At 35.4% G+C, this 143,191-nt stretch overlaps 3 protein-coding genes, 1 long non-coding RNA gene and 2 pseudogenes across 5 annotated transcripts in view; 2 read left to right on the top strand and 4 right to left on the bottom strand.

Annotated features, from left to right (window-relative positions):
- LOC138321814 (semaphorin-5A-like) overlaps positions 1 to 61,703 on the top strand; it is a 131,902-nt gene extending 70,199 nt beyond the window's left edge. Inside the window, exons 3-22 of one of the 2 annotated variants that reach the window (XM_069265794.1) lie at positions 41,010 to 41,118; positions 41,553 to 41,661; positions 42,753 to 42,851; positions 43,268 to 43,478; positions 43,952 to 44,040; positions 44,246 to 44,278; positions 44,729 to 44,904; positions 45,259 to 45,394; positions 45,538 to 45,692; positions 46,162 to 46,360; positions 46,705 to 46,781; positions 46,992 to 47,128; positions 49,164 to 49,331; positions 49,670 to 49,846; positions 50,259 to 50,438; positions 51,571 to 51,756; positions 59,149 to 59,340; positions 59,585 to 59,752; positions 60,432 to 60,584; positions 61,209 to 61,703. In XM_069265794.1, coding sequence (XP_069121895.1) covers positions 41,010 to 41,118; positions 41,553 to 41,661; positions 42,753 to 42,851; positions 43,268 to 43,478; positions 43,952 to 44,040; positions 44,246 to 44,278; positions 44,729 to 44,904; positions 45,259 to 45,394; positions 45,538 to 45,692; positions 46,162 to 46,360; positions 46,705 to 46,781; positions 46,992 to 47,128; positions 49,164 to 49,331; positions 49,670 to 49,846; positions 50,259 to 50,438; positions 51,571 to 51,756; positions 59,149 to 59,340; positions 59,585 to 59,752; positions 60,432 to 60,584; positions 61,209 to 61,594 — 3,140 coding nt within the window. In that variant the 3' untranslated portion in view covers positions 61,595 to 61,703. The remainder of the gene's footprint in view (positions 1 to 41,009; positions 41,119 to 41,552; positions 41,662 to 42,752; positions 42,852 to 43,267; positions 43,479 to 43,951; positions 44,041 to 44,245; positions 44,279 to 44,728; positions 44,905 to 45,258; positions 45,395 to 45,537; positions 45,693 to 46,161; positions 46,361 to 46,704; positions 46,782 to 46,991; positions 47,129 to 49,163; positions 49,332 to 49,669; positions 49,847 to 50,258; positions 50,439 to 51,570; positions 51,757 to 59,148; positions 59,341 to 59,584; positions 59,753 to 60,431; positions 60,585 to 61,208) is intronic. The other variant, XM_069265795.1, reaches the window with a different exon arrangement.
- A 6,413-nt stretch (positions 61,704 to 68,116) lies between these two features.
- On the bottom strand, positions 68,117 to 96,562 carry LOC138321813 (kinesin-like protein KIF28P). Its single transcript, XM_069265793.1, has 23 exons — positions 96,327 to 96,562; positions 95,213 to 95,345; positions 93,863 to 93,942; positions 93,201 to 93,312; positions 92,301 to 92,412; positions 86,526 to 86,633; positions 85,945 to 86,075; positions 85,548 to 85,618; positions 84,412 to 84,472; positions 83,670 to 83,837; positions 83,105 to 83,220; positions 82,704 to 82,876; positions 81,882 to 82,013; positions 81,287 to 81,441; positions 80,447 to 80,730; positions 79,657 to 79,740; positions 79,263 to 79,325; positions 78,548 to 78,700; positions 77,731 to 77,856; positions 76,778 to 76,924; positions 76,013 to 76,093; positions 75,281 to 75,419; positions 68,117 to 73,739 (listed from the first exon to the last, which is right to left on the bottom strand). The coding sequence occupies exons 1-23, from the start codon at positions 96,486 to 96,488 to the stop codon at positions 73,411 to 73,413; spliced, it is 3,120 nt and encodes a 1,039-aa protein (XP_069121894.1). The 5' UTR covers positions 96,489 to 96,562; the 3' UTR covers positions 68,117 to 73,410.
- A 6,966-nt stretch (positions 96,563 to 103,528) lies between these two features.
- On the bottom strand, positions 103,529 to 108,415 carry LOC138321812 (piggyBac transposable element-derived protein 4-like; annotated as a pseudogene).
- A 2,193-nt stretch (positions 108,416 to 110,608) lies between these two features.
- LOC138321811 (uncharacterized) lies at positions 110,609 to 113,618 on the bottom strand (annotated as a pseudogene).
- A 14,804-nt stretch (positions 113,619 to 128,422) lies between these two features.
- On the top strand, positions 128,423 to 130,758 carry LOC138322320 (E3 ubiquitin-protein ligase UBR4-like). Its single transcript, XM_069266355.1, has 3 exons — positions 128,423 to 128,538; positions 129,879 to 130,122; positions 130,651 to 130,758. The coding sequence occupies exons 1-3, from the start codon at positions 128,498 to 128,500 to the stop codon at positions 130,756 to 130,758; spliced, it is 393 nt and encodes a 130-aa protein (XP_069122456.1). The 5' UTR covers positions 128,423 to 128,497.
- Positions 130,759 to 131,170: 412 nt separating this feature from the next.
- Positions 131,171 to 142,537, bottom strand: LOC138322530 (uncharacterized). Its single transcript, XR_011208417.1, has 3 exons — positions 142,443 to 142,537; positions 132,479 to 132,584; positions 131,171 to 132,214 (listed from the first exon to the last, which is right to left on the bottom strand). It is a non-coding gene; the product is annotated as an uncharacterized lncRNA (long non-coding RNA).
- Positions 142,538 to 143,191: the final 654 nt, after the last annotated feature.

Below are 143,191 nucleotides of genomic sequence, written 5' to 3'. Positions count from 1 at the left end.
GGGGATCGCGTCTGCGCAATGCCAAAAAGGCAAACTCTTCTTTCAAATTGATTCAGGGAGAACCTGGAACGGCTGTACAGGTTTAACGGCAAAGATCTATGTTTTCACAGATCTGGTTAAAAAACAGAATCAAAGCCTCAACCACAAAAAGGGACATCATATCTGTAGGCCGAATGAATATGGAAGGAAGTCCGGCGCTTTCCGCCTATCTATCGGGAACTGATTTACTAGCAAAACTATAAGAATCAGATGTGTTTTATAATATGTTAGCCGCTCCAGTCCACCAGAGCCTGGCGCAGTAAATATCATTTTCCAATTTCTCGCAAAAAAATCTGTAAAAACTCGATCTCGAAAAGTTTCCTGCGTTGCTGCCAACATAGCATAGCTCGTTGGCTTTCCTACTGATAATACCGGTAACACAGGGCTAAGGTTAAGAGCGCTCTCAGGATGGTTGTGGTACACAGGTGCTCAAAAGTTCAAAACGGCGGCATTGCACCTCATTACCCCGAGCTTGATATCAGCTGGCTAAAGGTTCAGTAAAATATTTGTCCAGAAACATCAGCAGCATTTATGTTTTCCAGTATAGCTTTGAACCGTAGATATTTTTGAGATAGACCGCAAAATTATTAATGATTTTGCTGCCAGAAATGTTTGCATATAAAAAATAAAAATTGTCCTAATTGCATTTTTCCTTTAGGATGTCGATATAGCACTATCTACGATTTTGTGAATTTATCATTATTCTAAGTTATTTCAAATTAACTTAAATGCATTAAAAATTGTAGTATCACAACATTATGTGGTAAATAAACTTTAATAATTGTGTTACGTAAGACAGTTTCATCGATAGCCATCCTCTGGTACCTGAGATAGACATATACTTCTCCATGACTCATATCCATAAAAAGATTCAAACTTTTGATGTGTAGAGATTTATTATGATTGTTTATGACATCTATTTCGTCACAAAGTTCTGCGTCTTGCATCAAATTTTAATAAATATCGCTATCAGCCACATTAATAACATGTAAACGAGGGAAGAATAATGTTAATTACATAGATTAGATCTAGTTTGTCAAACACAAAAATTCAGAAGAACGCTCACACTCATTTCACTTCCGCTGATCTGTTATATTAAATTGTTTATTATACCCCATCAGTAAACACCTGAGAGGGGTTTCAAAAGATGGGGGCAGAGTTTAAAATTACTCATTTTTTTTTATAGAGGCAACTAAATATATAGTATTCTTAATTTATTCAAAATCATATGTAGTTTTGCTGACTCGTGATTTCTGTATGACAACGAAGAACTATTAATTAACATGTAACAGAATCAAGAAATGAAAGTGTTATAATATATAAGCACAACGTAAAAATGTGATGAAACTATACAGACTTAAATAATGTGAAAATTATGCTAAGTATGGAAATACATATATAACATAGCTTATAAAATTCCTTGCTTTCAGAAATTTAAACCTATACAGAATAATCACTTTATAAGTAAAATTGATCTAAACACAAGAATACATACAACTGGTAAGGTGGTCTTATATATTGTTTGATCTATAACTACGACTGTATAAAAAGATTTCTGTTTGGACCAAAATTAATCCGTAAAAATAATTACCATTGGATGCACACTATTTAGGCAGATAAAGTCTTCTTGTAATATAAGAGTATAACAATGCTGCACGAGTTTGCTTGAAAGAGTTAACAGGTTCAAAGGTTAAGGCCATTTAGTGTGGTTAATAATTGATTGCCAGATAAAGCATTAATATAATCATCATAATTTCATGAACAAAAGTATGTGAGAATAGGAAAAAGCAACGATAGAAATGGACTACATTTTATTACATCATTAATTAGATGGTATATCGTTTAGTTTGAAATGCATGAACTTTAAACTCACTTCAATTGTTAGAGCTTATACCTGCTTCATTTCTTATCTTCACGTAAGATAGAAGACATTAAAACCTAATAGAAAAAATCAGATTGATGTTTTAAGAACAACGATGTTTGTAGTGTAGTTATTAAATCCTTTCTGGACCAATGGCTTAGGCTTTCTCTAAAATCTGATCAGTCCTGCTGAGGTTTTAAAATCAAGAAGACTAGCAGAAACACGATTTCGACATAAGCGACTGTGGGAATAAATTCGCAATGGCTGCAATATTTAAGGCTCGCAGTTTTGTGACATCCTTCCACTATCCTTGGTTTCATCCCATATTTAATAAAGCAACCCAAGTATTGAGCCGAGCTTAATAGCATATGTTTTTGGTGGTATTTTTCATCCATGTTTTAATTGGTCTTTCTAGTCCGTTTAATAGTCCCATCTATATATCCATATAATAATGACTAAAGTGAAAATATACCCATTACCTATAACATCTAGAAAGACACAGATGCTCTAATTATGAAGAAATGTTTCAGAAATTGTTGTGAAACATCTGAATATAGTTGGCTGGAATCTAATTAATTTGAAAATACAAATTGAGGGGCCAGAGAGATTAAGTTGATTTGGATTTTCGTCAGGAGACAGAAGTGCTTACATAACCTTCGAATCCAAAGGTTTTAGTGCCAAAAAGGTAATCGATGATTGTATGGGGTTAAGATAGGTGGTTATTCAGTCACTCCCTAAAATTCTACCAATGAACTGTTTCCATAAATATATCTAAGTAGAGTCCAACATGGGTCTTCAGGGGTGAAGGAGTTAATTGTCGGTTGGTCTCAAGAAGTGAGTTGTGTGACAAAAACTTGATATTGACCCAACCCCTAGGATGTGTGTTGGTCATCATTAACATTATGATGTCTATACATGCTGTCACCACCGTCACACATCATCTTCCCATCCAGGAAGGGGGAGGGGGGAGGGGATAATAGCACAGTTAAATTGTCAGTGTAAATGGGGCCACAGCTCTATTATAAAACAAGTGTTTTGACAGAAGGAACATAGTCTAAATCTTTGTCAACAGAAACACCAAGGCAGCCATGTGTCCAAAACTCTCACTGACGTCTGCTCAAATGACCTTGGTGATTAGGCGAAGGTGTGTGTGACCTTGGGGTCATTTGGGGAAGGGAAGATTGTCTCTGTTTTGTGATGGGTGTTGACATGGAGGACTGTGGTCGACTTGGTCAAGTGTGGTCAAGTTTGTGGTCAAGGGGTTGAATAATGAGGTATAATATGCCAATAAATAAACAAAACATGAAACTGGCCAACCATTATCAGAAGGCTTGGGGGGCCCCCCCCCCCCCCGTGTACTTGTATGGACCAGATGGTCAGAAAGAATTTTTCATCTGAGGGAAGTTTTCTGGAGTAACATGTTAAATCGTTTGAGAAGCAAATATTTCTTCTAATGTGAAATATAGTTTGAAGAATAAATAAAATCACTTATGCTTAAAACTTCTGTAAAACCTCCGGTTTTAATTGGATACAAGAAAATAGTTTAAAGTGAAATGGTTTTAGTAAAATATTGCTTTCAAAAGTAAAAAAAAAAAAAAAAATCGCCAACAAATATAAATATAAAAAATAAGTGTTTTGTCCAATTTATAAAACAACAGAAATGTGTTAAGAGTAGGAGGGCCTTATTCAGAAATATTGGGCCAGTCAACTTGATTTTCTGAAGCTTGAAACTAGAAGGCACATGCAAGTTCACTTAAGGATGTACGACACCCTTAACCGTCAGGTGATTTTGTAAATTTTAATTTTGAAGCTTTGAGAAATTGTTCACCCTTCCAGGCTGGTAGCTAATTTCGCTGTGAATCCCTCATGTTGAGATTTTCACACTAAGATTTTGCAATAGTGATTTGGATAACATAACACATGAAGAAAAACAGATCACGGAAATTAATTTCACCATTCCTGTGAAGGCCACAGGTTTGTTACCGATATTGCCCGTGATTCTAAAATTGAATTCAATCAAAGCGTCTAAATATTCTGAATTTCTGCACCAGAGCGTAGTCTCTGAGATTTAACCTTTTAATTAGAGGCCAACGTTCTCAACTTGTCTTCACCACCCTAGATACCCAGCAGGCCGACTAGACAATATTACCCTGTTAACACAGAGCGGGTACCCATTCCGTCATAACCCTATTAATGTGGTCAACCGTGCGAAATGACGTTCTCGCTGGCATTGGAGAACCTAGAATATTTCCAACTGTAAAGAGATTCAAGAATTGTGATATTACTCATAAACTTTTAATAATGATTGAAAATAAAGCCACCCTATCTAGACGCTTGTTATGAGAACAGATTACTTTGAGAGATACAATGCCATGAAATTCTATGAAAATGAAGAATATTTTGAATTGGTAAAGGAAAAATGATGATTTTCATTTAAATTTTGCATATATGTTGATAAGAATGGAACCAAACATCACACATGAAAGTTTCTCAATAGAGTTTGAACTTTAACTAAAAAAGAATTTTCTAAGATCATTTTGTAACTTTTTGAGTTTTAAATATTATAAAAAACTCGGGGGGAACCTTGAATTTATAGAGTTTTACATATATTTCCACATTGACGTAACATACTTTTGCATTTGGTAGGTTGTTGTGGTGACTAAACGGTTAGTTAAGGTCTAGATAATAAGTGGCCGTTCAGGTATATATAAAATAAATATACTGGAAAGTTTGGATTGTTGTCAGGTAGAAGCATGCTTGCTTAGATTTCCAGATTTAACCTGACCAACAGCAGTTGTCCAGACATTCCGACAGCTACTGACCAGGTAAAATCACGTACCAATCTGCTAACTGAGTTTGTCTTGTCTGGCATGGCCATCAGTCCTAAGTGGTCAATTTATTTTTTTTCCTGTCAGGACACTGGCCAGATTGTTTCTGCTGACCATTAGGTATAACATAACACCAGACCTAAATGACCAGGGAATTAAATGTGTCTTCTTTGATTGTATCAGGTCAAGATGTTATTTGCCTAACATTCTGTTATCCAAAACTAATTGATCAATTTATTTGTCTGTCTGTTTCTGGACAGAATCGTGTCATATTGGTCAGAAACGTTCATGTGTATTTAGAACTTTTCTACAGGATGGTCAAGCAATTTTCTAGCTATCTTGACTATGGAGTTGGTCAATTTCTGGCACTGGTCAGTTTGTTTGCAGACTAGATTGGTTTCCATGAACAAATGTGCTACATGGACTTTTAGAAAAAGTTGTCAGTGACACATATATTTTATTTGTAGTATATTATCTCAAGGGACGATACCATTCTAATAAAAAAGCCATGATGAGTTACAGTACACATCCGTAGTTTAAATCTTATATAGAGAAACCAGCTGCTTTCTGTAAATACCCATATTGACCATGAAGGCGGGATTCAGGACATTGAACCATTTCCTCCATTACACTTGAGAACATCCATAATGTTTGATAGGTTCCATTTTGATGTGACATCTGCAGTATGATCATTAAAGAGAAAGTTTGAATGTCCCATAAGACAGGTTGATATGTTTGGATTAAGATTACACTGAGGGCCGAACTCTATCTGAGTGACCAGTCCGCAGTAATGATCTGTCGAAGTGACCCACTGACCAGTCAGGACCCTATTGACCATTACCTGCCTGCTAAATGACCAGTATCTAAAGTATTTTGTTTATTTGTCCAGGTGGATGATCTGAGATTTTCTGGTCCTCCAAGTGACCACCATATGGTCAGTATGGGATACACATTTCTCATTGATAGCGGAGCACACTTGTGTGGGGTCAGTTTTCAGCCATAGTTTGTTTATCTTGCTCCCTCGGATAACCCCGTCCCGGCTCCTCTACTGGTCCACCACTAATGGACCTACAACATTTATAAAACCTACTGGTCAGTTGGTGATGATGATGGTCAGGTCACAGGCAAGGTCCAGTGTGTATCCGTAATACTACATATCCATTCTTTGAAATGTTTTAGTATGAAAATGCATCACAATTAAAATAACATTTTATGTAGAAAAAAAAAATTGAGGGGAAATTTTTAATGAATTTAATAAAAATCCTATATATTAAAATATATTATTATTGATGATATTTGGTTTTTACTTATAATAGTAAAGGAAAGCCGAGTATTCTTGGAAACAGCTTGATCTGTTTTTTGTAACGAACTCGGGGCAACTAAGGTGTGAGATCTGCTTCCGAAATTGACTAAAACACATTTTTTTTCAATGTTTGATAGTATTAAGAATGCAGACAACTGAAATATCATTGAAACTCCAGAATTTTGAAAAAGATGAATTCTTCAAATTTTGATGATATATGATACATAATGCATAGAAAGAGTAATGCTAATAAATGTTGCTAAAAAAAAATTTCTACACAATTTTTTTTTTTTTTTTTTTTTTTCGGGGGGGGGGGGGGGGGGGGGGTGGGGGGGGGGGGGGGGGGGGGGTGGGGGGGGGGGGTGGGATCCAAATTTAGTATGGTGTGTGCTAGAAACCAGTCATGATAAAGCATGTAACGACCTCCAAAAACATAAGTACTTTTTGAGGATTTTTGTGATAGTAGCTACAGACCTGGTATAAATAGATATGTCTGGTACCTACACCGAGAGATATATATCATTGTATATAGCTATAAATTTAAAGTTTACTAGTTGTTATGAACTGTTGAGAAAGATTCAGTCTTAACCCGTGTGTGATAAACTGATACTATCTTTACAAGAAGATGAATTGATTTGGGAGTCGGCTCAGAAGTCGGTGATGTATTTTTGTAAAAAAAAAAAAAAGGAAAGAAAAAAGATAGTGATATACCAATGTTTAGGGAGAGTTGGTAGTAAAATGAATATATCTTCGTGACACAGACAAATGTTGATCTCCATTGGTTGCTGTAACTGTAGATTGGGGGGCAGGAATTACAAGATAGGGTAACCCAGTATTAACAGCCATGATAGAGTAGAATCATTATTGTAGCCTTTAATTCCTACAATGACCTATCTCTCTCTCCATGAAACTACATTCTCCCATTCCAGAATCCCCAAAACTTCATCCTCCTCTCCCAAACTCCATTCTTTTATTAACATTTTCCCAACCCATCATCCTCTCTGAAAAAACTTACTCCCCCACCCCCCCACCTGTCTTCCCATCCCAAAAATGAATCCTCAAATTCAACTCCACCACACCCACCACCCCAACCCAAACAAAATAAAATAAAAACAAGAACAAAAAAAACCTACATTTTTCCATCTTCCAGACTTTTTCCTCCTTATCCTAAAACTTCATCCTCTTTTCCCTAATATAGTAAACCGGCTACTAAATTGTGCAATTTTCATTTCACAATAAGTTGGCAAAGATTAACTTTTGCGGAGTCAAAAATTGAATGAAATTCATATTTTCAATTTAAGAGATGCAGATGTTAATTTGTGGAGATAACTTTTGCGAATGTACTTACAAGCGAAATTTGCGAAAGAATATCGCATGCAAATGAAAGTTTGTTAACGATACTTGATCATCCTCTCCCTAAAACTTCGTCTTCCTTCCCTAATATTTTATCCTCGCCTCCCCAAAGCTTCATCCTTAAAAAGTTTTCTCGGACACTCCCAAAACACTTCATCTCATTCAAGTTTTAATGTTCATGGATCTATAACACATAGACGTGGATTAGTCAATAGAGATGTGAACAGTCGAGGCTGAAATTAGGTATAAAATATGTACTTGATGACTGGAAAACCTCAGCCTGTCTGCAGACCATATCTCTTATATATAATTACCTAGCTGTGAAACTCTTTGATAGCTGGAAAGCTATATACCTTAGCATTGTAGGTGCATAGAATCAAAGTTTCTAATATGTCCTTTTTTCATGAGCTATTCAGGAAAAAGAAATGTGTCGCATCTCGTCTATAATCCTTTTTTTAATAATACGATGGCTGCTTCGACAGACCAAACGTATAAAGAAATCATGTACTTAGATTTGGTACGAAGTATTTCGCCTTTACAGACTGCGAATGCATCCCCCACCACAACACATGTAACACCTTCTTATGACAGGCCAGGCGTAAAAATGTCTCGATGTATATATAATCAGGTCTTTGGGTCAGTCGTCCAGGTATGAACAGAATTTGAGTATGGTCATTTGAAGCCGCAGAATCTTCCATTGAAATGATAATAGATCCCTTCTAAACGGTTACACTGAATCAGCTGTGTTTACCGAAGCCTGCCGTTCAAACAAAACTCGTGTCTGTAGGTAGGTGGCTGGTCATAGCGAATCATTTTCCTGGTGTTGTCAACATTTGACAACATTTTCGTATCCTGCTGTTCCTTTCTCCGTGATCACATTCTTATGTACTTGTCACTGGCACCGCCAATCCCAAATGTCAAATAGGTCTTTTTTAAAGATTATCAAGGAAATACAAATTAGGGTAGATCATATATTTGATCTTGGCACAAAAAATAAGGCAGTGAAAAATAATTAATTTGTCAAGTATGCAGCTTTGTATTTTTGTGATGCTAAATGATTTCATGCTTAATACATTATAACTTTTTATACTTTTCGATATCATTTCTGTACGATACATTAAGTGTTATGTACGATACTGAAGTGCGAGAAATACTCTCCACCAGTAATGAAAGCTTACAATAAATGCCTCCTCGATTAACTGGAACGTTCTTTAATGATCCGAATGCTATTAAATGTGGATTTTTTTTTTTCTGCTCAGAGGTAGATTTGGAGCAGTGGCACCTCGCTCTGTCATTTATGGGGAGATAAATGCCGTTGAGATTGACACTTGTGACGGAAAAGACCACACACTGTCTAAGATAGTCCCACAAATACCACAAGGGCACACCCACCAACTGCTCCTGTTCCACTCGCTTTAATTTGTTCGGTTCTTTTTTCACGTTCAGTTATTTTTTTCAGGTTAAATAAAAACATTGTCGGGTCAATGTTTTATTTACATAGACACCTTTCTTCATTTCTCAAATGATACTGGCTATCCATTCTATACGAAATATATTCATTAATTCATTTCAGGTGTAAGATTACTTTGGAATATATTTCAAACCTAACAAATCATAAATCATATGGTCCTTACATATTTAAATAGGGGCGACCAAAACATTCTGATTATTATCCTATGGAGCAAAGATGGAACAAATTTGTTATCAAACTGCTACGGCTTGTATATACGTCTGGATTTTATTTTGTCATTTCTATATCAAAATGCAAATATATATTATCTAGATAGAAAGTTCTAGATGTTTTCATATTATTTCGCTGAAAAGTGGATGCCCTCGTATGAGACCCAGCTCTTAAGAAGCCGATAAACATTGACCTTTTTTTAAGTGGGCCTATCTGATAAATATAGGTATATGTCAATCTTCGCAAGTATTCTACCTGGTTGATAGAGCGAATCCCGCGGTACAGATATGGGGGTTTACATGTTTAAGCCGTCACATAGGTACAAACATACATGTAAAAACGTGTAGTTCGTCACACCTCCGAGCCTCTGAGGATTAAGATTAATGCTTATGTTTATATGACATTGTTTAATTACATGCGGAGCATACTAAGATATTTACAGTTTCTCCGTGAAAAAGGCTTAGAATTTAAGAAGAAAGCCGTACGTTTTTAATGGAGTATATGTCATAAATGATGGATGGCATTCCTTCCATGCATGGAATTTACATTTTCTTGATATTTGTGTTAACATTATAAATATTACATGATGTATATTATAAAAGCAAAAGTTTTCATATAGCTAACAAATTCATGTCTTAAATTTGTTTATTTATACACAAACTTTACTTGATGTTTTGCATACAAATTATTTTCAGTTTGTTTTTTTCTTCCTTTTTTCAAAATTCGAATTTTAAGTATTGAAAATTTCAGCAGTAATTTGGGGGAAAGAAATTATTTGAAAAATTTCATGTGATAAAAGTTAAATTTAAGTCGTGCAAGTCACAGAGGGCTGGAGAATTGCCGTGAAGATGACAGTATCATCTGCATATGACCTTGACCTTGGCTTTGATATTTAAAAAAAAAAGATGATCCAATCAAATGCATGATCAAAGGAAAAACCATGAATTGTAGAATAGTGATGTCATAAACATTAAGCCAATTTGGACAGATCATTTTTGTATGATAAAGAATTCAAAACTCTATGATGGTCATTATTATTCAAACATCCTCGAGATGGTCAAAGATATTTTAACGTAGCATTCGTATGCTTTGTTTGTTACTCTATGATGGTCATGTCATTCAAACATCCACGAGGATGTTCAAAGATATTTTAATGTAGCTTTCACATGCTTTGTTTGTAATTGTATTACTGGTCATGTTAATCAAACATCAGCGATACGGGAAATATATTTTAACGTAACTTTCGCGATACTGTTTGTATACAGGAAGTATAATTGTGTTAAGTATCGCGGTGTCTAGACCACGAAAACTATTGAGTTATATTTTCATGTGAAAATAATAAATGAATGAGATGAAATATTCAGATCTATGTCTGATAGCTAGAGCAATAAAACAATAGCCTTCAATCCAACGGCTAAAAACGGTTCAGGCCAATAACTAGCCTCTTTTTTTACCCTTTACATTCATCATGTTGATCCCTTAATACATACAGGCAGGATTCTCTAACATATATATGAAACAATGTACAAATTGCCGTCAGAACTTCGGCAATATCCTTTAGGTGTAACGCAATCTGCTTCAATTAGACAGGAAGTTTCACTTTTTCTGCTGGCATTGAATGCTCCCGAATTTTCCGTTCCATCTGGTAGTTTAACAATTCTGATCTAATAGCTTCTACTCTTGTTCTCACAGTCTCAGGATCTGGAACCTTGTTTTAAACCTTTTTATAGTCTTATATGTCTCACCCAGTAAATTCACCAAGTAATTGTGTCTGTTGTTCAGATATTTTATCTTTTCTTCTATCAAGGTCAAGGTCACAATGCTGTAGGTGAAAGGTCAGCTGCTTTGCATTCTTAACATAACAGCCATAATGTTTGACAAGGTCAACCATATTACTTATTACTTTGTAAATTTCCAAAAGTGAAAAGTCAAAGATTAGGGTCATAGTTAAATTTTAATTAGCTGAAAGTTAATTTCATTGTTGCAATACTTAATCAAAAGCAACATTAAAATGTAGCAATTGTGGCAACCTTGGATTTGGATCCAACAAGCTTTCGCATGGATTCGGATGGACTTTTTCATAAAAAGTTAAAATTAAAAAGCATACTAAGCCATTTCAGCCGGAAAAAAATCCAGCTTTGTTAATATTTTTTTCAATAGTCTTATAAAAATAAATTCCATTGCCTGGACTAGTCTCCTGAGTTTCACAATACAGTAGCTTGCTGTTGATTGATGTTTTGTGCCAACATAACATTTACGGTAACTGATATTCCCAAGATAAATACTCCCGTTGTCACCAGTGTGGTCTATCATAGACTCCATGTTGTACAATACGATGACAGTCTCCCAAATGACAAATGTCAACTATGCTTGGCTAATTTACCCATAGTTCCTCATTTTAAATTGTCGCTTCCTGTTTTAAGGTCGCAAGTCTTTCATGTACACTTTTGAAATTTGATTTACAAAGACAAGAGTGCACATGTACAGGTTTTTTGTAGATAACCTTTAGTTTGTTAATAGAAGTAAAAACAAGTAGATGAAACTTGAATATATTTTGATCCTCAGTCCATAATTCATCAAGCTATGGTGCCTATCAAAAGTTTAAATAAGATTTAAATGATATGTGATTTAATCAGCTGGAATAATTAGGATGATAAAGTCTTTAATTGCACTTTTGTAACCATTGAAAATTGTATGGAATGATACTCCATTTCACCATTGTATGTTTATATATCTTATTGCGTCAAAATTTGGACATAACAAATTTGTAAACTTAGAGCCAAATTTGAAAGTAATTAAAAGAGGAGTGACATTAATTCTGTAGGAGTAACAAAATATTGAAACAAAATTACAGCTACCCTGCCTGCAACCTTACTGTTAATCTGCACCGGTTTATAAAAACACAGTCAAAACTTCCTATAAAGACCACCCAAGGGACAGGGGGAAAATGGTTTCTATAGCCTAAGGCCAAAGCTGTATACATATATTTGTGTCTGTTAAATTAAATTAACGTTCTATGGACAGCCACAGTGATGTATATATAAGAAAGTGGTCTGAATAAGCAGGTGGTTTTAATACAGAGGTGGTCGCTAAGGCAGTTTTCACTCTACTTTGTACAACAATTTTAGTGTGTTGTCACCTGATAATCCATGTAGAGTTGAGATACTGAGGAAGCTATTTTGTTTTTTACACCCCCCCCCCCCCCAAACCTAATGATTTCCTACATTGGACCAGACCTGACACATCTGTCAAAGCTGCAGTGGTATACTAGTACCAGAGATTATCTGAGAGTATTCTGACAGCCGCCTGATAATTCCCTACCAAGTTGACAGCTCCACACTTAAATCCACTATATGCATTACACACATGCATGCACTTATAATTCGCTGTGTTTTGTCTCGATATAAACGAACATAATGGTTTCTGTGTCTGCCGGCTATTTACACTGACATCTGATTTCATTACGTCTTAGGTCGTTTTTTGTCAGGTTCGCAATATCAAAAAGTCTTACTGCTGTCATCACATTTGGTCTTGACTGCCTTCGTATGTGAATTAAAGCTCCAATACTGATGATGTATATGCTATAATATATTTAGTTTTCTAATTAAAATCTGACATACAAGGCTGTTATATTGTTCTATCTGCCATAAACCATTTCCATATAAATAGACTTGTGACCAGTCACTGGAATTAACTAAAATTTATGTCTCACAAAAATGTCCGATCCCAAGCTTCAAATTAGGGGATATAAACTTCTGTATTGATAGGGGGAGATAATTCCCTTTGTATTCAAGAAGGGTACAGTAGCAGCTACTGTGTAGGGGAAGATAATCCTCTTTTGTATTCAGGTAGGGTACAGTAGCAGCTAGGGGGAGATAATCCTCTTTTTGTGTATTTAGGTAGCATACAGTAGCAGCTACTGTGTAGGGGGAGATAATCCTCTTTTGTATTCAGGTAGCATACAGTAGCAGCTACTATGTAGGGGGAGATAATCCTCTTTTGTATTCAGGTATCATACAGTAGCAGCTATTATGTAGGGGGAGATAATCCTCTTTTGTATTCAGGTAGCATACAGTAGCAGCTACTATGTAGGGGGAGATAATCCTCTTTTGTATTCAGGTAGCATACAGTAGCAGCTACTATGTAGGGGGAGATAATCCTCTTTTGTATTCAGGTAGGGTACAGTAGCAGCTAGGGGGAGATAATCCTCTTTATGTATTCAAGTTGGGTACAGAAGCAGCTAGGGGGAGATAATCCTCTTTTTGTATTCAAGTTGGGTACAGAAGCAGCTAAGGGAAGATAATCTTTTTTTTTTGGTATTCATATGCTTAAAATGCAGTTGCATGCAAAAATCTGTAGAATGTTGCAGGCTATGCTTCAGAATTAATCAGAGAACACTGTTTAAGTGGGAGCATGTCTGTAGGAGTCCCACTGACACACTGACTTAAGATAACAGGGACAAAATCATTGGTCAGAATGTTGTACAAGATTGGAATCAGATAAGCCTGAGATATAGGTAGATTGTAGCTCCAGAGGCTGGAATGGGTTAAAATCATTGACCCCTAAAATTTCATAATGGACTAGTCTTGTCTTTAATTTAGAAGAGTTTAAATGAGTCTTTAGGGGTGGATAGGTTAATCTGCATCAATTAAAAGTTTATTATTGGCGTTAAGGGGTTAAAGTGTGAAAGATTCATAAAGTTAGGGTACAGGATAATCCAGTGGTGCATGTAGAATCAAGGAAAAAAGTACTGGGGATGGGGATATGTTAGACTGGCTACAAGTCTCTAGAATATTAAACAAATCACTAAAAATTGGCTTGATTATTTTTGTCTCTACTACATGCCTGATCCTAAGTTTTAAAACTAAGGGGAGATAATCTAGTAAAGAACTCTGCTGAGAAAGTCTTATCAGCAACTTAGGGTCTGGTGGCCAGTCTAGTGATATGTGTAAGATAAGGAATTCTAGGGGTAGATCTGTACTGGATATCATGGCTGTTTGCAAATCAAAAAAATAATCCTGGTGCACTAGGGGTTGGGGATTAAGGTCTGATGGAAGGATGGAGGAGTGGAAGCGTAAGTTAGAAGTACAGAGGGTACAAAGACTTTAATACAATGTGTCATAAATCACCAAACATCATGGCACTATCTTACACATTTTTGCTTGCAGATCTTAAAATTTTAGCTTCCAAAATGGCTGAACAGGTTTCAATCCACATGTCATGCAGTTCCTGAAGGTTTGGCTTATATAAAAAATATGTATGTGTAGCTACCTGATGTTGACATTAGGAAGAGGTCTCAAAAAATTGAATCTGTTTTGTGTCTAATTATGCAAAACGAACTGCAGATTGATGATTCATTCGACCATGTGTGACCTGATCATTTTTGATGACACTAAAGTAAGGAAATTTGCAGGCAAGCAGTTTCCTAGCAGTGCCTTATTGCAATATCTACTCAGAATTAATTTGTCTCCCTTAAAAATAAATTAACATAAAATCAAAAAATACACCTCAACTAAATGTAACACGATAACCTTGTGGAGTGATGGGGTCAAAGGTCGATGTTGTATGTCAAAAAAGACAAGGGCTTGATACAAATGTCGACAACATATCTCATATTATGCTAAAAAAAATTGAGCTGAAACAGAAATTTTAAAATGTGTTTTCTATATCTTATAGTGATGCTTTTAACAAACAGGTGTTTGTAAAATTAGCCCGAGAAATCATCGCTTTATATTTACTAAATGTATAAAGAGAAAAAAGGTTAGGTCGTTAAGAGGTGTAACAATTAGTGATCTATATAGGGAAGATGGATTGTACAGGTGTAGCCGGGGCGAGATTGTGTAGGCCAATACCTCTTACACACAGGTGTGACATTACTTACAGACAGGTGGCCATACCTGTTGATTAGCATTTGTAAATGCTCACCTTGTTGACAAAGGCTACATTTTTGTGGTTGGTTGGGTTTGAGGATTTTTCCTTGTGATATATAAATAGATTAGGATTTGCTTGTAAAAGGAAAAGTGTTTTTAACCTACTTTAATGAAAAATAAGTTAAATTTTAGTTTTTGTAATATTACAACTGTGGAAGATATGCATACTAAAGTTGTAGTAAATATTGCATCAGGAAAATTGGATTTACAAGAAAAAAGTCAATTTTAGAGCAAAGTTACATAATTACATCAAGATAGGAATGAAATATTGAGTTAGCTCTCTATGGGGTCGCATTAATAGTTTTCCTGGTTTATGTCAAAAGAAATGAAAATCTCCATGAAACATTTTATAGGTCTTGTGTATGTCACTGCTGTTGCAACTCCTTGACCTCACTGCATGTTGTACATATATTCAAATTTACCACAGTGATTTATTTACAAGGTCATAACTTTATGTGATATATGTGTGTATATTTTTACATTTGTTCAAAAATACCGGTTCTGGCTACTCAATGTCACCTGTCACCTGTAACTTTGGTAATAATGTTCTGCAAGTCATGTTCGCATCCTGAAACGTGAAAGCGGGACAGCGCAATGATTCAGAGGGGCACCGGTGCTCATCACTTAATTAATTTGGACTACTTCCTCATCTACTGTTCCTTATGTAGGGTCCTTGACATGATTCCATAACTATTAGTATTAAAAGGGATTTGGCCCCTGTTCTTCTGTTTGAAGTCCCCATGGCCAGTCATCCACCCCGTCATTGCCCCTCTAAGAACTGAAAAAAACAAGGTGATATAAGCCCTCATTCCTATAAAAAAAATTTTTATCATTATAACTTTAAAAAAGCAAGGTGAACAATGCAAGCCCTGACTCTTCAAAAAAAAATTTCCTTGTTTTGTTTTTATTTTACTTTTTTTGGGAGGGGGGATGTTCTTTACAGAATTTTGATTGATTAAGAGTTGAAATAATATCAAAACTTAGAAAGTTCACTTCATGCAAACCTTGATAAAGTATTTATACATGCATACTTGATTTCATTTTTTTTTTAATTTTTGATTTAATATGAGGTTACGCGTGGACAGCATTTTGTAATAAACAATTCAAAACTTTATAATCTGAATTGCAAATCGAGCAGAAAACGAGCGTTGAAATAATTTCATTCCATGTGTCCTGTATATTTTTTTTTTCGTTGTGAGACACTTAATACTTAAGTCTCATTCATGGCACCTGCTGTGTTTGTAATGAAAAGGTACACATTTTTGTAAATTCTGTCGTTAAATTGCTTTTCAAATGATAAAAAATCCGTATTTGAACACACACACTAAGAAAACGTATCTTAATAACAATTTTCTGAGTCGCCATATGTTTTGAATAATTGACCTACTTCTTACAAAAAAAAAATGGAAAAGAGGTCATTATTACATGTGTGGATATTTTGTAAACTGTTTACTTGTATAGTGAGGAAGCTTGCTGTATCATACACATTATGTGAATACTTGAATAAAATGAGAGAATAATGACCAAGCACCTGGTGAGAAATGTGAAAAAATCTTCAATAGTTCACAGAACATTGTAGATTGATGTAAATTGTATGCTAACCTGAATGTAATCATGCCCTGTATTAACTACTGAAAACACATTGACATATTTGTGAAGGGGGGAGGCTGAGGGGCTGGGGTTAAGTTTAGAGGGTTCAAAGATATCAAGTTTTAAGATAATTCAGAGTTAAGTATTCATTGAGCTTTAAACTAATTGAGGCCTTTGAATGAAAACATTGCTGCAAATTGGCAGTAATGGTAAAGTACATTTCCCCTGATTTAGTTAATCTACTGTTTGTAAATATTGTTGATGTTTTTTTGGTGTTGTGGGCAAGTATATTGCATAATCATGAAATATATTTACATTAAACTGTTTTCATATTTCCCAAAGGTTTATATCATTTTAAAAAAATTTCCATTTTCCTACTTCCGATTTCGTGGTTGTTGAACGTACATCAAAACATATTTATACTTCCTTACTCCTGATAATCAGAAGGCTATTGAATTAATACCTTTTTCCTACCTTTCCTAGTTTGTATGTGTTTGTATGTATTTTTTTCTTTTGAACACATATGAAATTTAACACTTTCAAATTTTATACTTTAGATTTATAAAAAAAAATTTAAAATATTTCTACCACACAGATATTTATTAACAGCTATGAAAAGCACGTACAAGGAATGATTTGATATTGGTCAACTAGTTTGAGCTGACCAAGACATGGATAGCATACAAGTATCAATATTTAATTTCATTTCAGTAATACGTTACCATAACTTTAGTATGCAAATACGCTACCTACACCCATCTTTGTAGCCCCAACAAACATAAGATTTGAGAATCCCGTCTCCCTACCGTACCTCATCTCGTACTTGACGAGAGTAACATAGAGTGGTCTCCCTTCCTCTTTCCTTTATGGCGCTACACAGCTCGGACGGCAATTGCATTGTGTCTATTTCGTTTCGCTGTTAGGTCCATTTATTTGACGTTTTAGTCAAATTTTTTCACACATTCAGTTGTGTGTTTACCCATCTGCCCTGTGTTGTTTTCTTTTTGTACTGTCATTCGTTTTTTTGTGCCTTTTTCGGCCGTTTTTTTGACTGTTCCACGTGCTTGCCGGTGTTCCGTGCGATCCGTCATTACTGGTGACGTCTCGCTGTTTCCGGTTTGTTTACGTTTGTTTTTTGTTCGGTTTTTCGTCGCTGAGGCTTCGTTGCCGTTGTTATTAGGTAAGATTTGTGTCACCTAACACTGTTTTTTACGTGTTTAGCGTGTGTTGCTTATATTTTACGTTTTTGACGTAATTTTTACCTTGTTTACGTAATTGTCGTTGTAATGCCTGGTATGTCCCGCTCGGGTCAGCGTCAGGGGTCTGCTCATGGGTGTTCCCATTTCTATGAGGAACGGGACCCACATGATGCATATCCCCTATGTCGCCCTTGTCATGAGTCCTCTCCTTGTGAACTTTGTCCAGTTGGAGAGGCTCTTGGCCAGGCCGGCATTACACCAAGGCGATCTTCGTCCTCCCGTAAGAGGGATTCGTCCTCATCTTACGGGAGGAGAAGGAAGCAGGCTTCTAGTTCTGTTTCTGTTCCTGTCTCGGTAGTTCCTGTCTCTACAGGTTCTTCTCGAGATCAGGGGGTGGTCCCTCCTGTCCAGGATGTTCCTGGAGTAGGGGAGGGGCAGCCTGACCCTGACGTTTCTCGGTCTAGGGTCGAATTGGCTGGGAATGCTCGTAAGCTTCCATGCTTGCCTTCGGGTAGGGACTACCAGCCGCCGGTCTCTGATGTTGTCAGCGGCTCCGGCATTCCAGGTGGTGTTGCTGTTGGGGGCGGTCTTGATGCCGGACCTATTCGTCCGAGTTTGGGTTCAGGGACTACAGACTTCCTTTCTGGTTTGTCCGTTTCCACTGGGATTAGTGATGCGCAGCTCTCTAATCCCGGCATCAATTCTGGTCCAACTTTCCCTCCCGTCCAGTTACCTGGTCCCGGTCCTATTAGGTCCGCTCCTGAGTGTGCTGGCTCGGTTTTCCCAGGGGGTCATCCTCAGGGTCCTGGGTTTGTTGGTCAGGTGTCCGATTTTCGGCCTCCTTTTCCCCCTGGCTTAGGGTATACGGGTGCCTGCGGGCAACCATCCTTGGGCCCCCCAAACCAGCCTGCGGATGGTTTTGGGTTTCAGCAGCATCCCGGCAGTTATGGGCCTAGCCCATACATGTCCGGGTTTCCACTTGGAGGGAGTGGTGGTCCAACCTCGTCCTTTGGTCAGGTTGGCCAGCCCCAGTCTCAGGCAGGCCAGTTTGGCCAGTTCTGGGGTCACTCCCAACCCACGGGACCTTTTCCGTATTTTCAGGGATACGGTTTTAACCCCATGGCTATTCCTTCTTGGAACCCTTGGGGTTTGGTCTCTCCCTCGCGGAGACCTGTCAGCGGTTCGGTTGCTCCCCCCCCAACCTACTGCTGCTTCGGGTGCCGGTCCTAGAAAGGTTCGCCGGACCTTTAGGACTTCTGCTTCTCGTGCAGTCCCGTTTGTCTCCGAGTCCAAGGGTCGAGCTTCGACCGTTAGGTCGAAGCCCTCAGCTTCTGTGGTTAGGAGTTCGGCTCCTAAACGCCACTTGTTGGAGCCTGCTCAGGAGAGTTTTCCTGAGTCTGTCTCTTTTGCTGGCCCTTTTCTCCCCGTTGGGACCTCGGGTCCAGGCAACGAGGAGGATATGGACTGTGAGGTCGTGGGTTCGGCAGAGGATGATGATGTTGTTCATCTCTCCCCTGGCTGCTCCGATATTGACCAATCTGGTTTGTCGGATGCAGATCCTCAGGTTGAAGATTTCCAGGAGGAGGGTGACCTCGAGGCTGCTGAGGTGGATGCCCAGCAGGTTTTGTCTGGGATGCGGGCCCTTAGGGCCGATGTATCTCGGATTCTCGGGGCGGAGGTTTGCCCACCACCTTCCGCATCATCCATCCCGGAGTCCACCACCCTTTTGGGTTCTTTGGTGGCTCCACGGGCATCTGCTCAGTCAGATCGCTCACTGCCAGAAGGCACTATTGTGTCTTCAGCTCTGGCCACTGCCCAGTCTCGAGTTATGGAGAAGAATTCTTCTTCATCTCGCACGCCTGGGTTTGCCGGGTTGCAGCTCAGTGTTGGTGATTTATCAGAGGTTCAGGCCTCTGATTATGCCATTCACGATGGACTGCTGTCCTCTCAGCCAGCTAAGCTGGAGTCTAGAGAATTGGCAGCTTGGCCCGGCAAGTCAGTGGACCAGGTGGTGTTCGGCTCCAAGGAGCACCACAAGATGGAGAGGCTGCTGCGCCTTTCCATTCAAATTCTGTCTTATATAGACTTTCTGACGGTTAGTCTATATAGGGTATCCGATGTGCCTGAGAGTCGGATATCTGAGACAGAGCAGGCCGACATTCAGGACAGAGTTACCTCTGCCCTGAACAGGGCATTGAGAGCCTTGGCGTCTTTACAGGTGTCATTGCTCGCCAATGTCTTGTTGGCTAGGCGTTTTTCTGTGTTGAAAAACCGCCCGGTCGAAGAACCTTACCGGTCCCGATTGTTGACTGCCCCCTTCTCTGGGTCCACTCTTTTTGGAGGGACTCTTCCTTCTGTTCAGAAGGATTTGAAGGAGGACTCGGTCGCTTCTGCCCTTCTTTTGAAGAGATTGCAGACCGTGAAGGCCAGTACCTCGCAGGGGTCCGTGCCTCCCAAGAAGAAGGCTAGAACTTCAGCTCCTCAGTCTACTGCACAGCCGAAGTCGAAGCCTTACTTCAAGGGCAACAAGGGGAAGGGTAAGAAGGGCAAGAACCCTCCTGGGGGTAAGAAGAAGAGTTCCTGACTCTTTTTCCCCCCTCCTTGGCCATTCCAGACGAGGGGTTTGTTCTGGAGGACTCCGCTCCTCCAGTTTTAGATTCCGGTCCTTCTCCCGCAGGATTCAGTTTCGGGTTAGGAAGCGATTCTCCCGCCTGGGAGGGTCTCGATCTTCCTCGTCCCGATCTTCCTGTAGGAGGTCGTCTGTCCTTCTTCCTCCCAGAGTGGAAGGAAATCACAGATAACACATGGGCCTTGTCTGTGGTCAAGGAGGGGTTGGGCATTCCCCTCTTGCGGGATCCGCCCTTGGCATCAAGACCTATCTTCTTCCCTCCTCCGGGGGATCCAGAAAAGGCACTTGCCATCCAGGAGGAAGTAAGGACCATGCTTTTAAAGGTCGCGGTCGAGGAGGTGCCTATGGTGGAATGCACTCCAGGCTTTTATTCCAGAATGTTTCTGGTTCGGAAAAAGTCCGGAGCTTGGCGTCCCATCATAGATCTAAGTGCCTTCAACAGGCACGTAGATTCTCCTCACTTCAAGATGGAGACTCCACGGAGCATCATAGCTTCGGTGAGAGAGGGGGATGTGGGCTACTTCAGTAGATCTGAAGGATGCCTACTTCCACATTCCCATCAAGAAGTCGGCACGGAAATTCCTCCGTTTCACTTGCAACGGGAAGGTTTTTCAGTTCCGGGCCATGCCTTTCGGGCTCACGACAGCTCCTTTGGTTTTCACCAAGCTGCTGCAGGTTGTCGTGGGGTTTCTGCACTCCAGGGGAATAGATGTTCACATCTATTTCGACGATTCCCTCATGCTCCACCTAGTGCGGGAATCTTTGGTGCAGAACACCCGTCTGGTCCTGAAACTTTTGCTCAAAGTCGGCTTCATTCCTTCCAGAGAGAAGTCCGAGGTCTCCCCTTCTCGAGACTTTGTCTTCCTGGGAAACCGTTTCAACACGGTTCAGGGCATTGCCCTTCCACCTTTGGAGAAGTTCGAGAAGGCCAGAGATCTTGCTCTGACCTTCATCAGTTGGTCACACGTCCAGGTGCGTTGGTTTCTCAGTTTTCTGGGTTATCTCAACTCCCTGGCAGATGTAGTCCCCCTTGGGAGACTTCACATCAGACCTCTCCAGATGTTTCTCCTCGCGAACTGGGTTCCTGCCAGCAGGGAATGGGAGGCTTGGCTTCCTCTCAACCAGTCCGTGAAGGAGTTTGCACGGTGGTGGACTCTCAAAGACAATGTTCTACAGGGGGTTCCGTTGTCCAAGCCAGCTCCCACCATGACCTTGTTCACGGACGCGTCCATGACAGGTTGGGGGGCTTACCTCGATGGCCATTGCCGGTCGGGGGAATGGTCTGGGGATCAGCTCTCCGAGCACATCAATGTGCTGGAGATGAGGGCTGTTCTGTTGGCTTTGCAGGCTTTTCGAAAGATTCTGCATTCCAAGGTGGTTTGTGTGGCTACGGACAACTCTACAGTTGTCGCGTATCTGGAGAGACAGGGGGGGACAAGGTCCCACGTCCTTTGTGCCCTCGCTATCCGTGTTCTTCTTCTCTGTCAGGAAATGCAGTTGACTATTCTAGTCAAGCATCTTCCAGGCAGGTTGAATGTTCTGGCGGATACTCTCTCCAGGCGCCGCCAGCCGGTTCTGACAGAATGGCAACTAAATCCCTCGATCTTCGAGGGCATTTGTCAGGTGTGGGACAGGCCTCATATAGACCTTTTCGCCACTTCCCTGAACAATCAGCTGCCAACCTTTGTCTCTCCGGTGCCAGACCAATTGGCTTGGGCTGTGGACGCGCTATCTCTGGATTGGGAGGGGATGCAGGCTTATGCATTCCCTCCATTCAACCTGGTGGGCAGGGTTCTACAGAAGTTTCGGACGCATCATTGCTCCCTCCTTCTGATAGCGCCCCTGTGGCCGAGACAACCATGGTTTCCGGAGCTATTGTCGTTTCTGGTGGATGTTCCTCTGGTTCTTCCACTCAGATCCAATCTCCTGCGCCAGCCTCGGTCACGGACGATGCATTCATGTCCCGAGATCCTCCACCTTCACGCGTGGAAGCTATCTCAGGAGGCCTCGCTCAGGCATGCTTTTCTTCGGACGTGTCAGCCCGCATCGCCCGATCAATTAGGTCTTCCTCTTCTGCCGTCTACCAGTCACGCTGGAAGATCTTCTGTGATTGGTGTATCGGCAGGAAGATTGATCCGATCAAGGCTTCTGTCCAGCTGATTGCAGATTTCCTTCTCTATTTATTTAGGGAACGGAATCTCGCCTCTGGTACTATTGCGGGATACCGCACGGCTATTGCCAGTGTACTGTCTTTTCATGATAGGCGAGAGGTAGGTTCTTCCACCTCGTTGTCTGCTTTGATTAGGGGCTTCAGTCTGGACAGGCCTAGGGTACGGCAGTTAGCTCCACAGTGGAACCTAGCTCTTGTGTTAGAGTCACTGAAGGGGGCTCCTTATGAGCCTTTGGGGTCTGTCTCCCTAAAGTTTTTAACTTTTAAGACTGTCTTCCTGCTTGCCCTTGCCTCAGGCCGTAGGAGGAGTGATATCCATGCTTTGTCTGTTCACTCTTCGTGCCTTCGTTGGGCCAGAGATAGCTCTGCCGTTACCCTTCTCACTGATCCTGCCTTTTTGGCAAAGAATCAGGTTCCTGGTTTTTCGCCCGATCCCATTAGGATTCCTTCCTTGACAGTCTCTGTTGAGTCTGAGGAGAATGATCAGTTGCTGTGCCCCCGTCGAGCACTTAGGTTTTACCTTGATAAAACTAGGGGGGGGGGCGAGGTACTCGATCTCGTCTATTCTTGCCCATTAAACAGGGTCAGCAGGATATCTCCTCCCAATCCATTTCCAGATGGATATGTCAGGTGATCAAGATTGCTTATGAGCTATCTAATGATCTATCTCGGGCGAAATGTAAGGTGAGGGCTCATGAGGTTAGAGCCCTTGCAGCTTCTTTGGCTCTCCTAAATGGGTCCTCATTCCAGGACATCATGTCTGCTGCCTTTTGGCGTGGTCAGTCTACTTTCACTGACTTTTACCTCCGGTCCCTGTCCTCTCATTCTGAGGGACTGTTTTCCTTGGGTCCAGTTGTGGCGGCTCAGTCTGTGACTGTTCCTCCGCCCTAGACATGGTATTTATTTTTGGTTTTAACTGTATGCGGGCAGGCATCACGATGGTACTCCTCTTTTCTCTGGGAGGTTTTCCATTTTTTTATCCCTTTCCTTCGGGGGGTTCCTGGAACCCCTTTTTATTCTCCCTACTGGGGCTTGTCTCCTGGATTTGATGTTTGATTGGGCTGCCTGGCTTCGGACTCTCCACTACGGTAAGACGAATTCGCATACTAAAGTTATGGTAACGTATTACTGAAATGAAATTGAGGTTTTTCAATGTAAAACCAATTTTCATGATGTAATACTTACCATAACTTTATGGAGTCCCACCCTTCTTGTTTCCTCCCCTTTCCTCCTCAGCCATTTTGCCCCTGTGGCTCCATAAAGGGTTTTTGAGGAAGGGAGACCACTCTATGTTACTCTCGTCGAGTACGAGATGAGGTACGGTAGGGAGACGGGATTCTCAAATCTTATGTTTGTTGGGGCTACAAAGATGGGTGTAGGTAGCGTATTTGCATACTAAAGTTATGGTAAGTATTACATCATGAAAATTGGTTTTACATTGAAAAACCTCAATATTTAAGACTATAGCTACGAATGGTATGCCATTTTAAGTACCAAACTCTTTATGGATAAAATGATGTACTTCTCAATAGGTTTGCATCTTTATCCAAAGGGTCATATGGGAACGGAAGACATCTTATATACCACTATTTACCAGAATGTATTTATTCCGAAACTTTAGGAAGGTTGCACTCGGTCCATAAAATGATTCACACCCTTGAAACTTACCAACGACACACACTTTAATACATGATGATTTCATTACGGGTTAAATTCGAATGACGGATAGCACCATCTAGTGCCATCAGTACAGATGCGAGGGCACCTACGAGATAGGCGAGACTTCAAACAGACATGCAAAAACACGACTAAACAGGTGCCGTGGGTTACGTCAGTATAATGAACAAATGCACAGAAATATCTCCTCCAGTTCTCAGATGCAATCAAGGATATAATTACTAATAGTATGCAATATTCTGGGTAATTATTAGATTTTAGACCTGGTCATAAAGTTGGAGTCATTCTATAATGATGCTAGTACAGTTGATTTTTTATCATATTTTATATATATTTCTGCATCCTGGTTCAAATCTCTCACCTGGATTAATGGTTAGATGAATTATTATAATGATGTGATTCTCTTTTTTTTTCTTACCCCCAGATGTTTGCTAGGCTAGGGTTTAACCTATACTCTCATAATTAACATGTCCTGACATTTCTTTGGAAATTTCACTCGATTTTGCACCCAAATAGCAGATTAAATTTTTCAATTTCGCTTTTAAATCAGATTCAGGTTCCAATTTATGGGCATATTAGTGGCCAGAACCAAATCAGCCTTTTCAAGTTTCTGAATTAGCTGGTAATACACTTAGATAGTAATCTAATTTTGTGTTTATATGGCCAAGTGAATGGCCTGTTACTGTCGATGTCACCTGCACAAATGTGCATATGCAGGTGTTATCGTTAGACGGAGGTGCAGATTTTTGTTTGTTGTAAACAGCTTCTTTTATTGTTGTCTTATCTCCTTCATGAAACTTTTTAAAAGTAAATATCAACGACAACATTAACATTTAACAGCAAATGTTTACTTTTCCGACAAAGCAGATGTTTAAAAACAATTGGATCTCTTCATCTGCGACTTCAATTTCTTTTGAATATTTTGTGCATTGGTGTGAAATTGTAGCCAGAAAGTCGTGTTGGCTAGTGTTCTTTATGCAATCAGGAGAATTGCCACACTAACTTGGCATTTGCTTTTTATGTGCTGTATATACAGGTAGTAACAACAATAATTTTTAAGGATAGTTTGGTTCATGCTGACACATCCAATTGATTCAACTCCTTTTAAATCCCCTAAGTATGATCCTTTTCGTATAAGTTGGTGTATTCATAGCTTTGAAAAAAAGAGAAATTGGTACAGGGGGTTTCCATGGTTGTATTCTCGACAGACAGATATGTATACAGTAAATATATATCATACAGTCCAAGAATATTGAGAAAGTCCCTTCTCCTGCCTCCTTCTTTATGACAATACCTATGAAATATAGGCTAAATATCAAATAAGTACACCGCTCATTCCTCTAAGACATCAATCTCAAAAAACAAGATCTGTTCAATCGGCTGGTGATGTTATATATCATCACACCCACAGACAATCTCCATCCATTGTCTGTTCATGTATGTTTGTGCCATTGATTTCCATACCATAAATATTCTGAAAATATCATTCTCTGCTTTGTTCTTTACTAAATCTAAAAAATATACTACAAAACCTAACAAATAAGACTTTGAATTCAAATTAATAATAACATTTTTTACCATAATTTTTCAGCCTAATTTGATTATGTTTCTTACTTCTAATCATGGTTTTCTCCCTTGAAATCATGGTTATCTCCCTTCTTCTGATCATAGCTGCTTTCCTTCTTCAGATCATGGTAGTCTCCCTTCTGCTGACCACTATTATCTCCCTTGGTATCACTGTTGTCTCCCTTGCTATCAGAATTGTCTTTCTTGGTGTACCTCAAAACTTTATAAATTTCTTTCATTATTTGAACAAATTAAGCAAATAGTTTATAATATTAATTACCATCATAATAATAATAACTTATTTTGAATATGTATTATATGACAGTTATAATTTAAACCATTTCTATAATTATTGAACTTGTGAGTTGTGTTTATTGAGACCAATTTCTGAGATCCCTTTCTTTGTATATCTTATAATTGCATATGCAATTGGATTCTTTACTCAAGAAAATCACCAATCCTTTGTAGTGTATGACAAATGAATTATCTTGTCTTATTAGATTCGTAACAAATATAGAGAAAATCAATTAACAAGAATGAATATTGTTTGCAAACATTGAAAATTAAAACGAAATTTAATATCACTGTAATTATGAACATTTTAAAAAGGTTTATTTAAATTGTATTTGTTATGCAATAGGAAAGTGAGAATAATCAAATAAAAGTTTCTCATGATATTTTACACTAAATAGCACTGCAAACACTTCACAGATGAAAAGGTGTTATTTCTTTCACATTAATTTTAACTCAACAAACATACATTCAGACTGTCCTTTTAGAAAAAAATATATATAAGTAGACTAAAGAATATTACTAGGTACAACTTTCTTGCACTACCCTTTAAACAATAATGGAACAGTCTATATGAATGAATAGTATACGGTCCATTTTGAAGGATAGGGTTGACAGGATTGTTGCACACCTTTTGGGTTTACCTGTAATTATATAAGATAGGTTGCATGACGGTGGGCTATGAGTCATCTTACATACAGATGCGATCCCGGCTGATTGAATACTGGATATTGCCTAACATTTAATAAGCAATAGGACGCAGCCACGATTTACATTTCTATAACGACTGGCGTTTGCTCACAAGTGGCTATAAGGAGAGGTGCATTAGCTCTTATTAGTTGTATATATAATAACCCCTTTATTGAATAGGTTAAGTTCTGAATTTGATGCCTTTTCATTCTAATTCCTTGATCTCGATCATCTCTTCTCAACACTGTCTGAATAGTAAAACCTATGTTAGGTTGCAGAACATTTCTCTATTCACTCGAAATAGTGACACTCACTTTGCATTCAGCAACTTTCTCTCTTTGAAACTTTAGTCATGATAATGAATAAAAAGACAGACCCACTTCTTTTGGTGAATATGTCATAGTTTCGTAACAGTAAAGGAAAATTGTAGCAACCATGAGTCCTTAATTATACTTTAAGTTGGTACCTTCTTACTAAGGCCGACATTTTACCATTGACAGTATAATGTGACCGGATGGGTATGCCTGTTTTGGTGTCTTTGATGGGATGGTTCAGTAGGATAACACTATAAAAAGGGCAAATTTTTCACTCTTGTAAAGAGACATCATATGAATATACTGCAGCCTCCAAAACCTTTCACACACATCACATCACATACAGAGAAGGTTGTATGACTTTGTCTGTTGATAGGACATTAATTAACCATTTACTATTGTTAATTTAACATGATATGAAACTTTTTGTCTTAAAATTGAAAAAAGGCATGGAAACACATTAACTCATTCACCCCTGAAGACAGATTTAGACTCTTCTAAATCAAGGACTAGAAGAGGTCATTATGGAATTTCAGGGGTGAATGAGGTAAATATAACTAAACAATATCAAAACACATTTGATGACATCATTTTGACATTATTATAATATCATTTGAATTGACATCAAGAAAAGTTCACATAAAAATCATTTGTGAATGTATTTGTAACACAAATATTTTTTGTTTCCATGTACCTGAGGATGGCCAAAAGACCATGAATTAATTTGTTAAAAAGAAAAGACATTTGTATTGTTTTAATTAATAACAGAAAGGTAATGTTTTCAATCTGTGTATCACATGTTCTGTGTTTCATTAACAAACAGTCCTCTGTATGTTGGTGGGGCTGGGTCTATTACAGATTTAGGGAGTGGTGCTGGAATTCAATCAGATGTTTCGGTAGAATTTAGGGTGTTACCTCACCAGAGTAACTTAATTATAATGTTTTACTGTTTCCATATGGTAGCCAAACAACAAATCATTCCTGGGTCGTCTATAGTGGGGAATAGACTTGTGCAGTTAGTCCTGGGTTAATTAGATATGGTATGTGTGTTTCAGAAAGAAAAATGTAAAAGTCTGAAAGTCATAGCCAAGTCATGACTGTAGCACATCTTCATTATGGCAAGTATACAGTCACACCTGTCTATAAAGACCATCTAAGGGACAAAATGGTCTTTATAGCCACTTGGTCTTTATACATAGGTCAAATTGTGTTTATTAACCTTTTTGGGGTCCCAAAGGAGGTGATCTTATATGCAGGGATGCAATATTGGTTGCTAAGGAAGGTTTTAACTAGAGAAATCGTGGACATTCTCAGCCTCAAAAATTACCCATGCAACTTAAACTGACTTAAACTGTTTTTACAGTAATGATCTTCTCAAATTATTCTTGTCTTCTTTGCATGCAAAAGCAGAATATTTTAGAAAGATGTCAGAAATACTTGAAAGCAGACAACAATTGTCATTTAGAAGTGAGAAGGAAAAAAACAGAAAATGGGGGGGAAAAACACAAATTGTCTCATGAATTGTATTTTGATGTAACGGTTTCATCCAGATCATGGTGGTGATATGTGAATGTGTTGGAAAGTTTTTAAGTGTGTGAGTGATTCGCAGCACGCTTACCTGCTTCAGTGAATGACTTTCCAATTTATGATAAAGTTATGGATAGACTTGTGAAATGTCTGCCCTTTTAAACATGTACAATCTTCCATTACAGTCAAACATTTAGGTGATAGCCTCCACAATAGGTCAGCTTTTATAGCTCGGGGAACAATTTAAAGATAAGGGGAGGCAATTTAAAGATATAGCATCGCATAATATCCGACATTAACATTTTTATCGACAAATAAAAAAGACAACTGTAACTTTCTTCTGCACTTCACTGACTGGTAATTCTTGACTTTAACGACAAACAATTTTAATTTCTTATACATAAATCAGAATTCGAGTGAAGATGTTGTATTTCAGAAAGCTGATTACAGAATCTGCTCTATTGACATTCATAGAAAATCTCACCTGAGGAATTCCACTAAAATAACCCTCTGCACTCTATTTCCCTTACCTTTCTGTAAGTATATTGTGACAAATAATGTAGGAAAAATATTTTATTGCAAAGTAATGGTGTTATAAATCAATTTGTGTGTTTTTTCTTATTTAAATTGATAAATGATTTAGATTTGGATGGAAACTAAAGATTGTCTCGTTATAAATGGGTGCATCAACATCATGCAAAGTCGCCTATGTTGCAAAATTTTGTATGCAGAAGTTTATTTGCAAAAATGTGAGAGTCTGTTGTGAATTTCCGTCGCTAATTGTTTAGGGCCATTATACTAGTCGTATTAACTTTTAATGTACGGTTGGGCAGTTTTTACGCACTGCCATGAAATCGGGAGAGGGGGGAGGAAGAGTTGGGGTAGTGTATATTACCCATATTCCCATATGATTTTTGAATTAATCTATATATTCTAGGTCATGGGTGTCAAATCCCATGTGGGGCATTTGTCAGGTACTGACCACTGGTCAGTGGTTTTTCTCCGGGTACTGTGGCTTTCCTCCAACAATATATCTGGCATGTCCAAATGACCTTGGCTGTTGATGGGATGTTAAAACTATTAAACCAAGTATCTTAGGCCAGGGATCTTTTCGTACTTTAAATCATGGCTGCTGTTTTTATGATATTTATGCATATTTTGTTCTGATGAAATATGTGGACTTCATACCAACTAACCTTGTGGAAATTTAAATTTATTCAAATCAAAATTGTTTTCTAATATATGAGTGTGATAGAATCAAATGAAATATTTTGAATGTGAGGTAATAGACAACACTAAATAGCTATGGTTTAGGAGATGATATTAAATAGATAAAATTGTCCATTAAAGGATATTAATAAAAAAAAAAAAAAAAAAAAAAATACTTGCTCAGCAGTCAGTCGACATGGAATAATGATAAGTTCTGCTTAAAATGAAAATACAGTAATTTTATTTTGCTTGTAGTTTAAGAACTTAGGTTTATCAAATTGCATTAAATGGTTTCTTTCTGTCCTTAAATATGCATATTTCATTTTGAGACTGATTGGAAGACAGAATGGCAGACATGACATTTGGTTAGTATGTTCTTGTGTAGTTTTCGCCATGCAATAAGATTGTCGAAGGGAACACGGAAAGAAAAGATTTTATTTGACTGATATAGATCGTTCAATGTTGAGACCCGCGGGCATCTCATGTTCATAAACAATATCAAATAACTTTTGGTTTGACAATTAAACGCAAGAGGTTATAAAGAGATAAAAAAGTTGGTCCTTTGATTCTGTAACTTTGTTTATCAATCGTTTTATTTCTTTGATGTCTTAAATTTTAAGTTGTAATTGAAATTATTGTATAAGAGAAAAAAACATTCCGTGTTTTAAAGTATTTTAATGCTATTTAGCCAAAGATGGATAAGTCTGATTTTCATCTGTCTTTATAATCAAGAGTTATTGATCTTCATGGGTTATTTTCTAACTACTAATTATGTTATTTTTAATTACCGACTAATCATTTGCACCCCTGCAGTATAAAACCTTCATTTTACACGCTACACAAAGTCACCCTTGTGATCAAAGCCATGGACAAGACTTTGAAAGTGAAATGCGTCCTTGTTGGAAACACTCTTGTGAAATTGATACAAGTTCATGGGTTTTTTGACGGAGTCTTAAGTCTGAAGTTTATACCAATACAAAAAAGTGGTCCTTTTTCAACATTGTCATATGCTGTGTTTTAATGTTTATAAACAAATGTTCACAACCAGGTGACATTTGTCTTATTGATCTGTACCAGTATTTTGAGATGGTCTTTTTACCCCTCTGTCATAAATGGGGGCATTTAGTGCCAATGTGCCCCATTATGCCTGATAATGCGTCCCCACCCTTTTTTGTCTTGTTTGACTTTGATAAACAAACAGTATATTTAGTGACCTTTTCAGTCAAACCTCCCTTTGAGCGACAACCTCTGTATAAAGACCACTTGCTTAATGAGACCAGATTCTCAGGGTCGCAAGTTGTCAATTTCAACATAATTTGCCCTGTGTGTTAATATGAAAGACCACAAGGCTATAAAAACTATTTTTCTTGGTCCCTTGGTAGTTCTTTATAGACAGGTTTGACTGCGTTAAAGTTACTAGAAAGTGTTTGAAGTGACACTTCATCCACATATCTATAGTGTGGTAAAAAATATTTCCTATACAATAAATATACAATCCAAAGATGTCCTAAACGTTAAATATTTTCAATATATTTAAGGTAATTCAAACTCTTGTAGATTTTGAGGTCTTTACTTGGGCTAGCAACTCTTGGAAATTGGTGAAAATATTTTGGATCTCAAATCAATCTGTAGTGTATTTTATAGTTTGAATGTCTATGAAATATTTTGCAAAATTGTTTATTGATTGAAATGAAAAGTATAAAGTTATTATCATCTATAGTTGGTTGCTACTATGTAAAATATTTTCTCGCCGTTTCCTTCTCATATCCTTAAAGCATACTTCAGAAATATTTCTAAAGCTGGATATGTTCCTGTCGCTGTGTCTGGGTGCTTTTAAAAGCAGTCACCAGAATTTATGCCATTTTTTGCTTGCTCAGACATATATTTATCTAGCTATAGCCTTGTTAGAGCTCCTATTCATTTTGGGATTCTGGGACTTTAATTCAGCCAAATTCAGTCATTCACAACATTATCGTACAGATGTATTAATGTTGGTGTATAGCTTAATAGCTTGTTTCATCGGTAATTTAAAGCCCATCTTGTCATAACTGGGTAAATGTGCCCGTAAAGATTAAAGGTCTATATTACTGATACTATATACCTACGTACAAATGTAGGTTTGAGGAATGCAGGAAAGTTTCTATAGCTGTTTTTATCGACGGTGTCCAGAGTTCAAACTCAATTTAACCACAAAGGGCTTTGTTATCTTTAAAAAATCATGTCAAACAATGAAAATTGTTTTTTATAGACAAGCGGGATAAAACGCAATACAGGTATTTTTCTTTAGAGTATATATCAAATTTGTCTTGTTGAACATATAATTGATTCTCAATTTACGAAGAATTAATTTTAAAAATTTGAAACTTTAGAAATGACTACCTAGATCATCATAGCTCAGTGATTTTATGGCCGATAACTATCCGATGATAAAGAGCTCTGGTTCTGCCGAGTTAGAAATACTGAAAAGGGGGTCATTTATGGTGGAACTATGTAAACGTTTATGAAAAAATGATGAAAGAACTAGTCTTTAATTTGACACTTCTTACCACGTGTAGTTTTGCAATAAACCTTAAAATATGAAACCTTCTTTAAGTTTTGTATATTTATTCGGCAACGATATGGCGATGACATTAACTTAATTGTGATCCTGTATGTAATTCTTGAGACTGTGAACTTTGACCCAGAAGTACAAATCACCATTTTGGTATTTATAAAATTCCCATCCTAAATTTGGATGATATTTCACAAACAGGTCATTGTGGTCTTGGAAGTAATTTTCGTGTCACCTTGTCCATTCGTAAAAACTCATTTATAAACTAAAGGTATTTTTGTAGGTCTATAGTTCTGTTGATAAAAGGATTTCTCTCTCTGACCAGGGATTTTGTGTAGATTGAATTTTAATGCTGTGGTGTTTACATTGATGTTTACTGATTTAGGTCGGGTAATTGGGCATTATTTCCACGGTACTGCTACATCCCTATCCTCATAGATACATCAAAGACTAAAGACTCGCATCTGATGAAAATCACAGATTATAGACAATTCTCTGAAGTTTTAAAGTCGGTTTGCTGACAAATCTCACAGTTCGAAAGTCGGTCTGCCATGAAGTGATGTTGTCTTCACTCGTAGTTTTCTGATTCACAGATTGTGCATTATTCAATAAATCACATTTTATGTCTCTCTAAATGTCTATCTATTTGAATTTATTCAACAATTTCGGATCTTTCTACACTAATGTACTTTTCATCCATTGTCAATAATTTGTGTCAGTGAACACATTTTTTTCTGACTTTCATTTGGGATTTGTCATATCTTCCTGTCTATATAGCAGTATTACCTTAATTGTGAAGCAATGTGTACTCTGAGATACATTTGCATCATTTATGTACGCAATAAACAGAATCTTATACTTGCTAGTATTTACACATCTTTCGTAAATGTAAACAGACCTCTGAATATTCCTTAACGATAGAAATTAACATTAATTATAATTCTCTATAGGAAAAAAATACATAAGCGGATGGGGTTGGTTGGATATTAAGGATCTTTAATTAACCTCAGTAACGATGCTTTCCTAAGAGAAATTTCAAATTTCCTTAATTTAAGGGGTGTAGCAAGTGACTAATCATATTCCTTCACTTATGGCAAATGAAACCGATGGCTCTTTCTGAATTTAAATAACGATTTTACTTTTACGATTTTATTATCGCTGTATTTAATCTGTCGTAATCTTGAGGTAAAGTCTACCCACATGATATTTTGATTGGCTACTGCACCTGTTGGCTGTTTTCCTATCCCTATTAAGGCCAGGGGGTGCATTTGTTATTTTTGCCACTTTCAATCTCCTGTTCCTTCCCCGATCCTTCCACGACAGGGAATTGCGTAATGTTGTCATTACAGAAATGTTGTCACTAACTTAAGGCAGATAATTGGCTTCGGAAAGCTTCGTGATGACAGTTTAATTGTGGTTGAAATTTAACAGCATCAAAACCTGGTGGTCCCCGCATAAAAATGTACTTCTGAAAGTTGTCCATGTCTGGTGGGGGTGAAGGGAGGAGGAAGAGGAGGGGGGGGATGTGAAGATGTGGGTAACAGAAGGGTTTCACCTTGGGACCAATGCATTGCACCGCACACCAGCAGAACACTTGCCTTTAGTAGGTGAACAAACTCAAACAATAGCCAAAGTCATGTAGGTGATAAACCAGTAGCTAAATAACTTAAATTGGAGCAACCTTCATATTGCTTTTGAATGTTTGCAAAAAAAATTATAAATTTCAGCATTCTGTCATTATACCATTCCATTCTTTGTTATAAGAAACTTCAAAGAAACAGAAGATTTTTTTTTTCTAATTGCTTATCTTTTACTGATAAAACCTGAGCATGATAAGTAATTAAGGAAACACTTTATTAATTTTCAGGTTTTTACTTCTTTTCTTTAATTTCTCTTAATTGTATTCAATTTATATTTATTATGCAACAAGTTTCGCTGAAAATTTCTCAGCAAAGAAACAGGCTAATATCTTCATATGGATTGTTTTTGCTATGTCTTTGCACTAAGGTAACCTAATTTACCCGTATCAGAATAAATAATGCATTCTCTAATGTATATTAAATGGGAATTACTTTATCAGTATGTTTAATATAAAAAGGATTCAAACAAAAAATAGTCAGGATAACATTTCAACATGCATTTTAGATTTGTATAATCTGGATTAAATTGCACTGAAGTACCACATGTTGTTATTCTGATATTGAGCTCAAGGGCGCTGGCCTCTTAGCAGTTATTAGGATATATGTAGAGGATGCATCTTACTTTTGCTGAACCCTCTGCATGTTTATGAAGATTTAAAGATGAAAACATTTTATGCATGTATCATTAAGTGTATTATGAAGATGGTGTTCAAGGAAAAACACTTCAGATTGTCTAAAATCTAAAAAAAAACCTATAATGTCTGTAAATTTTAACTAGGTCAGCTAGGGTAATATTTGTATATGTTTATTCCCAAATATGCTCTTTATGATAGTATAAAGTTATCAATTGCGTCTCTTCTTATGAATAAAAAGTGTCTTACCATGATATATGATATAGACTTATTTGTCGTCAGTTGCTTATTTTGGAAACTGATCTCTACATACATGTGACTTTCATATATACCATATTTGACCCAATAAGCGCCCTAAGGTGCTTAACTATTGGATGTATTACTATAGTAAGCCGTAAATCAGTTTGCAACAGAAACTAAATGAAGAAACCTACCCATAATTCATATATGTAGTTTGCATTTAATTCTATGTAAGTAAATTTGAGACCTCAAAATAGGGGAAGGGCGCTTATTGGGTCGAATACAATAATACAAAATGTTAAATGGACATTTGCAGTACTGTGCAGTTTATGCTTAAAAGTCCTATGCTTGTTGCATTTTGCCTCGATGTAATAGATTGTGTACATGATTCAAATGTGGTGTTTCTGAAATCAGTGGTTCAATGTGTAGTTTAATTTTGCTGAAAGATCAGTTCTTAAAGAACTACATTTCTCATTTATTTTTAAGAGATGCATTAAGAAGTAGGTACCTCAAAAACGTTAGATTTTGTGTGATATTATTATGATGTCACCACAGCGATGTCTTGGTGATCAGAGGAAAAAACTCTTCGCCACAACAAAGGGAATAGAAATGTTTGTGACTCCCAAGGGGGCTAACAATATTACTCTGATGATTTAGAGATTAGGGGACAGTCTGTCTCAGTCTCTAAAAACACAAGTGTGCAAATTCTACCTGGCTTGAAAGGTCTTTATAAAAGGTTAATGGGTAAACAGAAATCTATTTACATTTCTTTCAAAGGTATGGAAATTAAACAAGTTTTGTTACTGATGTTAGATTTCTATGTCATCGTCAGTAAATGTTGGGAAGATGGATGAGGGACATTACCTTTGTACTTATGTCCCGTCTTGTCAACCTTCCGTCCCATCCTGTCCTCCTGTCCAGTGCAGTTGCATTGTTATTTCATGTTGAATATTTTACTATCTTGCCCTGCACAGAGATGACCACAACCCATCAGTGAGAGATTTTCTCTTACCTCGGACAGAGATGACCACAATCCATCAGCGAGAGATTTTCTCTTACCTCAGACATCAGAGATATCCACAATTACATCGGTGGAAGATTTTGAGTTGTTCTTCTTTTTCCAAGGATAAAGACTAGTTACACAAGATCTTTGTCGATTTCCATCTTCGGGTTAAGATATCTGCTGTCAATCACTTGGCTAAGTCTCATGTTTGACAACTTTAAGAATCTTACCTCTCAGGTTGAGAATCTCCGCTCTTACCCCTAACGGGGTAAAAGGGAAAAAGATTATATTCATCTCACCTCAGGTAAAGAAAAGCTTTACAAGATCTTTGCACATGTTCAGTAAATGTACGATATCATAGAAACAATATCATGTCGCGTCTGCTGCAGTAAGGGGAAATTATTCATACCTGCTGTAGTCAGTAATGTTGAATAACTATACTACAGTTAGGGGACATAACTCACATTTACTGAAGGTAAGGGAGATAATCAGCATCTTCTAAAGTTAGAGAAAATTTCTCATTTTAATCTTATCTTGACTAAATGGTTGCAATTTGTCATTTAAGGGTATAAAGACATGTTTTAATTAAATGAGAATTTTAAATTGAAACATGTAAGTATGTTGTGAAAAGAACATGATGATTATTATTCATAACACACCGTAGGCCTGTGTAAATTGCTATATACCTGATTAAAAGTACAAATTTTCTGATTGATATTCATTTGATGATATCTGAAAGATGGATGATTATGTATAAGTAGAAAAAGGCTTGAAACATATACAACTGGTAAAGGAGTTTACAAATGAGAAATTTGTCCCATTATAAGATTGTAACAGTACCGAGGTGTACCAGTCACAAAACTTTAAATATGATTTCACGATTAGGGAAAAATCAATTGACATATCACAAAATGTCTCTTAAAATGAATATATCATGTTTTTTGTGAAGTGAACTTTTCATGTAAAGCTCAATGCTTCAATGATGGAAATTAACCAGCTTAATTTTTACAATATATTATTTTTCTATTTATCAAAACATGGCAAATTATGTCCATAGCTAGTTTGAAACTAATTAAGGCTTAGTTTCTTTTACGATCAGTATTTTGAATACTATTCCACAAATGTTTCTGTCTTGTTAAAGCCAAGAAAAGTACATGCAGGGGAAACATGCAGGGGAAAAAACGTCCAAAAAATCATTATTAAAGATGCTCCACCTCCGACAGAGCATAAATGATATTAATCATTTGAACAATAATTGATGTTTAATCGTGTATATATATGCCTTATTAACACAAAAAATAATATAAAATAATTTATTTCGCCTTTGGTGCATGTGCAATCAGTACTTCATTCCATATAGGATATAGTGTCATGGAATTTTTTCGGGATGCAATTAATTATTTTTCATATTTTTAACTTTTAAATTAGAAGCTCAAACTTTTCAATGGCGGTAATGGTGTACAGTAAGTAACTTTTGTAACTGAAGAAAACATCTTTAAAGTATTCAATCACATATGTGAGATAATTTATTTACAATGACAATACTAGGAGCCAGTTTGCCCTGCTCACAAAAATTACATCTGGACTTGTGTGTATATATATCACCATAAAATTTTGATATTTATTATAAACCCTATTATTCTGCTACACATTAAAACTTTATTTCTGTAATATGCAGTTTATTTATATACACCAGTTTCAACTTTAAAATGAGTCATACGACGACTGACATAAGGTAATTATAACATACAGGTTTTACTTTGAATTTTTGGTTGGTGCTGAAGATCTTCATGGTGTTTTTCCCAATAGACTAATTTGGAAAGAAAACATGTATACGCCAATCTCTCCATGATGATGTTAGGGAGGAGGTCGGAAAAGGGGGAGGGGATTGTTCCTTGAGGAAGTTAATTAATGTTGTAGATGTGCCTATATTTATTAAGATGGAAGAATAAAACAGAGATTAGAAGCCAGCTGACCCCCACCTGTAACTTGTATCAACTGGAAATCGACAAAGGATGTTTGTTTCTGTAGACAATCATGATTCGTTTGTATCAGACAAATTTCTCTGTTCTCTCTCATAACAATATACAGGATTTATCCTCGACAACTTCTATCTCCAGTAGATTGGCTTCTAGACCCTACCATTTTGATAAAATTTCTTTGGTGAATTCTATTACTTTATAATCTCCCCTTAACTTAGAATCAGGCGTATTATGATTACTTAAAATTTAAAGAAACAAATCATTGATTATTATTCTATTGACTGTTGGCTAGTCTATGTATGCAGGAAAAAAGGACTTAAGTATTCATTCCTATGAACTGGGATACTCCAATACTCACATTAGTGTTCTCGGAGATGTCATAGAGAAAGGGCAGATAACTCTGATCAAACAATTAGTTTAATTTATTCACCCCTGATGACAAATTTAGACTCTTCTAAATCAAAGAATAGGCCAGTCCATTATGAAATTTTAGGGGTGAATTAATTAATAGCATATAATTTCCAGGTTTACATGTAACTTCAGATCATAATTTTCAAAATCTTATTAATAATGTATCGAACATTGAATCATAAACAACTACATTATATGGGATAAAAGCTTGTGACTGAAATATCACGTTTTACTCCAAAAAATATAAATAAAAAGACAAATATACTTTAAAAACATCTTTTTAATGTTACAGCTTATAAGTCCTAAGAATATGGTCATTTTTTTGTGTGGAAATTCTGCCATTTGCAACCTGTTGATTTCTTAAAACATTTCCCTTCATAGTTTATTCATCCTTATTCCTAAGCACAGTATGGTACCCCTATGGTAACTAGATTTGAATGTCTAAGGGCATGGCGTCCTTATCCCTGTCTTATCGCCGGAAACAGCATTTTTGATGTATTTTATTGAAGAAAAAAAGCCCACTACCCCGTGTTGATGTGAAACCCTCAGACCAGTTACTGTCAGTTTGGCCACGCTATCAATATGGCCAAGGATGGCGAGGTGCTATCAACACGAACAATGATGGCGAGGCTTAGTAGTTTACCAGTGTAACTGACATTTATAAACTATAACATGGGACTCCCTTAGTGTTTACACACCTATCTGCCAATAATCCACTTATCTGTGTAAACCATGACGTTTTTGTTTTGTAAATCCGGTGTACTATTTGGGAAACTTGGACGCTAATCTTTTTACCAATCAGAGTTCCCCGTGGGTACTGGCTCTAAGGAGAAGGAGGCAGAAGACCGGAAAAAATTTCTTTGATATCAAGCTGATAAAAGCTATCTCAATATTTGATGTTTAAAAAACACCAGGTTTGGCCCGGGACGCTTGCTGTCCATCTTCGTATTTTAGATGATAATCTAGATCTTTCCAACACGGATCAGTCTGACACTGAAACAGATGATCGGATGATCGTAGTTAAAAAAGGTTCAGACATTATGACCTTAACCCACTTCAATGATTTTGTGATTTTGAAAGTTGTGGTGCTTTTCCATTTAGAAGGAAAGTCAAACTTTTCCTTCGTGTTTATTGATATATGATTGATATTTTCAATAGCTGTAATTTTTCGTTTTATAAATATTTGGGTGATTTCATTATCCCAAATGCTCTAATCCTCCAAACACTTTTGAGGAAATCTTTTTTAAGTTTATAGATCTCCTGCGGTTTTTGTCAACATTTATTTGCCTCCATTAAGGAAATCAATTACTTTAATTACAGATTATTATTCAATGGTCTATAAAGTGGTCATAACTCACATTATTTGACCTTAAAGAACCTTTAAACTGCGGAAATTATTTTTTTATGCAAATACTTTAATAGCTGTTTTAAATATACTGTTAGGTGAAGCTCAAATTGGAAATGTGCCATCTGCCAGAATCATAATGTGAAGAAAACCTATGAATTAAAATGAATAACATCAATGAAATCTTACTCTAAGCAGCCATTTACCAGTGTATCCCTTTTGAGGCTGAATAAGATGTGGTTTACTTTAAATGGCCACATCTTTAACCTTAATATACTATTAACCTGCCCCCCTGTGTGAGATTGTATACGTTTTAAAAAAATGAAGAATACTTTGTCGAGTGATCAATGGAAACTGGTGGCTAAACATATCATTATGATTGTCACACTCTGTTTAATAAGTCAGCTGGCTTGTACCATAAAGGTTAATAATGTAGTGATGAGGTAAAATAGAAGGTTTATCAACCTATGGTTGGAGGAGTGACCATCAGTGTTGAAAGATTTATGACAGTTGAAAGTTAAAGTTGTCAATTAAATTGATTCACCACTGTAGACACATTTGAGCTCTTCTAATTCAGAGGATGGAACAGTTCATTATGAATTTTCAGGGGTGAATGAGTTAAACCAAGGGGAGATAATCAAAAGGGAGATAATCCATGCACAATAAGACTTTCTTTAAATTTCAAATTACAAGTAGATACATGCACTCTACTTCAGATTTTATTTATCCAATTTTTTTTCTCTATTAAAAATAACAAATATATGTGCCAGACATATTGAAATGTTGGCTACCATGGGTTGGCTAGAGAACAGAGAATATTGGCACTGTCTTTGGGAAATGGTTCTGAGGCAGACTATCTGATTCTTCATTGTAACAATTGATTGGCATCAGTTTTGCCAGAAACTGTTAAGATTATGCAAGTGCAGCTGAAAGAATTAGATACAGTTTAGCCTTATTAACTGGAACTTGTATAACTCGTTTAATTTGATGTTTATTTTTGTCCCGATTAACTACCGTAAAACCTGTCAACATGACCACCTTTGTATAAAGGCCACTGCTTAATAAGACCAGTTTCTTTGGGTTTTGTATGACCAGTTTGGCCTGACGACCATTTAGATTTATATATAAGGTCATTTTCTCCTTGTTCAGTGGGTGGTCCTTATAGACAGGTTTTGTGGTACATGTATATTACATTAAATTCAGGTGCATTTAACTTGAATATTGAGTTTTCTATAGTCTCGTCAAATTTTAATCTGTAGTACGGATAAAGAAATTTGGAAACAGTTTTTATTTAGAAAACCATTATTCCGTCTTGTATTATTAAGTGATTTTTCTTTTGTCTTTCCAGAACTATCCAGCATGCGTCAGGTTTTCCATGTTTTCCAAGACGACGACCTTGAAGGCTACGTACAGCTGACCGTGGACATTCCAAGAGACCAGCTCCTGGTCGGAGCAAGGTATACTATACACTTATAATCGATAACTAAAGAGTAAATCAAAAATAAGTTTTAGTTATCATTGTATAGGAAAATTAAAACAAAAAATCATTGCAGACAGGTTTGATCTACCAATTACTTGTAGATGATGTTTAACACAGGGACATGATATTCTACTTTTTGCTAATATTTAGCACAGGGGCATGCTATGATTTTATGATGAGCGAGTCCAATTACAATATTTGATACAGGGGCATGTTGTTCTTTTTTTATAATATTTGACACATGGACCTGATATTCCCCTATTGTAATATTTGACACAGGGGCATGTTGATATATGATAATATTTGACACAGGGGCATGTAGTTATATTATATTATTTGACGCAGGGACAAGTTGTTATATGATAATATTTGACACAGGGGCATGTAGTTATATTATGTTCTTTGACACAGGGGCATGTTGTTCCGGATGAGCCTGGATAACCTGACTGTTATACAATCGGTGGAGTGGAGATCGTCAGAGGAGACTCGTCTGCTCTGTTACAACAAGGGAGTAGATCCGGTAGGTTACACAATCAGATTGGCCGTTCCACTAACTTGACTGCTACATGTGTTAGTTACACCACCTTCAGCCTCAAATCCATCAGCTGTGTACATTTATTTTTAAATCGATGTTCAAAAAGTAGCTAAAGTTTCAGCGTAGATGAAGGAAAATCCTGTTGGCACTCAACACCTGTAGATAATGAATGCTCCCCCACGGAGTTGAATACTGATTACTCCCCGCAGTGGTTTGATATTTTTCGTGATCTGTCCGTATCAGTGTTATTATCGAAGTTTGTAGATGATAAGTATCCCATCCGGTATCTATGGAACCATTCCTGTCCAGGAATCCGACTTATCTTTTAAATCAACACCAACTTAAGAAGGTGGAAAATATACGATTCCCTTTACGTCACCTGGACCAAAGCCTTTTAGATTATTTTTTCTGATATTAAAAAAAATCTCAAATAAAACACATTCCTGCCGTTTACTGGCCGTTCCTGTGGTGCAAAGGAGGCAGTAACATGGATTTTGTCCATCTTTTGATCTGTTCATACATTAATAAGGTCCCGATGTTTTAAAAAAATGGATCGTTAATATATCTTAAAATCATGTACGATTCTACTGCTACATAGGTTTCTCACTAACATCTCAATTCTTCAACATTGAAGATGAATTTTCTGACAGTTCAAGGTTTTCTGGCTGTACGACAGTGATGTATTTTAGAAATAAAGATGAATCGTTTTATTTTGAAACTGAGAGAAGCCATTTCAAGGTCAAAGGATAGATGAATGGGGAAGACTTTTAAGACACTAATGAAGAAATATTACCCAGGTAACCTCGTATATTACAGAAGCTGAGGTAATATTTGTGAACAAGTTGGGTGGGGCGGACAGTTTTCTGTTTAGTTCACAATTAAAATGGCTGATTTTTATCTAAATTGAGAGAACTTTGATATAAGAATGATTTGTTTTAATTTAGTCAACTCAACAAGAAACAGTATAAGTGCATTAGGTAAAAGTATACATGTGAAATTGAGGGCCAAAATATACTTATTCAATTTTTTCATATGTTCGCAGCTTTTACACTTTTTTGATTAAATCATTTTTACAGAGCGAATGCCATAACTTTGTTCGGGTGCTGCTCGTTCATGAGGACCAAGTGATCACATGTGGGACCAACTCATACAAACCGATCTGTACTTGGCGACAGGTGAGAAACGACACCTACATATCGTATGACAGAACCTGATAGAAGACACCCCAGAAATTGTAGATCTTCGGCATCAAGTTTCCCTGTCAGAATTTGTTATGACTGAATAGTATATCCATGATTATTTGGAGTCAAGAAAGACACAATTGTCTATGAAATAATGGAATATATTGGTTTTCAGTGAATATCATTTTTTTTCTGTTGCCTTCTTTGCCCTTCCAATAATTTGTTTATAGTATTTCATACAGAGAGGAAAATATATTTCATTTAGTAAAACTGTAATGTATGAGGTCCTCTAGCTTTGCTAGCTAAGGGTATTCAGTACGATAATTTCCTTATTGAATACCCTTGGCTAGCGATGTTGGAGGTCCTAAAGAATAGTAAGGGAGGTAACTCTCACAACTTGTTCTGCACAGCCTGAAGATCTGAGTAACATAACCCAAGAGGAGGGAGGAATTGGATTCTGTCCGCTGAACCCGAACCAAAACTCCACCGCTCTGATGACGTCAGACGGAAACTTTTACAGTTCAACGCCCGTGGACATCACCGGTCGAGAATCACTTATTTATAGAATCTATGGTGACCGTTCACAGCTGAGAACATTGGCTAATTCTAAATGGCTCAATGGTAAGAAAATAGTTATTATTGCTTAATTTTAAGTAGCTCAATGGTAATATTTAAAATATTATTGCTACTTCAAAATGGCTCAAAAGTAAGGTATTAATTATTTACCGATATATAAAGACTACTTGCTTAATAAGACTACTTTTCTAGGGTATCAAATAGTCAATTTCAACACAACTCAACCTGTGTATAAAGACCACATGGCTATACAGACCATTTATCTCTGTCCCTTGGGTGGTCTTTATAGACAGGTTAAAATATTCTTATAATGAGGGCTCTTTACGACTTTAACATTGAACTAAAAATGCATATTTATGATGTATTATTATCTCAATAGGAGGTCATTGCTGTGGGTTTAAACTTGTATTATTTTGAATTTTACTGTAGAAGAGGATTTAGTTTTCCAAGTACACATTATACATAATGGAAATGATTAAAGCACTTTTGTGAATTTGAATTTTTGTTTTCCGTTTCAGAGCCAGATTTTATAAGCTCCTATGAAATAGGAGATTTTGTTTACTTTTTCTTCCGAGAAGTTGCAGTAGAATATATAAATTGTGGTAAAGTAAGTATCATAAAGTTTTTTTGTGTTATTGTAAAATGTGTAAACATAAATTCAAAACAATCATTTTTTCTGCAAAAAAAGGGTCAGTGTGATTTTAAGAGAGGTTATTTACATTTCTAATACTACTTTTACTGCTTTTATCATATTCATGTACCAGTACTTATTTCTAAGCCTTGTAATAATTGTTTGATTTTTATTTTTCCAGAGAATTTATTCTAGAGTTGCCAGAGTATGTAAAGTAAGTATGATAACAATTCAAATTAAAATGGAAGCTAGATTAATAAAACAATCATCCTCCAACTTTAACGCTATAATATGCAAAATGAGGGGATGTAATTAAGAGTAAACACATTATTTAAGTTGTAATTTCAGTAATCAATATGCAATTTACTTAAATATGTAATTGCAGTAATGAATATGTAACTTGTTTAATACGTAATTTCATTTATTAATGTAATTTCAGTAATTAATATGTAAATTATATTGATATGAAATTTAGTCATTGATTTGTAATTAAATTAGTAAGTAATTTCAGTAATTGATATGCAATTTAATTAGTATTTAATTTCAGTAATTGATATGAAATTTCCTATGTAATTTCAGTAATTAATATGTAATTTCAGTAATTGATATGCAATTTCAATAATTGATATGTAATTTCAGTAATTGATATGTAATTTCCTTTCAGACTGATCGAGGTGGTTATGTAGTGCTAGAGGATAAATTCACCACCTACCATAAAGCTCGTATGAATTGTTCAATAGCGGGAGATTATCCATTTTATTTTGACGAGATTCAAGCCACATATTTATTAACGGCAGACAATGGAGATAAATTCCTTTATGCTATTTTTACTACGCCAATGTAAGTTGTTTCTATTTGTCTCCTTATAACAATTAAAATTTTCAACAATGCCTAATATTTAAAAAAAAAAAATTGTATTTCAATTGTAAGTTTAATCATTTTTCAAGAAAATCTTATCTGTCAATTAACATATGTGAATGGAGAGATATGCTTTGAAAAATTTTGAACATTTGAGTTTAAATAACCTAAAAAAAAATAAAAGTTGAAATATAACAAAAATAACATTTAAATGTAGAAATATAAGAAAAGTAGAATAGTGAAAAACTAGCCTTTGTGGACAAATTGAAAACATTTAGACTTTTTAAACATATACACATATCATCACTGTACCATATTTTAAATTCAATATTTCAGGAACAGCATTGCAGGATCAGCAGTTTGTACTTTTAATATGACAGCATTCCACACGGCCCTAACAGGACCGTATAAATACCAACAAAATGACCGATCTGTATGGGAATCATACGAAAATCACCATCCACTGGCAGAGGTATGTTATTGCGAAGAAATGTTGGAATTGTTTTATAATGGGTGAAATTTTCATAATATAGACATTGGGTACATTTAGAGCCTAATTGCTTTGAAAATCTAAGGAATACGCGTTAAGTAATTGATACATGATTTCTAATACAGTGTCCACCCGATGAAACAACAAACAAGAGAACAGCAGACGACAGTCTACTGAACAAAGCTGAACAACAGATCATGCAGGCCCAGGAGTTCCAGATGATGGACCTGGCAGTACAGCCGACAACAATACAGCCCGCCCTGGTGGGACTGAATGAAAGGTAGGACTTTTGGGCACCTGGGGTATAGTTCATTATACAATTGTAGGGATAAGAGGGTTCCCCTAGTGGGCAGAATGAAATGTATGACTCCTATATGGCTCTCTTATCACCAAATTTAAGGTTCAACAGCTCTTCTAGAGCGGGGATAGAAATAGGGGGATTAAATACAGGTTTAACGGAAGAAAATGTAAGAGTCCTGAATGGATTTAGGAGTGAAATGAAGTGGTCTGGGTTTCCTTTTGCTGGTGCACCACTAAATGTTGGACATGGCTCTTCAACAAGTGATCTAAAAACATTGCCTTAAATTGATAAAAGATGGTGTTTAATAAAAATGAAAAATCCACAACAAGCTTAATCGTTTTATAATATTTATGATCACATGACCTTATCGTTATTTTGAACACATTACCTTTATGTTATTTTGATGACAAGACCTTTACATTGTTTTCGTCACTTGACTTTTACTTAGGTGGACCCATGTGGTGGTGGATGATGTGGAGGGGAAGCACCACACGTACAAGGTCATGTTCCTGGCTACTGACACCGGAAACATGCGCAAGATCACCACCATCCCTGATATCAGGGAAACATGTCTTCTGGAGGAAATCAAAGTGGTACCAAACGGACATCACAAGCCGGTCAAGTCACTCGTGATAGACAAACGGGTGGTATGTAGACATTATATGACATTGGACCTCATTAACTTGAAGTTATATAACTTGAAGGTCTTGATCTTGAAGATGTCATTTGTTGATTTTAACAAAATATTTTACTATATATTCAGGTATGCTTAACTCAAATATTCTAATTATTCAATGTTTTGCCATTGCATAAACTCAAGTTTGAGATAGAAAGAATATTTCTCTTTTCGAAGCAAGTTTAATATTATTAATTTGCTATTACCAGAAGTAGATACTTCGGGTACCTCAAATAATGCAGAAATAACCCTTTTTGAGTATTCCTTTCTTTTTTTAGTTTTGATTCATATGATTTCCTTTTTATCAATATTCAGGGAGCCATCTTTGTTGTAACCCAAGGCAACTTAATCAGAATTCCCCTTCACAGATGTGAACGTTTCACAACAAGAGAGTAAGTATACAGAACTTTATTATGCTATTATTATAAACCTTAGTATTTTACATCAATAATTATACTGACCATTTGTTTCTTAATTTAAAGCACAAAGATATGTTTCTATGTATCTCAGTTATAGAAATTTATGAAATACATACATATATACATGTAATTTATAGATATTATTTATATTTATTTATGTGATATTTTGGTTATCTCCCTTAGTCTGTGTTTGAATGCCATGGATCCTTACTGTGGATGGAACCAGGCTATAGATCAGTGTACTACAGCACCTGACGGCATGCCTTCGCTCCACTACTGGGAACAGGCCATGACGTCATGTCCAGTTGTAGAACATCCAGGTAAGTTTAGAGTTATCTCCCTTCGATCCACTACTTGGAACAGGCCATGACGTCATGTCCAGTTGTAGAACATCCAGGTAAGTTTAGAGTTATCTCCCTTCGATCCACTACTTGGAACAGGCCATGACGTCATGTCCAGTTGTAGAACATCCAGGTAAGTTTAGAGTTATCTCCCTTCGATTCACTACTTGGAATACTGGACATGACGCCATGTCCAGTCGTAGAACATCAAGGTCAGTTTAGAGTTCTCTCCCTCCACTCCACTACTGGGAACAGGCCATGACGTCATGTCCAGTTGTAGAACATCCAGGTAAGTTTAGAGTTATCTCCTTTCACTCCACTACTGTGAACAGGCCATGACGTCATGTCCAGTTGTAGAACATCCAGGTAAGTTTAGAGTTATCTCCCTTCGATTCACTACTTGGAATACTGGACATGACGCCATGTCCAGTCGTAGAACATCAAGGTCAGTTTAGAGTTCTCTCCCTCCACTACTGGGAACAGGCCATGACGTCATGTCCAGTTGTAGAACATCCAGGTAAGTTTAGAGTTATCTCCCTTCGATCCACTACTTGGAACACTGGACATGACGCCATGTCCAGTCGTAGAACATCAAGGTCAGTTTAGAGTTCTCTCCCTCCACTCCACTACTGGGAACAGGCCATGACGTCATGTCCAGTTGTAGAACATCAAGGTAAGTTTAGAGTTATCTCCCTTCGCTCCACTACTGGGAACAGGCCATGACGTCATGTCCAGTCGTAGAACATCCAGGTAAGATTAGAGTTATCTCCCTTCGCTCCACTACTGGGAACAGGCCATGACGTCATGTCCAGTTGTAGAACATCCAGGTAAGATTAGAGTTATCTCCCTTCACTCCACTACTGGGAACAGGCCATGACGTCATGTCCAGTCGTAGAACACCCAGGTAAGTTGTATATTTAGATTAAAGTTAACTCCCTTGTTTCTACTACTATGAGCAGGTCGTGACCTCCTCCTTGTTAAAGAACATTCAGGTAAGATCAGAGTTATCTCCCTTCGCTCCACTACTGCGAACAAGCCATAACGTCATGTCCAGTTGTAGAACATCCAGGTTAGTTTAGACTTATCTCCCTTTTCTCCACTACTGGGAACAGGCCATGACCTCCTACACAGTCGTAGAACATCCAGGTAAGTTAAGAGTTATCTCCCTTCACTTCACTTCTGAGAACGGGTCATGACGTCATGTCCAGTTGTAGAACAACCAGGTAAGTTCAGAGTTATCTCCTTTCACTCCACTACTGTGAACAGGCCATGACGTCATGTCCAGTTGTAGAACATCTAGGTAAGATAAGAGTTATCTCCCTTCACTCCATTACGGTGAACATGCCATGACCTGTTGTAGAAAATCCAGGTAAGTTATATATTTTGACAAGAGTTATCCTTTTTTCTTCCACTCCATGGAACAAGCTTGATGCACATCTCCTATCCAGTCGTGGAACAAGTCTTAAAGTCGGAACATAATTTCACTGCAGTTTCCTTCCTCAACTATTGGAAGAAAGTCATGACCTTCTGTCAAATCGGTCAACACCTATAATACCCAGTTATGACTTGGATTTAGATTGTAGAATTTTTCTGATTTTCTACTCTACTGGGAGCGTGCAGAGACTGCATACTGATCGATCAGTCGTAGAACACACGTGAACGTTATTTCTTGTCATTCACATTTGACTTCATTCCATTAATCCTTGTCTAGCATAGAACAAAAGTAAAAATGACTCGATGTTTGGTTTTAAGTTTTGATTATCTCTACTCAACTGCTATATATCACTATTATGACTCAGTCCATTCTTCAAACACTTCGGAAATGCTAGATTCCTAGTGAATAGTTATTTTTCTTATTCTCTGGCTGGGATCATACTACAATTTGAGATTGTAATACATAAACACAGGAGTCATATAATTTGAATCATGTTTTAAATACTTTTTGTGTGGAAAGTTATAGAATGTTAGGAACGGTATATATTCGTTATAAATGTATCCGGTATATTTTTTTCAGTTGATGGTGGGTGGTCTGTTTGGAGTGTCTGGTCGTCATGCCAACAGATGGTCAATGATCCGGCAGCAGGCTCCTGTCTCTGTCGCACGAGGTCATGTGACAATCCTAAGCCCTTATATGGTGGGACAGAGTGTCCAGGGCAGAATGTTGAGGTGGTCAACTGCACCAGTATGTATTTCAAAACCAGGGATCAAGGAGATGTAGGGGCTTAATTCAGAACAGCATCTGATATTTATATGTTCAAGAATGAACTGTGAAATTATCAGACAACATTGAGATGTTCTTTAAACCTGAAGTTAAACTGTCTGTATATATCTGACATTCAGAAAAATATTGATGAAATATGAATACTAGAAAAAAAAGAAAGGCGCTGTATGTCAGAAATAAAATTTCAAACAACTGAACCAAATAGATAAGATTGGCTCTATCTCGTCATCAGTGAAGTATCATTGGGGATATTTACTAAGCAAGTCACATGAACCATGATGATATTGTTTGTCTTTCAGTGCATGGTCAGTGGACGGACTGGACGGAGTGGTCAGTATGTTCCATAACCTGTGGGTTTAATGGCACAAGAACACGCCAGCGTTATTGTAGCAACCCACCACCCAAGTATGGCGGTAATCCTTGTGTGGGTTCTACTACTGACGAGGGTTACTGTCCTGGTAACCCTAGCTGTCCAGGTAGGCAGCTTTGTTGACCTTTTATATTCCCTCCAAAGTCCCCTATAGAATGGTACTGGGGATATCTATAATTTCCGAGTCTTGTTTATCACTTAGACATCCCCTTATAAATGAAAGTTTGGGAAATTAATACCGATTTGACCAAATATGCACAAAGACATGAATGAAATTGAGGATATTAAAGGACGCTTCATGAAATAATTCCACAATGTCAACCACAAATTAGTTTGCAAAAGAAATGAAACGGAGAATCTGGGTCTTATATGGTTATTTCTTATCGTTGTGAACCCTGGTAAATTCATTTAAAAAATGAAAACTATTTTTCTCTATCTTATTTATGTATTACAGATGCCTTCGTAAACAAAAATATAGAATAAATTCTATAATTTATTTACTTTTATACGTCTTACAGAGCCCCCAATAGATGGGGACTGGGCACAGTGGACAGAGTGGTCTGAATGCTCTGCCAGGTGCAATGGTGGAATCCAGTCCCGGCGGCGAGCGTGCAGCAGCCCTGAACCCCAACGGGGTGGTTCCCCTTGTGAGGGAAACACAGATGAATGGAGGATGTGCAATACTTACGTGTGTGATGGTAAGTGCTTTTTCCTTCATTTCACATTGTATATCAAAGAAATTGTGATATTTCATAACATTGGGGAAATGATTTCATCATTTTCATCTGTTTAATATCATTAGTGGTGTTCTCCTCAGCGTCAGGGAATGTGATGTGATTGCCTTCCTTACCTTATCTACCAGTTGCTCCATGTTAAATTTTGAGATTGTAAAAACAATATTAAGTAATAGCCTTTTAGCATCAAATTTTTACACTGAAAGAAACTTTATGGAACACAAATTTTATCAAAAGAGTTAAGATATAAATGAATTGTCTGCAGATAATTATGTCAAACAATTAAGTTGAAAATAACATTATTTCCAGTAAGTATCAGTTATGTATGGATTCCAATATAACGGGCAGGGATATTGCTATATGATAGTTTCGGAGTCAAATAAGACCAAATAAGTGGGAAAGATTAATTTAAAGAAACATCCCATTAATTATCAACTTCCAGATCATTAACCTTAAATTCAATCACAGTAGAAATTATTTTTAAAGAATTGAAAAATGATTTATTCAGTCCCCATAACGATGCCCATTTACTGCATCTTTGCATATTACAGATCTACCCCCCTTATAGGTAGGTATCAATTGTGACGTCATTATTTTGTGAACAAAAATTACGTCGTCGTATGATGTAATGCTCACAAATACATGACGTCAAAATTAGTACCTATCCACACGGGCAGATAAAATAACTATGCAATATGCAGTTACAGAATTCTTTACACTTACAAGTAGTGACTTATCATTCCATCTAGTTTTCACCGCCTCTCACCCACCACTGCATCATGGGATTGGTCACATGGCTTATTGCCCCATTTCACTGCTTTCTTCCGGATTTCAGTCCAGAGACTCCTTAAATTCCATCATCATTCAGTACTGGAAATATGTAAATTAATTTGAAATTCTGCTTCAATTATAAAAGCAGTCATTTAGTCTGTCAAGATTATATAATATATATTTGGATTTTTCTGATCAAAAACAAGAGAAGTACATCAAATATACTCAAAAGATAGTTAATTAATAGAAAGGAAAGCTACAATATAATTTCAGATGGCTCGCTTTTGGTCGTCATGCCAACCAGTCTGTTCTTTTTTCATTACAGAGCTTCAGCGCGTGACACCTTGGAGCCCATGGTTCCGAATAAATTCTACACAAACAGGGGCATTTGAGGAAAGATTCCAATTTACGTGTATTGCAAATGTGCCTGACATAAAGCAAATTCAAGCGTCATACGCTAAAACTCACATGCGGTACTGTGACTACAATAGTGGGGACTGCTATCGGCCAGGTGAGATCTTACGCAGTCCCATAGACACTCATTCACCCGTTGATAGAGTGATTCGCAAATACTGTAAACACAGAAGGAAGTATTTCAAAAATTACTGCAAATGTAGGACGTTAGGAGTGTTTCTTATATGCACTCGATGTCGTAGATCAGGTTGAATCGCTTCCCGCATCAATTTTTAGCCACCATTTTGAATTTCATCTGGAAAAATAATGTCTCATCTATCTGAATTACTCTCACTGCCACAAATCTCTGAACCAGGACAAAGGGCAGACAACTCCAGTATATACATATGTATGTACACTCAAATCCCTCCTCCTTCCAAACTTCTACATATAAGACAAATATAGAAAAAAAGCACCAATTGTTATGTGGGAACCGGTTGCCATGGATACCGGTTATGATGGACTTATGCACTTACACTGGAATGTGACCTTTAATGCCCTCACCAGTAGCGTAGCTAAGGAAGAATGCTGGCTCATTCTGTTACTGTAGCGATGACATTGTTTCTTAGCAACAAAGCATGTGTTACTCTTTTTTCTCACTGCAAGCAATGATGAAATGAAATTTCCTTTCATTTTGAATGAAATGGCCGATGATTTTGTCCGGTTTGAGGCTGGCTCCTCGACTGGGCTCGTTCTGCAATGTACAGGAGATGTGAAGAAAGTATATTTCAGTTGATTTGCATGATAACATAGTCAAACATGTCAACACTAGGTGTATATATATGATATTTCCTAACTGAAAAAGACTGGTACCAGAATCAATTATTTGATATATGATACAAGCATTTATTTTTTCCATCGTTGAAAAGGTAATGTATGTCAGCACCATAAATTGATTTATTATGACGTTCATGTGAAAACTAAACTGTTTTGCATGTGTTACTATTATAAAACCTGGATATTATATTTATTCCTTTAATGCATATTTCAAGTTCAAAGATTATGTGTAGGTCTTTCAAGTGAAGATACAAAATTATTTGTACACACCTAAATTGCAATTGTTGAAGAAAGAATGTCAGTGATTTTGATTATTACTTTGTCGGCATTTCATTCAAAAATAAATTAGATTACATTTTAACAAAATTAGTGCATCATACTTTCCGAATGAGGAAAAAATAACTTGCGTTTAATTTATAAGCTAGTAAACCTTCATCAAGATGCAATTTTGTTTGCACAAATATGCCAGCGTTTTAATGCAAATACATTCTTATGAAAAAATGCATTTGTATAAATTCAATTTCAATAACTACAAATTTCGATAAGTGTTGTGATGTTGACAGAGAGCGGAAGTTATTAATGATGTACAATATGTGTCAGGGTGTTGTGTGAAAGATAGAATTGACGTTGAAAGAATGACAAAAAATAAATGAAAAAGCATACTTCTCCACTTTCAAAATATATAAACAGAATGATATGAGCACCAGATTCGTTTTTTGAAACATGAAAGATTTCTCTGCAGAAATTGGATTAGTTTCAATAAAAGTTCCGAAGATACGTTTTTTATCCAAAACTAAACGGAACGATTTATTTATTAAATCTTTTTTATTATTCAATTGTAAAACCAACCTAAAACAATGCTTTGTTTTGAGTTGCTCATTTTAAGATCACATTTGTCTATGCAAAAATGGAAGTGCCTGAAAAAGGTTGTTGGAAGAATGTTCGCATATGTTGAATGTGTCCTGTCTTAAGATGGAATGTGTATGGAAGCAAATGATGTAGCCTTCATATCATGAAATAAAACCATTACATGAATTAATGATAAAATAGAAATTAAGTAAGTTTGTCTTCCATGATTGAGTGTAATATGTTATGTGTTGACAGTATTTTGTATTAATTAGTACCATTGTGATATTTTATAAGGAACATTTCCCCATCTAAATACCGGTGCTTGGTGTACATATAGGCCAGTCAACCAATTGTTTGTAATGTCCAATCACATCATTCGGTACATAACCAATTATTTATATTTTGTCCAATCATATCACTTGAGGCAAATTCAACCAATCGGCTGTAGTATCCAATCAGATTAGTTTCTAGAAAGTTATTCAAATAATTTAAATTAGTTTTCTGTATTACAATTTCAGCCAGATATTTTTAAAAAAATCTACATATGAGATAACAAGAATATATGTTATTCCACTTCAACTTTATGTCCGAGGTTAAATTGGATGCAGATCTTTATTAGACTACTTAAAACTGGTGTAGATATTTTAACTTATGTACTAGTTTCTACAAAAGCTTGATTTTTGCTTTATTAAATATATCTTCGGCAATGTTACAAAATGTACAAATCGGGAAATGTATCCTTTCTGCACAAAGATTTTCAATATGCAATTTGATTGCTAGTAAGCCTATCAAAACATCGATTTAGGCCATAGATATCTATATAGCCCTCACGTACACGTAATTGTTTTGTCCTGTTAGATTTTCCTTTGCCCTGTATATTCTGTTAAGCCATGACTAACCATTTATTTTAATGATATTTTAGTGCAATATTTAGAAACAGTTATTACTAAAATAGCACATGAACAATGATTACATTTCCATAGTAACCGCTGTAGGTTCCCATGGCAACTAAGTTTGAATGTGTTCAGTGCTATTGTTGCAGTTAATAATTTACAAATTACATGTAGATAGATTTTATTTATTCGTCATGCCATTTTTATTTTCATTTTCACCACTTTTTTTTATTTGTTTTGCATTAGTCATTAATTCATTTTACCACTGTAAATGTATATTGGGATAGTATGATATATCGATTCTTTATCATGACATTTCTAGTGCTTGGTGCCTAATGTTTCATCTGACGAAACTCGTCGTCTCTTTCACGAAAACAGCCATCACGTCATTGATTTTGTTGAATATTGATATTGTTTAAAATTCGTATGCTTATTTAACATGGAAATAGTTCATTCAACAACCTCATTTGAAAATGATACCACCAAAATGCCAGAAAATAAGATGATGTGAGCTTTAAGTGGATACTTGAACCAGAATACTGTAAACGTCTTTATTTAAGCGCAGTCAAGTTTAAGCAAGTTTTAGGGCAGTCAAGTTTTAGCGCAGTCAAGTTTAAGCGCAGTCAAATTTTAGCGCAGTCAAGTTTTAGCGTAGTCAAGTTTAAGCGCAAATTCGAAAACTGTAAATTAGGATTTGTTACCATGGTTATAAATTAGCGCAATTTGGTAGTTCAACATCGCAAATACCCTATAATAGATTTTAGCGCTGTACTTTGTTTAAAACTTCAACTATTGCGAAAAGCGCTAAAATAAAGCTACCGCTAAAATAAGCACGCTTACAGTATTAATTTGTTACATGGAAACAAGGTAAGTGGGCAAATATTGTTACAGTTTTAGAACCTCTACTTTTATACCAAATTGAAATGTTTATATATATTCCAAAGATGACTTGTTATCATGATATCTAAATGTCGTTTTCTGCAAATCATCAAACATTTTCGAAACTGTTATTCTCAATATGACGATTTATAAATGTTGGAAGACATGATTGGCTGCTTTCAAAGTTCATTAGGGTTGTAGCAGTCATCAATATGATCCTTTATTCAGACAGAGTTTCGTCATGCACAAAATCAATGATAGGCTCTAATCTTACTAATGTGTAGTTATAAATTGAGTTTTTAATTTAAAAAAATACAGCTGTTATTTTTGTCAATATAAGAATTCATATTCCTAATCTTAATTGTTGGTATATTGACAGTCTCTTTAACTCAAAGGTAATATTCGCCATGTATAGTGGTTAATTATCATTGATGAATCATTAAAGAAACGTCTCTAAGACAGAAAATAAATATTATCTGAATCACCTGTTATCTGTTATAATAGAGATAGGTATGTATATATTAGCCTCCTCTGACAGCTTTGTGTTAGCACATCATGTCCCAATTTAATAGGGCACGTGCTGATATGTAGATGTCGTGGAGACATGCTTAAATCAAAGATTGGATCTGAATATATTTCTTTGTACATCGTTACGTCATATGTGTATGATTAACATGGATTTATTTAGTAACTACAAACAATTGCATATGAATAAACTATTAAAACAGCATATATTCCTTTAGACTTGTTATTTCTCTGTTTCGATGCTAGACTTATTCTTGATACTGCAAAGAACTAACATTTTCGTGGAAAAGAATATTTTAAACAAAACAAAATAAAACAAAACACAATTTCTGAATTATGCTTCAAGAAAAGGATATTGTTTCTGTAGATATCTTCGAAATATTTACAAGAACATCGAAAGTGCATTCGTTGTTTGGTAATTGAAGAAAAAAATGTGCTCACGAAAATGAGAGTGATTTGCAGTAATATAGCATGCCTGCATCTTGACCGAACCTAAACATGCTCGTACTATATCATATATTTAATCAAAATAACAACACTGTCATGCTCTATCTAACCATACCATTCTCAGCACCGTGTCCTGTGTCCTGGTTACAACTGGCATGGCCAAGTCTGTTCTGTCATGGGGAGTCCTGTACATGTGTTACTCAAAACGGTGAACTGTGGAGAAAATATGTTACTGTATAGAAGTGAAAAAGTATTCATTTTAAAATTTTGAAATAATCCATAGTTAGATTGTAATGTAGAGCTTAAAAAATATGAGAAATTCATTCCAACAATATACCTTGAGAATATCTTAATTTCTCTTTGCATATTTTAGAATTACACACACAGTATATCAATCGCTGGAAGGTATAAAGTGTGACATCAGTATTTTGTGACGCCTTAATTAATGCTGTTCCGCAAGGGCAGATAACTCTTTAATATGCAAAGTTGAAATATACCTACATATTTTTTCTTCGCCCAAACATACCTAGATAAAAAACCCATATTGATGTGAGCAATATACTTATAGATAACCAGATACAAAATGTGGGTATTAGATTTGTATACATGCTAATACGAAACTCAAAATTATGCATTGCAACAAATGCTGGGAAATCCTTAGTGTATAAACATTCGCATAATGTATATTCCATATAGAAAGTGAATATTAAACTGAAATAGGTTGAAATGTTTATAACAAGTGCATTTAAAGCTGAGAATCAAGTTTTAATAAGCATCTTCAGGCTATCGAACACATTGTTTAATTTCATGCGATTTGAATTTCACTGTCCTTTGCTCTCTAATCCATCTCGTCGAGTGCCGTTTTAATTCCGTCAACGTAAACATTGTTTCCGTACTGTTGTGTGTTTTAAATTAATACATGTGTACCTATTTAACTAAACAACCATAATAATCATACGAATACACAACCTAACGGAATTTATCACACTGAAACGTCACAATAGCATCATTTCTTCTTCACATAATAAATATTTATTTTCCATTGTTAAATAAAACGAACGTACAATGTATTCTTATTGAAAAAAGCAACACATCCGTGTTCTTATTTAATTTTAAACTTATATGCGTTCCTAGTAGTCATACAAAAATACATTGAATGTACCTTAACCATTTTGAAGAATTCACCCATACAGTTGCCCATACAGAACGTTAATCAGCATTATCATTTTAGCGGAGCGACACGAGGTTAACGTTGATTATCGTTCTGTCGGGGCGACACAACGAAGCGACAGAATTCAGGCAACTTATCAAGGTGATAAACACTCAAAAACAAGACGGAATTCTCAACTGATAAAACAATACTTTATAACTTTGGTTTCTCCTAACGATATTGTTTTTCGTTATTGTGATTTAAAATGAAAATCAACATGCAGGCATGTTTTCAATTGTGTCGTTGATTGAGGTAAGATTTGAAAATATCACAGTTTCTGTTGTCATAAAAAGCAATCGGATGACATGTAAATATATATGTAAAATGTATATCATCGATAGATATATTTTGGTCGAGTTTTCCTGTAATAACATCTTGAAGTGAGACCAAGCCAGTAACGCAAGCGAATTGTATTAAAGAAGCAATATCTTTAAATACATTTTGATAAAAAAAAACTTTCGTATAAAATCAAGTCGACTGCAAAATGTCTCCATATTCATGATTTTAAAAAAATCTCATAACATTTAACCATGTTATGCACTGGCTGTATGTTTTCCCGGTTTGTTGTGACAAATCTTTTTCACACAGATTGTTTTAGAAAGTATTCCCGACTTTAAACTAATAACTTCTTCTTGGAAACATTAAGACATTATAAAAAGCTAACTATATCACTATTTGCTGAATTAAAACTATTTAGAGCTAGGATTTCATAATAAAACATTATAACGTCATAAGTTACATCACTAAAATCGCGACCTATTGTTCTCAATATTGTCTCACGCAAGAGAACTTTAACAGAATAAGAAAATGAAACCATTATCGTCGAAAAATGTGAAATGAAATAATACATATTATACATCGGTAAAATTGCTAGTTGCAAACCCTCACCAGTATATTTCAGCGGGATAACACTATAAATACGTTTAAAGCCAATCCCGCTTTAACAAAGAGGCAAGCAAAAATAATGTTAGATTTTGATAAAGTTAAACAGTATGTGAAACCTCAGAAAGCGATTGGTAAAGTTGTTCAAAATGAATTATGTTTCGGATCATATTTTAGGTTTAACTTCAGATTTAAAGGCCCATTACCTTTCTGAAACAAAAATTTGAAGTTTCTTAAAAACAACAATATCATAAGAAAATGTATATTGATGGCCTAAGGGGAGGTTACAACACCAAAGAAATGCAAGATTCTCTAAGTAATCAATGTGAACTGTGAAGATTCATTTCGCTGTTTTGTCGTCTAGCACAAAGATAATCAACTGGAGAATCGTGGTAATCGTGGACGACGGCGGCAAACAAGACAACCCGCGTTAGGAAAAAGAAAAAAAAAATCAATTAAATCGTTCAAAAGATGACAATGAGAGTCGTATTAACGGTAAGCTCATAACTTTTCCTACTCTACAAAATAATCAATCTCGTTTTACATTTAGCTTTTAAAGATTTAAAAAAGCCGTTTGGGAAAGGTAGTCGACCTTTAACGTTCTTTAAATCGATTTATATAGCTCATAATCGTGTGCTGAAATGTCAGAAACGTGCGATTACAACGTAAATGCATTATATGTATAAAATTAAGCTCAATATCCAGATGGAGTACATGGATATGTCCTACTTACTGAATAAAAAAAATTGCATGCCCATAACAAATAACCACCTTGAACACAAATATACTCTCAAACGAAGTATACAATACTACACTTGAACACTAAATGACATATTTCATATCTATATTTAATATCATTTACTGACTAATTATTTAAAAGCTCAACAGTAATATCAATACAAGATTTAATTCAAATTCCGGAATGCCCCGACTCTTGCATGTGAAGATAAAGAGTATATATATTACACATTCATGTCTAACGCAACAGATGGTATCCGCAATTTAACGCAACACGGAGACTGGTCGCCATGGACTGCCTTCAGCAAATGCACTGCCTATTGCGGAGGCGGTACCCAGCAACGCCATAGGTCATGTGACAGCCCTCAGCCATTCGGATTCGGGCATGACTGCATCGGAGACGGGATGGAAACCAGGACTTGCAACACGCATTCGTGCGAGGGTAAATTGTGATAACATGTGTGAAAATATTAAAGATAGATCCATGAGTTTAATTTCCATTTTCAGCGATAATGTATCTTGTTTTCAATGTTATATAAATTGTTAGCTTTGCGGTCGTTCCAAATGTTTCAAGTAAATCAAGTTTAAGTTATTAAAACATTTTCCATAACAGCTCATACATTTAACAGTATTCGTTGAAATTGATTACATTGAAATTGATAATCTTTACTGACATGCTGATGCAGGTGAGTGGAGTTGCTGGTCCGAGTACTCGGCGTGTTCCGTGAGTTGTGGGCGTGGCACCAGAGTGAAGGTCCGGAAGTGTCAGAGTGCTGTACCGGGAACCACCTACACCTTACCGTGTCCCGGTACACACGAAAACGTTGTCCTGTGCTACATGGACCCCTGTAACGGTAAGATGGTAATGAAATCAAATATAGTTTGTATCGAGCTTTCTCATTTGCTTCAAAATAATGATTATTGTAATAATCATTTTGACTGGCTTATAAATTAACATTATCATCCCATTAGAGGAAAAACGACATTGCAGTTTGTAACGGCGCTTCTGATTCACTGAAGCAATTGTTAACGATTCCATAGAAAAAAATCCTTAATTTGTTTGGAAATTTGAAGAGATTATATTGGTAGATGAACTTTGGGAGCAACAGAAAATTACGTAGCCGTTTGTAACGTCGAATGTGATTGGCTGATCAAATGGCGAAGTGATATCTTAGAGAAAAGAATCCCCAAGAAATGAATTTAAGCAGATTATATCGAATTATAAAAATATTTTATTTTAAGAGCTGTAGCACAAAAATAATTACTTGTTCATTTAGAGTGCACTGATATTGTGTTGTAACTTCATAACAGAAGAAAAACAAATTTTAAATGATGAATTTATTTTTTAAATAATTTGGTCCGAGATTTACTTGAAACATTTAACATATGAAACATGCAATAAATTGTGAAGGATAACTATACGTATACCTGATACTTTATACTTTCAATGATGCGTTAAAGTATCCTTCCAATGATAGCTATCCATTTTGTCCTTTAGAAACTACTTCAATTGCTGAAGTTTCTCTTATTCAGGGACGCTTGGTTGGGATGAATGGTCACCGTGGACATCTTGTAGCTTTGAGGGCATTCGCTTCAGACGTCGAACGTGTCACGTGATTTATCCAAAACCTGACCAATGTCAAGGTGTCAGTATAGAGTCCATGCCCTGCTTGGATAGTGACCATGGTAAGTAGCAATGCGCTCTTAATGGCCACTAACTTTCCGAAAGAAAGTTTTATAAAAACAATAACATAAGACAATTGATGTCGACGGTTTTAAGATGAAGTTACAACTTCAAACAAAAACAAGATTCCCTGTGTAATATATGTTAACAGTGAATGTTCATTTCGCTGTTTTGCCGTCTGGCGTAGTGATAGACAACTAACGCGCGATAATTATAAAGACGATGACAAAGATATGAACATCTAATTTATTTTGATTTAATTGTTCAGAAGATGATGATAAGTGTAGTATTATCGTAATCTAATAGGCCTAGGATTTGCGACTCTTCAAATGACCAATCTTATTCTACATTCCCATTATGAAAATTAAAAGCTGTTCCGGAAAGGTAGTGAACATTTTTTAGTTCTCAAGAGATAAAACTAGTTCATGGTTTTACTGAAGTGGATCTGCTGGATATAGCTTATTGTGTCATTAATTATAACTTTGGCTAATCAGTGAAAGGAAAGCGGAATTGCGTAGCCACTGCAAACAAGTTTAACTTCTATTGGCAATATTCTCGCCAACGAGCAAAAGTTCCTCTTGTGTGGTTTTACAACTGTATGTTTTCTCACAATGTTCTATTTTCAGAAGTGAAAGTCCAATCAGTGATCGCCCGCTCAAGTCGGACTGGACCAACTTACAAGATCTTTCACCTGATAGTTGTCGGATCTACCGCCTTTCTTTTTGGAATAATGTGCACTGTAGGACTTTATCTGTGTGTGAAAAGCTGCCGCTCTTTCAGAAAACTGGATCTCGAAAAAGAGCGAAGAAAACATGAGTCCAAAAACAACAAAAGTCGCAAATCTTCTTTTGCATCTCAGTTGAGCTTAGACTTTTTAACTGTGAACAATAAGATTTATGATTGCAGTACGTTGCCATTACCTAAAGAAAGATATATGAAAAGAGACAATTCGTTCAAAAAGACTAATAGCCACACCATGCTAAGGACGGATTTCTCCAATTTTGAAATGTAATCTGTATAAGCCATATTCCACCCATTTTCCATGGGCAGCTAAAGTTTGGATATCTTGTCGTTTCTTTTGTGGTATACGAAAAACGAATAATCATGTAATTATTCCTTGTTTAATTGTTTAACGTACTTTTAATTTATTGTTTGGTTTCATGAAACTGAAGATATGACACTATACTGGGTATAATAAACTTTAATCAATCTAGGTATTTATTTCTTATTCTACGTAACTAACCGATTCTTATTTTGGTCTGTCATTATTGTATTTGACTGTGCTGAGAAAATGACCGGCTTCGGTTTGATTGACTGTTATTGTTTTGGTTGATAAGTTTTGGTCTCCGTGTTCCATTGACGCATGCGCCTGTGCTACAGTTGGTTACCCACGAAATCAGCCTACGGAGCGATGTGAGGTTTAAACACTGTGGATTCTGATGACCCAACACTAACTTTTCTCATGTTGAGTGTGAATATTGTATTCAAATATTCCTAGACTTCGCTTGATCGTAAGAACGTAAATTGATGTGTTTCTGGTGGAATATTTCGACAGGTATGATCTAAGACAACATAAAATAACAGTCACTCATCATTTCACAAAAACTCGAAAAAGTTTTCTTTCAAGTGATTCGATCCACAGACACGGAGAAAATTTGTGATCTTCCATTCCGTCGTAATTTTCACTCGTGCTCAATCCGTCAACAACGTCTACATTTGTGTTCAAGTTCGAGTCTTTGTTGACCATTCTGTATTTCATGTATGAACGTGTTTATTCATTCATTTCCATTCCATTGAGGTAATCAATAATCACATTGTCGTATGACTAAGGTATAAATGTTGCAGATGTTTCTGTAATCACATTTCATTATTTACAATCGTGCACATTGTTTACAATTATTATGATATTATAATAGCACTTCATCACCCATTATTTCATTTGCATATATCTTATTATGTATCACCTAATATAAATATATGCATCATTATATACCTGACGCATCACGACTGTTCTTAAAAAAAGTCTTGAATTATCGTGATGTTTCGTAAATGTAGTTTGTATTCTAAACATCGGGAATGGAAGCCACTTTTGGGAACTTTTAATGTGACTTTTTTTCTACTCAAAAACGATATTCAACTCTTTCACGCTACATGTGATCATCCTCGATACTCCATGGGATACCATCACTGAAATTCTATCCACGTCAGTGAAAGTAATCCCTGGAGTATCGAGGATGCAATGTGACAAACCTATGTTTATCATTGAAAGCAACCGGTAGCCTTTTGTTAGACCTATTGTTTTTTTATGATGGGCATATATTTATTTAGATACGGAGTACATCTAAAAGGTCGCTATTCGATCGGGGTAGGTATAGGTGTTCACGATTGTTAGTATGCTATATACCTAATGTTAATGACGAAAAACTTTATTGTTATTATTTTGTATTTAAAACGTTAACTAGGATATTTGTATATATTGTTAATATAAGGTTATTTATACTTTTTTATACAGTGTATATAATAATTTACTTACTGAATTCGTCGTTTTGGTATACAACTAGAGTATTGTAAATAACTTGTAACAGATCCATGCACTTGTATAGTCTTGAATACAACTGTAAATCTATTTATTTTAAATATTTTTAATTCGCAATTGCGAAAAAAATAATTAATCAAGCCGGATTTATTAGCTTATTTATATATCAAAATAGCGCGATTCAGTGATTAAATACCGGAAATACTCTTTTACAAAATTTAGCGCTGTACATGAATTAGCGTATCAAAGACAGCGCGAAAAACGTTGAAATAAAACTACCGCTAAAATAAGTAGGTTTATAGTTTTCTTAACAAAGACTAAACAATTCAAAATACCTATCATTGCTACATGCGTAAGTTATACATACAATTTATACTAGTACTTACACTTCCATTTTCAACCACAAAAATATGTTAGTTATAATTAACTTTATACCATCTTATTTCGCGTAAGGTTATCTTAATTAAATTTCACTTATTTAGCGAGTAATTAGAATAAATGAAAATTAATCGCGGCGACATAATTCAAACTCCAAGAAATAATCACTGACCGTGAAAACGCGAAATTAGGTCACCGCGAAAAAGTCACTGACTGTGACAGCGCGAAATTAGGTCACCGCGAAAAAGTCACTGACTGTGACAGCGCGAAATTAGGTCACCACGAAAAAGTCACTGACCGTGAAAACGCGAAATTGGGTCACCGCGAAATAAAGTTAGTTTACATGTAGACAGCCTAGAACACTTAGTGATGAATGAAATGATTATTATAAAGGCGGCACAAAATCTACTTACAATTATCGCGTATATTTAACCATGAACCTTCTTGGCAATTATCACGTGTATTTAATCATGAACTTTCTTTACTTACTCCAGTCATTTTGTGCTCCTGCAGATTCTTTTTGTTCTGTCGCACAACAGGGCACCTGGAGAGATCCTGCATATGTAGACAAGAAGATATCGCAGACATTATCTTTATTTATATTAGATTCGTAACCTTCTAGAAATTATTTCAACTTTTATTTTGTTAAGCGGTAAATGGTTATCAAACGATTAGGATCAGATTTTCATAATTGGTTTCACTTCATGTCATTGTCGAACATGTCAACAAAATGAAAAGGTCAAACGGAAGGACACTTGTATTGATAGTGTAATGTTTCATCTATAACAATGTAAGCTAACAGCGATCATATTTTATTTATATATATATACGGTTATGAATGTATGAAATTCACGTTTCTTTAATATCCCATTAGGCATGAGAGTACATGTAAATTAATAATAAATAATCCTACATCCAGCTTAGAATGTATACCTACATCACTTATCAATGAGATCCTCATGTTCCAATAACTTGAAAGAAACTGTGCAGGTACAGTACATATGACTAAAGAAGTCCGTCACTGAAAATAAATAAAAATGTCATAAAAGATCCCCTTTGTTTGTATTATTGTTTTTCGTTGAATTTATATTTCAATGAACTTTATAGGCGTTCATACTAAGACTCCTAAAAGTACAGAGGAAATATAACTAGGTGTTTCGGAAGAAAGTCGTGCAGCTTGCGGTACAAATCTGGGTCAAATTTAGGTCAACGTTAAAATCACAAATCAAAATTCGGCATTGACAATTTTTTGCGATATTGCGTGACATTATTATGACCGCCAAAATTAGACCCGCGAAATTGAAGAAATTAATTCAATTCTGGACCTTTGTTGAAGGTCATATCATGTTACACAGCCCTGGTAGAATAAATAATGACCAACTCCCGAGGTCATTATTTTATATTCTACTAGCGCAGCGCGGCATAACACCATAAGTATCGAATCAAAGGTCATTTTTAGATTAGATCATTTATTTTCTTTGTCAAATGTTAAGAATGTTCTCTGATGTGCATTTTGATTACAAGAAAAACGATGGGTATAGGACGCCACCCTGAAGAACACAACGTTGGGGTAGTGAAGTTCACATGCGCAATGTAACATCACAAAAGGAATATTGACTCGGTATTTCTAAAAAAAACGGAAACAATGAGGCGATATGCTAAATAACGAATCCCACGTGACCATGTAATAGCCGATAAGATTTGTGGAAAACCACAGAATGTAAAAAAAAATAAAACATATATACGCCTACAGCTAAATAGAGAAATTTTTAAACTTGCTAAAATTTGATTTTCAAGTGTTCGGTCAAAAATGCGAAAAATTTTCACCCGTAAAAATAAAAGGCTAAGTAAATTTAGGAGAATAGGGAAAACCTTTAGGTATATACAGTAGTTAAAAACTTATATCTAATTACATGTACATGTATTAGTAAAGTAATAAATACTGCAGCGTTTGTTGTGTATTATGCGACCATGCAATCTATTTTGGACATGGGATGTCCGTAATACGTCACGTGATATTTTACCTGTAGTGTATTTTTAGCTCGGTCAAGAGCTGTGCACGGCCTAGGTCGCGGCAGGCGGAAAGTAACCATACCACTTTCACACACTTTCAACAATGGAGGAAACGACACCGGAGTAAACAGAGGCAGGATGAAGAAGATAGTTGATTAATGGGACGCTGTTCCGTTTACTTATAATGTTGGTTTAGTTTGCAATGGACACTGTCTGGAAAATAATCCAAAGTGGATATGAAAATACTATATTGATGAACATGAATTACGTATGAACTCATCATAACATGCATCTAATCGAAACACTAGGACACGGCTAACAAGTATGTTGATGTAATAGGACCTACCTGGCTGGAAACAATCTTGGTCAGAACTGTTGCGAAAGGACCACCGCATGTGATCATTACTGCTAAGGGCTCTGTATGAAACACAGTTGTCTCCATCAAGCTCTGGCAAATGGAGGCTAATCGACGATCATATATAGTTGACAAAACCGAATGGCAATCAGATACCAAAATAAGCAATTGGACAAACACTGAAGTACTTTGTACGGGAAGATGAAACAGCAGAAGGAAATAATTCATCTAGACATTTAGTATAGTTGAGCTGGACACATAAATAGTGATTCCTGTTCATACAACACTGACGATATGACTCCCTCATAAAGCTCAATCCCAGTCAGTCTTAGATCAGTTGTTCTCACCGTGTGGATCGCTTGAATATCTGAAGGTATTGCGGCCACAATCAGGTTTAGATGACCCCAAACATTCGGACATAGCAAAGGAGAAAGGACGTTGTTTAACCCCACGACTCTCGTCGTAGTAAAACGCAAACACTTTGCACCATGACTGGTGAATTGTGAAACGCATTAAAGAAGGAACGCGATTGCCAAGGCTGCAGAGGAAATATGATGTAGCTGTTCGCGTTCAAGATCAGCTGAAGATGATTCCGAAAACTGTTGATGGGGAGGTTAAATCATCGTGAGTTAGCACGGAAAACATCCTCACACTGTTTATATTACCGTTATAACGACAACCACTGGAAACTAGGATCCAGTTAGAAGTGAATTACCCAAGAGTACTTAACTAGTATTGGAGGATGTCGTGGTTCAGGGTTGAAATATCCGAAGATCAAGTCAGCTTGGTAATAATTTGAACACTGATCACCATGAAATGTGATGCCAGAACTATCCACCGTATTAACCAGTTGTAAGTTTAACCGTTTTTATTTAATTTATAATGTGCACTTTGTATTTTCACTTACAAATCAACTTTTCTCATCCACTTCATTTCATAAATTTTGGTGAACTTAAAAAAACAATAACAAATGTTAGTTTGTTGACTATGCTTGATTAAATTTCTTTATATTATTCTGGTTATATGTTGTTGTATGAGTTTACTCATACAAAAATATTGTAGGGCACAATTCCATTCATACAAAGATATTTACAAAATGGCGACACAAACAAAATACGTACTGTAAACTTATTTTCGCAGCGAATCTATTTCGCAGTTTGTTTCCGGATGACATATAACATCTAATTTCGCGGCTATTACGATCTACTTTTCTGTTTGAAACAATTTCGCGGCAATTTTTTTTATTTGCGATTTCCTATAGCCCGCAAAATACATAAAATTAATCGCAGGCGCAATTAAATTAGCTTACTATAAAAATGTAGTATGTACTACATGTAGCATTCTTTTTGGTATGAAAATGTTTGTCAAAACCGGCTTTGTTCACGAATTCATAATGAAAGTAGTTATAATATATGATAAATAGACATTGGATAAAGCATTCTCTCTCTGGCATTTTTTACTGCCAAAAACGACACTTTTCAAGATAAAAATGTTTGTCCGACACTTTTCAAGATAAAAATGTTTGTCCTATTTCTGTTGGAATAAAACTACAGTACCATTTCCGTTGGAGTTTTCGGTATATCGAGGTATTTTCAGCAAAACAAAACTAGGCAAACCATTAGCCACTTTTTGTGATCTAGTGATTTAAGAGGTTTGTATTAAATAATCTGTGGTTCATTTTAAATCTATTTTGATCGCCTTGGAGTGAAGTTCTCTTTTGGTACTGTATTGCTGTATTTCCCCTCTATGATATATTCTCGGGGAGAATTGTTCGCGCATTTGTCAGTCTATAACAGTAATTTTTTTGTTATTGTACACGTCATTCTTTCAATTTTTGTTCGGGGGTATTTAAATTATTATATAAGTTCTCAAAAATTAATAACTTGCGAAATGCAATTTCCCCTTTGATTAAACGCAATTGCACTATAACAAAAAGAAATCTACATCTAGTCTTTCACTTTGGGGTTTTTTGGGATGCTGGCAATTTCTCCTTTTCTTTTTGTTGTTCAAACATTTGTCTATTTAGCAACATCGCATCTAGAAGATTTTTTTCTACTCTCGTCATAGATTTTGTTGTTGCTTTTAACAAAGTACAGAAATAGCATTGGTTGCCTATATCAACTGTACATCAGGGACATGAAATGTCCAGAAATCATCTAACGAGGTACACATGTACTGAATTGTTTCTTTAATTAACATACGGGTAAATATGGAGATTTTTAAACAAGGTGAAATAATGACGAATATTTTCCTTTGTAAATGTGTCAATTTCCTCTTTATTCAGTCGTTTAAACATGATTTATATACAGATCATTGTGGCCCGTAAGAAATACATTTCATCATCAGCCATTGTCCTAAAAATATTATGCATATGTTGAAGGCTTGGGTCATTGGTTTCCAATGTAGGATTACCTCCCTTGTTCAAAGGATTACCTCCCGTTTTCAAGCCTAGTTGCACTATTACAATTCCAAACACAGCATTATTACATAGACGTACATGTAATATCAAACAGTTTCGTTAAATAAAACGAAAATATTCTAATTTTATACATTTTTTGTGTAGAAATTGGAAATAAAAACGTGATTGTATATACTACTATGACATTGGTTGTGAAAATTGAGCAATACTCATATCTATGATAACAAAAATACCTTTCTCCATAAACACCTGTTCAAATTCCTCATTAATCAACAATAATATTGATAACGTTTATCAATCTAGCTAATATTACAGCTACACAAACCCAATCTTTAAAATCAAATCTAGAAAAAAAATATTTAGACAAGATATTTCAGCTTAGTAAGTAAAATTGAACTGTATACTGAAGAGTTTTTGAGACTATCAGGTACAAAGGTATAAAAAGAGTGGAAGGAATATCGAGGCACATTGTGTTGCATTCTAAGATGTGCAATTATTCATCCATACATTTAAACCTATATGAATTTATAACGGAACATAGAGTGTACATGAACTTATTCACCCTAAAGTCACATTTAGGCTCTTCTAATTCAAAGTTTAGACCAGTCCATTATGAAATTTAAGGGGTGAATAAGATAAGAAACATATATTAATTTAAAGTTACATAATCCTTAAACATCCCAAAAATACTAATTATGTTTCCATATACAGTTGTGTACATGTAGTATATAATAGATACTAGAAAACACACTGTAATATCTGCATGCATACATTTATCTTACATTGGCGCTGTTTCAAAAAATACTGAATTGTATTCATATTATTAGAATGAATAACATTGATATGTACAAACAATCTTAATGTACATCATAGATGTTACATGTAATACCATGAGATATGTACTAAACTGATGTTGTCTGCACACAGGGACTTGAATTCTGTGTTCCTGGTCCATGCATATGTACAGAATGGTCTTATACATAAATATAGACCAAGAGATGAATCTAGACCAAGTCCCTGTGAATTGGAATACAAAGGCTTTTTATCAAAGTGTTCATTGCTTTTCTCTCGGTTTCAAAAGAAGTCTTTAAAATCAATGTTTGAAGGCTTTCAATGAAATTACGGGCTACAAAACTTTCAGGTCAACTTAAATTTAATGCAAAAATTGCAGACATAATTTTTCAAAACAATCTAAAGAAAGAGAACCAAAAAGGACAGATGGTCACAGTTGAAATGATATGGATAGATTAAGGAGAGAATGGTGCATGCTGGGTATAAAAGACTGAGTCAGTAAAACTCTTGAAGTCTTTGGCACCAGGCATTACCTGTAAATGAGATGGAGAATGGGTATTGATATTTTATATACAGCATATCACAGTCATGCTTTGACAAGCAACACCCCCATCACAAGGGTTGGTTCAACAAATTGAAAAATATTTTGGCAGTGTTTTAAAGATCGATTGAATCTTTAACTCAGAAGACATCTATCAAATTAAAAGCACTCAACGGGTTAATATTCAAACAACTACAGAAATAAAGTTAAAAAGGCCCTTATCAGTCCACAAAATCAAAAACACCTGACCCAAATATAGCAAACCGAACAGACAAATACATTTTTTTAAAGCCATGCATATATCCAAAAATGAAATGATATCAAGCAACATTGTAGTCGAATTTCTGACCGAGGAAAATAAATTGTCTTGGGACTAAAGAATTTCCTTTTTGAAGAAAAATCACCAAAGGTCTAAGGTGTAATTTGATTCTGTGAAAAAATCAATGGTACCAACAGCACTACTAAATCTAAAGAGAGAACTAATAAAATAAAACCAAGATATATAAATAGCACTCGTGTGTTTTTTGATATACTCCAAAACCACAGCAAAAATTAAAAAATAATAATAATAAGCAAAACATAGCTACAAAGCCACTTCACCATACTACAGCAGTACTGTCGTTCCGCTATCGTGCAGTCCTAATTCAAATCAAAACTCCGGAATATATTCACTTCCAAACTGGTGAGAGGGTAACTTTATGAGAATGACAACAAAAACAGCAAATATTATATCACCAAATTGACAATTGATCCAATTATGAAATGATTTGAAACACAAAATAAAAAAAAAAGTATTTGAATTTCTCCTTACAAAACTATATCTTCAGAAATCCGTCTGACTTTCTTCTGTTATTTGTAACAAAGATGAGAATCCGGAGGGTTTCTGTCTATGAAAATGCAAAATAAAAAGACCAAAAAATATTATTTATTCACCAAATTTATGACCTGACCAAAAGTGAATAAATGAAATATGGAACATATAACATCAACCCATCAAACTTGTTGGATATGTTTATCCACTTGCACCATTACACACATATATATATATATATACTCGAACATAACCTTCAGTTACTAATAACATATCGGTGCAATCTACACACTCGGCAATTCAGTCAAAACTGGGTTCCAATGACCAACTATTATCACAGATTGAACTGCATGCAGAAGGATTTCCCCCTCACACACAAACACTACATTCGTCACCGGGACCTAATTTCGATTGCCAACTCTACAATTATCTTTACCATCAATATACAAGGGAGACAACCCATATTCAAACATCAATATATCACCTCATTATATTATAAGGAAATTCTTTATTGCACAATTTTTGGATGAATTTTCCAATGAGATGAATTATAATTTCTAATCACTAGTGACCTGTGGATCTGTCATAGAACAAAAACAAGGAGGAAAGAAAATAAACAACTGGGGCGAGCAAGTTACTTGTTTAAAGCTAACGGAAACAAACAAAAATGTACGCAGAACATGACGTTTTTGCATTCACAGCATGATGCAACGTCTTAGACTAGCAAAGCCAGAAAGAACGATCGATGCTAAAACGTAAGCACAAGGAGAAAAGTGAACATAAAAGATATATTAGGAGAAAATATCTGTCTGCAATTTTGCATTATAGTAGTAATATTGATAACATCATATTTTATTCAACAAATATCTCATTGTCCTAATAAGAAAATATCACATCAGATTCACAACTGTTGTAAAAAAGAACATTTCATGCAGCCATACCAAAGTGCTGCCTACCAAGATGGTATGTTCTATTTCCGATTTTGATATAACGCAGCAATGTTAAAGCACTTTGAGACAAGAACCTTTGTACTCTTAGCCGTTCAGGATATACCTCGTGTAACTCTTTTTCTGATTGTCATATTTCAATATGTTTTTAATAATTTTCCAAATACAACTATAATAATAATGAATATAGAAAAATTCTAAAATGCTTAAATGTCATCGATGTTCCAATTAACTAAGCTTACCTGTAAATAAATAACATTTCCAACAGGAAATGTCTTTGCTGCAATCGATCGTTAACATATCCTAATTAACAGGATTGCATTGTAATTATAAAATTAATCTTAATTATTTAGATAATGCCATTTAAATGATAATATACATTATCCAGTATTATAATGCATACAGAGAGCATTATCATGAATGTAATTAGCTAATTTTTTAAATACACAGAGAAATGTTAATAAATACAAGTTATTTACATTCAATATTTTTGTTTCTTTATAATATATCAATTTTATAATAAATAAATTTATTAGTAAAATATGTAAAAGTGACTGCTATTTAGTTATAAATAGTATATATATGACAACACAGATGGTTTTGTTCCATAAGTAAAATAAAAGTATGAGTTAAACTTTTGATATAGAAAGGACTGATAGTATTTACATAAATGGTTTTGTTCTTTAGATACTTTCATATATAATTTAAAGATAAACTTAAAAAAAGATAAACATATAGTTAAATAAATTCCATAAATAGTGTGGACATAAAGATATAATATTTGATATATAAACTTTCGTTTAAGTAAAATTGTCATGGTGTAAAAAAAGTTAAAAAAAAACTTTTCAGAAATGTAAAGAAATCATCTACATTTAATTTTGAATGGATGCTATTTTTTCCAAGGAAAATTACTTTCTAGAACCCAAATTCTAAATTAACTTTTTGGAAAGTGTAACAATGGGCAATCTCAATAGTATATACATCTTACTGTGACCTATCTTTCTTTATCGTGCGATATACTTTCAGGAATTTCACAATCCATGCAGATTTGTAAACGTTATCTCCGCGGATTAATATCAACATCACTTATATTGATATGAATTTCCAGTCAATGTTTTAAATAAACGAAAAGTAATCTTCGCGATCTTGTTTTGAAATTCAAAATGTCGCAAAATTTATTAGCCGCGAAAGAAAGATGATTTACAGTATATATCTCATCCTCTGGGAAAACAATTGCTACAAAACTACAAAAAATATGACAATGTAAATCTTTTTTACACACATTGTTCACAAACACTGTGAAATATTTACAGAAGCCATTGAAGTTACCTGATATGATGTTGGTTTTTTTTTTTAATTTTTTTTTCTATCAACAGAGATTGAGTTATGTTTTGTGTATAACACAAAACCACTAATACAATAATCCCAGAACGAAATACATATTTTCCTTCATACCAAGGTCAATATCAAAGTTCAAGGTCAAGATTATCTCAAAGCTCAAGGTCTATTGCAAAGATCCGGTTCAATTCAACATCACTTCAAAGGTCTAATCAATTTACCCATTTTCCACACAATAAATGTGACAGATACAAAATTCAATAACTAACGCTATCAAAATATTTGTTTACAATAAAACAAACAAAATCATGAAACTACAATGTTTATGCAGTGATAATTTATATCATTAGTGAGTAAAGGGACCTCAATATGTTACTATAAGCAAAAATTAAATAATATGTTATTGGACTTTTTGGCCTTTTTATAACCAAATAAAACACTTAATGTAAAATCTATCAAAAATAATCCTTAATTTTACTTGGAATGTACCCGAAAAAATGCTTGTTAATACCCAGATATCTAGTATTACAAAAGGAGTATGCTTAAAGATGACATAAAATAAAAAAAAAATAAAAAATAGAATCTGTATAATATGCATCTAGTGAATAATGAGACTAGAAATTATTCCGTGATGTAAAGGGTCTGACAAAAAGTAACTACAATAAAGTCTGTGTGTCAAATATATAAGAACTGCTTGTTTATAGCAATATACAGGCAGACGATTTCTTCTCATCTTTTTTCACAATCGGTATTTTACCCTTTGTATTTTGTCGAACTAATTTCGACTGATTTTTTGTTTCTGTTTTTTCTTTTTGTTTTGCAGCCACCTTTAAGGCCCTGCGTTTCCTCTTTTCTTCCTTCTTTTTTGCTCTTTCTGGATCTTTTTTCTTCTCGGAATCACTATCATTATCGCTGCTGCTGCTTGAACTACTTTCACTGCTACTACCTTTGTCTTTCTTTTTATCATTTTGAACGGCCAGATTGACTACCGCCGCTGCTTGACCATCTTCATCCTCATCATCATCATCTAAACAAATCAATATAGTCATAATCAACATCATCATCAATCAAATTATCAATCAACATTATTAAAATAACTTGTACCATCATCATCCAATTAAACCACCCTAAATACTTCATCGCCATAATTACTATAATCATCATCAGCATCACATCATCGTCATCATCATCATAATCATAATCACATAATCACCGTCATTATTATGAACAATTTAAAAAAAAAACAAATTAATTATCTCTACATTTCGTCATTACAGAATTATCTATATTGTATGAATATGTATTTAAAGGTTTACAAATAATCGTAATGATGAAATCTATAAATCCTATGAAAAAGGTTTTCATTCTCCGAGATTACTTAAAATTTCACAGCAGAAAAAACACATTATTACAATAAAAATAAATAATTTTATATGCTTGTGAAAAGATTCTGCAACAGCCAAGAAAAAAGTTTGAGGCCAAGGACTTAAATGTAGCTGGTGGCTCCCTAAATAAACAGTTCAGATTGTAAAATATAACGTTTCCATATAAAACATATATATTTTCATTATGAAATGTTCTAAGTTTGGAGTCAGAAGAGTTCAAATAATTTTCAGGGGTTAACGGGTTTAAGGGATTTTTAGTGATTAAATGTCTCAGACTCTCAAGACTCACAACAGCGGTATTGATCGCCTATGGCAATGATCGTCCTTGACGATGATCTAATCACCCCTGACGATGATCACCTTGACGATGATCGCCATTGATGATGATCATACTGACGATAATCAACCATGACGATAATCGTCCGTGACAAGAATCGTCCTTTATGATAATCAGTCCTGACGATGATTATCCTTGACGATTACCGCTCATGACAATGATCACCCCTGACCATGATCAGACATGACGACGATTGTCATTGGTGATGATTACCAACATGACAATGATCACCTCTGACGATGATCAGACATGACGACGATTGTCATTGGTGATGATTACCCTTGACAATGATCACCCCTGACGATGATCAGACATGACGACGATTGTCATTGGTGATGATTACCAACATGACAATGATCACCTCTGACGATGATCAGACATGACGACGATTGTCATTGGTGATGATTACCAACATGACAATGATCACCCCTGACGATGATCAGACATGACGACGATTGTCATTGGTGATGATTACCCTTGACAATGATCACCCTTGACAATGATCACCCATGACGATGATCAGACATGACGACGATTGTCATTGGTGATGATTACCAACATGACAATGATCACCCTTGACAATGATCACCCCTGACGATGATCAGACATGATGACGATTGTCATTGGTGATGATTACCATTGACAATGATCACCCTTGACAATGATCACCCCTGACAATGATCAGACATGACGACGATTGTCATTGATGATGATTACCCTTGACAATGATCACCCTTGACAATGATCATCCCTGACTATGATTGTCCTTGACAAAGATCGTCATTGACGACGATCGCCCCTGACGATTACCTCTGCCCACGACCTACCGACCTTTACCTTATTTACCTTTCTCCTGTGGAATAAGGGCAATACACTTGTCAGCGGCGTCGGCCGACGAGGCGTTGTAGATCTGTTTGATAAGATTTGTGGAGATCTTCTTCTTATTGTGTTTCTCAGCCTCGTCCAACATCTTCTTCATTGCATGCTGTGAGGAAAATTTAGAACTTCATTTTACGATAATTAAAACAGATATTGTTTTAGAAAACGAAAATAAAGATAGGTTTAAAGCATGACAAAAATTAACGATAGGCTTAATTTGATGATGATCTTTATTAATTGGCATGAGACACCATTGAAGGATCGCCAGCTGTCAATCAAACTGACTGGTGGTTATGCACGTGACTTTGCATTTTGTATTGTTTAGCTACGATATATTCTACAGCATGTCATAGGTAGACGTGCGTTTGCGAGAACGAGGCACGACTACATACTACCTTGCGATTATGTACCTTGATGAAAGCTAGATAAAATTACCATCCAAAGTCCAAAATAGATTCTTGGTGTATTGTATGAATAACAAGCAAGATTTTGCCATAAAAAAACCCATAGCTTCTCCTTTAGCAAAACAGTCCTCCAAAATTTTATTTTTGAACTTATGCCCTCATTATTTCCATATATCAAGATAATTGTGAATGATTTTATTTAATAACTGAAAAAGATCAGAAACAGGAATTTGACCAACTTGATTCATCCGCCTTTAGAAGTATTACAGCGAAGCTTTAAAAAGGTGATACTTACAAGTTTCTGTTCGAGACGCTCTTGACGTTTCCTCAGAAAGGCAGCCTCCATCATGTACTTCATTTTGTCTGTGCCAACAGCCTATAAACGGTAGAAAACATTTTGTGGATTCAAATTCATTTGAAAACACAAAAAAACAATGACTATGACATCGCTTGTAAGGATTGTAAAAGATAAATCTTTCCATTTTCCAATACCAGGTACAACAATGTATATGGTAAATTTTATATCTTCATTAATGGTCAAACATTCTATCCATCACCATTTAAAAAAAACTGCACGGACATTCATTGTTGCAAACGTGTAAATTTATTCAAAGAATTACACAAAGAAATTTGTTCCTGTCTGCTTCTCTAAGACTAAGTTTCAAGCATATCAGTTGTTCAACAGCTAAATATTGATTCCCAGAAGAAAAGTTCTATTGTATGCTTTCCTGTAAACTACTGCACACTATCCCGTGAGACACAGTACAACATTTCCCCATTTCCTCATTAATTTTCATAGCAAAACTTTCTCTATCAACTTCAAATATTCTATCCTAAATAAAGCAACATTTTACCGTTGATTTTCAGAACAAAATTCATCCTGTCAACTTCGCAGGAATTATTCCATAATGAACTTACGGTAAGCAACATTTTCCAATCGTCATAACATTTTCTAATCAAAATTTCTGATGACAAATTTAAAGGAATTGTATTCTTTTATAAACTAAGCAACGTTTGACCAACAATTCCCAGCAGAAAATTTTTCCTGTTATATACTTACTGAGGATTTTCCAGCTCCCATATTTCCCTTGGTCAGGGCCGAGGAGAGCAGAGCATCTTTAGTATTTATGTGTTTCTTGGGTTTTTGGATTTTCTGTTTTCCCCAAATCTGGATCATGATGGCACCTTCTTTGAGATAGTCCAAGAACTGAAATGAGGACAATGCAAATTTATCAAATGTTCTCAGACAAATTATATAGCTGACTTCAGAATTAATGTTAATATGGCATGTGCAGATATTTACATTGATATACAACTAATGATAATAAAGTTCTTGTATCAAGTATTCACGCATCTATTTCATTGTTCAAATACTAGTATGATGATATATTATAATTAATCATTCTTCTTAACAGAAAATACTTTTGAATAGGGATTTACATACCGTAAAAACTTACTAAATTTGTGCGTTTTTTCTGATGCACAAAATATGTTTCCAGCCTCCAAAAGTACCTGCGCAAATTACACTAGCGCGCAAAGTTTTTATGTTAGTCTTTTGAAACTTTCACTAGGAGTGTTTTCATGTACCTCATTCCCAATTTTAACTATTTTAATTCTAAATTACAAATTTTAGCCATATTCACGAAAAATACATTTAATTATACTCTTGGAAACGTTCTTCCTAAATCGAAGTAAAAACTCTTTTTCCTTCAAATAGTTGTTATAATGTCTCCAAAATTCATATATTTTTCACTGAATTTTTTTTAAAATAATAAATCCATTATCCAATATACTGTAAACGTATTTCAGTGGTAGTTTCATTTTAGTGCTTTTCCCTTTGTCCTTGAAGAGCTAATTCATATACAGTGCTCATTTTTTTATTACTGGTATTGAACCACCGAGTTGCGCTTATGTATGCAATTAAATCATTCCTTGTACAGTTTTTCCCATTTGCACTAAAATTTGACTGAAAATAGTATGTTAACACTAAATATTTTCGAAAATGACACCTACAGGCAGAGAAACATCAGCCTGGTCATGTTTCATCTCGAACTTCCAGTCTGGGTTGTTTGTCGCTGGCAGTCTCTTTGTCTCATACACCTTGTCTCCGGTGAAAAACGTATATTTCGCATATACATCCTGTTAAAAAATTTAAACATTCTATGTAATCAATGAAAATTTTGGTTTTATTTTATTACGTAAAAATTTGAACACATATATTACTTTCTGTGTAAACAACAAAAAATTTGATTTTATTACATCACATGAAAATTCGAACACATATATCATTTTCTATGTAAACAATAAAAAATTCGGTTTCATATCATGTGAATGAGAATTTTTAAACATAAATAAATGTACATCTCTCAACTTTCAACAGTATAGCTGTATAATTCAAAGTCAATCAAGAAGCATTCTCATATTTTTGAAACTAAACAAATTTGCCTTACCTGTGAATAATGACCCATTAAGACTAATTTCTTCAGAGTTCCAAATGACCAATTACCAATTTCCAATTTCAACACAATATGATCTATGTACAGTATAAAAACCACTTTGTTATAGAGACAAGTTTTTAGTGGGGTTTTTTATAGATAAGTTAGAAAATTGAAATTACAGTCCATTCAAAATACCTTGATTTTCCAAAGTGACTTTTGATATTTCTAAAAAGGGGATGGAAATAAGTTATTTAAAGGGGATGGAAATTAGTAATTTCAAAGTGTTTGAAGGTACCAAATTCAGTCTTTTATGACGTAAAAAGAGTAGAGTCAATTGCATGGCAAAATTGATAAAGGTATCTATTGCTGGGGCACCTCCAGAATGTACTTACCACAAATTTCATTGGGAGACCTCTTGCACTGACAATCTTCAGCTTGAAATGTACACCATCTGGACGACCAAGCAGTTCCTCTGGAACCTCGACGAAGATATCATCAGCATCCGTATATTCCTTGCCCTTACTGTCACAGGGAATAATCTCATACTGCAACAAAAACAAATTATGCTCATATACTGAGTAACAAAACTAGAGACACTGAACCGCAGGCGAATGATAATGTTTTATCTATTATATACTGAAGCAGACGACTTAGTATTTTTCTTCAGTAACAAAAGTAACTTACTTTGCACTATTACCATCTACTTAAGAATAGAAGTATTTGAAATAATGATGTAGTTGCATCATGAAAAAAATCCGTGACACTATGCCCTATATGGTATAATGTACTGATTGGGCAGACAACAGAAGAAAAACAAATTACAATGTATTTTATTTGTGTTATTGTTGTCATAAGACGTACATGTGTATAAATACACACAAAAGTAAACATCAATTAATGTCCAAATGATAAAACATTTTTATGTTATGTCATCGGTGCAGCATTTTAACAAAACATATCATTATATCACCATTACTATATGATAACTGTCTATATACTTCAATTATTATGAATATTTTGAAATAAATAGAAATAGAAAATGCTAATATGTATAATATGCAAACACGTGCTCAGTGAATCTTTAATGTGTGCTGTGAGTAAACTTACATTAAGCAGGCCAACTTCTTTGCCTTGGTAGTCACATACACTCAACTGGTCCTTAGACTCGATCTGTTGAAGAAAAATATCATTACATGGATGTACCTATACATATCTTTTACAGTATGAAAGTCTGGAGGACTCCACAGTGTAGTAAATATTTTGAGAGGTTGACTTAAATGTGTATCTTGTGCGATATCTGTATCTGTATTATATATTTTATCATTGAGACCAAGTGTCGTTGGAATCACTCCAATAGTTTAGGAGAGGTAGTCAGACAACCTAAATTCTGCATACACCTCCCTATTAACTTTGTTGTACTAGGGGTTGGTGGTTGGTGCAGGGGGGCTCCAGTATAATGAATAAGATATTTAGATTTTTCAATAGACAATTGTATACTTACCAGGTAGGCCATTGACTTTAGCCAGAGCTTGACGCTGCCGATGAAGAAATCACAATTCATATCGTCAAAGAATGGATCTTCTTCCTATGATAACAGAACCACAGTATTTTATTTTCTCCACTTTTACCATCATCTCACCATCATCACAAGACCAAAAACAGCATAAACTACTCATTCTAAGAGCAGTGATTTAATATTTCTAATAGTTATAAAAAAAATTGCTCTGAATACATGAGAAAAAAGGGAGGGAGACAATGACTAGAACGTAGGAAAACTGGCAGCGTGGCTTTTATTGGTGAACTCATGATGTATACAAGTCGCTTCATGCACAAAATTCCTTTCAAGGTAAAAAGCAGAATCCCTGCCCAACCCTTCTATCAATTTCTTATGTATTCTACCAACTGTCTTAGATGTGACATAACTGTAATGACCTGTATCATTTACCCATTCTATTAATCCTGGGAGATTTTACAAATATTTTGAAAGAGAGATAACTCTGTACTATTAATTCAGGGATGTTCTACTAACATTTTGAAGGGAAGATAACTCTGTAGTGGCATTTGTAAGCTGACCCAGTCTATTAATTTTGAGATATTCTAAAAACATTTTTAAAGCAAGATAAATCTGTACTGATCTCTGTAACCCAATCCATTGTTTTAATCTCTGGATATTCTACTTCATTTCTTTATAAGGGAGATAACTCTGATGTACTGACATCTATAACCCAACCCATCTATTCATTTCTGGATATTCTACAATCTTTTTAAAAGCGGGATAACTCTGTACTGACCTCTGTTCTCTTGACATCCTCTCCTTCCAGAAGTTCATCATACATTTCCTGCATGACATACATTCTGTTGAGAAGTTTCTGGAATGGCCACATCCACTCAAATTTGGTTTCCAGGTGTGTAACCTTCACCATGACAATGCTGCGACCTTTTGTTTCACCTCGACCCTCAGGGGAAACAACCACAATCTCAAACTTGAGTTTTTTGTCAAGCTCTTCACTGATGGAGTTAGCCTGTTGTACTGCTGGCACAGCCTTAACCATTTCCTCTTGCAGTAGTTTTTCATCTGAAATAAATGACAAAATTAAATTAAAATGACATCTTTTCTGATAGTACCCTGCCTCTGTTTATTGACCCGTAGTTGGCCTTTGCAGAACTATAACTATAATATTAATGTTATTATAAGTATCGCCAAACTTAAAATTTTCATTAAAACCAGACAAGTTTTTTTTTTTAACTTTGACCCCTTTACTAGGAATATTGGCAGCAGGGATGGTTCAAATACATATCAATCTTAAATTATACATTACATTTTAAAATGGCATTACCATTTCATGTATTTTGCAATGTAATTAATAAAATCTTTGACTTCTCGGGAAAAATTAAAACTAATTATTTACATATCTGCAGCTTTTATACGGATAGGTACATGTATCTCCATTTAAGTTTATTATGCTAATCTTCATGAACTTGTTTTGAAATGGATGTCATGGAAATTACCTAACCGCGGAAGAAATATGGCTCACAGTGGTATATACATGTATGATAAAAACTATCAGTATGTGTCATATAGCTTCAACCACCATGACCTACCAATATTTATAAATCATTGTTATCCGTACCTCTAGATTTAGCCTCTTTGTCCATGCCCAGACCAGATTTTCGGGCGACCTCTTGTTGAGCATCATCGTAAGAGATATCTGGGTAGTTGATTTTGCTACTATCTCTTTCCTTCGGGTCACAGAACACAAAGAACTGAGTAGTACCAAACTGAAGTCTGCAGAAAACAAAAAACCAAAATATAAAGCATTCAAAATAAAAAATGTTGGGAGTTAAGGTGTATGATGCCTATGTATTTTTGTATAAACTCATTCATCCCTAAAGATACATTTAGAATCTTCTGAAATAAAGACTTGACCAGTCCATTATGAAATTTCAGGGGTGAATAGGTTAGCCTACAAATTTTATTTGTAGAAATGTACATATTACATCTGGTTTATATAGCTTTTATAGTGTAATCATGCATGCTCCAATTTTAGTATCAGAGATGTTGACCGAGATTATTCTATATCTTCGACTTGGCTGCAATTGAATATTCAGCATGGTTACAGCATGGTTATAGCATGGTTACAGCATAAATGCAGTAAAAACATAGCATGGATGAAGAATGCTGCTCGATTTCTGTTATTAATATATATATCATTAACAACATCTTACCTGTCATTATGAGCGATTTCCTGCTTGTTTCCGACAGCTTTCCCGTTATGAAGGATGCGGCTATGTGGCACAGTTGGTTCTATACTCCATTTATTCTCAGCCATGGTGAAAGACGCATGCTTCAATTGGATACTGTGGAAAAAATCATCCTTGTCATCAAAACTTAAATACAATGAAATCTGCTGAGTGATCATTTAGGTATAAAAACCACCTGCTTAATAAGACCATTTTTTAGGGTCTCGAATGGTCATTTATAACACAAACACAGTTGAGCTGTATATAAAGATCCATTTGCCGACAAAGACTACTTTTTCCTTGTCCCTTTTGGGGGGAGGGTTCTTTATAGACAAATTTTATTGTAAATCTAAAATTTAACAACCAAAACTCATCCCTGACACAAAATTAATGAGGTATGTCACATGCTGAAGATCATATTTGTGATGCATTCTAATTAATGATTATTGAATTATTTATGATAAAAAAAAATTGTTTTAAAGTGAAATTTGCTCCCTTTTAAAAACGTTATCAGGCCTCAGCTGTATTTGCGAAAATGTTAATACTAAACAAAGACCTAGAATATTGTAGATGTAAAAGTAGTTTACATTAATTGTACAAACCTAATACATATGCACCGATTTCCCCTCTTTGAAGAGAGTTACCCCCCTTTTGGGTAGGTGTCCATTATGACTTTATTACTTTGTGAGTGAAATTTACATCTCTGAAAAGTATGACCTTAGGTAATCGGTCACAATCATTACCTACTTGCATGGGAAGATAAATTTGTAAAATGCAAGTACAGAGTAATTGGTACACTAAACTCACCTTGGTCCCACAATCCTAATACCAACTTCCCCTTCTGATCCACTGCTTCCAATCAGTATATTATCCCCCTCCAGGAAATGTACAATTCTCCCTGACAACTGAGGGTCCTGGTTCAAGTTGTAAATATGAGGGGTGGTCTTCTTCTTCTCATCGACAGCATTAAAGTCTGTGCCCTGCAATCAATAAGCACAATAGTTAGTCACAAGATACATATTATTTTAGCGCGGGTGAGATTTTGCTTATTATCTTCATAATAATCTAAGTAATAATTACAGTTGACATACAATTTGTATAGAATTTTATATAGAAATTTATTGTAATCTTGGTTAATAGATACTGACAGATAGTTTATATACAAACTTTTGTTGTATTCTTGGTTCAATAAATACTCACAGAATCACCTCTCTCTCTGCCAGTCTTTGCTCAAAAGTTTTCTTCATTTCTTCCATTTCTCTCTGGTTCTTTTCCAACATACTGGCATATTCAGATTCACGATCTAGTTTTTCCTGTTTCTTCTCTATGAGATACAAGAAAGTGCTCTGTTAGACATTTGTAACTGTAAATATGGTATCAGAAATGTTTCATAGAATTTAAAACAATAGAATTTAAGATAATAGTGTTTGAAGAACGTCTATCTGAATTGTAAATATTTTTCCGAGAGTAAAGATAACAGTTTTAAAGAAGTTTTTTTTTGGAAGTTTTACGCCTATCTGAATTATGAATATTTTTCTACTATTTATTTTGTATTAACTTAGTACAGTGGACCCTCGATAATCCGGACAATTGCAAATTTTTCGCACTGCCACCATTTCCATTTACTTACATCACCATCTGAGTTTTTAGGACAACAGACTATGTCTTTATATTCCATTAAAACCAAAATCCTTTACATTTCACCCAATGAAATGATAATATTGCGTTCCCAAACCCTCCTTTTTCATTTAGAAATTTAAATATCTATCTCACCTTCATCTGTCAAATCATCGTCGTCATCGTCCTGTTTAATCATCTCAAAATTTCCTGTTTCCATCATTTTCTTGAGTCTCTCGTTCTCTTCCTGAAGTTCTCGGATCAGTTTGTCTGTAGCACTCTCGTTAACCGAGGCAGTCGTCTTGATCTGTTTGGCACGATCCGCTACAAAGGAAAGAAGAAATAACAGTTTTTAAAACATACAAAATCACTGAAAAATCATCCATTCAAATCTTTCATCCAAAAGCGATGAAATAATGTATTCCTGCATTAGTTTTATTAACTTAGTTCTAAAATCCCCCCACCCACCATCCAACCTTTTTTTCCATTCTTTGCTTGTTCTTATACAGAAATCTATGGTGGTTATAATTTTTTTCCTTTTTTGTGAATACAACAAAAAGATCTTAAAATATGCATCATATCCAAATAAATGTATAAAAGGATACTCTGTTGGAAACTAGAAAAACAAGTTTGTACCAACTTTTTAAGGAGAATTGAATTTCAGGGGGAAAAGTCGCAACTTATATTCCGGAAAATACGGTACTAAAATGATTTTTTTTAAAAACACAAAAGGTATTCCACTTTTGAATATTTATAATGTACCCAGTAAAAATGAAAAAAAAAATAGAGTTACAATAAAAATCAAAGGAATTTCCCATGATTTGCTAAGGGTAATATCAAGAAGACTTTTCACAAGAAATTTAAAGAGAATACAGTAATATTATGGAAATAGACTCACCATAACGAAGTGTGGACAAAGTTTCATCATAGTTTACATCGGCTGGACTGAGCGCAGCGATCTACAAATACAAAATATACAAGTATATCTACATCTTTCTCTACTTCATCTCTTTCTACTTCGTCTTAAATGTCAAGTCTGATGCATTTTATTTCGGCTAGCAACCACGTTGACCGTAGTTACCAGTTTTATTCTGTCTTAAACCAATACAGGGATGTAAATATATAAAGATTTTTGTGCTTTAAGAGGATGAAGAATTATCAAAGAAATCTAACAATCTATTATGTTTTTGAACATTACAGAGTTACCTCCCTTGGAGGTAGGTATCCATTGTAACGTCATTATTTTGTGACCAAAACACACTCTGAAAATTATTATGTAATGCTTGCAAACATTTAAGCATTGAAGTCACTATTTTTTAATCTCATCAGGGTATGAAAGAAATTTTGTTTGCAAACTGTGTGAATATGCGTAGCAGATTCTCACAAAAGTTTGCAAACAAAATTTATTTCATAACCTGATGAAATTAAAAAAATAGTGACTTCAATGCTGATAATTAATTTTCTAGGCTACTTTATAAAATGAAATACGTTAACATGTATTCCATTGATTTTTTCCAAGGGATTATTTTTTCCAAATCAATACGCAACTTCAATGTTTCTATTGTGACGTCACGATAACGTTGGGTTTCCGTGCCATTCTCGGATTTTTTTTCCAATCGTGGAATGAAAAAAATGAATAGGCCAATCAGAAAGCCAGAACCAAAGAGAAAATTAATTATATGACGTTACAATCAATACCTATATACCTGCAATACCAGACAACTTTTATATACAAATACAGAATATGTACTTCAAGATATGGACAAATTAAAAGTGAAGTTCTGGTGAATCCGTGTGTAAACATTGATCTAAAAATATTCTGATTGATTGTATATAAGTGTGTTGATTTTTATTCTGCTTATCAACACTTAAAATGGTTTTAAAGTCTACAAAATTGACTTCAGTAAGTATGCCTGAACAATAATTGTTAGGTTGTAGGAGTTTTAGACCTGCACTTGAAAAAGCAAAAGGCCACTATAGGCTACAAAAGATGCTGATATTTGAATATTTAGCCACCAGCCACACCGCACTTACCATGATTGTCTTGCTGTTACCTCCCAAGGCATTCTTGAGCAGTTTGGTGAGGACGGAATCTCGATAGGGCACTGATAAAAATAGAAATTAAGAAAACGTATTACCATAATGTGGTTATATTCACGGGAATTTTGTTATCGCGATTTCGCAGGACAAAGCTGTGGTTTCAAAAAATGAGATTTCATAGAAACAAGTAACAGATATTTTAATTTTTTATTCAAATTTTTTGTTCTCGTTTAATGTCAAAATGATATTGTTATGTAATCGGAAATATTGGTAATTAAATATCATTATGACATTAACATAATTACATAACATGTACCCGGTAGACAAAAAAGAAATTCATCTTTTTTTTTTAATTCCTTTTTTTTAAATAAAAAATAATAATCAACGATACCTCGTGTATTTTTTCCTGAGGATTTTTCCGCCAAGGCAGCGATACAATTGCCCAAACATGATAGAGACTGGTTGATGGCAGCGCCCTCTTTCAGACGATCACCCGTGGCTCCCGTACTTTCTGCTCGTTCACTGAAGGACAGAAAACACATCATTTACTAATGAACAAATCTTTTTTTCTTAAATGGTTAAAAATGTGAAAAGGGTTCCAGCAGAAAATTATAAACAAGTGTCAATGATCCTAGGTCTGCTTACCCCTACCCTAGAAGAATTGGGAGGGGGGGGTTATTTTTTTATTTTGCATAAAAAGTACCTCCTACCAAAGAATTTTAATTCTTATGTTTTCGGTGTCAAATGGTTGAAATATATAAAATGGACTCCTTGACAACCAAAATTTCAACAATGTTCTATTGAAATTGACCCAGAAATTTAGGAGGAGTTGTCTGGATCAAATTTTCCTATGGCCAAACAGACAGACGGACCAATAAACAAACTGATGACAGATGGATAACCTCCCCCCCCCCCTTCCCTCAGCCTCCTAACTTTGTTGCATAGGGATATATTAAGATATAAATAGAATACCTTCCAGCCAAGTCAACAAGGTTGACAACAGCTGTCTTGGCTGTTTCTTCTCCAGCAGCGTTAATAAATTTCTGTTGAAACGTGATCCCAACAATTGTGTGAGCTCGACTGCAAGAAAAAAAAGGTTGTGATTACAATAAACTTTGTAATGAAACTAAAATGCGATGCCTAACTAATACGTCCTCCCCTTGCGATCACTTATGTGACTTATTTGAGACCATGGCAACCAAATGTTTCTCCCGTTTCCATGGTAATTAACCATTATTATTGGTTGTGAAGCATGTGATATGTATAGAAGTTTGAATAAAATTGATCCCAAAACTAATGATTTGTCAGCCATTTTACAACACCTGTATATAGTGATCTGATTGTTATTACCATGGCAACCACCATTTTGGTAAAAAATAAATCTGAAAGCATAACCACACATGGTCCAAAACATTGCTGCCAAGTGTCAAGAACATTATTTGATAAGTAAAGACAATAATTTTATATAAATGTTTATTTATGTCCAAAAACGTAATTGAAGGCGAGAATATGTATATAAAGACTTAGCCTGTTCTTCGATCCATTTGAATACAGTACCCCCAGATGTCAATAAAATTTGTTGAAATGAAAAAAAAGTTAATTGATAATTTGTAGTTTAGAAGAATTTTCAAAAAAAAAATTCTGCAGACAGACAGACAATCTAGATCTGATTCCACTGTACCCACCTAACTTCAGTTGTGATGGATACAATTATCCTGCTCCCCAAAGGCACAGGCATTTATTAAAAATGCTCCACCGCTGACAAATGATAATTTTTCTCTATCAAAAACAGGACCAGACGATTTAGTATTTTTCTTCAGTTACAAAAGTTACTTACTTTACACCATTGAAAAGTCTGAGCTTCTTATTTTACTTCAAGATAAAAATATCAAAAATAATTAATTGCATCCTGAAAAAAATCGATGGCACTATGTCCTATATATGGAATGCAGTACTGATTGTGCAGGCACCGAAAGCAACATGAATTATTTTATATTATTTTTTTAGTTAATCAAACATATATAAATACGATTAAACACCAATTATTGTTCAAATGATGGATACCAATTATGCTCTGTCGGCGGTGGAGCATCTTTAACCCCTGCAAAAATTTCATGAATTGTTCTATGAACAAAAGTTTTTGACAGGGTACTGAAGTAATGCATATATGAGATAGATTCATTAAACTACTTTACCGTCTGATAGGGTGTTAAACATCAAACAAACCAAGTCATAGAAACAAAAATCTATTGCTTTGTATTTGTATGTACTCATTGAGACGTTCCATAATATCTGATTTTCATGAATCAGTGGAAATGTAAACATGACGATATCGGAAATGATGATACGAGATTCCCGTTTACCGACGGGTCAATATTGAAACAGTGGAATATTCCATATCCTAGTCAGACTAACACCGTATTTAACCCAGTAAGCTTCCAGGGTGGTTAAAAATAATGAAGGCCGGGGCACTTAAAAGGGCCCAGTTTGGGCTAACATTTCGTGTAATTATTACATAGAGTAAGCCATCAATCAATTTACAAAAGAAAACAAATAGAGAAATCCTACAGTTTTCATAATTTCAATCTGTATTTAAGTCAATGTAAGTAGAATTGAGGCCTCAAAAATGAGAAGGGGCACTTATTCAGCTTACTGTGTCGAAATAAGTCTACGAAATTTGCATTTTTGCCAGTCTTGGCGTAAAAATGAATTCCCATGAAAGGCGCTCCAGTTTATATTACACTTAATAACATATGCAAACATATTGATACAGAATATCAAACGACTTATGTGATAAAATAAAATAGGAATCAAAATTCTTAAACACTAATTTAGTTCTGAACTCTTCAAAGAAAAATAATAATTTAATTTTGTCTTTTCTAGCTGAAATATTTCTCTGAGTGTAACAAGAAATTGTCTATTTTTGTTGTGTGTTATCACTTAAAAGTTAAAGCAATCAATTCAACAGGGCCTCTGGGTATTTAATTATTCAGAGCTAGTAGATATCTACTTAAGCAATCAGAGTTATAATGGAGTATCGGTGATCTAAACTATGACCGAAGCTAAGCTATATCATCTAGAGTTTGTTTGGAATATAATTTTGTAAACATGAAAGAAATCAAGTTTTAAGGTAATGTTTTGGTAACTTGTTTCTTGTACACATATTATGTATGTAATTACATGTTCGAGTTTATATTTGAAGTATTTGAAATCCAAGTTTGAAAAGATTTGCATGTGTATAGTGGTGTTACGACATAGGATAAAAACATGAAGTGATTTATTCTACCAAGGATACAGCTTAAGTCGTTCACCCCTGATATTTCGTAATGGACTGGTCTAGTCTTTGATTTGGATGAGTCTAAATGTATATTCAGGGGTAAATCAGTTAATATTCATACACACAGACAACAGCTGAGTACAATATAGATTTCCATCCAATTTAAACTCTAAAGAAGAAAAGTAAATAGAGAAACTTAGTAGATTATCTATGTATTAGCTTTTTGTGGAGTACTCTGTTCACCATGACTGAGTGTCAAGAACCAGTACTCCAAATATTTTGATCTCACCATGGCAGCCATATACACATTAGTCTAGCGTGACGTCTGCTACACTGATATAGTTAAAGTCCTAAACACCTGAATACCTGCACCAATACATTTCCCTATTATACACAAGGACATTGATCATATGGAATGAAAGAACAGCTTATGATTTGGCAATATATTGAAATTTTGTATTGAATTTTTGATGCAATTCATTACAAGTTCATGTTACTAGTAATGTAGTTTTTGAGTACAGAATTTCCTGTAGTTCTTCGTTACTTAATCGAGTTTCAATTTACCGGAATTATTTGTGAAAGAGACTGACCAATCATTGATTTGTTCTAAGGATGGGAATATTGTGAAATATCCCCTACCAAACCAGTGTAGAATGATCACGGCTATATTACAACATAGGCAAACACATTGCACCTTCATTAAACATTTACAACGAAGTCTAATTCAAAATTTTCGTTTTGCTTGTACTCATAGAAAAATTAACGGTGATCCTGGTGGGACCCTGGCGGGATTGGACACTTTTATTCTGAAATGGCTGTTCCATCATTGACAATTAATGAATTGATGATTCATTACAGTTACAAAATCTCTCGAGATTTCATTATGAAATTATTACTTCTCGTAAATAAAAGCCTTGAACTACATTCAGTTGGCAATTATAGGTGGTGGGGCAAATACTAACTGGACAACAGCTAATTTAACATATATGAAGTGTGCTATTAGCCATTGTCCAGTTGGGATTTTGAATTTCTCACATAATTGCCAATGAAAAGCAGTTCAAATAATGCTTAACCAACCTACAACTTTGAACTTCCTTGGTGACATTTTTTTGTTAATCTATGAGTTAACGTGTTTCAGTCGTTTACAGATCAGGCCTTAAATGCTTATACAATGGTCACGGGTGAATAAACACAAACATAAATTGTTCTGTTGGTACATTAGCACCTACAACCTGGACACAGTATATCTTTAAGAGGATCAATAAATTATACACATTAAGCCAAACGTTTGAATAAGTTAATGGCTTTAGAGGAATCGGCCAAAATGGCCTAAAACTATGGCTGGACACTTAACATTTCTATTAAATATATTCAAATATGACCAGATCATTGGACCGTAAAACACAACAAATTAGGTTTTAATTGCTTAATTACTCATAATTTTTATGTAATAGTCTGTAGACATAAAAAGTTTTCGATTGAATAAACACCCTGATAATCATTTATCAATGCTGACTTGCTGAAACGTGCCTAATTTTAATAGTACGGAAAACATGAAACACTGGTCTTGGTTTTATTAGTTTAAAATTAATGCCCAGATCATGTAAGGACGTGCCAGGTTTGTTGTTGGAGGAAAGCGGGAGTACCCTGAGAAAAACCACCTATCAATGGTTAGTATCTGACAACTGTCCCGCATGGGATTTAAACTCACAACCCAGAGTTGAAGGGCTTGTGGTACTAATGTCTAGACATCTTAACCACTTGGTCATTGCAGCCCTATGAAATACTGAGAAATGGACTGGTCTGCACTGTGATAAATTAACAGCCATAAATAAGACACCATGAATGCTCTACGAGACCATTACTGTTTGAGGCCTATTGTATGGTGCATAAGTCAGACATTTAATGAAAATGGCATTCAATAGAAGCCATTAGCAATTCACAGGTTGTAACTTGCTTATTGACCAATCGCCAGTATGCAGCCTATATGCTTTGTACTTGCACACAAATGTGCACCCATTAAATGGTGAAGCAAACATTGCAGCATGCACAATACAAAATGCAATGTCATAGTGCTTTGATTGACAGCTGACATTCTGACATTAGGAAGACAAATTAAGCAGACCTATGACTTACAACCAAGTTCCGCCGCCTAGCAGGTTTGCCTAGTGGATTCCCAAATAGATTTACATATTAAATCTACTACTGGCTATAACTGGTGTTCTTAAGCCCACAATGTCTCGACAATATTGTAATGCTTAATTGATCTTATTTGCAGATTGTTCATCATTTCTGATTTCTAGTTTGTAAGAAATAAATCTAATATGGTTTATTAAAGAGAACCTTAAATGGTTGTGTGGCAAGGCCGGGGCCAAAACCAACAGAGTGGTCAGCCTTAAATCCAAAGACAGACCGCAGTCACCTTTGCTTTACTACCGTGAAAAGATGCAGACACGCCCTTTCACATAGCGAGCCAAGGTTCTATCCCAGGTGGCATAGATATCAAAAGGTCATGATCGTGTGGGGCAACCGGATTCCTCCAAATTGAAACTACGTCTTTAAACTAACATTTTCTTTTTTCATAATTCAGTATATATGCAGCAAATGTAGACTGCACCGTAAAATAATGCTTATATGGTCAAATAAACACGAAATTGAAAACTCAAGTTAAGAAAAGTATTATCAAGGATTATATTCATACATAGATAATTATATTGAAAGTTGTTGAAAGAGAGGGAAAATATACAGAAATATGGAAATCAGTATGAGAGGCCTTCTGTTGAAGGAGCACTGTAATGTATTTAACATGTACCATTGAATAAAATTTTGTTTTGGGAGAAAAAAAACCTTCACACATGCTTATAACATCTGCGTCATCGAAAGTTTAAAGTTAAAGTTTATTTATATTACACTGACACTCCTCCGCACAATCACGAGAGCCAGCTCTCATTATACAGCGGATCTCCAATCATTCGGATGCTGTTAGTCCAGAAAACTCGCAGTCTGGAAAACCCGCAATCCAGACAAAAATGTCAGGGAACACATTACCATAACATCACATATTGACAAAGAACATGTATTGACAAAGTCCGTAAAATTTGTAATCCGGACGGTTTAGGCTGAGAACAAAAGTGTCCAGATTTTTTAGGGTTCACTCTATTGGAATACATGTATGTGGCTGAAATCCCTATATCCATGTATTGTCATAACTCAACATTATATGCTAATTGAATATTTAATAACCACTTCAGTAAATACTGTATTAGCCATAATAAGCAATCCTCCCCTTTTCTGTATAAATGACCACCCATCCCATGGATTTTTACATGTGATTATTCTAGCATTAGCATATTTAGAGTTTTTTGTCCCTTACATTTTAGTTCCCTAATAAGCACCCCCTTTGTCATAATTTTTATATGTGTCCTGGGTGATAATTACCGTGAATATGGTATATATTAACTTTCGTTTACCTGCTGGTGGCATTCATGTTAGTGGAAGCAACAGTCCTGTTTGTTGTCCCTTCCGCCATTCTTTTGGAGATTTCATCATAGCTGGCTACAGGAACAATTTTCAGGCCATCAGCTGTCAACAGAAATCATACATTAAAGTTGGGTTCTAAATAGCATTCTAAAAGTATTTCCCAGAACAATTTATTTTCAGTTATAGTGACATGACCATTTGACCCCAAAACCAATTGGAAATCAAGTTTTATGAAAACCTGTCAATTCATTCTTATAAGTTTTAGTATACCGTAGAATCTATGTTTATGATGTTGCCTGACTTTCAGACCTCCACGGCTCGACGTTACCTACCGTAGAATCCTCGTTTAGGATGTTATCGGACTTTCAGGCCTCCACGGCTCGACGTTACCTACCGTAGAATCCTCGTTTAGGATGTTGCCAGACTTTCAGCCCCCCACGGCTAGACGTTACCTACAGTAAAATCTATGTTTATGATGTTGCCTGACTTTCAGACCTCCACGGCTCGACGTTACCTACCGTAGAATCCTCGTTTAGGATGTTGTCAGACTTTCAGGCCTCCACGGCTAGACGTTACCTACCGTAGAATCTATGTTTATGATGTTGCCTGACTTTCAGGCCTCCACGGCTCGACGTTACCTACCGTAGAATCCTCGTTTAGGATGTTGCCTGACTTTCAGCCCCCCACGGCTAGATGTTACCTACCGTAGAATCTATGTTTATGATGTTGAGTGACTTTCAGGCCTCCACGGCTCGACGTTACCTACCGTAGAATCTATCTTTATGATGTTGCCTGACTTTCAGGCCTCCACGGCTCGACGTTACCTACCGTAGAATCTATGTTTATGATGTTGCCTGACTTTCAGACCTCCACGGCTAGATGTTACCTACCGTAGAATCCACGTTTAGGATGTTGTCGGACTTTCAGGCCTCCACGGCTGGATGTTGAGGAGAGTAAATCTCGAACCTGTTCATTATAGATCTCCAACATACTGAAGGTAACCTGAAATATAAAACATTTTCTCACAAAATCCGTCGGATATCGAGTGACTTCGCTTATGTAATATTTTTCCATATGTAACAAGTATGCATAATAATATATAACCTAGAGTGAATTCTATTTGATTCAAAATTCATTGTGACGTGATGTAAGGATTTGAGGACATCATGACATTTTGACATTGAGATTCTTTCAAATGTAGGTTGCTGTGGCAATAAAAAGTTGTGATAAAAGTATCTTCAATTTTTGTTCATTTCATGTTAGATTTTCTAACAAACCAACTGAGGCTTGCTAAAAGAAAAAAAATATAGACTTGCTTCATAAAATCTCGTATGAAATGAACACTTATTTAAGATGCTATAAATGAACTTATACTGAGTGTAAGATTTGAAAGGGACTAGCAAAAGCAATTTGATTTTCTAAGGGTTTCCGTTCCAGTAGATCTTTGGCACTTATAAGACTAGCTTGAAAGAAAAAAAAAGAAAAAAAAGTTGCTAAGACTGACTTGGACTACATGGTAGTCCTATGGTGAATATTCACTCAAATGATTTACCTCAAATTCTGTTTTATCCCCGGCAGTCTTTTTCTCATTAATTTGCTGGAAAATGTTGTCGCAAAAGAGAGGTACAATTCCTGTAATCAAAATGAAATAATTTATTGTTCTCTCTACTTGATTTGTGAAATCTTAATTAAAAAATTAACAAATGCTATACAATACCTCTGTTTAAATTCAGAAATAATAGCTACATGCATGACTGCTATTGGATTTTGTCTTACTAAATACAGTATTCCTTCACGTATTGTCAATATTACCGGATTTCACTAGATGTTATGACCATCCTTGATACTTAACCCAGTGTCAGAAATATATCATATATACCTGGTATATTGCCTGGGTTAATGTTGTCACGGTAACCCAGTATCAGAAATATATCATATATACCTGGTATATTGCCTGGGTTATCGTCGTCTTGGTAACACAGTGTCAGAAATATATCATTAACTGATCTTAACATTAGTGTTTATGTTGCCTGGGTTATCATCGTCTTGGTAACCCAGTGTCAGAAACATATCATTGACTGATCTTAACATTAGTGTTTATGTTGCCTGGGTTATCGTTGTCTTGGTAACCTAGTGTCAGAAATATATCATTGACTGATCTCAACATTAGTGTTTATGTTGCCTGGGTTACCAACCATCCTTGGTAACCCAGTATCAGAAATATATCATATATACCTGGTATATTGCCTGGGTTAATGTTGTCACGGTAACCCAGTGTCAGAAATATATCATATATACCTGGTATATTGCCTGGGTTAATGTTGTCACGGTAACCCAGTGTCAGAAATATATCATATATACATGGTATATTGCCTGGGTTAATGTTGTCACGGTAACCCAGTGTTAGAATATATCATATATACATGGTATATTGCCTGGGTTAATGTTGTCACGGTAACCCAGTGTCAGAAATATATCATATATACATGGTATATTACCTGGGTTAATGTTGTCACTGTAACCCAGTGTCAGAAATATATCATATATACATGGTATATTGCCTGGGTTAATGTTGTCACGGTAACCCAGTATCAGAAATATATCATATATACATGGTATATTACCTGGGTTAATGTTGTCACAGTAACCCAGTGTCAGAAATATATCATTTACAGGTATTAGCGCTAGTGTATATTTTGCCTGGAGTACCAAGAATGGCTAATACAGATGTAAGAATTCTGAACTTTTTTCCCAAATAAATAATAAATATTAATGATAAACTAAGGCCTTAGAAGGCAAATTTACAACAATTATGAAAAAAATTGGAACATTGGAACTAGTTTGTCTCCCACCACATATGGAAATGTTTTTCAATTTAAAACTTTGATTGTTTAAAGCGTACCTTTATTGACGCCGTAGCCAACCATAGACCAACTCTTCCCCGAGCCAGTCTGTCCGTAGGCGAACAGTGTCGAGTTGTAGCCTCCCCAGGCATTCTCCAATACGCCGACACCTAAGTCGTTATACACACTTTTCTGGAAAAAAAATACAAGCACCATAGATTTAAATCACTCAATATACAAAATGTATACCAAGAAAAACGTATCTGTCCATGTGGAGTTATATATAATTAAATTTGACATGTTACACTCAATTTCATGGGTTAGAAGTTTGAGGTTATATTTGCATAGCGTGGTCGAGTATTATTATGTCATACACGAATAACATTTTCACGTGAAATTTTTAAACGGCACATTGCAGTCATTGGCCAATTAATTAAACTATTAGTAATACGAAATCAATGTTCCACAACTGAGTTTGTTTTATTGTAAAAAAAAACTTGATCCCCAATTCGTATCTTTATAAACTTGTTATGTGAAGGTATATATACATTGTGACATCACGTTATTTGTGATGTCATTGAGTTGTTCTTTAAAAAAATAAACATTTCTGAAGAGCCGTCTCCTAACACAACAAACAACGAAAGTTTGTTGTCAAGTTGATTTACTTTTTCTATATCTTTAACTCTACATAATCTGGACACATACTCTTTTTTTGGCCTATATTTATACATAAATATAAAATCAATATTTCATCAAAAATATTTTTTCCTCTTCATCCTATTCATTGAGGATTACACCAATATGTAACAAAGTTGCCATCCTCGATACTCCAGGGGTTACTATCACTGATGTTATATCCACCCATGGATTATCTCATAGTAAAACTGGAGGCAGTTCAGGAGGAATAAACTGACCAATCAGAGGCCTGCAGAGATCGTCTTTGAAGATTACAAAGCTTCAAACCAATAGTCAACTAAAGTGTACATGTACCATTGTACAAACACTTTGAATTGTTCACCAAAGGAACAAATTACCTGTCTTCTGTTGCCTTAAAGAATTTGCTATGAGATAGTTCTGGGGTGGAAATCATGTCAGTGATAGTAACCCCTGGAGTTTTGAGGATGTACAGTGGCATGTAAGTTTGCAAAATGAGAAAAAGAAATATTGCTTTACCTGGTCAGCAAACTTTTTTCCATTTGGCTTTGATGGGTCTGGTTCAAAATAACCATTGTTTTCTTTGCAGCCATCATGGGACCAGTAGCTGAAGTCGAAGGTGAATTTACGAGGTTCGTCTTCGCCGGATGGATCTGTAATCTGTGTGGTACTGCCATTCATTTCAATGATCAGTGTCGAGTTGAGAGATTTCTCTCTAGAGTTGTAAGTTTCATTAAGGAAATCTGACCAAAGTATTAATCTAATTTCCAATACATATAATGTTATGCTTAAAATGAAATATTGCTAGTTTCTCTCTTCTGACATACCTACCCAAAACACTACCTACCCAGAATATTTAAATGTCATTACCCATATCGAAAATATTTTATCATTTCTGATATTTAAATTTGTTTTTTTAAATCTACTTTCAAAATACATTGAATTGTCTATCATTTTATATTTATAATAGTATTCGCTGTTTTGTTTCTGTTCTTATAATACATTTTTATACTTTTTTACTTCAGTTTTGGAAAGAAAACAAGTAATTCTGGATATTTGTTGTCACAACCAAAAATAAAACCATTTTACCAACCTACCTATCCAACATTGTCTGGTATGGGTCGAGAAACACTAACAATTAATTAGGGCTGGCCTAAAACAAATATTCAAGGCATATTTTTTACCAACGTATGATTGGTTCTTTTGTAAAGGTTCTGGATTAGATTGATCATATTAATTAAGGGTTTTAAGATGACTCCTTAACTTCAGATTTTTCCTAAATTTTTAAATGCTTTCCTGTAAGAAATTTTACGTTAAGGAATTCTCTAAACTTAAAAAAATATTAATGTTCATGAAAAACTGCACCTAGGTAGCTCAATATTGGTAGAGCACCTGCCTCAGTTCAGAAGGTCCCTAGTTCGAACCCCGGCCGGTCTAGCTGTGCGTTTTTTAGCTCCAATGATTTGGTACCATAACCAAGCCCTGTTTCAAGCATTGGTGGTACACTTATGAACATAACAGGGGAATCAGAACCCATGTTGTGTGTGTTAATTAAGAAAATAATTTTTTTTTAAAAGGGAGGAGAGAAGAGTGTAACAATCGATTCTGACGATCGGGTTGATAACAACCAGGTAAATTGATAGCTCAAGTAATAAAACATTTTACAGTGTGCAAAGGTTTCCATGTTTAAAACCCTGTCTGGCCATGCATTTTTCTGACATTCTGATACACATATGTGCCTTCATTGCGATCTAGCTTGGTGGTCATTGTTTAGGCTAAATAAAATAATATGTGTGTTTTGGAAAACACACGTTATATCAAGATTTAGAGTCAATGTGTAAGCTCTTTTTTCTCATGATCAGTTTTCTTGCAAAAAAAACCCAGAATAAAGTGACATGTCTTTTCTTCTAATCTTTTACCTGTATACCAAATATCCTGTAGCATAGGCCTATATACTAAACAAATCAGTTTTTAATTTCAAAATTCTTTGACATAGTTGTCAACATTCACAGAATCGATAAACGACCAAAAAGAAGAAGAGAAGATAATCAAATGTTAATCAATAAGTAAAAATTAGAATATCTTATTAACAGTTAGTGTATTCAACAATTATATCATTATAGATAAATTTCTCTCCAGTGAATGAATTCTACATGTACATATACCTGGACAAAGTTTATAATTATAATAATGCTAAACTACTTGAACATTGATGTCTCTAACCAATCAAATGGATTAACACTATGATTAGATTGTCTAATTCTGGTGTCGGGGCCAGAGGAAAATCCGACAGGAAAATATAACTATGCTACAGTTAGATGTATTTCGATCAAGCAACAGATCTAGAGCACAAAGTCAACAAATCTTGTTGAAATTTAATAATAATATACATAACTTCAATTCGACGTCTGCCTGCCTACATTAAATGAAAATACCTAGGACCTACGGTAGGCTCTATCCCTTATCTTGGGTTTGACAGCACCTGTCATTCATGGAATAAAAAAGGATATGAATGGCCGAACCCTGACGGCAACTCTCACGTTTTCCTCTGGCATTTTGAAAGTTAATCCACGTTATTCCTGTGTGTTTTGGTGTCTTATACACTTATCACATAAAATACTGCGCAATGTAAAATCCACACAACTGTCAGCCGGCTAAATGATCCGCCATGTTTTGCACCGACTGTGTTTGTAAACGTGATTGGTTGCTAAGGCGCTTGTCAATGGCGTGCATGACGCTGGAATCTCAACAGCCAGCTAAAAATAGAACGGGGCCCCGTGACAGGTTCTTACTAACGTAATCTTGACACATGTACATACTAGCCTAGACATAACAGCAATTAATTAATTAATTAATTAATTAACCCTATTTATTCATCACAAACATAAATACATGCAATATTAATGTATAGATTATAGATATCTAAAGTTACAGTACCAGACTTGCTTTATAAATGCAAGGACGTATATGAGAAGGATAAGTCACACTGAGTTTTGGGCAAAGACAACGCAGGCGCTTTTGTGTTTGTGCACTGACCGTGAGTTGGGCGACGACTGATTTCCTTTGATATCCGCCGCCGCAGCCTTGATGTAGCATGGGGGGTGCGAGGGTTACCGTCTTACTTTCTGAAGCGTGCTGCCATTTCATGAGCGGTCGTATTTTTTTAACGATAGTTTAAGACATTTCTTCTAAATCTTCCGTCTTTAAAGCAAGTTATAAACGTTGTGAAATTTAATTTACTTTACATTGGCGTTTCGTTTGATTCGATAAGACAAGTATTTGTTGAGAAAAAACGGTTTTTATTCCCGGTTCATAAGCGTCTCGCGTGGTGTTTAGTAATGTAAAGAGACAGACACGAATCCTTCTCACTTATAAAGTTACAGTACCAGACTTGCTTTATAAATGTAAACGTATTTTATCTACTTGTATGTAGGCCTAGTGTACATTACATGTAACAGTCCGGCTAAGACCGGTATTACAGCAAGATGAAACTCGGACAATCCCTTCGTTTGCCTCATATGTTTCCGTTTATTGACATGTTAAGTTTTGGTAACACTATGTACGCCCACCCAATATAACGTATACACACACACACGTACGTACTAGACATGTATATCAAATGTGTGCAGATGTTTACATACACATATGTATATTGTGAAATAAAAAATGAACATCTAATGATATTCGAGTTACTTCCCTTGACTCAGTCCTGATCCATGGAGTGTCAAGGGAAAAATATGTCTGTTAGGTTTAGCCTACCCGACCGAGCCTAATTTTTTTCCGCTTTTCTGCGAAAAAATTAAAAGTAGGAATTTCGATCTCAGACTCCGGTTCCGATCATTACTTTAGAGTGAAAGACACTTAAAAAAAAATCCCGACCTACCGACCCTATTTATTTTTTGCCAATGTAACCCTAAACAGACATATTATTTTTGGCCTGATTTTGATCTACATAATAAAAGTAATAAGAAAACTAGCATGCTTTAGTAAATATATATTATAGATCTATATAAAATCTTAAATGAGTGTTCATTTCATATAAAAAAAAATTAAACGAGTCTAAAAATGAAAACTTAGAGACGAGTGTCTTAAATAAGGAGGTAGCACCAGATATTTACTTATCTACATGTATGTCGCTGCTAGCGCTTATAAGTCCTTGATGAAATTAACAATAAGATACTTTTCATCACATATATTTAAGTACATAAACTTAATTTCAAAGAACTTTAACGCTTTTGTTCATTTTTTTTAAATTTGTTATATATTAGGCAAAATAAATAAATTAAAAAAGCCTAATAATATTGGCAGGTTTAGCGAACTACGCTTTATAGTGACATGCAAAACTATTACAAGTCGAAATCACTGAAAACCCAGTGGAATGTGTTATAAAAGTGTTATATAATGTATGCTAAAACTTGTCGAATTCCGGTAGCGTAATGTCCTAAGACCCCATGCATGTAGTTCAACGACCTTGGCTGTTAGCTGTTATTCCAAAGAGCCACTTTTGATTCCGCAGACATCATTGCGGATGGACACCGATCGTGATACAATCAAATGGGCGCCGATCCGATACAGCTCCGATACAGATGGGCGCGGATTCCGCTCCGATACAGATTGGCGATGATACAGCTCAGATACAAATAGGCGCCGATACAGCGTCGAAATTGTTAGTTCAAAATAAAGAACATAAGAAAGAAATTTGAATATCCTCTATGAAAACATCATCAATCATAGATGATGTGATGTCTCTCGTTCAAAAACAGTTTCTGGATTCCATTCCCTGAGCGAGACACATTTAGTTTCTGGGTTCTGTTCCCTGACCGAGACACATTTAATTTCTGGGTTCTGTTCCCTGACCGAAACACGTTTAGTTTCTGGGTTCTGTTCCATGACCGAGACACGTTTAGTTTCTGGGTTCTGTTCCCTGAGCGAGACACATTTAGCATTTAGTTTCTGGGTTCTGTTCCCTGAGCGAGACACATTTAGTTTCTGGGTTCTGTTCCCTGACCGAAACACGTTTAGTTTCTGGGTTCTGTTCTCTGACCGAGACACGTTTAGTTTCTGGGTTCTGTGTCCTGAACGAGACACGTTTAGTTTCTGGGTTCTGTGTCCTGAACGAAACACGTTTAGTTTCTGGGTTCTTTGTCCTCACCGAGACATATTTAGTTTCTGGGTTCTGTTCCCTGACCGAGACACATTTAGTTTCTGGGTTCTGTTCCTTGACCGAGACACGTTTAGTTTCTGGATTCTGTTCACTGACCGAGACACGTTTAGTTTCTGGGTTCTGTTCTCTGATCGAGACACAATTAAGTTTATGCTTCTGAAGCGCATGTACCATGAAGAGTCCGTTAGGCCCGCAATAGTACAATTTCAAAATTCTACAGTTGGGAGCAAGCTGAACTTGGTAGTGAAGTGCACTGGAGTGCACAAGTAAAGTTAACTCTGGTTCACTAGCTAGTGCACTAGAGTTAACATCGTAGTGCACTAGAGTTAACATCGTAGTGCACTAGAGTTAACATCATAGTGCACTAGAGTTAACATCACAGTGCACTAGAGTTAACATCGTAGTGCACTAGAGTTAACATCATAGTGCACTAGAGTTAGCATCACAGTGCACTAGAGTTCACATTGTAGTGCACTAGAGTTAACAACGTAGTGCGCTAGAGTTAACACTGTAGTGCGCTAGAGTTCACATCGTAGTGCACAAGATAAATGAACCTGATACTCCTACTTATTGCATAAATTGTACATTTACAATCTGTTCATGTATATATTTCATTGAATGGTTTTGAATATCTTTCAATTATTTCAGATGAATTACTAAATGTACTCCTGTATTTAAAGTTAACATAGTTAGTATATAGATAATTAATTTATTAAATAAAATGGTTACTTTTAAGGGTGTAAATATATGAGTTTCATGTGTGTAATTTAGCCTAATATGAGTTTTAATATTAAAACTTTTCTTTAGATATTTTTTTCAGAATTTAAATGAAATTATTTATTTATTTACTTCAAAATAAATGAGGATCAAATATTTTATACTTGTTATAATTCATTTATCTATTAAATAGTCAGAAATAAGACGAACATTTTGTATTGTGAGACACGAATGAGACTTCAGTCCAATTGTGGCCACTTTTATATTTTATCTTTAATATTTTATAGCTTCATTCTCAGTCATGTATTGTTAATTTACCTAATTGTGTAATACTTATATACTAGTATTGATAGCATAAGTTACAACCCTCTCCCCCTCCCCACCTCTCTCTCTCTCCCCTCCCTCCCCCCCCCTCTTTCTCTCTCTTTCTCTCTCTCTCTCTGGACAAATTGCGTATACTTGTATATTTTGTACCATATTGTGGAAAGGGTGTGTATATAAGTTGTAATAACTTGTACCCAATCCGTTTGTTAATTAATGCAATAAAATATGTTTAAACTAAACTAAACTAATAGCTATATTTATTACTTACATCAAAAATTAAGTATTCTAGATATAAATAGCTATATTTATTTAGATTTATTTCATGTATTTAATTTATTTTTTTATTTTATTTTATTATTTATTTATTTGAATCGTTCGGCACATTCATCGTAGACAGCCGGTATCAATTTGTGCGATTTATCTCCCCTTAACTCCCAGGAATTTTTTAGGGGTCTGATGAAAAATGCAACTTTTATTTCAATGCGTTTTTTCTCCATTTTCCGTTGATAATTTTGGTAAGCAACCCATATATATTTAGAAACTAGAGAACACGATCTATTCAATTTTCTTGAAAAAATTGATTTTTGTGTTTCAATGAAGTTGCCATGGTAACCGAAACTTGCATATTTCTATAAAAAAACATAAATTAACCATTAAAAAGGATTTGGAGCAAAGGAAATGTCTTCATAAGGCTAAAAAAAAAAAAGATTTTTGTTTTATTTGCTTGAGGGTTATCCCTTTGATGCTAAAGCTATCCTTCTTTTGTCTGGTTTGGTCCGTTTCCAAGGAAACTGAAACTCTATAGAAACCGATGTTTTTTGTTAGTTTCCAAAATTCGTTTTCTTACAGAGTGGTTTTTCCTCGTGTTTTTTGGAAGAAGATAAGTATTTGTATCACTTATCGACATGTACACATGAAAGGATAATGCATTTTCAAATTCCAAGTATAAATTAAGTTTCTTCCTTCATTTTTCTGTTACCATAGCAACCATCTTCCAACATGAAAATCACATGCACTTTGCTTTGTGTTTACATATTTTTCATTGTAAGCACAAAGTAATTGCTATGTACTTTTCAACAAAAATTATAATAGACAGAATGGACTGTTCATGCACACCTAATTCATGTCATTTAATTAATAGAAAAACTGTTGCCATGGATACGACTGCCTTGTTTTGTACAGTATTGTTAAATAATGTGTTTTCCGGTTGAGAGTCAAGTTTTTCTCAAGCATGTACATGTAATATAAAATGTGAAACAGAGACTACCATGGTCAATCAGCAAGAAAAACAATTATGTATCTGTTCAAAAAAAAAAAAAAAAACAAACAAAAAAAAAAAAAAAACATAATGATGGTAAGATGTTGTTCCTATTAAAAATAAGATGGATATCAGTAACTGAATTCACTATTTGTGATATGTACTTCAGTTTTGATATTTTGTGTGTTTTATACTGTCTCGAAAATGACAGTTATCTTCACATATATTCACTCCGCAACAAATTACAAGACACTGATAGATTGGCAAGATAGGAATGAAATTTATTCATTCTATAAATAGTGTTCATCATGTTAATAGTTGGGGTATCTTCAAGTGGGAGGAAACCGGAGTACCCGGGGAAAACCCACGTGGTCAGGCAGGTGACCCCAAACCATATCACATCCAATCAGGGAATGGTGCCCTGGTCGTCTTGGTGATGGCGAAAGTGTTATCACATCGCCACCTGACCACCCGTAAAATAAAGTCTCAAATTCAGAAACACAATACAAATAAATACACTATAAATTAAAATGTCCTTTGTCAGTAACACGACACAAATAAAACGATAATGATTGGAAATGTCCTCAGTCACCAGTCATTGGTAGAATGCGCAGTGTAATGATATCAGTCTATCTGAATTGATGATATGTACCATCTGTGATGAAGGTTTGCATGGATCTGTAAAGAAAAAAGGAGAAGGATTAGTACAAAATCATAATTGTTTGCATGTTATTTCAATTATCAATGTGACATATTAATAACAAGTTTTTTGAGTGACCAAGTATTGATATTACAAGTATATTTCCAAAAAGGAACTCATTTCTATGGAATATATATTCAGCCACTATAGGGCCTTTTTCAGTCCGAAATAAAAAGGAACTCGCAGTCTATTTTCAAATAAAGCTTACAATTTGGACAAATGAAAATTCCAAAAATGTTTTCACATCAGGTATTCAGTACATGTATATATTATATTTTGAATTGAATACCTGAATAATTAGAAACTTATATATCATTGATACTAATAAATAATATATTATATACACCATGTACATCATTACATTTGTATTACATAGAGTAAATTCAATAATTTTGTGAGAAAAAAAATTTATCAGTTATATTGAAGAAATATGATTAATCAATCTATAGTGTACTAATTATTGTTAAGGACAGAAATCAAGAATGACTATTTATAATAAACCTAACAAAATTTAACAGGGGTGTAAGGATACAATTAAATGGTTGAAAAGGATATTGTTTGACAGTTTAGGAAGACGCCATGTTATTTTCAGTATGATATGATGTGAAACAAGCCCCCTGACACATCACACAACTGGCAACCAAAGCGTGTTTCCCGACGTCTTTTCTCTCCATGTCTGGTGCACCATTTGCAAGTTGACTTGTTTTTATCGAGGCGGGAGATTGTGTGGACAGCTGCAGGATGAACAGGGGCTGTAAGGTACATGGGTCGTTTCCTCGTCGTGAATCCTCCAATTAGTTCCTCCGCAACATCACATCTGAAGTCCAGGAGTTTGTAGGCAGTCTTCTTTGTAGCTCTGGCCCCTAAAATTATGAAGGCAAATTAAAAATATATATACATGTTTATATTTAGCATGAAGGCAAAATACAAAAACAATTGAAATAACTTAAATAAATAAAAAAAAATATTATTTACATGTACAACAGTGATACAGATGCTTATCCCGGTTATGATAAAAATATGATAACAAGGGGCACAACTCTGTGTATTGCCAGTAATATAAGGTAACATTCAAATGAGAACTAAAATGTATAAACAAAAAAAAGATATAATTACCTGGCGTCTCTTTCCAAACTTGGAAGGCATTGATGAGGCAAAGCTCCAGGATGAAGTTCAGCAGGTACTTCCAGTATTTCTTGGCTGGCCGTCCTACAGGGTTCTTAGCTCTGTGCTGCATACAGCGGTCAACTCCTCCCATGTAACGCTGGGTACTGGGTGATCGTGGGGGGCCGGTTGAACTCAGCTGCTCCGCCTCCAGGAATGCGGCGCACAACAGGGTCATCTCCCACAGGATGACAGCCAGAGCTAACAACATGGACCTTCAATGAAAATTTATGAGAATTATGAAGATTATAATTATTACATGAAGACAACAAAACATTGTTTGCTCTCTTTTTCATTTTATAATTTCAACAGATAAATATTGATCTATATGTACGCCTTAAATTCTTTACAATCATTCAACAACCAATGATAATAATGATTCATACCAGTTTCTTATCTCTCCAGACAGTCAGTACAAGGTCATCGTGCTGACATTGTACTGTGTCCCCTCTGTCGAGGCCTGTAGGGGCAACCATACTGGCTGGAATCCCTGCTGATGTTGCCTTGATGGTACCACAGGCAAATATCCCATTGGCAAGTAACTTCTGGACCAAGTGGATACTGGTGAAGAATCTGAAATGAAACAAACAGACATAAAATTATAGACATACTTAGTAATTAATTAAGATATGGAGTTAAGGAAGATATTTATTCAATTCTGACAGTGACACATTTTCGAATTATTAAGACAAGAATAAAACTAGAAATCAGAATCATTGTCCTTGGTTTCATATGTACATGTACATCAAAACAGTATACAATATTTTATAACACTATTACCATCCTACCCCTTTCATGAAATGGATTTTAAAACACAAACCTGTCAAAATAGACATGATGGCCTTTCCACTTCAATGGTCTGCAGAGGTGTAGGACAACCCTTGCGCCAAGATCCCTACCTCGGAACTGGTCATGTTTTCCAAGATAGGGACGGAAGTCTCCACAGTAGCCACTACTCTCGCATCTCATCCAGATCTACATGTAGATATTTAGATAGATAATTAGTAAATTTCAACCTATCTCAAATAAAATAAAAGAATACCTTTATTTACAAAACACAAAAAAAATTGAATCATTAATCTTTAAACATTCACAGTATCTGTTTTTAGTCACAGGGACTTGTTAAATTGGCTGATTTGAAGTTGCTTTTTAATGTAATCAAACTTACATTATGACTATTGACACTTTAAATTTTGTTTCAATTTTGTGGCAAAATTAACCCTCTATAAGGTTTACTGTACATCTCTTTATCAAAATATGATTTAGTGATCTATGATTTTTTTAAATACAAATTGCATAAGTAATTCACAATATAAATGAATGAAATATTGCATTATGCTTTATCTGAATTTTGCTTTGTGTTATTACCTTGAAACCTCTCTTGACGGGCTTCGCTGGCATGTACTGTTTGGCGAAGTATTGTCCCTTGTACTTGACCATACCCTCATCAATGCTCTGGTGCTGTCCTGGCTGGTATCTCTCCCGGAAGCTGGCTCTGGCCATGTCGATTACTGGTCGAACTTTATGCAATCTGAGATAAATAAATTGGACATTACAACCTATGATAATTTTATGAAGTGAGGGGTATTTAATACTGTACCTTGGGCTACTCACAATGCACATCAAATTAACAGTGCAAAAATGAAAAAAAAACCACTCTAGTTCAGTGATGAATGTAATGAATATGCACAATAGATGTATATATACTGACCATCATATAACATTATGATGTTAATATCCATAAATTTAGGATTATTTATAATGATAATCACTAAAAAAATGAATACATGTGCATGTGCAGTACATGTTTTCATGTATTCAACATTAGTCAATTATAGTAATTATAAAATTACCTGTCGTAACTTGGATCACCACGAGGAGGTTGGGTACTGTTGTCAATCAGGTGGAAATATCGCTGCAAGTGTTGAAATCGGTTCCGGCTCATGACCCTCTGAAATCCAGTATTGCCTAAAAAAAATTGACATGAATTGCATGTAATACCTATCATATCACCATGCACTGCACTCTCAGTAATTGAAAACACTATACACATATCATATGTAAAATAATGAAGAGTTGTAAGCCTAATTGATCATACATGGAACCTGTTTACTAATCAGTGATGACAAGTCTTTTTATAAATTAATATCAATTATTAATAATAGGAAAAAACTTCAATATTAATTGTCATCATGAAGCTTATCTCATCACAGTAAATCTACTCACTATGAATAGTGTCAGATATTTAATAGATTTAAATATCTTAATCATAATGACACATTTCATAATTAACTGGCAATAACACATACATGTATACCTTCATGTAAAAGTATAAACAAATTAGTAATTGATAAACTGTAACTTGTAATTATTCTACATGTCATATGGTAATTAGACATGTGGTATAGGGGTTCTATATATATATTGCATATGTATTCATGAATTTATAAGTGTATATTGCAGAACCAGAAAAATACATTTATGTACAGTGACATGTACACTGTATATATGTATATAGCTAATGAAAGTTTTTTATCATTTGAATATTTCCATACAAGACAGATCATGATATGATACATAGATCTATGCAAATATTTACAGATTTGTTCTGAAATTATTTTTGGTGTGTATATTACAATTACCTAAAAATGGATTCGATGACCAGTAAATACCCAGGTTTGGCACCTGCACAACCCCCATCAAGATCTGCATACCAATAAATGCCATCATCTCTGGGATGGTTGTGTGTCGTACCAGTCTGGGTCCGGGTGGGTCTCCTGTCTCTGGGCGGCGTAACGGTTGGTCTCCTCCATCATGGTGCTGAAAAAAAGTGTCTCTGAACATAAGGAAAAAGAACATCAAAACACTGGCTGTAGGTGGCAAGTCGTGTCGGGGTCCGGTTGTCTCGGTGAAGTCTGTAGTGTCAACATCCTTCAGTTCGTCGCTCCAGAAGTCACTGTCCACAGAACTGGCCTGGCTCCCAAGGGTCCCCATGGATGAGCAGGTGTCTGGATCGTCGTCGCTGTCGGTGTCTGACTGGAAAGAATGATCACTCAAGTCGTCGTCCATATCGATGTCTGAAACCGTGTCATCTCCATCGCTCCCTTCATCACTTCCATCAAACTCATACTCCATCGAATCTGAATCTGAACTCGAAGCCATCTTTGATATTATCACGTGTGGTGATATGCCCGCGAAAATATCCGGATATCGATCAAAACATCTAATATTCCCATGCCAGATCGGAATCTTCCATGTAAACAAATCCAAGGAGAAAGCGAAAGTACAACTAAAAAACCGGAAATGCTATAAATAGCACATAATATCATGCATTTAATAAAATATCAAAATTATCTTTGGTTATTTAATAATGCTACCGATTTTCTTTATTGCTAAAATTAAAAAAAAGAGTGTGCGAAAAAAACGCATCGACGTAAATTTCCGGCAGGTGCTTGCTCCGAAGTTTTCCGAATGTGACGTCAAGATTACGACTCGCCGTACCTGTTTACCGGTGCACAAATCGTGGATTGTTACTCATGTTATAGACGGTCAGTTTCGTTTATTTAAATCAAGTGTGGTTTGTTATATTGATTTTTAAAACAATATTAGTCTAAACTTCTTATGTAAAACAATTTTTTTATATTTATTTGAAATAAAATGACGAAAAGTCTAAAACATTGAGAAACAACCTATTTTGAAAGTGATCAGCCAAGCAAATCAATCGTAAATATTGTTTTGAAGTGTCAATCGATACATAAAAAGACATTTTAACAAAATGTTAATTATGAAGAATGGTCAGGTCAATTATGAGTCATTAATTGTCGTTAGTTTTTAATCCACAGCTATATCAAATACACACCCATACACTGACGGTGGCGCAAAACCGTTCAAGACGTAAACACGACGTCAAGAATTGAAAATGTCCAAAAAAAAAGTGTGTTTGTTTTTTGAACTCAAGAAAAGTTTCCTAAAAACAACATCCTATGAATTTTTGGTAAGAACAAGAGTTGTTCGCCATTACCTCTAGTTTAAGTAGGTGTATTTAGTTTCAAAATAGCTTCAGTAACAAGGGAGATAAGTCATTTCCCACGCCGAAATGCTATTGGCGTAGTTTGGCGTATCTGGGAGTTAAGGGGTTAAGAGCTAAGGATGGAGAGAACAGGTAAGTCTAGCTTTTTTAATATGGTTCATTCGCCAGATAATCAGTATGTACAGTTTTTTGTACACCGCTTATTTTCTCAATACATTCAGACATATTCATTGTACTATGAACTTTCAACTAACTTATAATTTTCAGATCACTTGTTTTTAATAGAAATATATTAATTACAAATGTGCGTACAACTAAAAGTTGAACAGATTTAATTTATCTGATAGTAAGATTTAATTTTCAGATTCTGTACAGTACTTTATTGTATTTTGATATTGCTGTAAAAGGTGTGTACTTGCATTGTGTAACAACCTATAGCTATATTAAATTGTCAGTGTCCAAATATAGAATATTGTTTTCCTTTCTTCTCAAATGAAACCATGGACCTCAATTGTCACATAACTGATTCATTTTATATTAAATGCATTATTGTTTGTGAAAGACAAAAAAATCATGAGCACCAGTATTTGAAGTATTTAAAATTTTCAAATCTTTATATATTTTTAATGTATATTTGAATAAGTGGTGTGATAATCGAGTGTTCCTCAATTTGCTTTAATTAAAAACAGGCACTTGCATTAAATTTTAAAATGTAATGAACTCCATTATATTACTCTTTAATGCACATGCCTGTGGTTTTGACCTACAACTATATCACCCCTGCATCTAGTGTTGACTTGTCCTTGTTATCGGTTATAAACTATATTTAATTGTTAAGACAACCAATTTCCGATAATCAATTATGAAATGTAAACATTGATGATCGTTTCAAAAGTAGAATTTACCACCAAAATTGATCGGTTGCCACAAACAGATTACAAATTTCATTGATGGTGAAATTTCAACAGATTCCCAACACTACCTGCATCAATCCCAGGATCATTATCACTAACAGACTAAGAAACAAAATTTAGAAAGATGTCTGTCATATCCTTGTCTTCCTCACAGGTTTATTCTTATCTGCCCTTCAAATTCCTTTGATCAAAAATATTGCAAGTTTGAAAATATACTACAATAATATTTTATTTTAATGTTCAAGCAATGTCAGAAAGTGGTTACCCTACAAGGAATAGTAGGCATGAATTGAAGTATTGATCATGAACAGACATCTTTCTTACTTTGGTCTCTATTCTAGAGGTATTTATCAAATGATAAGTTAGTTTAATGCTCCAGCATTTTAATTAACAGTACTTCTCCAAATCCCTTTTTCTATTGCCAAAATCGGGCAAGTTCTTAAATGACCATATGCATAATAATAACTTTACATGTAAGTTAATTTAATAAATTTGTAGACAATACATGTAAATATAAACAACGAGAAAAATCCTTTTCTACATTTTAATTATCTGTAGTATATGTGTATATATATTATATATACATGGATTTATCTTCAACAATATAGATAGAGCACATGTACATTGAACAAAAATTTTAAATGTAATGAACATTGATAACTTAACATGTACCTATAGCCATATCATATAGGTTACTTAATGCATCTCTACAACCATTTCATGTATATATTGGTTTTCACATCATAAACATAGTGTCATGACCAGTAGCTAGTCCACTCTAGTATATTGTTTAATATACACATCTTTCTCAATTCATTCATTATTTGTCCTTTTTCTCTTTCCACACCTTTTCTTACTAAACTCTGGTAAACGACTACAGTCGGGGCAAAACCACTTTCCTTTGGGAAGCTTTGACTTGGTAAGTTTAAGACAAGACAGATGAAACCACTGATATGGACAGTTTTGGTTGTCGCATGCCACCATCATGTCAGTTTCTCCTTGCTGACAGAAGCAGTATGTGTCTCTGTTTGGTTCACTCGTAGATGACTGTTTATTTCCAAGGTCATTTGTTGATGACAACAGTGGCGGTGTGTTTAAACGAGAAAAGAACCTTCCCACCAACTCTGGCATAATAGCCATAGCATGGAAGTTTTCAGCTTTTTCTTTCATTTCCTCCCACAATTCGGTATCTGGTTCGATTCGTTCAATATGGACTTCCTTCTCTGTCCAAACAACAAAGTCTGCATATTCTTTCCCACAAAGATGTATCTGGGCTTGTACTTGATAGAAATAGGGATGCTTTTTCTTTAATGTCTTGCCTTCACCTGTGTCTTCAAGACATGATGATGTACCACTATAAGCATCTAGATTTGAAGATCGTACACAATATGGGCATTTGATTTCCACCACGCCTTCTCCACAGCAGTCACATGACACAGCTCCATCAGGTGATGCTCCAAATAGGGGAAAGTCTGGATTAAGTGTAAGCCCTACTGCCTCAACTACAAAGTTGTCATGAAGAGTCTGAAGGGCCTCGGTGTAGGTCTCCCTAGCAACCTTTTCGTGAGTGCATCCCCATGCTGTTGCAGCTGATGTAAACTTTGTTGATTCAGGATTGCAAACGGCTCTAATCAAACTTTCTGATGGTGCTGCAGGACTACTGTGACATGCTGTATGCATTCGTGATGCTGTTATCCGTCCAGATCTTAAACCGGTTCCAAAGTTTACACTCTGTCTGCTGTCTGGTAGCTTTTTCAACACTTTCAGCCTCCTCCTTTGAAATTGTCACATTAATGTCCTTACAATGTTTAAGAATCTCACTGAATGATGCTTCAAGCATGTCAGGATGAAAAAGTTCTGACAACACCTTTGGAAATCTTTCGTCTAATGCTTTTGGTACAAATGGTGCCTGAAACTCGTGCTTCACACTAAGTATTGCAGATTGTGCCCCTGTTTCACTTAGCTTCTGTAAGAAAGTTCTAATTCTATCCTCTGATGGTGGTTCAATTGTTTTTTGTGGTAAAGTCCCTCTTTTCTGTAATGGAGTGTCTGTAAATTGGGAATCAAGATTCCTCTTCTTTAGCTTTGCAGAAGTAAAATCAATGTCTTTGATTTTGGCACATTTTACCCCTTTCACAGATGCTGGAAGCCAGTATGCCTTATCCTCTGTCACAGTCTTTGATTGTCTCACATTTGATGTTGCCTCAATGGAAAAAAGCATGGCAGCAATGTGTGTGCATGCCTCTCCCAATCCAGCCATACAGTTGCAGTGTGCAGCAAGAACTTTTCCGTCAGATTTGATAATAGCCCATGGCGTTAGTGGTGTGTCGCTGAGACGTTGTGAATGCATCACCTACAAAAGAAAATTTAGAAAAAAAAATGAAAAAAATTAAAGACAGGAAAATATCAAAATTGTTCATTTATGACAGTTACCATATTCCTCCCAATAAGAATCCCTGTCCCTTTAAGAACCCTTCATCCTTTTTGAGACCTCAATTTACTTATAAGTAGTAATTACCTTGATTTAACTGAAACTATGAAAACCGTACATGCATCGAATTCTGTATTCAATTTCTTTTGCAAATTGATTAATTTCTTAAGCTTACTCTAGATCTGTGCAATAATTTTGTGAAATGTTAGCTCAAATTTGGTCCTATTTAATCCCTTGTTGCTTATGGGGTAGATTGTATTAAGGTATGTAATTTATATTCATACTTCAAACACCATAAAATTATTTCTGTATTTTTTTTTTTGTATAAATACATCAGTTATAATAACTGACCATCCATTAAAAAATTCACATGAAATTTTTGCATCAACGTTAAAAATTATGTAATCTTAAGACTTAAGATTTTATAACCTATACTGCAGTATAATTTACCTGGTATAGGTTTTCCTCAGTACTGACAGTAGCTTATCTACGTACTTAAATGCTAAGTATTCCAGTATCATACTATCAATAATTTAAAAAACGGGAATTTTCATGAAATGGGGAGCCTATTGATATGATAACAACAATAATCAGTAGTATGCATCGCATCACGAGCTCACAAAAAAAAATCATAAAAAACATAAAAAATATGTGGGTCAGTTGACTGGACTTACCCGTGCAGTGTGTAGGCAGAGGCCATCAATAACACAAACTTTCACGTCTCGCACCCATCCGTTAACAAACTGATTATATGCTGTTAATCCTTTGTATGATTTCATCTCTTCATGTGTATATGCACTCGTTGTGTATATTAAAAAGTTTGAAATGTCCGGGTATGCTACGCGCGCCCACTTCTCTACACTGACAGACCATCTTTCTTTTGTAAGACTGTAGGGATCTTGATTTCCTATCAAAGTCAATTTATCGTCATATCTCCGCCTAGAAATAGTATCTAACTTTTCACGATACGTAAGTTCGCCTTTGGATAGCTTCTTATCCATGATGGATCATGCTTTCGGATGTTATAATGTTTATAAAATATCCCCGTAGGCTGACAAATCTTCGATAGGTGTAAAGTAAACAATGGCGAAGCTTCACCTCCAATATGGCCGCCGGTCACAGGAAGTCACGTGACTGAAATCGTGCAATATAGTTTTTTATTATTTTTCTGGATTTTTTGTCACTTCTCATTGGTCAAAAACACGCCACGTGCTCACCGATAAAAAAACTATATTGCACGATTTTTCCGGAAGTAGTTTATAGAAAAAGTATATTGCACGGTTATTTTTAGATAACGTTATCATCTATGTTACCAAAACGCTTCGTGTTCCTGGCGCTTTGAAACAAACGCTTTGATGACCTGAGTTTGAAGCGTAACCACAAAATGTGACAGACGACGTTGATTGTTACGGTTTCTATCAAAGATGATAATGACTTCCAGCTGATGACTACAGTTTAAACTTTCAAATTTTCAACATAAACACGGTAGGAGAGTAGGAAATAATCGAGTAACATTCATTAAGCATCTGGAGCCATTGAATACGTTTGATATTTATTTGAAAATTTCCACCTAGACTAGTAACAACATTAGGCCGAATTAAGCTAATCGTACAGTATGTATACGATTTTTTATTTTACGAAATGGAGTACTAAGCATAATAGAATGTATGTTCATGTCAATCTGAATCTTTTAGTATATGTTTGGCGTCGAAGTGGATTATTTCAACGGAGAACAAAACTACACATTTAATTGACTGTGTCCCGACATGGAACTACAGGTATAATCGAGTACATGTACATGTATGCAATTGACAAGAACGCATGTACCGGGTGCATGTAATAAAAGCGTGAAGTGCATCAATTGATACTGTTTTCGTATGTTGTTCTTAAATTAAACATGTTACAAAATCATAAGATTGTAACTGTCATAACAAAGCAGAATTTACAATGCGATGCTTATTTAGATTTGCACTCATTTCAAAATGTAAAAAAATCCAGAAAAATAATAAAATAAATATAGCATTTTGATTTCGGTCCATACATGGTTATATCGACCACAGAAAAAATATCGACCTCGGACTACGTCCTCGGTCAATATTTTTTCTTTGGTCGATATAACCATGTATCGACCTCATCAAAATGCTATATTTGTATATTATCGGTGAGCACGTGGCGTGTTTTTGACCAATGAGAAGTGACAAAAAATCCAGAAAAATAATAAAACCAAATATGTTAATATCAGCATACTTTGAGTTTATATTCCACGTTACTGTTATCGTTTATATTCAATGAAAGAACGCTTAATTGGCAAAATCAAACCATTTTAATTATGGAACTATATCACTGTGACATAGCGATGTGAATGCGTATCTAAATTGAAACATAAAAGAACTTTCCAAATACTTTAGCTCCTACAAAAAGACCAGTCGAATAGGGAATCTACACATATTTCTAAAACACTATTTATAATATAAGAATAAAATAGCCTTACTTCACCACTTCGTTACACATTGAAATAATCAGCTAAAGAGTAATATTTATGTATAATAGTTGATATTTTAACATTTAGGTTTCGATGACCAGAATGTTAACATTGTCTTCTGATACACATATCAATGCATATTGATCTTAACAAATTATTATCAAATTGTTTTCATGATATGATTACAAAAAAAATAATATTTCAGCAAATCTATCGTTCGAGCACTATGAATATAAGGAAAAGCAATATATGTTTTAAAAAGATATTGTGAGTTAGTTCGTTTAATTTATTATGCAATGTAGGCTTGTGACATGTACAAACTGTAGGTGAAATTATCCTGAAAAAGAGCAGGGTTTTGGGACACTTTCTAACTCGACTCTCCGGCTTCACCCTAAATAACTCAGTCTCAGTTGAATGGAATGTTTTGCAAAAAATTTTAAAATATGTCATTTTCTTTAGAAAAACATATGGTGAAAGTAATTGTGGTCGGGTTCCACTTACTGTACGGTGGACTTCGCCACTTTTCACAACGTTAATGAAAAATGAGTTATCAAATCCTAAAAATAACCGAACTATTTATCATATTTAAGAAACTGAACCTATTCTATTGTAAAGGGGGAAATGGTGAAATGTATGAAACCATCGGAAAGAATTGATAAATTGTTTTTATAACGAGTACGACTTCTTCTCTGAAACTAAGCATGGGATAGCACTCATAATGCAATAGTAGTATCCTTATAGGGCGGATTTTCAAAATTATACAAATGATGGGGCTGACCAACGGGGCATGAGGCGCGGGGTCAAAAGGGGTCGATTTGGCTATTTCCATATAAACAACTTCTTTTCTGAAACTAAGCATAGGATAGCACTCATATTGCAATGGTGGCATCCTTATAAAGCGGGAATAAAAATTGTATAAATGATGGGGCTGACTCCCAGGGGGCCTGAGGCACGGGTCAAAAGGGGTCAATTTGGCTATTTCCATATAAACTTATAGACTGGGGATTCAAAATCAACAAATGACGTGGATGATCCCCCGGGTCCCTGAGGGGTGGAGTTAAAAGGGGGGTAAACTTGTTTTGCTGTTTCCATATGAACGACTTCTTCTCTGAAACTAAACATGGGGTAGCACACATAATGTAATAGTAGCATCCTTATAGGGATTAAAAACTATACAAATGATGGGGCTGACCCCCGGGGGCCTGAGGCGCGGGGTCAAAAGGGGTCATTTTGGGTATTTCCATATAAACGACTTCTTCTCTGAAACTAAACTTAACATATGTTTAAAAAACAATTAATACGGCCGTTAATTCAACTTCTGCAGCGAATATGTGATACAAATATGTCGCTTGATTAATCCAATGGAAATTTAATTTCTTATTTTATTTTTTCTTCAGGTGAAGACCCGTTTTTCCCAAACTTTGTCCACCACTTTGGATTTACATCGTTTACTGACTGTAAGTGGCCATCCATCTGTGTCCACACCTCCATATTTCCCCCAAAATTCACATCCTCGCCCGCCTCCGGGGAGTAGCAATCGACCCCCGTCCTGGGGTCCTTGTACAGTTTCAATGGTCGGCAGCTACTGGAGGAAAATCGGGAGTTATTCCCGATAGGGCCTGTTTAAGGGCATTCCTATACAGGAAGGCATGGAGTGTCCGCACCGGATTACGTCAACTGAACTGGAGGTAGATCGAGAAAAAAATATATATCATTTGATACGGGGAAAAGACATTTGAAATTAACGCTTTATACAATTGTTTGTAAAAAAAACAAGAATTACGGGTGGGTGGGGGACAATGAAATTCGTGCTAATTGTTTAAGAAAACCGGATACCAGACTGAACACTTGATAATACGAGCTAATTGTGAGTAAAAAAAAACAAGATCCGATGGAGAACATCGTAATTCAGTGTATTTGTTTGAAAAAAAATATAAATATGAATCTTTAATCTCCGGTGGATTTATTTCTATATATGAGAATTGAAGCAGCTCCTGGAACTTTCCTACCTTGCTGGTCTTGAATCGCAAGAATTTTGAGGACCATTCACATGTGACTGGGTTATGAACCGACAAAAAAAGCTAATGTTATTTGTTTTATATCATAAAATATTTTTTAAATTATCTATTTATTTGTTATTTTATATTATGCGTGCGTCTTATTATAATATCAATCTATCGCTTCTACAGTGATTTATTATAACATTGTTTTACACAGGAACTTAAACGTCATTTCGTGCTTACAAATATATACAATCAATGTATGTGCGTGTATTTATAGTTGACTATTACATTCCAACTGCAGAACTACCGGCTTTTGACTCTATAAAGATATTTTCTATATATATATATATATATATAACCGTATAGGTTTTAGTTTTACTATGTAATGTGAATGTGTAGAGAGAAATGGCCCTAGGCATAAAAATTGTACCCAGCTTCGCACCAATTGAATGATCGTAAAAGGCGACTAAATTTAGGATCCTGACTGTTAATAAGACGTAAATTAAATCAAACAAAGTAGTGAGAAAAATAAAAATAAATATCTTTACAATCATTTGTTTGTTAGTTTGTTTGATTAATTAACGTCTACATTAACAGCTATGGTCATGTAAGGACGGCCTCCCATGTATGCGTAGTGTTGCGTGTATGTTGTGCGAGGTGCGTGTTTCGGGAGACTGCGGTATATTCATGTTGTGTCTTCTTGTATAGTGAAACTCCTGCCCTTTTTTATAGTGCTATATCACTGGAGCATGCCGCCGAAGACACCAAGCAACACACCCCACCCGGTCACATTATACTGACAACGGGCGAACCAGTCGTCCCACTCCCTTTTTGCTGAGCGCTAAGCAGGAGCAGAAACTACCATTATTATAGACTTTGGTGTGTCTCTGCCAGGGGACAGAACCCAGAGCCTACCTCACAGGGGCGAACGCTCAACTAAAGGCCAAAAGTGAGGCGGTGCCAAGGGAGGCATTAGGAAGGATAAAGTCAGTTAGGAAGAATAGAAAAGATAAGATCCTAAATTTAGTCGCCTTTTACGATCATGCAATAGGGGCAGCAGGTACAATTCTAACGCCCTACCTGCAGGGCTGCTTTACTATCAAAAACCTGTGGTAGAACGATAGAATTAAAAAGAACTAATACTGTTACATTGTTTAATCTTTTATATTAGTTGTTTAATTTTATAAATAAATAATTGTTTATAAATTATGTATTAGATGTTTTGCTTTCGATACATGCATACTTCATGCTTCATTTCATGGTTTTGGGTTTATTCTAATGGGGTGGGGGATAGTGGTGGGTTGATAGAGGCGGGAAAATGACATCTAATAAATGGCCTTGATGATGTTAGATCCTATATAGAACGGAGCAAGAAGACTCTTTCATATATAGATATGAGGGATAGGGATATTGTACCCGAGGTTACGATCGAAATATAGTTATACCATTGGGCTTTACAACATTTTGAGTTCTGGAGGGTAGAAAAAAAGAGTCTCACCTTCATTTCAGCCAGGCACCGTTAGAGGTCGCGTTCTGGCATTGCAAAATACCAACCAAATTATTGATGCTAGAATCTTGGAATATGTAAAGTTTAAGGGACAAAAAAGGGAAAATGGTTTATTGTCATGCTTGCATATTAATCGGTCTCAAATATCATACTTAGATTTATATTTATAAAGCCGTATACTTGAAAGTAGCCTAGTTATAGCCAAGAAAAACACTGTCTATAAACAAGAGGTCCCTGAAGGAGTTTCTAAGGATATTAAACGAATTATGTTAATTTCATACAAGATGTTCATCCTCGATACTCCAGGGTTCCCCTGGACTACATCATTATGTTCATTTCATACAATATATTCATCCTCGATACTCCAGGGGTTATTATCACTGACTTTATATATCAGCCAATCGCAGAAGATAATTAAAGATTACAAAGAGAGCGACGCTCAACTTCAAAGCCACGCAGTCAAACCACAGTGTACCGTTATTTAATTATTTTGAACCACATTCCCTGTGTCTTCTGTTGCCTTCAGTTTTGCAATGATATAGTCCATGTATGGATACTATATTATAATATACCCCTAGAGTATCGAGGATGAGGAGATTGTATGCGAAAATATATATATATATATAACAAAAAAAGATATACTTCGAAACGACTTTCATAAAATCACTTTTGAAATATACACACATTTAAGATACTTTTTATCACACGACTACAACAACCTACATTTCAAAGAACTTCAACACCGTAATATGCACGATGAACGAAAAATACAGACATGTTTCAGATAGAAAGTGTAAGTAAAACGTCCTCTCAACTTCGCTAGCCATGATCAGTTGATACTGAAACTACCCTTGGCTAGCGAAGTTGATGTTATCTTGCACGGAGTGGGAATATAAAGGTATGTTTGTTTTAATAAAAACACATTAGTTAACCTTGTTCAACGATTTAAAAAGTAAATATGTAACAGGGGCGGATTCAGGTTTTGAGGTTAGAGGGGGCGTGTGACCAAGCAAATCAGGCGAGGGGTCTGGGGGCCGCCTAAGCCCCCAGAAGCTCTAGAATAAATGGTGCAAAATCCTGCATTCTGAGGATTTCATGAACACATTTTCCAGAAAATAATTGAAGCCATTTAAAGATGTTTATTTATGGTTTTCGTGTCAAGTGTCATATTTTTTTTATTTGAAGTTTTGATTTAATTTTTTACTTACAGAATTGCAATATCAAAATCTTAATATTTATATGGACATAAAGCGAAGAAGGGTGGGGGTCTGGGGGCCGCCTAGGCCCCCAGAAGCCTCGAATAAATGCTAATAAATCCTGCTTTCTGAGGACTTCATGTACACTTTTTCCAAAAAATATTTGAAGCCATGTAAAAATGTTCGTTTATTATTTTTGACGTCTAATGTCATATTTTGAATATAAAGTTACAGAATTGCACTGCCTAAAATCTAAATATTTATAGAGGCACGAAGCAAAGAAAAGGATGAGGGTCTGGGGCCGCCTAGAACGAATATACGTACCCGGCCTACTATGCATTTACATATTATTTTTGTCCAAAACAAACATAAATACCATGCTTACTATCTACCGTACCGCTCATAAAACGTCAAAATCACATTTTGTGAACTTGCCGTATAAATTCCCTTCTGAAAGACCTTCATATGTATAATGTAAACAAATAATGCCTCGATGAGAATTTGATATTTTATGTGGTTCGTTTTTATTGCCTAGTAGGTAAGCTATATCAAACAAGTACGATAAAATGTAAAACAAACGTTTTATAATGGTTTACATAATCATCACTTTGCTCCATTTGCAGTAATAAGGAACAATTGTAGCTCTAAAGAAGACACCATTTTCAGTCTAAAATACTTTTGAGCTACAATATTGCAGCTAGGGGTCGCCTATTGAAGGTTTTTTATATGACTAATAAAAATGTATGTGAACTTTTTTAACGATATAAGCTTTTACTTTTATACATTATCTACGGTGGCTGGGAGCGGACATGAAATAAATAAGATTATTGCGTGGGAACGAAATACTATTGCGTGGGAACGAAATATTAATTGCGTGGGAACGAAATGCTATTGCGTGGGAACGAAATACTATTGCGTGGGAACGAAATATTATTGCGTTCGAACGAAATACTTTTGCGTGGGAACGAAATACTATTGCGTTCGAACGAAATAATTATTTCGTGGGAACGAAATAATTATTTCGTGGGAACGAAATATCAACGGTTTACCTTTGGCCATTTCATATGTGGCAGTCTGCAATTTCATATTCAATATTCTTTGTAATTGGTCATTTAAAGTGGTTTTTTGGAAACCTTCTTAATAAGGTATATTTTATAAAAGTATATTTTGCTTCGAAAAACCATAATTTAAAGTTTATTGCATGTTTTATTTGGATTTGTATTCTATTTCAGCATTTTGCCTTCAATGATTTGCATTAAAATTGCAGAGAAAGTCATGTAAATTCATTGTTTTACTTTTTAAAATAGTTGACTAAGTATTGATACAAAAACAACTTTCGTTGTAACACAATTGCACACATTCAAATGGAAACATTGGAGCATAATGTATTAAAGTCATATACACAGTAATATAAAAGCACATCTACTGCTTTTATTTACGGCAGCGTGTTAGGACCAATATATAGTTTTATAATCATGTCCATACAGATTATTATCTTTTACGTTTAAACTTTAAGTATCTTTTTAGTATCTATTGTTTACAGTATCGTGTACATTTGTACGTACGTATGCACAAACGTCTGTACGTACATGTACATCGTTGTATCATGTACGTACAACCTAGTATCTTGTACCTACAAATTATTATCTTGTACGTACAACTTCATATCTTACAAAAATTATTACAGTATCTTGTACGTACAAGTTTATTATACTAAGTTGTTCATAATGTACAAGATACTATATATATATATATGCTGTACGTACAAGAAAGACACAATTATAGACATGTATAGTGTCCCCTGTACGCCATCATAGGTACGTGTATTTCATTAGATATATAAAGTATAATACAATAAACAAGACTTTAAATCGTTAAAGATAAGGAAAACTTCTTTTTTTAGATAAGGTGCCGTTTCATAAGTTGTAGGCCATATCTTAATCATATTTACTACGGTGGCATGATTACTGTCATATCATCCAAGTATGATAATGAGAGTTCAATAGTTATTTCGTTTGAACGCAATAATTATTTCGTTCGCACGCAATAATTATTTCGTTCGCACGCAATAATTATTTCGTTCGAACGCAATAATATTTCGTTCCCACGCAATAATATTTCGTTCCCAACGCAATAATATTTCGTTCGAACGCAATAATATTTCGTTCCCACGCAATAATATTTCGTTCGAACGCAATAATATTTCGTTCCCACGCAATAGTATTTCGTTCCACGCAATAATATTTCGTTCCCACGCAATAGTATTTTTCGTTCCCACGCAAAAATATTTCGTTCGAACGCAATAGTATTTCGTTCCCACGCAATAATCTTATTTATTTCATGTCCGCTTCCAGCCACCGTAATTATCTGTCGGATTAGATAATTTATTTTCACTAACATACACAATCTTCATAATTCGTGTATTGGACAATGACAGAAAAGAAGGCTAGTGGTCTGTCTATGGCCAGACGCTGCCTGGAATTATTACTATCATCCTGTTTTCTAATAGGGAGCCTTTTGTCATGTGCATTAATTTTTTAACATCGTTTGTCCCATCTTATAACATTATCGGGTAAGCTATGTTTTTGTTGAAACAAAAAAGGAAGGCATCTGGCCATGGTGTGCACCCAGACCCCTAGAAGCTCTCATTTTCTGTTGCATTTGGTTCTCCATTTGGTTTGATTTTCACACTTTTTTTTCTTTACACACATTTTCTTAGGACAAATAAAAAGCTTCTAGAAGCATTCGACCGTCAGTAGTAATCTTGTAACTGGCGTTTTGAAAGTGTGCACACATTTGTGAATTGATAGTCGGATTTAATACAGGACTTTAATGCTGAATCAAAAATGTGTAATATGTCATTTACAACCTGGAGAACGAAGGGCATGGCATATAGTCAACCAGCGAAGACTCATGGCCAGCTACAATTCCTTATACCCACCCCCTCCCCCTTTTCTTTTATTTGCTAAGGATATCGAGATATAACCTGTCAATATTGAATATTAATGACAATAAATTATCTAATATATTGGGATTTTATCGGTTTTTTTTTAGGAAAAAGTTAATACTTGAAGGATTTACATTGTACCTTTTAAGCGATGGAGATAAAATCTATGTTCATGCATGTATGTACCACAAAGTCGAATACATTTAGATTTTAAAATGATAAGCATCCAACGATAAAGGTAGGAAATGGAGCTTTCTGTCTAATTCTCACTCTTTATCTAATTCCTTATTTTTTCCCCTTTTCCTTTCTCCCTCTATTTTTTCATTTCTTCCTTCTTTTCCTTCCCTCCCCTCTTTCTTTTTCCCTTCTTCTTTTTTTTCTCTCTCCTATTTTAGGGGGGGCGTACGCCGGAGGTCCGCCCCCCCCTTGATCCGCGCCTGTGTAACAGCCTAAATGTACAAGTTGGTTTTCTTGATTTTTAATCGAATTCTCGCGAATTCAAAAAAGTTCCAACATTTCAAAATCTATACAGTAGGCATATTTTGTTATTATAAAAAAACCATGATTATCATTTGTTTTTAATGTAAAAAGAAGGAGAAGTAAACTATAATTAAGTTTACTCTATTTATCTAAACTTGTTTCCGCCTCCGATAGCAATCCATCTACTAGTATGGATGGTGGTAAAGTGGGCAGTAACTCATACCCGGTATAATAATAGCGGGCATATACTTTGTTGATCACCGTGTTTCCGTCAGTGCATCAATGTGCGTTTCGATAAAATGATTTCAATTTTGTTTGAGAATTAAATTTTCTTGTCTATGAAATCCATACTTTAACGAATTATAAGACTTATAAATTTATCAAATGATAAATCTTATCCTGCGTATTTCCTCATGTCGGAACCATTATGGGGGGACATATTTGTGGTTAAAACCGGAAGCTACAGAAAAAATGGCTGCGAGTCCAGGGATGAAATGGTCTCAGTAAGCGTAAAACCGCTGCTGACCGCATCCTACTCGTCGTTCAACAAAGATGACCTGCCTGGATTTGCAAAAGCTTTAAGTAAAAGGTTCGAACATGTTTTTTATTTATATAACTCGCCTTGTTTGGCATTAAATGTTCATAGATTACGCTTAAGTGCCCTCTTGATTTGGTTGTCGATTTTTGTAAGGGATAAATTTAGATTCGCTTCATCACTCCACCGAAAATTTTTTGGAACTTTCGTTATTGTTTAAAACATTTTTGTCATTTCTCCTGATCGTATTTGTATTGTTACCGCTCGATTATAACTCAATATTATAACTGAGAAAGATGTTAAATTTTATCAAGTCAAGGAGAAATCTAGCTATCTTACTGTTGTAGCGGAAAAGATATCACTGACTGTCAGAAGGTGATTTCATTTCCGCTACAAAAGTAGTTAGGAGAAGTCATGATTTGGCTATTACAATACTGTATTATTAGTTTAACACAAATATATAATACAATGTTAAAACAAATGAAATCTGTATGTAGTATAATGTTAGACAGCTGGTATATTTCTTTAAAAGTATCACTATATATTGTATCTGTATCTTTTGTTGATACCTGTATGGTATTGTACTCGTACCATATTTTTTTACGTTATCCGCCCTATTAAGCATGCTGGTTATTAGGGCCACCTATAAAAGTATGCTGGTTATTCAGGGCCATGATATAGAAAGGTTATGGAACTCCTCCATGATGCAAAATTCAGTAAGAATACATGTGAAAATTAAATATGATACCAAGGAAGTCATTTAAAAGTTTGCTCGTGGAAGGGAAGGGGGCACATTTTTTTAAAGCCATACAGACATATGTAGTAGTATTTAATTTATTTATATTTTTCACTATTATAATTATGTTGTATTTGTAGTGAAAAGACATTCTTGAAATAAAGATCAGCATGACAAGTTTACTCAGCATTTGTGGCTTTAGCTCACATAATTGAGTGCAAGCGCTCGATCAGGAATATGATTTCTTTATATATAATAGATTTATCGTGATCCGTTTAATATCACAAATAATTTCTTACAATACAATTTTAATATCTCACAATAATGTTTAAAATTCGTATTAAAAAAAATTTTGAGTGAAAGAAATGTCCGCACGATAAGTCAAAACAATATCTGGATAAAGTGCTATATTAGTACTTGCACAAAACATATTACACACGGTCAAACATATGTATATGCCAAGGGCATCCTGTCGATTGATAGGCTCCACAATTGAAATAATCGGCAGTCTAGTTACAGTGCTGACTTACCATGCTTTGATATAGAACATTATACCGTTGTTAGAAATAGCATCAAACAGTCCGTGACTAAAAAAAGTGCATCTTCGTTTCGATCTTCTATCTGCGGTATGAATACCACGAAATCATATTCCGGAAGTTTACAAAATAAGGGCTTCGGTGACTTGCATCACTGGGATGGCAAAGTTACGCTCTAGCAACGGTCTGAATAAAGTCTATTTTCAGGTTAATGATAGTTCCTGATTTTAATATTTCACAGTAGACGGTTAGGTAGCAAATATAACTAATAGCGCTTACATATGTCAAAGGGTAATTTCAGAGTAAAAAATCCACATGTCTTAATATTGAGGGAACAGCATTGTCAACCGGCAATGTGTGAAATATGAGGAGAGAGTAAGCGTGAATTTCGTAACGGCCGGCCTTGTTTGTTCTACCTCACAAGATGTCTGGACGTCTATTTGCAGAGTAAACTCACGCCCATGAAAATGACCAAAATCAATTTTGCTTAAGATATTTACAGTGGTTGGGAGTGTTATTTGCTATAGTTCTTGACAAGAACAAGTTTACAGACAGTACCATGATTCTAATCGATCGATAAGCATCGCACGTGCTATTAGCTAGAGTTCACAGCCTCCGTAGTTGCTTCAGAGGGTTACCGTGGGGTGCAGGGACTTTTAATTCAGAGGGGCCTTCACTTATGTAACGGTGCGTGCACAGTGCGTGTTACGCATTTTTGGGACACATCAGAGACAACATGCTGACCGCTGGATTGTACAAAGCGTGCGACTCTATTGTCCGAGAGAAAACCGGTAGTTTCTTGGTTGTCCAGGTTCTGTCTCTTTATACCATGAATGAAAGTAAAGCCAGTTTTGAGTGTCATGCCTGGTTTCCCTCTCATAATCAAATTACAATACAAATAAAGAAAAGAAGAGAATAAAACAGTTATATGGAATCTATCTTTCATTTTTCTCAATTATCATTTGTTTACAATAGAAAAAGGAAAGAAGAGAAAAACATTATTTATATGAATAATTCCTTGGCAGGTGCTTATCGATTCTTCTAATTTCTTGTATGATATTGAAATGGTCAATGTCTTTGGTAGTTGGTTATTCGGGTATTTTGCATATAATCAGAGTTATTCTGTCCTTGCAGGTAGGTATTGATGTCGTGAACTTCATGTGTTTGCGAGCATAAACATCATACTTTTCTGGGAAAAAAAAGATGTAAATTTCGCTCTACAAATTAATTAAAGTCATATTTAATACAATATCTACTGCCAAGGGAGATAACTGGCAAAATATGACTAAGACAGAATAATCAATGGATTAGTTTAACCCTGTACATCGAGTTCATGAGTGATTAATGCCTAAAATTGTTGATTCTTTATGTTTTGTCCACGAAACCACCTGATCGATGTTGATCAAGGCCCTGTGTACAGGAAGCAGTGGCCCTAAACAAAGGCAGATTGTAACGTCGTACGTCGCCGTTCCTCTTTTTCTTTTATTTTCATTACGACAAGGCCCAGGGCTCCGCCAGCCGTTACGGGAGACAGCACACAGGTAAGATGCACAGATTGTATTAACTTTTTTTTTCTCAAGAAGAGACAGACACTCAGGTAAGGGATAGTATACACAGATTCTTTACACTTTTTTTTCTTACGAAGAGACAGACAACAGGGTAAGGGATATATACACATGATTCTTTAACTTTTTTTTTTCTAGAAGATGACAGACACAGGTAAGGGATATTATACACAGATTCTTTAAACTTTTTTTTTCTAGAAGAGGACAGACACAGGTTAAGGGATATATACCACAGATTCTTTAACTTTTTTTTTCTAGAAGAGACAGGACTACAAGGTAAGGGGGTATATACACAGATTTCTTTGAACTTTTTTTTACTGAGGAACGACAGTAACACAGGTAAGGGAGATATACCAGATTGTTTAACTTTTTTTTCTAGAAGGACAGGACACAGGTAAGGGTTATATACACAGATTTCTTTAACTTTTTTTTTCTAGAAGAGGACAGACACAGGTAAAGGATATATTAAACAGATTCTTTAAACCTCTTTTTTTTTCTATGAAGAGGACAGACACAGGTAAAAGGGATATATACACAGATTCTTTAACTTTTTTTTCTACTAGAAGAGACAGGTCCACTAGGTTTCGAGATATTAAACACAGATTCTGTCTAACTTTTTTTTTCTAGAAGAGACAGGACACAGGTTAGAGATATATACACAGATTCTTTTAATTATTTTTTTCAATTATATTTTAAACATACCATAAGCATACATGACTTACAACTCTTTATAAAGCTTTCTAAAACTGACATTAATTGTTGTGCTAAGTCACATTTTCAATATACCAGGTAAATGTTAAATTTACAAGCAATTACTGGTATTAAGCTTTTGTATTCACTCAATTGTTCTACTTTGTTTGAATTATTTTTTGACCAGAAGCATATGTTACAACATGTATATATAGGATACAGAGGTCAATCTTGGACATACACGATACGTGTATACTTTCAAGATACGCATGTATAAACTTTCATCATTTGTTCTTATTTTGGATTGGACAAGCACCCATCAACTATGGGTAGTGAGTCCATTATATGATATATTTCACATGTCTTATAAATTTGGTATCACTAATGCTTGTTAAACACACATGTTTAACATTTTATATATGTCATGTACAAAATGAAGATTTTTAAAAAAAAAAAACGAAGATGAGATCGAGATTAGGTCTGTATTGAAACTGTATTCAACTTTTTTTTTAGTCAATTGTAACAAATCTATACTCCTTGTATTGGCATTGGATATTGTGATGTAAAATTTGTTTGACTTTCGTGTCTAGTAGTGTCTGTTTGTTGAAACTTCTACGGACAGCGTTTCGATAAAGAATGTGATGTGAGTTATATCGGTACTGCTTTCCATCTGATGACTTTTTATTTAGTGGTCAGGTGGTTAAGATGTTTCTAATATTAATGTGTGTACATAATCCATATCAGAAAAAGACCTCTACATTTTCAGAGTTATGCCCCTTTGTTACAAATTGATTAAAACTGCTCCTAAACTACTGGAGTGATTTCAATGAAACTTGATGGCAAAAATTCTTGTACAGTGAAGATGACCTCTACGTGTTCCTTGTCAACAGTTTAAGTTGTATTCACAGTACTATAGACTCCACACTGCTGAGGTATAATGAATACCCTCCATCTGTTTGTTTTTGCAGATTCAGTTGTTAAAGTGCAACCAAAAGAAATTGCCCGTTCAAGACTAGACACAGGAAGTGACATATTTGACCAGCTGACCTCCGTGTTTGAGGAGGTAAGCATTGCCAGTCCACAAAAAACGGAGCCAGTGGTCGAGCCTGTGGTCAACGACGATGACACGCCCCATAATCGCCACAGTCGCGAGACAGAAGACTTAAAAGCTGCGTTTGGAAAGAGGAACTTAGCTCACCTTCTGCAGCTGGATGGGAGCTGATATATTCGGTGAACGTCTGCTCCAGTCTGACATTCCTGGGGCGGTACTCTCAGCGATACAAAGAGGCTGTGGCCGGCTCATCATTCATCATGCCTAATACCCTGGTGGATGCACTAACATCCAGGACAAGGTAACACAAACAAGTTGTGATAACACACTTGAAAGTCATGACTTCATTATTAGCTCACCTGGTCCAAAGGACCGAGGTGAGCTTATGGGATACCGCAGCGTCCGGCGTCCGGCGTCCGTCAACAATCGACTTCTTCTCCATAACCGCTGGTCGGATTTCAACAAAATTTGACTGGTAGCATCCTTATGGGCTACTAACGGAAAATTGTACAAATGATGGGGCTGACCCCCCGGGGGCCTGAGGGGCAGGGCCAAAAGGGGTCAATTTGGCTATTTCCATATAAACGACTTCTTCTCTGAAACCAAGCATGGGATAGCACCCTATAAATGCATATGGTTGACCATCCTTATCCGTGTTTGGGGAGGTAAGGGTCCACAGGGGGCTGACCCCCAGTGGGTCGTGAGCCAAATGTGGTCAAATGATGGGGCTGACCCCCCGGGGGCGTGAGGGGTCGGGGTCAAAATGGAGGTCAATTTGGCTATTTCCATATAAACGACTTCGTTCTCTTGAAACCAAGCATGGGATAGCACCCATAATGCAATGGTAGCATCCTTATAGGGTGGGGATTCAAAATTGTACAAATGATGGGGCTGACCTCCCGGGGGCCTGAGGGGCTACTACATGTACTTTCATATAAATTACTTTGTCTCTGAACCTATGTATTGGATAGCATATTTGTATGGTATTAATAGCATCATTGTATGGTTGTGATTCAAAATTAAACTTTGGGAGTCAATTTTGCTTATTTTTCTAATTGTCAGAGTCTTGTGGTAATTACTAACAAAAAACCAGGTGAGCGATACAGGCCCTCTGGGCCTCTTGTTTCCCATTTCAAAATCGATATAAAATGCTGAAAGATAAGAAAAATTTTGTATGGACTGTGAAGATATTTTAAACCAAATATTTTTCATGGCTACTATATTTCCCAATTTCGGTTTTAAAACATTTTTCGCTGAGATTAAGTTTCGCAGATTTGAAATTGAATGGAAATACCTTTGAATCTAATTGTGCAAGAGTTGTGGAGATATGAATTCGAAATTGAGATGTACATTAGCAAATTTACTTTGATCACAAAATTTGTGAAAATAAATCGCACGAGAAAGAAAGTTTGTTTACAGTAAATAAGTCCTATGTCCCTCTGATAAGAATAGCGATTTTATATTTGTATATGTACAGCATTGAAGCTCTTATAAGGCTTTGCCTAAATTCATAATATTCGTTATCAGCCTATAAGTGCCAATTGAAAGCTGTTCAGTGGTTTGCTAGTAATGACCTTTATATTTACTTTCGATATATTGTTTTGGTCACTTGGGTCAGAGAACATTTGTATCTTGTTTCAGTTACCAGTGTTTGCTGAGTGATATCTCAGTCGTCTGGCGAGCCTTCAGTTTACCTATACTGGAGCCGCTGTCACCAAAACGGATGGAGAAAATTGTTAACATCACCATGAGCTGTCTGTATGCCTCTCTATCTGTTGCCATGGCAAACAATGTTGTGGCCCTAACCAGTACCACTCCAGCAAAGTCCACCTCCAGTAAAGATGAGGAAATTGACAATTATGGATCAACTGTAATTCAGAGAAGTGTAAGCTTTCATTTAAGTTTTATTAAGTTTAACCTATTCACCCCTGAAATTTCATAATGGACTATCCCAGTCTTTGACTCAGAAGAGTCCAAATGTGTCTTCAGGGGTGATAGACTTGACATTGTCAATTGCCAACTAGGGTACTGCTGTCATCCAAAGAAGTGTAAGATTTGTGAAGTTCAATGCCCCAAAACATCAGATTTTAATTCAGAGAAAAATAGTTTTAAGGATTAAGCAGACATTATTAATTGACTGACTTATTCTTCATAATCTTTGCATATAAGGTTTGTGACTGGCAATTACATTCCCTTTTTGCCAACAGAAATTATTGTGTATTACTTAAAGGTTTGCATATCCATGCAACATTCATTTAGCAAAAAGTCATTCCTTAATGATAATGGAAAATATTCTCAGATATTTCTTGTTTCTCAATTTGGTATACAGATATATCTTTTCTGGTATTCTGTAGACTTAAGAATTGAAGTTCTATGAATAGGAATGTAAGGAATTTTTACATTATAATTTTAGCTGGAGATATTTAACACAGTGTCTGCTGTTATGAGAACATCCACAAGAGCAGGAGGAAATGTGAGTAAGACATTAAAACCAGAAAAAAATCTTCCTAGTAGAGTCTAAACTTGTGTTCGACGCTGTATTACGTGAGTTTGATTACACAGATATTTAGAATGGAATTGCTATTTTTCAAATTACGTGATTCAATTAAAAGATGAGGGTGTTAGAGTTTGTACTTCGGTATAAAAACGCTTTCGCAAAAGATGCGAAAAGAAGTAATTTCATTTTCGTAATTAGTGATTACCATTAGCAAAATGCGCAAAATGCGATCGATAGCGTGAGCAGAGCTATGATAAAGTCCAAGGGTGTAGAGATGGTATGTGATGGGAACCTCTGGAGTATCGAGGATGACATTACTATTACACAATGATATATCATTGCGTTCATACGTTAATGATAGATTTCTGGTACAGGATAACATTACTCCAGAATTTATGATAATATATGATTTTATTTCTTGTAACGTCTTCAAACATTAACTGGCATTGAAGTTCATTTTTGAAATAATTCAACTTTCTAGCACAAGCAATACTACACGTATCTGGTAAAGAATTGGATATTTAAGTTAAAATAATTTGTGTCTGGTCCTGTTGTACAATAAAGTATGTTTCAAGCCGAAGTGGTTCCACACCTATATGCAAGGAATTGCTTCTATTTCCGGTCTTAGTTGAAACATCCATACTCAGCTTAAATGATAACAATAATTATAAAGTGTTTCCAAGTTCACAAGTCCCTTCCGTTCTGACTTAAAGGATTGGATTTATGTTTTCTGCAGGTGTTTGTGTGTAATGAGATTATTTAACTCTCACTGTACGAGTTATTCCCCTTGGGCGACGCTCATCATCTTTGATTAACTTAGAGATTAATTAAACAGAGACTTGGAGCCGAATAGATGCGGTTTTTTGTGTGTTTTTTGTTTTGTAAAGAATCAACACATGTATAGAGCGAGTTCCCCAACCCAACCTCACGTCCATGACATGTATACTGTTAGTACACACCATATTTCATATACACGGTTTAGTATGTATGCTATACTTCATTCTTTTCCTTTCCGGTTGCCCTTTTCTCAAATTGACTGTAAAAAAAAAAAAAAAAAAAAAACGGGGAGGGAGAGTGAACACAACGTGCAATTATGAATCGTAAACAGTACCACATGGGTTAAAGGCCCACTACCTTTCCGAAACGGCTTTTAATTTTAAGAATAGGAATGTAAAACAAGATCGATAATTTTGTAGAGTCAAAAAAGTTATTAACTTACCGTTAATACTACATTTATCATCACCTTCTGAACAATTTTATTGAATTAATAAAATGTTAATTTTCAATACGCGAGCCGTCTTATGTTTTCCGCATTTGGATATTCCAAATAGCATGTTGTATTAAAAGTTGATATACACATCCATGATTGGTAGTTGCAGAATAATTTCATTGTCTTTGAATGTTAAGGTGGTTGTGGAGCGAAAAACGGTGGCGAAGATAAGTACATTGTATATCACCTATAATGCAATCCCCGCACCATCTGGAAAAATCAAAAGAATAGACAATACAGATACGCAACTAAAATATACCCTTAATTCTGTATAAACCGCATAAAAAACTGGAAATTCATTTTATCTAATTACAGTACACTACATTTTGATTTGTGAATTATCATAACTCAACATTTTTGTAGCTGCACTTACATCACGTCAAGCAACATATAAGCTCATAAAGCTTTTGATATTAGATATGTATGTTTTGATGACTGATTTCTGTCATCTCGCGTTGTCGTACCATTTTTTACCTGAACACAGCGCTCGGTGTTGACTTCAGATCTGTCTTTCTCAGTCTCTCACTAGGCCGCCTAAACTGAATGTCACTGTCCTCATTTACAATACGTATTGTCTGGCCTGAAAATAAGATTGTGTTCCCTCGCAATAATTATTGTGTGGCCTGACAATAAGATTGTGTTCCCTCACAATAACATTGTGTGGCCTGACAATAAGATTGTGTTCCCTCACAATAATTATTGTGTGGCCTCACAATAAGATTGTGTTCCCTCACAATAAGATTGTGTTCCCTCACAATAAGATTGTGTGGCCTCACAATAATATTGTGTGGCCTCACAATAAGATTGTGTTCCCTCACAATAATTATTGTGTGGCCTCACAATAAGATTGTGTGGCCTCACAATAAGATTGTGTTCCCTCACAATAATTATTGTGTGGCCTCACAATAAGATTGTGTTCCCTCACAATAATTATTGTGTGGCCTCACAATAAGATTGTGTTCCCTCACAATAATATTGTGTTCCCTCACAATAGTATTAAAAAGATAAAAAGAGCGAAAGTGATAGACCATACAACTTGAACAGCCAGGGTCATGTAAGGACGTGCCAGGTTTGTTGGTGGAGGAAAGCCGGAGTACCCGGAGGAAAACCACCGACCAGCGGTCAGTACCTGGCAACTGCCCCACATGGGATTCGAACCCGCATCCCAGAGGTGGAGGGCTTGTGGTAATATGTCGGGACATCTTAACCACTCGGCCACCGCGGTCCCTCCGACATACATGTATTACCACATTCGCGACCCAGAGGTGGAGGGCATGTGGTAAGGCCGACATATATGTATTACCACATGCCCTCTACCTCTGGGTCGCGAGTTCGAATCCGATGTGGGGCAGTTGTCAGGTACTTGCTGCTGGTCGGTGGATTTTCTCCGGGTACTCCGGCTTTCCTCCACCAAGAAACCTGTCACGTCCTTAAATGACCCTGTTAAGGATGTACTCCTCTGAGAAGTCAAAATTTTCTTGTATTAAACTTTTTTTCTCATATAGATTTTCGGAAAGAGGAGTTCATACCATGAAAGAAAATGAAAGAAAAAACATTTGTCCGTGTGCTCGTTTTTGAGCTACTGTCACTCAAAGATACCTAGTTGACAAAATATTGGATTTTATGGGAATTTAGCCATTTTGACCATATACACAAGATATTAAAGCCATAATTTCCTAATGAGGTGTTTGGTATGTATTTATGTTTGTAGAATTTATTTTCCAGTAGTCTGCTTTTAAAATATACCAGTTTTGATCAAAAAGACTGATATTTTTTCTCAGAATAACAAGATATTATCAATAGGAAAATGGTTGTTCTTTCAGAATCAGCCAGAAAAATGGGGGGTCCGTGTGCTTACTTTTTTGCCCCACTTGAATATTTGTTATTTTTCAGTATTTTAGAGTAAAAATTAAAAGTGCTCAAATTACCATTAAATGTAAAAAATAAAATGAAAAAAGTGAATCATTTTATACATTAATGCTCAATATTTTAATCATCACGAACCAAGTAAAGATTTACAGCAAAAATTAGCTCAATACAGCTAAAAATGCTGGTGCAGTGATGATTTAAGTAAAAACAATTTCAGTAAAAAATGGTAAAACTGTTGCTCTACTTGAAGCAAAAAAAAAAAAGACACAATTTCAAAATGGCCGCCAAATGGGCCATTTCTTAAAATCCCCGTATAAAAAAATCTGCTAAAGTTAGAACTGTAATTTTTTGACAAAATTTGCTCTACTTGAAGCAAAAAAAAAAAAGACACAATTTCAAAATGGCCGCCAAATGGGCCATTTCTTAAAATCCCCGTATAAAAAAAATCTGCTAAAGTTAGAACTGTAATTTTTTGACAAAATTTGCAAGTGGCAACTTGCTACAGATATTGATAAATTGTATTTGAAAATCTCATAACTTCTTTGATCTTTGTCGAAACAAGACTTCAACGGGACTGAAACCTCAGAAGAATACATCCTTAATAGGACGTTAAATTAATCAAACCAAACCAACCACGTTCGTGGAGTGTAACGTAATCAGAAGCCCGCCTTGGCTAACGAATATGGGAAATCGGCTTTTTTTTTTTAATTTATTTTTTATTCATTTTTTTTTCAGAAAATATACACATCACAACATATACAGAAGATACATGAAAGACGAGTACAATTAAAGTTAAATTTGTAGAGTAATTTCAGATTGCATATTTTAACGTATGTACATACATATATTTACAAGTAACTTATTAACGTAACAAATACACACACACACATTCACATAAAAGGTCTATCAAGAGTTATTTCCCTTCCTACAGATGTAATGAGAAATTGAACTAGGGGAGACAACTCTTGATAAAAAATTACACCAAAGACTGGACAGAAAAAAAAAAAAGATTAAAAAAAAGGGGGGGGGGGGGTAAACCTAGGTCACAGATCTTTCAAAATTTTTTAAAATATTACTGTTTATATATTTAACCAATTTTGTAATTCTGCAAGTGCTTGTGGTTTCCGCTTTAAATTACTGTTGGATATTATAATCCTGTGAGCTTTTAGTTCAAATTTAATATGATTTTTAGCTCACCTGGCCCGAAGGGCCGGTGAGCTTATGTCATGGCGCGGCGTCCGGTCGTCCGTCGTCCGTCGGCGTCCGTCGGCGTCCGTCTGTCCGTCAACATTTCCTTTAAATCGCTACTAGTCATAGAGTTCTGAATGGATTATAACCAAATTTGGCCAGAAACATCCTTGGGGGAGGGGGAACAGAACTTGTATAAATTTTGGCTCTGACCCCCCAGGGGCAGGAGGGGCGGGGCCCAATGGGGATATAGAGGTAAATCCTTTAAATCGCTACAAGTCATAGAGTTCTACATGGATTGTAACCAAATTTGGCCACAAACATCCTTGGAGGAAGGGGAACAGAACTGGTATAAAGTTTTGCTCTGGTCCCTCGGGGGCAGGAGGGGCGGGGCCCAATAGGGGAAATAGAGGTAAATCCTTTAAATCGCTACTAGTCATAGAGTTCTGAATGGAATGTAACCAAATTTGGCCACAAACATCCTTGGGGGGATGGGAACAGAACTTGTATAAATTTTGGCTCTGGTCCCTCGGGGGCAGGAGGGGCGGGGCCCAAAAGGGGAAATAGAGGTAAATCCTTTAAATCGCTTCTAGTCATAGAGTTCTACATGGATTGTAACCAAATTTGGCCACAAACATCCTTGGAGGAAGGGGAACAGAACTTGTATAAAGTTTTGCTCTGGTCCCTCGGGGGCAGGAGGGGCGGGGCCCAATAGGGGAAATAGAGGTAAATTCTATAAATCGCTACTTGTCCTCGAGTTCTACATGGATTGTAACCAAATTTGGCCACAAACATCCTTGGGGAAAGGGGAACAGAACTTGTATAAATTTTGGCTCTGACCCCCCAGGGGCAGGAGGGGCGGGGCCCAATAGGGGAAATAGAGGTAAATCATTTAAATCGCTACTAGTCATAGAGTTCTGAATGGAATGTAACCAAATTTGGCCACAAACATCCTTGGGGGAAGAGGAACAGAACTTGTATAAAGTTTGGCTCTGATACCCCAGGGGCAGGAGGGGTGGGGCCCAATAGGGGATTTAGAGGTTAATATTAAAATTCCTTCAGAAAAGAAACAATGAACCTGTATTCAGAACATTACTTGGCATTGCAAACCAGGTGAGCGATACAGGCCCTCTGGGCCTCTTGTTTAGACTGTTGAAATTGAGTTCTTTTTCTAGACATTTGCAGTTGTAAATGTATTGTTTTACTAGAAGCAGTATCAAATTTTCAATATGGAAATTAGTATTTGTACTATCTTGTTTGCCGAAGATAAAGTCCTGTTTTTCTAATCTAAGACTTAAATTGTTAGTAATTATAGAAATTCTTAATTGTTCAATCAAATTTGATACATTTTCACAGTCCCAAAATATATGAGTGATTGTTTCTGGATGTGTTTTACAAAATGTACATAGATTGTTGTTTGATTTACCAATTCTTAAAAGAAATGTTTTTGTAGTTAGTATTCTGTGATTTATTCGGAATTGTAACCATTGAAGCTTTGAGCTAGTAGTATCATTAAAAGGTTGTTTATAAATATTTCCCCATTCATCCCTATCAATTTCAAAATTTTGATTCCACTTATTTTGAGCAGTAGGTAAAACTTCATTTTTAATTAAAACATTATATATATTTTGAACACCTTTTTTACAACTTAAAAATCAATTTGAGGTTTATTGGTATGTTAGGAAGAGTTATATTTTTTTCAGAGTCAAAACTTTGTTGATTGTTTCTGATGACATGATTAATGGCATTTTTCATACCATGATATTCTAGAAAATTGGTCTGAATGTTATACGTTTCACGAAATTCTTCTAGACTATATATGGATTTGTCTGTTTTCAAAATGTTATGGATAAATATAACACCCTTTTCATACCATAACTTCTTAAAAACAAGAGATCCCAGAGGGATCTTGGCGCCCACACCAATGAATGATCTATGTCTGACAAACGGAAGAGGGATCTTTTCTCTGCTTTTAAATCTTTTACTACATATTACTACATATGAAATTTGAGAAAGATCCTTTCAGAACTATCTGAGATATAAAACGGTAACAAATATCAATTATCAAATTCCAAGATGGTGGCCTGTCGGCCATCTTGTTGACCGATTGGTCCTAAAATTCAACATGCACAACTAGACCAGAAGGGGAACCTGCAAAAAAAAAAAACATGGAGACAGATCCCTTCAGTACTTTTTGAGAAATAGTGGTAACAAGCTTCAACTAACAAAATCCAAGATGGCGTCCTGTCAGCCATCTTGTTCATCAATCAGTCTCAAAATGCAATTTGCACAACTAGACCCCTAGGGGAACATGGACATGCAATTTGAGACAGATCCCATCAGTACTTTCTGAGAAATAATGGTAACAAGCTTCAACTATCAAAATCCAAGATGGCGGCCTGTCAGCCATCTTGTTCACCAATCGGTCCGAAAATTTGATATGCACAGCTAGACCCCAAAGAGAACCTGCACATGCATTTTGACACAGATCCCTTAAGTACTTTCTGAGATAAAGCGGTAATAAACATCAATTGTCAAAATCCAAGATGGCGTCCTGTCGGCCATCTTGTTCATCGATCGGTCTAAAAATGCATAGTGCACAACTAGGGCCCTAGGGGAACCTACATGTGAAATTTGAGAACAATCCCTTTGATACTTTCTGAGAACTAGCGGTAACAAACTTTATCAATCAAAATCCAAGATGGCGGCCTGTCGGCCATCTTGTTCACCCGATTGGTCCGAAAATTTGATATGCACAGCTAGACCCCAAGGAGAACCTGCACATGCATTTTGACACAAATCCCTTAAGTACTTTCTGAGATAAAGCGGTAATAAACATCAATTGTCAAAATCCAAGATGGCGTCCTGTCGGCCATCTTGTTCATCGATCGGTCTAAAAATGCATAGTGCACAACTAGGGCCCTAGGGGAACCTACATGTGAAATTTGAGAACAATCCCTTTGATACTTTCTGAGAAATAGCGGTAACAAACTTTATCAATCAAAATCCAAGATGGCGGCCTGTCGGCCATCTTGTTGACCGATTGGTCCCAAAGTGCAATATGCACAACTACACCCCTAGGGGAACCTACATGTGAAATTTGAGAGAGATCCCTTCAATACTTTCTGAGAAATAGCGGTAACAAACTTTATCAATCAAAATCCAAGATGGCGGCCTGTCGGCCATCTTGTTCACCGATTGGTCCGAAAATTTGATATGCACAGCTAGACCCCAAGGAGAACCTGCACATGCATTTTGACACAGATCCCTTAAGTACTTTCTGAGATAAAGCGGTAATAAACATCAATTGTCAAAATCCAAGATGGCGTCCTGTCGGCCATCTTGTTCATCGATCGGTCTAAAAATGCATAGTGCACAACTAGGGCCCTAGGGGAACCTACATGTGAAATTTGAGAACAATCCCTTTGATACTTTCTGAGAAATAGCGGTAACAAACTTTATCAATCAAAATCCAAGATGGCGGCCTGTCGGCCATCTTGTTGACCGATTGGTCCCAAAGTGCAATATGCACAACTACACCCCTAGGGGAACCTACATGTGAAATTTGAGAGAGATCCCTTCAGTACTTTCTGAGAAATAGCGGTAACAAACTTTATCAATCAAAATCCAAGATGGCGGCCTGTCGGCCATCTTGTTCACCGATTGGTCCCAAAATGCAATATGCACAACTACACCCCTAGGGGAACCTACATGTGAAATTTGAGAGAGATACCTTCAGTACTTTCTGCGAAATAGCGGTAACAAACTTTAACTATCAAAATCCAAGATGGCCGCCTGTCGGCCATCTTGTTGACCGATTGGTCCCAAAATGCAATATGCACAACTACACCCCTAGGGGAACCTACATGTGAAATTTGAGAGAGATCCCTTCAGTACTTTCTGAGAAATAGCGGTAACAAACTTTAACTATCAAAATCCAAGATGGCGGCCTGTCGGCCATCTTGTTCACCGATTGGTCCCAAAATGCAATATGCACAAACTACACCCCTAGGGGAACCTACATGTGAAATTTGAGAGAGATCCCTTCAGTACTTTCTGAGAAATAGCGGTAACAAACTTTAACTATCAAAATCCAAGATGGCCGCCTGGCGGCCATTTTGTTGACTGATTGGTCCCAAAATACAATATGCACAACTAGGGCCCTAGGGGAACCTACATATGAAATTTGAGAAAGATCCCTTAAGTACTTTCTGAGAAATAGCGGTAACAAGAATTGTTAACGGACGGAAGGACGGACGGACGGACGGACGGAAGGACGGACGACGGACCACGGACAAAAAGCGATTTGAATAGCCCACCATCTGATGATGGTGGGCTAATAACTTTATGATTTATTCTGATTTCATTATTAAACCAAATAGGGTTTTCTAAAATATTTGTTTTGTAAATATTACTTGAACTTAAGGTCGTACACCAAGCCTCTAGAACATCTCTCCAAAATAAATTTTTACAATTTTTAGATTGTTTTTTTATGTGTTCAATTCCAGTATTCGCTAATTTTTGTTTGTCAAATAGAGATCTTAGAATAATATTCCAGTTTCCTTCTTTACAATAAATTCTTCTTATCCATGATACTTTTAGAGCAGTTATAAAGGATTTTAGATGAATCATTTTAAGCCCCCCTTCCTCATATTTTTTAATAATTACATCTCTTTTAATTTGATCCGGTTTACCATTCCATAAAAAGTCAAAGCACAGACAATTAATTTGTTTAATATACAAGTTATCAGGATTTGGAAGCGATATAAATAAGTGGTTGAACTGGGATATTAGTAAGGTTTTTATTACAGCTATTTTGCCAATTGGTGTAAGAATTCTTTTGTTCCAAATTGAAATTAGTGATTTTAGTTTTGCAAGTTTTTTGTCGAAATTCAGTTGGATTATTCTGCTTAGATCTACATCATATTCAATACCCAATAGATAAAGCGTGTGGTTCCCCATTTTAAGTGAAGATTAGAATTAAATGTATTATTACTGTACTTCATACTGCCAATCCAAAATTACCTGGGTCTTGGAGAAATTCATTTTTAAACCAGATATATTAGCATAGAAATTTAGTGATTTGAGAGTTTGATCTAAAGATTTTTTTGAGCCATCTAAAATAACAGATGTGTCCTCAGCAAATTGAGATATTAGAATTTCATCTTCATGTAATAGTATACCTTTAATATTTTCATTATTTCTTAGTAGTATGGATAAAATTTCTGCACATAAAATAAAAATATATGAAGAGACGGGGTCACCTTGACGACAGCCTCGCTCTATATGGAAAAAGTTGGACAGATTTCCCCCAATATTTACTGCTGACTGTATATCATTTCTAAAGAGTTTTATCCACTTGATTATTGTAGGACCAAAATTAAAGTATTTTAGAGTTTTATCAATAAAGTTCCAGGATACAGAGTCGAAAGCTTTTTCAAAGTCTATTAAAAGTAAAAGTCCCGGTATATTATTTTCTTCTGTATATTGCATAACATCATATATTAACCTTGTGTTTTCGCCAATGTATCTTCCAGGGATGAATCCAGTTTGATTATTGCTAATTAATTTACTGATTACCTTTTTGAATCGTTCTGCTATTGCGCCTGATGCTAATTTATATATATATTATTTAAAAGTGTTATCGGCCTCCAATTACTTAATTTATCGCGGGGTTTATTGCCTTTTGGAATGCATGTAATTATTCCTCCTTTTTGAGTTATTGAAAGTTCTGATGTGCTAAAACTATAATTAAGTGATCTTAAAACAAATGGCCCTAATTGCTTCCAAAATATTTTCAAAAATTCCACTGTAAAACCGTCAGAGCCAGGACTTTTATCATTTTTCATTTTTAGCAGTGTGTTGTTTAATGCATTTATGGTAAGGGGTCCTTCAATATTTAAAGAATCTTGCTCTGATAATTTAGGAACAGTATAAGATTCTAGAAGTTGTTCAAGATTGACATTACTTAGTGTGATATTTTCTTTATATAAGTTATTATAGTAATTTTCAGATTCATAAAGAATTTTTTTTTTGATCCGAGATAACCGTTCCATCTTCTTTAGTTATGTAAGGAATAATTTTACTAGTATAGTTGCGAGACTCTAAGTTGCAGAAATATTTAGTTGGTTTTTCCCCTTCCCTTACCCATTTTGCTCTAGATCTTTATTATGCTACCATTTATTTTTTGTTTTCTTATTTCTTCTAATTCCTTCTTTTTATCTTCTAACTTGTTTACTGATGTATTATTTGGCCCTGTTTTTTCTAATGCCTTAATTTCATTAATTAATTTTTTTTCCCTTTCATTAGATGTTTTTTTTATATGACTTGAGTAGGATATAGTTTTACCCCCGAATTTCCATCATTAGTGTTTCTAAAAAGAGTTGGTCATTTATTGTAAATACTATAAGATCTGACGATATATCTTTTACATTATTAATATTATATACGGGTACTGCATATTGAGATTTGATATCTTCTATTGTAGATTTAATAAGTTTTAAAAATTCATTATCGAATAAAAGAGAATTATTAAATTTCCATAAACCTTTTCCACGTTTAAAGTTATTAAAAGACAAGTTAATTATTGAGAAAGAATGATCTGAACGGTAACCTGGTTCAATTATTGAAGAAGTCAAACTTGGTAAAAGACTATCTGATATCAGTATATAATCTAATCTGGCCTGCTTGTGTGGATTTTTTCTACGCCAAGTAGTATATCTTTTAGTCTCAGGATTCTTTTCTCTAAATGTGTCTACTAGTCCAAAAGTGTCTATATATTCCAAAACTTTCTTTCTTGCAATTGCGTTGTTTATGTTTTTATAGTTTTCACACATCTAATTTAGGATCAAATATCATGTTAAAGTCTCCACATATTACATATTTGTCATTTCCAAACTCTTCTATAATATCAAATATCTCGTCATAAAAAGGAGGTTGGTCAATGTTAGGTCCATATAAAGTAATTAATGTTATTTTTTCTCCTTTAACTATTATATCTAAAGCTAACATGTTACCGTTCAGATCTTTCTTTTTCCTGTAAAATTTTATATTCAAAATTATTATTGAAAAGTATAGCAGTTCCTCTGGAATTAGAATTAAATGAGTTGAATACACAGTCAAAACCCCAGTTAGAACGAATAATTTATTCCTTATCAGATGTAAAATGTGTGTCCTGGAGGCAATAAATATTGTACTGTTTATTTTTTAAATAAGAAAAGACGTCTTTTCTTTTTGAGAAATCTCCAAGACCCTGGCAGTTGGCAGATAAAATCTTTAAACTTTCAACGACGGGCATGACGCATGGCGTGATGAATGACCTAGGTTTAACAGATAAACAGACACAAAAGAACAAACAATAACATTAAACAAAAATACATACAAAGGCATAATGAAACAGTCAAAACAGGTCACGAAGAAAGACTAAAACTCGACGACCCACCGTATATGTGTAGGAAAGACATAGATTAAAACGTTTTCCTGATTCAGCACAGTGCGTTCGATTTATATTACGGGTAATTTCAGATTGACAAGATATTTGACGATAGATTGTTTGATTATATGAACTAAAATATACATATGGATGGAATAAAATCTTCAAAAAAAAAGAGAGAGAATGAAAGAAAGAGAGAAAAAAGATGGGCTGTTTGAAAGAAACATTTGTAGTATTTATTTTATTGTTGCAGTTATGTCCCTTGTTATGAAGTCGGTCGAAAATAAAGAGTTACCGTTCCTTGGTAATATTGTTTATTCCGGAACAGTTCACTTTTTAGGTCATCTGACCCGAAGGGTCAGGTTGACCTATAGTCATCATGTTTCGTCCGTCGTCGTCCGCCGTGCGCCGTGCGCGCGTGCGCCGTCCGCCGTCCGCCGTGCGCCGTGCGTTAACTTTTCACATTTTGAACTTCTTCTCAAGTTCTACCGGTGCAATTTGGCTGAAACTTGCATGAAATGATCCTGACATGGTCCCGACAAAGTGTTCTTATTTTTCGTGTCGATACGAAATCCAAGATGGCCACCACAGCCGCCATCTTGAAAACACATTTTGAACTTCTTTCTCAAGTTCTGCCGGTGCGATTTGACTGAAACTTGCATGAAATGATCCTGACATGGCCCCGACAAAGAGTTGTT

Source organism: Argopecten irradians, chromosome 4, assembly GCF_041381155.1.
Source record: "Argopecten irradians isolate NY chromosome 4, Ai_NY, whole genome shotgun sequence".
Lineage (NCBI taxonomy): Eukaryota > Metazoa > Mollusca > Bivalvia > Pectinida > Pectinidae > Argopecten > Argopecten irradians.
This window is presented reverse-complemented; position numbering and strand designations above follow the sequence as displayed.

Coding starts and splice junctions, on each gene's coding strand:
- LOC138321813 (XM_069265793.1), bottom strand. CDS start 96,488: ATGAATGGCAGTACCACACAGATTACAGATCCATCCGGCGAAGACGAA. Junction 83,838..84,411: donor TTTGTCCACACTTCGTTATG/GTGAGTCTATTT, acceptor TTTCCTTTGTAG/CGGATCGTGCCAAACAGATC. Junction 76,925..77,730: donor AGGCTGATGTTTCTCTGCCT/GTAGGTGTCATT, acceptor TCCTCATTTCAG/TTCTTGGACTATCTCAAAGA.
- LOC138322320 (XM_069266355.1), top strand. CDS start 128,498: ATGCCTAATACCCTGGTGGATGCACTAACATCCAGGACAAG. Junction 128,539..129,878: donor GCACTAACATCCAGGACAAG/GTAACACAAACA, acceptor ATCTTGTTTCAG/TTACCAGTGTTTGCTGAGTG. Junction 130,123..130,650: donor CAACTGTAATTCAGAGAAGT/GTAAGCTTTCAT, acceptor TTATAATTTTAG/CTGGAGATATTTAACACAGT.